Consider the following 124,666-nt stretch of genomic DNA (forward strand, 5'->3'; position numbering starts at 1 on the left):
TCCTGGAGGGCGTGGTCCACTGCCTGTAGAGTCTGTTAGCAAGTGTTGTAGTTTGAAGCATTTCAAAAATAATGAGGGAGTTTTGTACATGCCAGAACACTCCCTGATACCAAAGAACCTTCAAGTGAATAAAGAAAACGCTTGCAGTAGCAGTATTTAGCACACAGCCACTCAAACTGCAAAACCCTGTCAAGTGTGAGTGATTGGAGAAGAGCCCATTAAATATTGTCGCTGGAGCCGGCTTCCTGCTGCTGCACGCCACCTCAACCTGTCGCTGCTTTCCCCAGCCAGTAAGTTCAATGACCAAAACGAAGTTGGGACATCGGGCGTCAAGTGAGCGTTGCACACTCACTGACGTCATGATCTCCGTGATTGAGATGGCCCTGTCGATCGAGTATACCAGCAGCACTACCGGCAAGATGGCTAGGGCAGGTGGCGGTAGAGCTCTGAACAGCATTTTAGCGCCATCTCATGGCACCAAACACAAATTACTCCCCCATAGAATTTTACAATACAGAAGGAGGCCATTGGTCTGATTAGCTGTCCACCAGCGAGCTCTTAGACTGCACGTATTCTAGCGCCTTCTCCTTCAGAGCGCGCATGCTCTGCACATTCCCCGGGGGCGGTGGTCAGTGTTGGGACCCTTGCTCTTCTCACCCTATAGAGAGGATCTGGGTATAGGGGGACACAGTATCAAAGTTTGAAAACGACACAAAAATTGGAAGCGTGGTTAACTACAGAGAGGACTGTAAGCGACTTCAGGAGAACATTGACAAGTTAGTAGCCTGGGCAAATAGATGCTACGTGAGTTTAATGTGTACAAATGTGAGATACTTTAGGAGGAAGAATAAAGAGAGGAAATACATACTAAATAGAAAAAGTTTAAAAGGACAATTTTTCTTTATTCATTCATGGGATGTGGGCATCGCGGGCGAGGCCAGCATTTATTGCCCATCCCTAATTGCCTTCTTGAACCGCTGCAGTCCATGTGGTGAAGGTACTCCCATAGTGCTGTTAGGCAGTTTCAGGGTTTTCACAGAATCACAGAATCTACAGTGCAGATAGAGGCCATTTCGGCCCATCGAGCCTGCACCGACACATATCCCACCCTATCCCCGTAACCCCACGTATTTAATCCCCTAACACTAAGGGTCAATTTATCATAGCCAAATCAACCTAACCTGCACATCTTTGGACCCAGTGCGTATGAAGGAACAGCCAATATATTTCCAAATCAGGATAGTGTGTGACTTGGAGAGGAACCTGGAGGCGACGGTGTTCCCATCCGCCTGCTGTCCTTCTAGGTGGAAAAGGTCGCGGGTTTGGGAGGTGCTGCCGAAGAAGCCTTGGCGAGTTGCTGCAGTGCATCTTGTAGATGGTACACACTGCAGCCACGGTACGCCGGTGGTGGAGGGAGTGAATGTTTAAGGTGGCGGACGGGGTGCCAATCAAGCAGGCTGCTTTGTTCCGGATGGTGTTGAGCTTCTTGAGTGTTGTTGGAGCTGCACTCATCCAGGCAAGTGGAGAGTATTCCATCACACTCCTAACTTGTGCCTTGTAGATGGTAGAAAGGCTTTGGGGAGTCAGGAGGTGAGACACTCGCCGCAGAATACCCAGCCTCTGACCTGTTCTTGTAGCCACAGTATTTATGTGGCTGGTCCAGTTAAGTTTCTGGTCAACGGTGACCCCCAGGGTGTTGATGGTGGGGAATTTGGTGATGGTAATGCTATTAAATGTCTTCATTGCATAAAAATACTGCCCTGGTGCATTAATAAGCCATACAAACCAACAGTTGGGACACTGGCATTAATTACATAAGATGTAGAAGGAGTCGGTCATTTGGCCCCTCGAGCCTGCTCCGCCATTCAATAAGATCATGGCTGATCAGATCTTGGCTTCAACTCCACTCCCTGGCCGCTCCCCATAACCCTTGACTCCCTTATCGTTCAAAAATCTGTCTCTCCCCCTTAAATATATTCAATGACCCAGTCTCCACCGCTCGCTGGGGGAAGAGAATTCCAAATATTTATGACCCTCAGAAGAAATTCCTCCTCATTTCTGATTTAAAAGGGTGCCTCCTTATCCTGAAATTATGCGCCCTGGTTCTAGGTTCCCCCGCGAGGGGAAACATCCCCTCTGCATCTACCCTCTCAAGCCCCCTTCAGAATCTTCTATGTTTCAATAAGATCACCTCTCATTCTTCTAAACTCCAGAGAATATAGGCCCAACCTGCTCAACCTTTCTTCATAAGACAACCCCTTCAACTCAGGACTCAACCTCATTAGCCTCAGCACTCCTGGACAATCTCTGTTGGAAAGCAGAGCATGAACAGGTCAGGGTGAAGGGGGGCTATGGAGCCCCTAATGATCATTCACCCAGCTCACACAAGAGCGACGACTGGAGCAAGGTAGCAGAGAGGAGCTGGTGCCATGTACGAGAGATGGGCTGGAACCTGAAGTGCGGAGGAAAGGCGCGAGTCAAATTGTGTTGGAAGATTGCACCAGAATTCTTTTTGCAGGGGCGTCCAGTTAATTTAAAAAAAGATGAACACCAGGCAGAAGAACTGGAGGGGAGAAACCTTTTTGAAGCAACGAGTTGTTGTGATCTGAAAGGGCGGTGGAAGCAGATTCAACCATAACTTTCAAAAGCGAATTGGATAAATACTTGGATAAATGGGGGAGAAAATTACAGGGCGATAAGGAAAGAGCGAGGGCAGTGGGACGAATCAGAGCTTTCAACGAGCTGGCACAGGCACAATGGGCTCTTTCTGTGCTGTGTGATTCCGCTCTCTTTGTATCCATCATTTCATTCATTTAACAATCAGCATCCATGGATATTTGACCACATTCTTCAACTCCTCTCTGAATTTAAGAACACAAGAATTAGGAGCAGGAGTCGGGGATTCGGCCTGTTGAGCCTGCTCCGCCATTCAATAAGATCATGGCTGATCGTCGACCTCAACTCCACTTTCCTGTCCGATCCTCATATCCCTCTAGTCCCTTTATATCCAAAAATCTATCAATCTCAGTCTTGAATATAGTCAACGACTGAGCATCCACAGCCACCATGACTAATCCCTTACATTCATAGCTTCATCTCACCCTCATGCACGGAGCACTGCTGCAAACCTCACAGCTTGCACACACTGGCAGCTATTCAACCATGACCAGCACAACACGTTGCACCACACTCACCGACACTTCCCTCTCTCTTGCAGGACAAGATGGCTCATAACTGGAGGCAGCACAGAAACATAGAAGATAGGAGCAGGAGTAGGCCATTCGGCCCCTCGAGCCTGCTCCGCCATTCAATGCGATCATGGCTGATCATCCAAATTCCGTACCCTGTCCCTGCTTTCTCCCCATATCCCTTGATCCCTTTAGCCTTAAGAAATATATCTAACTTCTTCTTGAATATATTTAATGAATTGGCCTCTACTGCCTTGTGGTAGAAAATTCCACAGGTTCACCGCTCTCTGGGTGAAGAAATTCCTCCTCATCTCTGTCCTAAATGGCTTACCCCTTATCCTTAGACTGTGACCCCTGGTTCTGGACCCCCCGACCATCAGAAACATCCTTCCAGCATCTAGTCGGTCTAGTCCCGTTAGAATTTTGTTTCAATGAGATCCCCTCTCATTCTTCTAAACTCCAGCGAGTACAAGCCCAATCGACCCAATCTCTCCTCATACGTCATTGCTACCATCCCAGGTATCAGCCTGGTGAATCTTCGCTGCACTCCTTCCATGGCAGGAGCATCCTTCCTCAGATAAGGCGACCAAAACTGCGCACACTACTCAAGATGTGGTCTCACCAAGGCCCTGTACAACTGCAGCAAGACCTCCTTGTTCCTGTACTCAAACCCTCTTGTTACAAAGGCCAACATAGCATTTGCCTTCTTAACCGCCTGCTGCACCAGCATGACCTAACCCCAATGGAGGAGACGATGCTGGAGCAGCCATCGCTGAGCCCGTGGCCAGCCAAAACAATGCAAGATGCCGGAATCCTCATACCTAATCCTCCTCCTCACATCCCACTTCCCCCTCACCCAACAATCTCTTCTGATTTACAAGCTTGCAGAGGGCGTAAGCACGCACCTCTCGCTTTCCCTCCCCTTCACCACAACCCGACCCTCGAGCCTTTCAGATAGCCAAGAGGTGCAAGCTGGCCAGGCCGTGGGAGGAGGGTGGAAGCAGGAACTGTCAGTGGAAGATGTCCACGCTGCTGAAGACACCGCACCATCACTCGATTTCACACTCGCAGCCACCGGCTCAGACACAGACACTGCGCGCCATGGAGGGGAAGAGCACCGAGGCAGCATCTGCACGTAGTGAGTCACCGGGCATGAGTGCAGCCAGGCCAGGGGGGTGGGGGTGAAAAGGGGAGCACAGTGCCGGCTCATCGGAGGGTGGGGTCGCACAAGAATTCTGCTGCACAGGACTCAGACGAGGCACTTCGATAGGGCGGCCTACAGAAGAATTAAATAGGATTAGTCTGACATGAACAACAAAGACAAAGGTTTGTAAGAAGTATCTTTTTTAAAAATTGGTGAATCAGGTACAATCAACTCAGGAGTATGTACAATGTACATTTTTCACAGTATCAAGAGATGCCCAACATCAATCATGAGAGTTACAAACTTGGGATTAATGTCATGACCCTTTTCTGTTCAATTTCACTGCAGTCAAGGCATAAACAAAGGATGGATAATAAAGCATCATCCCTTTTGTCTTTTAATCTCTCCTGCCTTCCACCCTATCACAGACCTTCCCTTTTGTTCTTTCCTCCCCTCCCCCCTTTCCCTGCCCCCTACACTTGCTTAAAAACCTGTTCCATCTCCAGCTTTTTTCCAGTTCTGACGAAGGGTCATCGACCCGAAACGTTAACTGTTTCTCTCTTCACAGATGCTGCCTGACCTGCTGAGTATTTCCAGCATTTTCTCTTATTTCCAGCATCCGCAGTATTTTGGTTTTGGATGGGTAATAAAAGGTTTGTGAAGTGATCTTTCAACTTGGTAGTGAGGCCAATAAAACCCAACTTTTGTGGAACTGACAGACTGGGGGGGGGGGGGGGGGGGGGGGGGGGGAAGTACATCTAACTGCAAAAGATCTACCAGTTGTGATAAACTACCTTAGTGAGAGAGAGAGAGAGAGAGACTATATATACACTGTCAGTATTTATAGGCACTTGAAATGTTCTTTTTCCCCCCCCATTTAATACGACAAAGACACACACACCTATCACGGTAAAAGACCAATCTAAACATGAAATCCTTGTGCATCTCAACCTGGAATATCCAAGGCCTATCCTCTTCTGTGCTTGGCCAAAAGAGCAGGTCCCCAGAGTTCCTAGATGAAATCAAAGATCTGGACATTATCATTTTGCAAGAAACCTGGTGTAGAGGAGAAACATAGAGATAGGAACAGGAGTAGGCCATTCGGCCCTTCGAGCCTGCTCCGCCATTCAATGAGATCATGGCTGATCTTCGTCTGAGATCATAGCTGATCTTACCAGTTCAGTACCCCGTCCCCGCCTTTTCTCCGTAACCCTTAATCCCCTTAGCCTTCAGAAATATATCCAATTCTCTCTTGAAAATATTTATTGAATTAGCCTTCGCAGCCCTCTGTGGCAGGGAATTCCACAGGCTCACCACTCTTTGAGTGAAGAAATTCTTCCTCATCTCTGTTTTAAATGATTTGCCCACTATTTTTAGACTGTGGCCCCTGGTTCTGTGCTCCCCGGCCATTGGAAACATTCTCTCTGAATTCAGCCTGTCCAGGCCTGCCATAATTTTATATGTTTCGATGAGATCCCCTCTCAATCTTCTAAACTCCAGTGAGTACAAGCCCAAACTATTTAATCTCTCTTCGTAGGTCATTCCCGCCATTCCAGGTATCAGCCTGGTGAATCGCCGTTGCACTCTTTCCATGGCAAGAACATCCTTCCGCAGATGGGGCGACCAAAACTGTACACAATACTCCAGATGCGGTCTCACCAGCACCTTGTACAGCTGTAGTAAGGTATCCCTATTCCTATACTCGAACCCCCTTGATATGAAGGCCAACATACCATTTGCCTTCTTAATCGCCTGTTGCACCTGCATGCTCTCCTTCAGTGACTGGTGCACAAGAACACCCAGGTCCCTCTGCACTTCCCCATCTCCCAATCTATTGCCATTTAGATAATAATCTACCCTCCTGTTTTTACCCCCAAAGTGGATAACCTCGCATTTATCCACATTATAGTGCATCTGCCACATATCCGCCCATTCCCCCAACCTGTCCAAATCGCACTGTAGCCTCCTGACATCCTCATCAGAGCCCACCCCTCCTCCTAGTTTAGTGTCGTCAGCGAATTTGGAAATATTGCATCCAATTCCCTGATCCAGATCATTTATATATATTGTGAACAGCTGGGGTCCCAGGACAGATCCTTGCGGCACCCCGCTGGTCACTGCCTGCCACTCCGAAAACGAGCCGTTTATTCCAACTCTCTGTTTTCTATCTGCCAGCCAGTTCTCTATCCACGTTAATACTTTGCCCCCAATCCCATGAGCCTTAATTTTGCATGATAATCTTTTGTGTGGAACCTTATCCTCCTATAGAGGAGAAGGGCCCACTGGTTGTCCCCCTGGGTACACAGACCTGGTGGTCCCCTCCAATAAACTGCCAGGAGTAACCCAGGGCAGAGACTCTGGAGGCATACTGATTTGGTTTAAAGCAGAGCTTAGGAATTACATTGAATTTATAAAAAAGGGCGAAAACCACTTATGGCTCAAGATTAAGAAAGACATCATTTCTAGCATGCAAAATGTTTTCATTTGCGCAATCTACATCCCCCCGATAGAATCCCCGTACTTCAGAGGACACCTTCTCCAACATTGAGAGGGAGATTAACCATTACCAGGCCCATGGGAACGTGTTGATCTGTGGTGACCTCAACTCAAGAACTGGTGAAGAACCAGACTCTCTCAGTACTCAGGGGAATAAATTACATATTTGGAAATAACCAGTTTGATCTCCCTTTACATTCACACAGGAATAACTACGACAAACAGACAAATGCAAACGGAAAACAGCTCTTGCAGCTCTGTCGAAGCCTGGGTCCGTACATTGTCAATGGTAGGTTCAGAGGAGACTCCCTAGGAAGATCGACCTATTCTTCACCTCTTGGCATCAGCACCGTAGACTATATGATTACAGATCTGGACCCATCCTCTTTCAGAGCATTGAAAGTCAAACCACTAACACCACTGTCAGATCACAGCCAAATTACTGCGTATCTTAAAAGGACAGAAACAACCAACACAGAAACACAGCCCAGTAAGCTGTACAACAGTAAAAAATCCTACTGATGGGCCCAAAACAGTACGGAAAAATACCAGAAAGCAATTAGCAGCCAATCAACTCAATCGCTCTTCGACACCTTTCTGGAAAACACATACACTCACAATAAAGAAGGCATAAACCTGGCAGTGAATAACCTAAATAATATTTTTGATAATTTGGCAACAATGTCGAACTTGATATCTCGCAAGAGTAAACACAAAACACAAAACCACGAAAAATGGTTTGATTCAGATTGTCATAACATGAGGAAAAAACTCAAAAATATCAAACCAAAAACACAGACAACCTGAAAACGAGGAACTACGCCTTGCTTATTGTCGGGCACTAACACAATATAAAAACACACTCGGAGCCAAGAAAGAACAGTATATTAAGAATAAACTCAGCTTCATTGAGGAATCTATTGATTCTAATTGTTTCTGGGACAACTGGAATACATTACACAAAAAGCAACATGACAAATTGCCCATTCAAAATGGAGACATATGGGAAAACCATTTCGAAAAATTATACCAGAAAAACACACTAAGCCCAGAGCAAGATCTAATATGCAAAGAATTGGAAAAGCTCGAACTGGCCATAAAAGATTACCAAAACCCGTTAGACCCCCCCAATAAAAGAGCTATTTGAAAAACTCAAGGACCTGCGACCAAGAAAAGCTTGCGGTGCAGATTGCATCGTAAACGAGATGATTAAACACACCGACGATAAAATGAAATTGGCTATCCTAAAACTCTTCAACTTGGTTCTGAGTGTCGGTTACTTCCCTGATATCTGGAACAAAGGACTCATAACGCCCATATACAAAAGTGGAGACAAAGTTGACCCAAATAACTATCGAGGCATCTGTGTGAACAGTAACCTGGGGAAGGTATTCTGTAGTATCATAAACCAAAGACTTATAAACTTCCTTGAGGAGCACAATGTCTTGAATAAAAGCCAAATTGGATTCTTACCAAATTATAGAACATCGGACCATATTGTTGCCCTACACAACCTAATTGACAAACATGTTCACCAAAAAAGCAACATTTTTGCCTGCTTTATAGATTTCCAGAAGGCTTTCGATTCTATTTGGCACGACGGTCTATTCTTAAAACTTATTGAAAGTGGTGTAGGGGGAAAAACATATGATGTAATTAAATCAATGTATACAAACAATAAATGTGCAGTTAAAATTGGAGACAAACAAAATACTTCTCACAGGGGCGTGGCGTGGCGCAGGGCTCGCCTATCTCACCGACACTAATATTTACATAAATGAATTGGCAAAACTACTTGAACAATCTACAGCATCTGGCCTCGCCCTATATGACTCCAAGGTTAAATTCCTCCTCTATGCAGATGACCTGGTTCTGCTCTCACCAACTGAGGAGGGTCTACAGCAGAACCTGGATCTGCTAGAGTCGTTCTGTCAGACCTGGGCCCTGACAATAAACCCCCCAAAAAAAAGTTCGTGTGTTCCAGCAAAGATCCAGACATCAGGGACCCAGAATAAACTTCACACTAGGAGCAACTAAAATTGAACAAACTACAAATTACACATACTTAGGCTTAAAATCAGTTCTACGGGAAGTTTTCATTTGGCTATGAATGAACTGAAAGAGAAAGCAAAAAGGGCTTTCTATGCCATTAAAAAGTCAATCCAAATAGAAATTCCAATTGGCATTTGGCTCAAAATTTTTAAATCAGTAATTGAACCAATTGCACTCTATGGCAGTGAGGTGTGGGGACCGCTAACGCAACAAGAATTTGCAAAATGGGACAAACACCCAATCGAGATCCTACATGCAGAATTCTGTAAAAGTATCCTCCGGACTCAGAGGAAAACCACAAACAATGCATGCAGGGCAGAGCTAGGCCAATATCCACTACTAATTAATATCCAAAAAAGAGCCATCAAATTTTGGAAACACCTAAAAATGAGCAACCCCCACTGCTATCATTACAAAGCCCTGAAATGCCAAGTGATGATCATAGAGAAGAGTCCCCTCAGTCAACTAGTCCTGGGACTCAGTGAAGTAACTACTAACACTACTAATAATAATCAGCCCCAGGACAGTGACATCCTAGCACAGAGAATTCGACCCAACACAATTGTCACTAAAGAAAAGGAAAAATACTTGACCTATTGGACAGAAACGACAAAAACCCAAAACAAAATCGATTGCTATTTGGCCCTAAACAGACAATACACCATGGCTGAATACCTGACCATGGTAAAAGATAGCAAACTGAGAAAAATCTTGACAATGTACAGACTTAGTGAGCATAGCCTGGCCATCGAAAAAGGCAGACACAGGCAGACCTGGCTGCCCAGAGAGGGCAGGATATGCTCTCACTGCAGTCAGGAAGTGGTGGAGACAGAGATGCACTTCCTCACAACTTGTGGAAACTATCAGGACATAAGGGGGAATTTCTACCCAAAATTCATAAAAATATGCCCTGAATTCAAAAATTTGAATGACCACCAAAAACTCCCATATCTATTAGGGGAACAGAGAAAATGTGTCACTTTACTTGCAAACTATGTTACAGCTTGCCATAAGCAGAGGGACAACCAGTGACCATTAGATCTAAGAAAAGATTATATGTATAGTATATGTGTGTATATATTTATGTATACATGGCTATATTTGTCTATACACTATGTCTAGATCTGCGTTTACGTGTTCAATCATACATGTTTTTCTGTGCTTTGGCAACATAAGATGCATCTTGTCATGCCAATAAAGCAATTTGAATTGTATTGAAGAGAGACAGAGAGAGAGAGACAGAGAGACAGAGAGACAGAGAGAGAGAGAGACAGACAGAGAGAGAGAGACAGACAGACAGACAGACAGACAGAGGCCCGGAGAGTTAGAAAAACCGGGGGCCTGAGAACGACACGAGAAAACCCGCCCGGGTCACGGAGAGCGAGTGAGTCCGGGGTCTGGGAAAGTCGGTGAGTCGGGAGAGGGAAACACCGGACCCGGGGCCTGAAACCCAAGAAAAGTTTTTAAAAAGTTATTAGACACTCACAGAACAGCAATCAGCAGGAGGACCAACACTTCAAGGAAACGTGCCTTCTATCAAAATCTGAATTGAGTGAGTACAACAATATTGAGGAGGACACCCCCATATTCTAAGGTCAGCAAGAATTTTTTACTTTTACACTAAAAACAGCCGGTATACAAAAATGAGCGAATCAGAAGAGCCGCAGCAGCTCCCGTGGCGCACTGAGAGCGACCTCTTTCAGTTTCCCCCCATCAAAAAAAATGCAAGAAAATCGTTCAAGCAACAGCAGCTGAGAGTGAAGCCAGAAACTCTTTTTGCTGACTGGTACGAAAATGGGAATATGAGTAATCTTATTTTTTACTCAGGTCAGTCAGCGGCTTGGCACAAAGCAATCACCACACACTATCCCCGTGTTCAGCATGAAAAAACCACTAATGGGTCCAAACTGAAAATAAGGGAATTAGGGGACCTCAATAGTGAAACAACAACCGTCAACATGTACAAAAACAGGACAATAATGGTGCAAGGCAACCTCAAAGACTTTGAAATGGCCTTCCAGACACAGAGGATTAGTAGAGAAGGAAAGGACCAGCCCCAGTGTAACTACCAGGGAGAAAGCCACACACACTCCCCCCACCACTTGCAGCCTAGCCAGGAGGTGAGGTATGGGTGAGACGACACGCTGAAGATGGGCTGCTGAATTTTTTAGTGTTTTTTTTAATGTTTGGAGTGGGGAAAAAAAGTTACATTTCAAGTTTTAAAAGTTGAAGTTAAATTTAATTTTAGTTAAGTTTAGTTTAAGGTTAGTTTAGCTTAGTTTAAGTACGGAAGAAAAGACCGCCAAAGACGGGACCCGAAAGAGGGAAAAATAATCCCGAGGAAAGCAGAAGCAAAAGGACAGAAGAAAGAGAGGAATAAACCCGGGGAAAAACCGGGAGAGCAAGGCACCAAGGCGAAGCCCGAGTGGCGGCCGGAACGCGGGGCCGAGCGGCGGCCGGAGCGCTAAGCACGAAAGGCGGCCGGAGCGCTAAGCACGAAAGGCGGCCGGAGCGCTAAGCACGAAAGGCGGCCGGAGCGCTAAGCACGAAAGGCGGCCGGAACACGGGGCCGGAACGCGGAGCCGGAAGCCAGGGAAAGGCCCGAGGAGCCGGGCGAGTCGGGGGCACGGAGAGCGAGCGAGTCCGGGGCGCGAGAAAGTCCGGAGAGGGAAACACCGGGCCCAGGTCCTGAAACCCGAGAAAAGTTTAAAAAGAAGTTTAATTTAATTCTATTTAAGTTTAATTTCAACATAAACCATAGACTGAAAAAAAAACGTAAAAAAAAAAACAAACCCGCGAGAAAAAGAAAAAGAAACTCGGGGAAAAACCGGGAGAGCGAGGCCAAAAACAGAAAACCACCGAAACGGTAGGGAGAGAGAAACAACCCGAGCCCGGGGCCTAAAACCCGAGAGACCAGGCCTGAGACTGAGGCCCAGAGACCGCGGGGTCCGAGAGTGAGAACAGCCTAGAAACACCGGACCCCAGACCGAGAGAAACTCCCGGAGACCGCAGACTGAGAGAAGAAACCGGCACAGACCCGAGAAATGAGACAGGAACCCAGCAAAAAGCAACAAGAATAGGATACAGAGGAAAAACAACAAAAATCAAGGAATGTAAACTTTCAACGGGTTTCGACACTCACAGAACAGCAATCAGCAGGAGGACCAACACTTCAAGGAAACTTGCCTTCGATCAAAATCTGAATTGAGTGAGTACAACAATATTGAGGAGGACACCCCCATATTCTAAGGTCAGCAAGAATTTTTTACTTTTACACTAAAAACAGCCAGTATTCAAAAATGAGCGAATCAGAAGAGCTGCAGCAGCTCCCGTGCTGCACTAAGAGCAACCTCTTTCAGTTTCCCCCTGACATCAAATACAACGCAAGAAAACAGTTCAAGCAAAGGCGGATGAGAGAGAAGCCAGAAACTCTTTTTGCTGACTTGTACAAAAATGGGAATATGAGTAATCTTATTTTTTACTCAGGTCAGTCAGCAGCTTGGCACAAAGCAATCACCACACACTATCCCTGTGTTCAGCATGAAAAAACCACAAATGGGTCCAAACTGAAAATAAGGGAATCAGAGGACCTCGATAGTGAAACAACGACTGTCAACATGTACAAAAACAGGACAATAATGGTGCAAGGCAACCTCAAAGACTTTGAAACGGCCTTCCAGACACCGAGAGGAATAGTAGAGAAGGAAAGGACCAGCCCCAGTGTAACTACCAGAGATGAAGCCACACGCACTCCCCCCACCACTGGCAGCTCACCAGGAGTAAGGCAGCCTAGCCAGGAGGTGAGTGAGCCCCCCAGTTCTGACCAGGCACACACCCTGGGGCCCCACAGCTCCCCGGTACAATTACAGGAGTAGTTCACCCAGCTGGAGTTAGTTAGAGCTGGTTAAGCTTAGAGAGGATGTCCTTAAACTGTAAAGCAATCAAGAAAGCAGCATTTCAGCACTGAAGAACAAAAGCAAGAGAGGGAGAGCTACGAGAGAGAGCTGACTTTACTTGGGAAGCAGGTGAAAGAGCTGCAGAAAGACGGGGAGAGCTACAGGGGAGAGATAGTGGCATTGGCCCAGCAGCTAGAGGCCAGAGACAAGACAGTGCAGGGCCCTACTGACCAGCTGCGCTTTTCCACAGAGCAACAGCAGCAGACCCACACTACAGGGAGTGCCACACAGACCAACCAGCACAATGAAGCCCAATATGCCCCCCCCACTTTGGAACCACAGCCGAGTCGCTCACAAGAGGAGCGCACACACCAGACACTACCCGCCCCCCAGTCCAACACACAACCTGTGAGTCCAGGCGAGAGTCACCAGCCAGTAAACACCAACAAGGCTGACATCGTAATACTCAGACTCAAATGGGAGATTCCTCCTGGAGAAAAAGCTCTTCCCTAAACATAAAGTAGACAAGATCGGGTGCCCAACATCAGACAAAGCCCTGGAATTGTTGACCACAACCCAATTAGGCTCCCCCCAACACATCATAATACACACCGGCACAAATGACCTAAAGGCCCAGCAGAAAAGGGTGGCAACGTCACTCCGAAGAGTGATCGAGAAGGCAAGCACCACCTTCCCAAACACTAGAATCACTGTTTCCACACTGATGCCGAGAAAAGACTTTAACCACAGTACAATCCACGAGATAAATGCCAGCATAGCACGAGATTGTGAATTAAAACAAAACGTGCACCTGGCCAAACATCCCACCCTCGATGTGGAATGTCTTCGCAACCACGTCCATCTCCACAAGGAGCTAGTGCCGGTCTTTGCTAAGGCCCTGAAGGACGTCGCTCTTAACCGGGTCCACACCCAGACTCCAAGAGGACACACCCCCGGCCACCAGAGGGGTACAGCCCAGGACCACTACAGAGACCACCACCACACCAACCAGGACCAGAGAGGATCCCCACGTACACGCCATCAGAGCACATCACCAATGTCCGACCTGCACCACTCCTGCCCTACAGGGGAGCGGGACCACCCCAGCCCGGCAGAGGGAGAGGTGCTCAGGATGTAAGCAATACTACAGGCAGAGAGTATCCATTGAGAGACATAAAGCAGATGCTCAGCATCATCTGCTCCTGCCTTATGGATCAGGAAGCATACTGACCAGTTGTTAGAAAGAGTTGCAGCTATATATTCTCAGCATTTATAGACACTTGAAATGTTCTTTTTTCCTCATTTAACACGACAAACACACACACACCTATCACAGTAAAAGACCAATCTTAACATGAAATCCTTGTGCATCTCAACCTGGAATATCCAAGGCCTACGCTCTTCTGTGCTCGGCCTGAAGATCAGGACCTCAGAGATCCTAGGTGAAATCAAAGATCTGGACATTATCTTTTTGCAAGAAACCTGGTGTAGAGGAGAAGGGCCCACTGGTTGTCCCCCTGGGTACACAGAGCTGGTGGTCCCCTCCAATAAACTGCCAGGAGTAACCCAGGGCAGAGACTCTGGAGGCATACTGATTTGGTTTAAAGCAGAGCTTAGGAATTACATTGAATTTATTAAAAAGGGCAAAAACCACTTATGGCTCAAGATTAAGAAAGACATCATTTCTAGCATGCAAAATGTTTTCATTTGCGCAATCTATATCCCCCCTATAGAATCCCCGTACTTCAAAGAGGACCCCTTCTCCAACATTGAGAGGGAGATTAACCATTTCCAGGCCCAGGGGAACGTGTTGATCTGTGGTGACCTCAACTCAAGAACTGGTGAAGAACCAGACTTTACCAGTACTCAGGGGAATAATTACATATTTGGGAATAACCATTTTGATCTCCCTTTTCATTCACACAGGAATAACTACGACAGACAAATGCAAACGGAAAACAGCTCCTGCAGCTCTGTCGAAGCCTGGGTCTGTACATTGTCAATGGTAGGTTCAGAGGAGACTCCCTAGGAAGATCGACCTATTCTTCACCTCTTGGCATCAGCACCGTAGACTATATGATTACAAATCTGGACCCATCCTCTTTCAGAGCATTCACAGTCAAACCACTAACACCACTGTCAGATCACAGCCAAATTACTGCGTATCTTAAAAGGACAAACAACCAACACAGAAACACAGCCCATTAAGCTGTACAACATTAAAAAATCCTACGGATGGGCCCAAAACAGCACGGAAAAATAACAGAAAGCAATTAGCAGTCAATCAACTCAATCTCTCTTGGACACTTTTCTGGAAAACACATACACTCACAATAAAGTGAATAACCTAAATAATATTTGATAATTTGGCATCAATGTCGAACTTGAAATCTCGCAAGAGTAAAGCCAAAACACAAAACCACAAAAAATGGTTTGATTCAGACGGTCATGAGGAAAAAGCTTAAACCAAAAACAGAGATAACCAGAAAAGGAGGAATTACACCTTACTTATTGTCAGGCACTAACAATACAAAAACACACTCAGAACCAAGAAAGAACAGTATATTAAGAATAAACTCAGCTCCATTGAGGAATCTGGCCATAAAAGATTACCAAAACCCGTTAGACTCCCCAATAACTGAAAAAGAGCTATTTGAAAAATTCAAGGACCTGCGACCAAGAAAAGCTTGCGGTGCAGATGGCATCCTAAACGAGATGATTAAACACAGACAATAAAATGAAATTGGCTATCCTAAAACTCTTCAACTTGGTTCTGAGTGTCGGTTACTTCTCTAATATCTGGAACAAAGGACTCAGAACGCCCATATACAAAAGTGGAGACAAAGTTGACCCAAATAACTATCGAGACATCTGTGTGAACAGTAATCTGGGGAAGGTATTCTGTCGTATCATAAACCAAAGACTTATAAACTTCCTTGAGGAGCACAATGTCTTGAGTAAAAGCCAAATTGGATTCTTGTCGTGTGTATTTTCACCCTACACACCCTAATTGACAAACATGTTCACCAAAACAAAAGCAAAATTTTTGCCTGCTTTATAGCTTTCCAGAAGGCTTTCGATTCTATTTGGCACGACGGTCTATTCTTAAAACTTATTGAAAGTGGTGTAGGGGGAAAAACATATGATGTAATTAAATCAATGTATACAAACAATAAATGTGCAGTTAAAATTGGAGACAAACAAAATATTTCTCACAGGGGCGTGGCGTGGTGCAGGGCTCGCCTATCTCACCGACACACTAATATTTACATAAATGAATTGGCAAAACTACTTGAACAATCTACAGCACCTGGCCTCGCCCTATATGACTCCAAGGTTAAATTCCTCCTATGCAATGACCTGGTTCTGCTCTCACCAACTGAGGAGGGTCTACAGCAGAACCTGCATCTGCTAGAGTCTTTCTGTCAGACCTGGGCCCTGACAATAAACCCCAAAAAAACAAAGTTCTTGTGTTCCAGCAAAGATCCAGACATCAGGGACCCAGAATAAACTCACACTAGGAGCAACTAAAATTGAACAAACTACAAATACTTAGGCTTAAAATCAGTTCTACGGGAAATTTCCATTTGACTGTGAATGAACTGAAAGAGAAAGCAAAAAGGGCTTTCTATGCCATTAAAAAGTCAATCCAAATAGAAATTCCAAAATGGCATTTGGCTCAAAATTTTTAAATCAGTAATTGAACCAATTGCACTCTATGGCAGTGAGGTGTGGGATCCGCTAACACAAAAATTTGCAAAATGGGACAAACACCCAATCGAGATCCTACATGCAGAATTCTGTAAAAGTATCCTCCGGACTCAGAGGAAAACCGCAAACAATGCATGCAGGGCAGAACTAGGCCAATATCCACTACTAATTAACATCCAAAAAAGAGCCATCAAATTTTGGAAACACCTAAAAATGAGCAACCCCCACTGCTATCATTACGAAGCCCTGAAATGCCAAGAGATGATCATAGAGAAGAGTCCCCTCAGTGAAGTAACTACTAACACTACTAATAATAATCAGCCCCAGGACAGTGACATCCTAGCACAGAGAATTCGACCCAACACAATAGTCACTAAAGAAAAGGAAAAATATTTGACCTATTGGACAGAAACGACAAAAACCCAAAACAAACGATTGCTATTTGGCCCTAAACAGACAATACACCATGGCTGAATACCTGACCATGGTAAAAGATAGCAAACGGAGAAAAACCTTGACAATGTACAGACTTAGTGAGCATAGCCTGGCCATCGAAAAAGGCAGACCTGGCTGCCAAGAGAGGACAGGATATGCTCTCACTGCAGTCAGGGAGTGGTGGAGACAGAGATGCACTTCCTCACAACTTGTGGAAACTATCAGGACATAAGGGGGAATTTCTACCCAAAATTCATAAAAATATGCCCTGAATTCAAAAATTTGAATGACCACCAAAAACTCCCATATCTATTAGGGGAACAGAGAAATTGCGTAACTTTAGCGGCAAACTATGTTACAGCTTGCCACAAGCAGAGGGACAACCATTAAACCTAAGAAAAGATTATATGCATATTATATTTATGTATGCAGGGATGTATCTGTCTATACACTACGTCTAGATCTGCATTCACATGTTCAATCACACATGTTTTTCTGTGCTTTGGCAACATAAGATGTTCCTTGTCATGCCAATAAAGCAATTTGAATTGAAATTCAGACAGGCAGACAGGAGAGAGAGAGAGAGACAGAGAGAGACAGAGAGAGAGAGACAGAGAGAGAGAGAGACAGAGAGAGAGAGACAGAGAGAGAGAGACAGAGAGAGAGAGACAGAGAGAGAGAGACAGAGAGAGAGAGACAGAGAGAGAGAGACAGAGAGAGAGAGAGAGACAGAGAGAGAGACAGAGAGAGACAGAGAGACAGAGAGAGAGAGACAGAGAGAGAGAGACAGAGAGAGAGAGACAGAGAGAGAGAGACAGAGAGAGAGAGACAGAGAGAGAGAGACAGAGAGAGAGAGAGAGACAGAGAGAGAGAGAGAGACAGAGAGAGACACATGGAAATCAGCCATTTCCAGGCCCAAGGAAAGGTGCTACTATGTGGGGACCTAAATGCAAGGACCGGATGTGAACCTGACTTCATAGACCCACAGGGCAACAACCATGTGTTTGGCCAGACCCCTTCATATGTCACACCAGCCATCGCAAATTGGAACAACCTTGATTGTGAAATAAATAAAAGCGGTAGGGAGGTAGTGCAACTCTGCCGAGCCTTGGGCCTGTACATAGTTAACGGTAGGTTCAGAGGGGACTCCTTAGGGAGACTCACATATTCCTCAACTCTTGGGTCTAGTGTGGTGGATTATACAATCACTGACCTGGACCCCTGCGATATCAACGCATTCACTGTCAGGCAGCAATCCCCCCTCTCAGACCATAACCAAATAAATGTGTACCTTAAACTTTCTGCCCAAACTACAGACACAAAAAAGGAACCCAGTAAGCTCCATAAAATAAACCAGACATACAGATGGGCCCCAGACAGTGGAGACAAATTCATCACAGCACTAAACTCACCTGATCTCACAAGTAAAATATCAAAATTTAAAGAAAATCTATATGAGATCACCAGAGATGGTGTAAACATGGCCATAGATGATATAAATATGATCTTCCATGAGGCAGCTGTAAAAGCCGACCTTGTGAAACAGAAGAGGAAACGTTACAAAAGACACAATAAAAATGAGAAATGGTTTGACCACGAATGCAAAAATGCCAGAAGACCTGAGAAAAATATCAAACCAAAAACATCGCCAACCAAACAATCCAGACCTACGTACTAGATACAATGAGACCCTCAAAAGATATAAACACACCATTAGGAACAAAACACAAAACTATACCCACAAAATACTCGAAGAAATTGAAAACTCCATTAATCCAAATCAATTCTGGGAAATGTGGAATAACCTGAGTACAACACAATTGCAAGCATTACCAATCCAAGATGGCGACATCTGGAGAACACATTTTGAAAACCTCTACAAAGACATCCCAATAAACGAAACAAACCCAAGTCAACATCATGTCACAGAAAAACTCCACACATTAGAAGCAACAATTAAAGACAACCAAAACCCTCTAGACTCCCCAATCACATGGAAAGAACTGGCCACAAAAACAAAATCTCTCCACCTAAAGAAAGCCTGTGGTCCAGACAACATCAAAAATGAAATGCTCAAGTTCAGCAATATGGAGATGCAGGGTGCGGTACTCAAGTTATTCAACATCATATTACGTTCAGGCTGTTTTCCCGATATCTGGTGCCAAGGACTCATCTCTCCCATATATAAAAGTGGAAACAAATCAGACCCAAATAACTACCGCGGCATCTGTGTCAACAGTTGTCTAGGGAAGTTATTCTGCAGTATTCTAAATAGTAGATTACTGGATTTTCTTAACAAACATAAGATCCTTAGAAAAAATCAAATAGGCTTTCTTCCAAAACACCGCACCACCGACCATATCTATACCCTTCACACTCTCATTGAAAAGCATGTACACCAAACAAAAAATGGGAAAATATTCGCTTGTTTCATTGACTTCAAGAAAGCCTTTGACTCTATCTGGCACGAAGGGCTCTATTACAAACTTCTTCAGTGTGGAATAGGGGGCAAAGTCGATGACCTTATTAAATCGAGGTATCTGAAAAATAAATGCGGTGTCAAAATTGGAGACAAACGCACCTGTTTCTTCACCCAGAGAAGAGGCGTCCGGCAGGGCTGCAATTTGAGCCCGACCCTGTTCAACATATACATAAATGAACTAGCAGACATGCTGGAGCAAAGCGAGTCACCGGGTCTATGTCTCCTGGATGGAGAAGTGAAATCCCTGTTCTATGCGGACGACCTGGTTCTGCTGTCTCCCACAGAACAGGGATTACAGCAACAACTAGACCTACTCGACAAATACTGCCAAAATTGGGCCCTAACAGTAAATCTAAAGAAAACCAACATCATGATTTTTCAAAAAAGGCCCAGGTGTCAGGAAAACAAATACCAGTTTACTCTCAGTGATACCATCATAGGACACACTATGAGCTACACTTACCTTGGTCTAACCATTACAGCATCAGGGAGCTTCAGCATAGCAGTGAATGCACTAAAAGAAAAAGCCCGAAGAGCCCTATATGCAATAAAAAGAAAATTCTACAACATCCAAATCCCAATCAAAATCTGGCTAAAAATATTTGACAGCGTAATCCTGCCGATTGCGCTGTACGGTAGTGAAGTATGGGGCCCGCTCAATCACCATAGCTACACTAAATGGGAAAAACACACAATAGAAGCCCTACATGCAGAATTTTGCCGAAGCATCCTTCGCACCCAAAGGAAAACACCAACAAATGCATGCAGAGCCGAACAAGTAAAGAAATTAAGGATAGTATTCGACTAAAAACAAGGGCATATAAGGTAGCCAAATCTAGTGGGAGGATAGAGGATTGGGAAAACTTTAAAAGACAGCAAAAAATAACAAAAAGATTGATTAAGAAAGGGAAGATACATTATGAAAGTAAATTAGCAAAAAATATAAAGACAGATAGTAAGAGTTTTTATAGTTATATAAAAAGAAAAAGGGTGGCTAAAGTAAATGTTGGTCCCTTAGAGGATGAGACCGGGAAATTAATGGTGGGAAATATGGAGATGGCAAAAACACTGAATGAATATTTTGTATCAGTCTTTACAGTGGAGGACACCAAGAATATCCCAACACTTGACAAGCAGGGGGCTATAGAGGGGGAGGAGCTAAATACGATCAAAATCACTAAGGAAGTAGTACTTGGTAAAATAATGGGACTCAAGGCGGATAAATCACCTGGACCTGATGGCTTACATCCCAGGGTTTTGAGGGAAGTGGCTGTAGGGATTGTGGATGCATTGGTAATAATCTTCCAAAACTCCCTGGACTCAGCAAAGGTCCCGGCAGACTGGAAAACTGCTAATGTAACACCCTTATTTAAAAAGGGCAGTAGACAGAAGGCTGGAAACTATAGACCGGTTAGCCTAACATCTGTGGTAGGTAAAATTTTGGAGTCCATTATTAAGGAGACAGTAACAGGACATTTGGATAATCATAATTTAATAAGACAAAGTCAGCATGGTTTTATGAAGGGGAAGTCATGTTTGACAAATTTGCTGGAGTTCTTTGAGGAAGTAACATATAGGGTGGATAAAGGTGAACCAGTGGACGTAGTGTATTTAGACTTCCAAAAGGCATTTGACAAGGTGCCACACAAAAGATTATTGCTCAAGATAGAAAATCACGGGATTGGGGGTAATATTCTGGCATGGATAGAGGATTGGCTATCTAACAGAAGGCAGAGAGTTGGGATAAATGGTTCATATTCAGACTGGCAATCAGTAACCAGTGGTGTTCCGCAGGGGTCAGTGCTGGGTCCCCAACTCTTTACAATCTATATTAACGATTTGGAGGAGGGGACCGAGTGTAACACGTCAAAGTTTGCAGATGATACTAAGATGGGAGGGAAAGTAGTGAGTGAGGAGGACATAAAAAACCTGCAAGGGGACATAGACAGGCTAAGTAAGTGGGCAGAGATTTGGCAGATGGAATACAATACTGGAAAGTGTGAGGTTATGCACTTTGGCAGGAAAAATCGTAGAGCAAGTTATTATCTTAATGGCAAGAAACTTGAAAGTACTGAAGTACAAAGGGATCTGGGGGTCCTGGTGCACGAAACTCAAAAGGTTAGTATGCAGGTGCAGCAAGTGATTAAGAAGGCCAATGGAATGTTGGCTTTCATTGCTAGGGGGATAGAATATAAAAATAGGGAGGTATTGCTTCAGTTGTACAAGGTATTGGTGAGACCGCACCTGGAATACTGCATACAGTTTTGGTGTCCATACTTAAGAAAGGACATACTTGCTCTCGAGTCAGTACAAAGAAGGTTCACTCGATTAATCCCGGGGATGAGGGGATGGACATATGAGGAGAGGTTGAGTAGATTGGGACTCTACTCATTGGAGTTCAGAAGAATGAGAGGCGATCTTATTGAAACATATAAGATTATGAAGGGGTTGGATCGGGTGGATGCAGGGAGGATGTTCCAGATGATGGGTGAAACTAGAACTAGGGGGCATAGTCTTAGAATAAGGGGCTGCTCTTTCAAAACTGAGATGAGGAGGAACTACTTCACTCAGAGGGTGGTAGGTCCATGGAATATGCTGCCCCAAAAAGCTGTCGAAGCTACATCATTAAATAAATTTAAAACAGAAATAGACAGTTTCCTAGTAGAAAAGGGAATTAAGGGTTACGGGGAGCGGGCAGGAATTTGGACATGAGTCTAGGTTCGGATAGGTCATGGCCCTGTGGGTAGCGGAGCGGGCCCAGGGGCCGTGTAGCCTGATCCTGCTCCTGTTTTCGTGTGTCTAATGCTGTTAGATTCAGGAGATAGTCCTGTCATAGTGGATTGGCGGTTAGGATCAGATCAGCCATGATCTTATTGAATGGCGGAGCAGGCTCGAGGGGCCAATTGGCCTACTCCTGCTCCTATTTCTTATGTTCTTATACCCACTGATAATAAACATCCAAAAACGAGCACTAAACTTCCTAAATCACCTCAAATCTAGCTCCCCAGACACCCTTCATTTTAAAGCCTTCCAGACCCAAGAGCTAAACCCAGAAAAGAGTCCCCTGAGTCAGCTGCTACTGAAACTAAGTACTTCTACTCAGCCGGACCCTGACCAGCCCCAGACCAACACAGCCGTCCAAACACCAATCCGAGTGAACCAAATCATTAAACAAAGCAAAGAAACCTACCTGGAACATTGGAACAAAATAACCAAAAGCCAAAGCAGATTAGAATGTTACCGGGCCCTAAAAAGAGAATATAAACTGGCAGACTATCTCTCGACCATCAGAGACACAAAACAGAGACAGACCCTCACCAGGTACAGACTAAGCGACCACCAACTGGCAATTGAAAAAGGAAGATACAAGAAATCCTGGCAGCCTAGAGAGAATAGAATATGTGATCAATGTCTGGCCGGCGAGGTTGAGACAGAGATGCATTTCCTCCTAAAATGCGAAAAATTCAACACATCAAGAAACATATTATTTGACAAGCTCAGCCAAACAACCCCAGATTTCAAGGAATTGGATGACCTGTCAAAATTAAGATTAGTCCTGGGAGAAGGAGACAGACCATACCTTGGTGCCAAATATGTAACAACATGTCACAACCTGAGGACTGTTCAAAATTAATACTGAATATACCCACTGATGTACAAAGACTGTTTAAATTAATATTGTTTAAAGTAATATTGTATGTACCCAACGAAGGTCAAAATTGTTTGGCACCTACAGAATGTTGGAAAACTGTACTTTTTGTTATGTAAGCTTTGGCAATATGGTTCCCTGTAAACTTTCATGCCAATAAAGCATTTGAATTGAATTGAATTGAATTGAATTGAGAGAGAGACAGAGAGAGAGAGAGAGAGAGAGAGAGAGAGAGAGAGAGAAACCTGGGCCGGAGCGGAGGTGAGTGTGTGAGAGAGAGAGATGGAAAGACAGAGAGAGAGGGGGACAGACAGAGAGACATGCTGAAGATGAGCTCCTGAAACTTGTGTTTTTTGTCGTCAAAAATGGGGGAAAAAGTTCAATTTCAAGTTAATTTCAAGTTTTGAAAAGTTTAATTTAATTTTATTTAAGTTTAATTTCAACATAATTTCAACACAACCATAGACCGGAAAAAAACCACAAAAAAAACCCCAGAAAAAAGGAAAAAACCCACAAGAAAAAGAAAAATAAACTCGGGGGGGGGGGGGGGGGGGGAAACCGGGGGAGCGAGGCCCAAAAACGGAAGAAAACCCTGAGAAACAGCCCGAGCCCGGAGAGAGAGAAGTCCGGAGAGAGAAACAACCCGAGCCCGGGGCCTCAAACCTGGGAAAAACCAGAGAGGCCGGGCCGAGACTGAGGCCCAGAGACCGCGGGCGAGTCCGGGGGCACGGCGGGCGAGTCCGGGGGCACGGCGGGCGAGCGAGTCCGGAGAGGGAAACACCGGGCCCAGGTCCTGAAACCCGAGAAAAGTTTAAAAAGTTTAGTTTAATTCTATTTAAGTTTAATTTCAACATAAACCATAGGCTGAAAAAAAAACGTAAAAAAAAAACAAACCCGCGAGAAAAAGAAAAAGAAACTCGGGGAAAAACCGGGAGAGCGAGGCCAAAAACTGAGAAAAACCCCGAAACGGTAGGGAGAGAGAGAAACAACCCAAGCCCGGGGCCTAAAACCCAAGAGACCAGGCCTGAGACTGAGGCCCAGAGACCGCGGGGTCCGAGAGTGAGAATGGCCTAGAAACACCGGGAAACAGCGGTCCCCAGACCGAGAGAAACTCCCGGAGACCGCGGACTGAGAGAAGAAATCGGCACAGACCCGAGAAATGAGACGGGAACCCAGCAAAAAGCAACAAGAATAGGATACAGAGGAAAAACAACAAAAATCAAGGAATGTAAACTTTCAACGGGTTTCGACACTCACAGAACAGCAATCAGCAGGAGGACCAACACTTCAAGGAAACTTGCCTTCGATCAAAATCTGAATTGAGTGAGTAAAACAATATTGAGGAGGACACCCCCATATTCTAAGGTCAGCAAGAATTTTTTACTTTTACACTAAAAACAGCCAGTATTCAAAAATGAGCAAATCAGAAGAGCTGCAGCAGCTCCCGTGCTGCACTAAGAGCAACCTCTTTCAGTTTCCCCCTGACATCAAATACAACGCAAGAAAACAGTTCAAGCAAAGGCGGATGAGAGAGAAGCCAGAAACTCTTTGTTGACTTGTACAAAAATGGGAATATGAGTGTGGTAAACCACTGTTATTGTATATTGTTACCTCTGGGTGGCGCTGTGTACCAAGGCATGCCTCAGCTGACTCCGCCCACATGACCAGGTATAAAGGTGGGGGTTTCGCCGACTCACTTCCTTCTTGGAACCAGCCACCCACGAGAGGCATGCTCTGTTCTCTAGTTAATAAAAGCCTTTTCATCACCTTCCTGATTCATCGTCTTTTATGGAGTAATTGATAAGCGTATCAATGAGTAATCTTATTTTTTACTCAGGTCAGTCTGATGTTTGGCGCAAAGCAATCACCACACACTATCCCTGTGTTCAGCGTGAAAAAACCACAAATGGGTCCAAACTGAAAATAAGGGAATCAGAGGACCTCGATAGTGAAACGACAACTGTCAACATGTACAAAAACGGGACAATAATGGTGCAAGGCAACCTCAAAGACTTTGAAACGGCCTTCCAGACACCGAGAGGAATAGTAGAGAAGGAAAGGACCAGCCCCAGTGTAACTACCAGAGAGGAAGCCACACACACTCCCCCCACCACTTGCAGCTCACCAGGAGTAAGGCAGCCTAGCCAGGAGGTGAGTGAGCCCCCCAGTTCTGACCAGGCACACACCCTGGGGCCCCACAGCTCCCCGGTACAATTAAAGAAGGAGTTCACCCGGCTGGAGATAGAGCTGGTTAAGCTTAGAGAGGATATCATTAAACTGAAAAGCGATCAAGCAGCATTTCAGCACTGAAGCAAGAACAAAAGCAAGAGAGGGAGAGCTACAGGAGAGAGCTGACTTTACTTGGGAAGCAGGTGAAAGAGCTGCAGAAAGACAGGGAGAGCTACATGGGAGAAATAGCGGCATTGGCCCAGCAGCTAGAGGCCAGAGACAAGACTGCAGAGCCCTACTGAGCAGCTGCACTCTCCCACTGAACAGCAGCAGCAGACCCACGCTACAGGGAGTGCCACACAGACCAACCAGCACACTGAAGCCCAGTCTGCACCCCCCCCCCCCACACTTTGGAACCACAGCCGAGTCGCTCACAAGAGGAGCGCACACACCAGACACTACCCGCCCCCCAGTCCAACACACAACCTGTGAGTCCAGGCGAGAGTCACCAGCCAGTAAACACCAACAAGGCTGACATCGTAATACTCAGACTCAAATGGGAGATTCCTCCTGGAGAAAAAGCTCTTCCCTAAACATAAAGTAGACAAGATCGGGTGCCCAACATCAGACAAAGCCCTGGAATTGTTGACCACAACCCAATTAGGCTCCCCCCAACACATCATAATACACACCGGCACAAATGACCTAAAGGCCCAGCAGAAAAGGGTGGCAACGTCACTCCGAAGAGTGATCGAGAAGGCAAGCACCACCTTCCCAAACACTAGAATCACTGTTTCCACACTGATGCCGAGAAAAGACTTTAACCACAGTACAATCCACGAGATAAATGCCAGCATAGCACGAGATTGTGAATTAAAACAAAACGTGCACCTGGCCAAACATCCCACCCTCGATGTGGAATGTCTTCGCAACCACGTCCATCTCCACAAGGAGCTAGTGCCGGTCTTTGCTAAGGCCCTGAAGGACGTCGCTCTTAACCGGGTCCACACCCAGACTCCAAGAGGACACACCCCGGCCACCAGAGGGGTACAGCCCAGGACCACTACAGAGACCACCACACCAACCAGGACCAGAGAGGATCCCCACGTACACGCCATCAGAGCACAACACCAATGTCCGACCTGCACCACTCCTGCCCTGCAGGGGAGCAGGACCACCCCAGCCCGGCAGAGGGAGAGGTGCTCAGGATGTAAGCAATACTACAGGCTGAGACAATCCATTGAGAGACATAAAGCAGGCGCTCAGCAACATCTGCTCCCGCCTTATGGATCAGGAAGCATAATGATTAGTTGTTAGAAAGTTGCAGCTATATATTCTCAGCATTTATAGACACTTGAAATGTTATTTTTTCCCTCATTTAACACGACAAACACACACACACCCCTATCACAGTAAAAGACCAATCTTAACATGAAATCCTTGTGCATCTCAACCTGGAATATCCAAGGCCCACGCTCTTCTGTGCTTGGCCTGAAGAGCAGGACCTCAGAGATCCTAGATCAAATCAAAGATCTAGACATTATCTTTTTGCAAGAAACTGGTGTCGAGGAGAAGGGCCCACTAGTTGTCCCCCTGGGTACAGAGAGCTGGTGGGCCCCTCCAATAAACTGCCAGGAGTAACCCAGGCAGAGACTCTGGAGGCATACTGATTTGGTTTAAAGCAGAGCTTAGGAATTACATTGAATTTATAAAAAAGGGCGAAAACCACTTATGGCTCAAGATTAAGAAAGACATCATTTCTAGCATGCAAAACGTTTTCATTTGCGCAATCTATATCCCCCTATAGAATCCCGTACTTCAAAGAGGACCCCTTCTCCAACATTGAGAGGGAGATTAACCATTTCCAGGCCAGGGGAACGTGTTGGTGTTGATCTGTGGTGACCTCAACTCAAGAACTGGTGAAGAACCAGACTTTACCAGTACTCAGGGGAATAATTACATATTTGGGAATAACCATTTTGATCTCCCTTTTCATTCACACAGGAATAACTACGACAGACAAATGCAAACGGAAGGTAGCTCCTGCAGCTCTGTCGAAGCCTGGGTCTGTACATTGTCAATGGTAGGTTCAGAGGAGACTCCCTAGGAAGATCGACCTATTCTTCACCTCTTGGCATCAGCACCGTAGACTATATGATTACAGATCTGGACCCATCCTCTTTCAGAGCATTGAAAGTCAAACCACTAACACCACTGTCAGATCACAGCCAAATTACTGCGTATCTTAAAAGGACAGAAACAACCAACACAGAAACATAGCCCAGTAAGCTGTACAACATTAAAAAATCCTACAGATGGGCCCAAAACAGCACGGAAAAATACCAGAAAGCAATTAGCAGTCAATCAACTCAATCTCTCTTGGACACCTTTCTGGAAAACATACACTCACAATAAAGGCGGCATAAACCTGGCAGTGAATAACCTAAATAATATTGCTGATACTTTGGCATCAATGTCGAACTTGAAATCTCGCAAGAATAAACACAAAACCACGAAAAATGGTTTGATTCAGATTGTCATAACATGAGGAAAAAACTCAGAAAAATATCAAACCAAAAACACAGACAATGAGGATTTACACCTTACTTATTGTCAGGCACTAACACAATACAAAAACACACTCAGAACCAAGTAAGAACAGTATATTAAGAATAAACTCAGCTCCATTGAGGAATCTATTGATTCTAATTGTTTCTGGGACAACTGGAATACATTACACAAAAAGCAACACGACGAATTGCCCATTCAAAATGGAGACACATGAGAAAACCATTTTGAAAAATTATACCAGAAAAACACACTAAGCCCAGAGCAAGATCAAATATGTAAAGAATTGGAAAAGCTCGAACTGACCATAAAAGATTATCAAAACCCATTAGACTCCCCAATAACTGAAAAAGAGCTATTTGAAAAACTCAAGGACCTGCGAGCAAGAAAAGCTTGTGGTGCAGATGGCATCCTAAACGAGATGATTAAACACACTGACGATAAAATGAAATTGGCTATCCTAAAACTCTTCAACTTGGTTCCGAGTGTCGGTTACTTCCCCGATATCTGGAACAAAGGACTCATAACGCACATGTACAAAAGTGGAGACAAAGTTGACCCAAATAACTATCGAGGCATCTGTGTGAACAGTAACCTGGGGAAGGTATTCTGTAGTATCATAAACCAAAGACTTATAAACTTCCTTGAGGAGCACAATGTCTTGAATAAAAGCCAAATTGGATTCTTACCAAATTATATAACATCGGATCATATTTTCACCCTACACACCCTAATTGACAAACATGTTCACCAAAACAAAAGTAAAATTTTTGCCTGTTTTTAGATTTCCAGAAGGCTTTCGATTCTATTTGGCACGACGGTCTATTCTTAAAACTTATTGAAAGTGGGGTAGGGGGAAAAACATATGATGTAATTAAAATCAATGTATACAAACAATAAATGTGCAGTTAAAATTGGAGACAAACAAAATATTTCTCACAGGGGCGTGGTGTGGCGCAGGGCTCGCCTATCTCACCGACACTAATATTTACATAAATGAATTGGCAAAACTACTTGAACAATCTACAGCACCTGGCCTCGCCCTATATGACTCCACGGTTAAATTCCTCCTCTATGCAGATGACCTGGTTCTGCTCTCACCAACTGAGGACGGTCTACAGCAGAACCTGGATCTGCTAGAGTCGTTCTGTCAGACCTGGGCCCTGACAATAAACCCCCCAAAAAACCAAAGTTCTTGTGTTCCAGCAAAGGTCCAGACATCAGGGACCCAGAATAAACTTCACACTAGGAGCAACTAAAATTGAGCAAACTACAAATTACACATACTTAGGCTTAAAAATCAGTTCTGCGGGAAATCTTCATTTGGCTGTGAATGAACTGAAAGAGAAAGCAAAAAGGGCTTTCTATGCCATTAAAAAAAGTCAATCCAAATAGAAATTCCAATTGGCATTTGGCTCAAAATTTTTAAATCAGTAATTGAACCAATTGCACTCTATGGCAGTGAGGTGTGGGGTCCGCTAACGCAACAAGAATTTGCAAAATGGGACAAACATCCAATTGAGATCCTACATGCAGAATTCTGTAAAAGTATCCTCCGGACTCAGAGGAAAACCGAAAACAATGCATGCAGGGCAGAACTAGGCCAATATCCACTACTAATTAATATCCAAAAAAGAGCCATCAAATTTTGGAAACACCTAAAAATGAGCAACCCCCACTGCTATCATTACGAAGCCCTGAAATGCCAAGAGATGATCATAGAGAAGAGTCCCCTCAGTGAAGTAACTACTAACACTACTAATAATAATCAGCCCCAGAACAGTGACATCCTAGCACAGAGAATTCGACCCAACACAATAGTCACTAAAGAAAAGGAAAAATATTTGACCTATTGGACAGAAACGACAAAAACCCAAAACATATTTGGCCCTAAACAGACAATACACCACGGCTGAATACCTGACCATGGTAAAAGATAGCAAACTGAGAAAAACCTTGACAAGGTACAGACTTAGTGAGCATAGCCTGGCCATCGAAAAAGGCAGACCTGGCTGCCAAGAGAGGACAGGATATGCTCTCACTGCAGTCAGGGAGTGGTGGAGACAGAGATGCACTTCCTCACAACTTGTGGAAACTATCAGGGCATAAGGGGGAATTTCTACCCAAAATTCATTAAAAAATGCCCTGAATTCAAAAATTTGAATGACCACCAAAAACTCCCATATCTATTAGGGGAACAGAGAAATTGCGTAACTTTAGCAGCAAACTATGTTACAGCTTGCCATAAGCAGAGGGACAACCAGTGACCATTGAATCTAAGAAAAGATTATATGTATGTTAGGTGTGTTTATTTATGTATACATGGGTATATTTGTCTATACACTGTATGCCTAGATCGGCATTTGTGTGTTCAATTACATATGTTCTTTCTGTGCTTTGGCAACATAAGATGTATCTTGTCATCATGCCAATAAAGCAATTTGAATTGAAGACAGAGAGACAGAGACAGAGACAGAGAGACAGAGAGAGAGAGACAGAGAGAGAGAGACAGAGACTTCCAATTTTAACATTCCACGGTCTCTTGTATAAATTATCAATTTGATCATGTCCAAACGCATCATCAAGGTTTGCCAATAACTAGTCCCAGTAGACTAAAATTCAGCATTCCCAGCAGGATATTTTGAACGAAGCTCCATTTCTCTACCCTCAGTGTAAAATTATAGCGGGAATGAAGAGTTATTTTAACATTTAAGCTACCAATGTAAAAAAGACCATTTCAGGGTGGGTGGGTGCGGGGGGCAGTGGAAAGAGGGCGAACAATACCTAGAACTGGAATCTCGATCTGTGTGGTCAGACCTCCCAACTACTGTTGCACCCCCCAATCCCCACACGCAATTTATTAAAAATTCAACGCCCGTTACTTCAGCGGAGATTAGAGGGGGCAATTCTAACCCAACCCGCCCGTCAGGAAAACCACGGGAATCGGGTGCGCGACGCTCGTTTTACACCCCACCTAATTTTACTCCCTATTGAAGTCATTGGCGAGCGGTACGGGACGGGGTGCGGAACTGGCCTCCCAACCTGATCCCGTGGGACTCCTGCCCGCCTGCCGAGTTAGATTAAAATGACCCCCTCAGCGTGGAGTCTCAACAAGCCAAGGTTTTCCTCATTTTGCGATCATTATATGGGGGGGGAATAAAATCAGTACGAGTATAAACCGGGCGTCTCTGCTGCAGCCAAAAGGCCGGCGACAGCGAAAGGAACAAAGTCTACCCCTAAAAGCAGTATTCGGCTGCAGTCCACCCACATTGGGTGAAATCTAGGGCTGCGCCATGTTCAGTGTCTGGAGTGGAGTGTTTAGAAATTTCTAAATTGTAACTAAAGTTCTGATGATTAAAATAGAATCTACCCCCAACTAAAGTTCCCTCTAATTTTTGTTTTGGCGCCGCATGGCCCCTGTTTTTGCGCAGTTTTTGTACCGACAGGCTGGCTGCGTGGGATCCCCGGAGTGCTGCACGGCCACACAGCTGACAGGGAGCATTGCCCCCAATCAACGTTCCCTGGGAGCTACGCTCTGTCCTGCGCGGCTCGTTTCTTTTAATGCGCGGTCCCTTTAAATTTCTGCGCATGCACGGTATTTATAACGTTAAAAGCTAGTGAGCGGCCTGCGCGGGAGCTTTAGCGTGGTCCCGCAGCTTAGCGGGAACATTGCCGCCCTCTCTCCCCGTTTCCCCGCCCCCCCCCCCCCACCCCTCACTTGCTACTGTGCCTTATATTATGGAGGAGTTATTAAAAATGTCATGAAACGTCAAACAGAAAATAAAGTCAGAATAAAAGCCTAAGGGGGCAAAATTCGTTAACGCCTCCCGTGAAATTCAGCAGGAGGCTAGTGGCGGTGGAAGCGCCCCTCGGCGATTATGCCATCGCCACGCACAGCGCCCCCACTTACAAACTTGGGTCGCGCCCCGACTTACCGCCGGATGCCGTGTCCGACAGGGTCAGGGGGGCGTACGTGCGGCGATTAAAGGGGAGGTGCCGGGTGGCCATTTTTTTTGCTGGCCGCCTGACAGCACCTGCCCCCTCGCAAGGTGCCGGCCGGCCGCAATCCGTCAGCCAGGCTCCTTTGCCGGCACCCCCTGGTGGCCCAGCTGGGCCCCGGGTTGCGCTGCGCAAGGCCCCTCCCTTTTAAATCAGGGGGAAACCTGCAGTACCGCATGCGTGGCGCAGCAGCACGTTGCGCCGTGGTACACCCTGGGAGCGCCGCAAGAGGGGGAGTGCTTCCAGTAGGGCCCCGCCTCCTTCTTGGGGCGCTACCATTGAAAGCAGCGCCCCAGCGAAGTTAGTGCCCCAAAGGGGGCGCGACCGAATTTTTGCCCCCCCAAGACTCCTCCACCCCACCCAAATACCCCCTGCACCTCTCCTGCCCACTATCTGGTTTTGGGCTGATCACAAGGTGACAATCTTTAAATGAAGACCAGCAGCAGAGGGCACCAACAGAGCAGTGAACTTATAAAATATATATTTTTATAAAAAAGGAGGACCAAGTCACATTTTGCTTAAAGACTAGAAAGTCACTGCCCCCTCTTGGACAGGGAGAAGGAAGGCAGTTAAGAAAGCAGCAAGGTTCTAACCCACTTGGTCCTCGGGTTGCCAACCCTCCAGGATTGGCCTGGAGTCTCCAAGAATTAAAGAATAAATCTCCAGGACGCGGCCCCCAGCAAACCCAGGCGAAAATTCACAGGGGCGGGAAACAAAATTGTGTTTTTAAAAAAGAAACAAAAACCATTTCTTGGAACCACTTCTGTCGATGACGAAAAAGGGCTTTGTGACCGACAGTCAAGAATCAGCCAATCAGGTAATGGAAGGGTCTACTCGCTCTCCAATTGGAAGGCGGTGCCCTGTGAGCAATGTTGTCCCCCTAGTTATTTTTCCCCCCTCCCCACCCCTTTGGGTACGTGAAATTTAACATTGGAAAAAAGCAGGTCCCGGGCTGTGCGGGGCCGGGAGAGATCTGCGGGGCTTAGAGGGAACGTTGCCTGCGCAGCGTGGACATGTTGGGCAACCAATGGCAGGAGTGTGGGGGGGGGGGGGGCGCTTGGAGGCCGGAGGTCACGTGACGACACCTTCCCGGAATATGTCCAAACCAGCGTTGGCAACCCAAATTGGCCCATGAGGAAATTGCTAGGAGGATGTGCGGAAAGGACTTGGTTTCTGCTCCTCCTCCCTCCCACTCCTATGATTAAAAATTCAGAATAACTTAGTCAATGATGACCTCACAGGCTGGACATTGGGCCTCAGCGTAACTAGTGCAAACTCCTCCAGTTCTTGTGTAGGCCCCGTCCGAACCAAAAGGATAAGAAACACTGATCGTCGAGGCCCCTGTAAAAAATTTTATAAAAACTAGCTAAAAATTGTAGTGTAGTTGTCGTTAAGCAGAATGGATATAGATTGAAAATTTTCCTCATTTATAAAAAATACTGAGTGTATAAAAGGCCATGACCGAAGGCCACGTTAAATCTTCAACTTCTTGGCCGGAGGAGCTTGCAAGTCAATCCTGGAGATCTCCTTGTTGGCCGTGAACGCGATCCTCTCGGTCACCTTCTTTCCGATGGTTTCAACCTGTTGGCGGAATTTGAGAAACGGAAACTTGCATTAGAGGCTTCGACATAGTAGAAACTGCACAGGCGGGAAAATTTGAACGGGGCGCTCAGCCAGTTGAAGGGACCGACCGCCCAGCTCAAATAAAAATGAGAGGGGACACTGATTAGAGGCGCCATTACATCGCGGCTCATAGTGCAGTCCAAAACATGCGCCCTCCTCCCAGTAAGAACATAAGAATTATGAGCAGGAGTCGGCCACACAGCCCCTCGAGCCTGCTCCGCCATTCAATAAGATCATGGCTGATCTTCTACCTCAACTCCACCTTCCCGCCTGATCCCCATATCCCTCGATTCCCCTAGAGTCCAAAAATCTATCGCTTTCAGCCTTGAATATATTTAAAGATTCAGCATCCACAGCCCTCTGGGGTAGAGAATTCCAAAGATTCACAACCCTCGGAGTGAAGAAATTCCTCCTCATCTCAGTCCTAAATGGCCGACCCCTTATCCGGAGACATTGACCCCTGGTTCTAGACACTCCAACCAGGGGAAACAATCTCTCAGCATCTACCCGGTCAATCCCCTTCAGAAATTGTATGTTTCTGGGTCAACTGGGATCGGAGTAGGTATTTCCAACAGGTATTTACAATGACGGCGGCTTCTTCGGCAGCACCTCCCAAACCCGCGACCTCTTCCACCTAGAAGGACAAGGGCAGCAGGCGCATGGGAACACCACCACCTCCAAGTTCCCTTCCAAGTCACACACCATCCTGACTTAGAAGCATATCACCGATCCTTCATCGTCGCTGGGTCAAAATCCTGGAACCCCCCCCCCTAACAGCACTGTGGGAGCACCTTCACCACACGGTATGTTGAATGGGCCAATGTTCCCTGTAAGCTTCACGGCCAGGCAGGGGTCCTGCGCTGCCAGCTTATGTTGATGGGACTGAAGTCCTCTCCCAATGATGGTGTGAAGGGGCCCCATCAGAAAGGATGTTTAGACAAAGTGCAAGCCTGATCCTAACCATAGACAGGCCACGGGGTAACTCAAGTGGAGAGTGGAAAGATCACACTGGTACAAATGGCTATAGTTGGGGTTGGGGGCAGAATAAAAGGAGCTCTACTCTGCTTCTAACAGTGTTTCACCCGACCTGGGAGTGCTGGATACCGAGCCAACGTGACATGCGCGAAATGGGAAAGTGTTCCATTGTCCAACAGCAACATCCTCTCCACCTCCAGCAGTGCAACACTTGCAAATGAGAAAATGGCGACAAACAAAAATTAGAATTCTATAGTAATCTGGGATGTTATGATTAAGGTTATCCACCAGGTGGTGCTGTAGCCAATGCTGCTACTAAGGTCAGAGGTTTGCTTCCTGTATAGGTCAGCACAAGGTGGAATGCCAGGATGCTGATGCAGGCTGTCTGTAAATGTGTTTCCCAGTTGTTAATAAAGTACTCGTGTTAATTCTAACATCTAGCCTCTCTTGAGTTCCTTGTTCCACTTTCTGGATTTATCACAAATTCCTTACCAGAGGCAAGTATTTCATGAGACAATGTGACAATAGGCCTTTTCTTTTGCTCATATGGGAACAAATGCGGACCAATTCTGGGCACCACATTTTAAGAAGGATGTCAAGGCTTTGGAGAAGGTGCAGAGGAGATTGTTGAAAAATGGAAGGTGGCTAGCCTAATTGCGGTACAAAGACAGGAGGTCGCTCATGATGAAAGGCAAGTCCAGGCATGAAGGAAGATTACTGAAGGGGAAGCACCATGCCAGGTCATGTGGCAACAGGGGAGAACAAGGGAGTTGGGCGGAACTCATCAATGGGTAAATAGGCTGCGATCTTTAGTTTTTAAGCAGTACAATACCCGAAGAGTATCTGAATCTGAAGAGCACATGACTACGCTGGATTGTACTTTGTGTAACTTCTCTTCACGCCGAGCTTCATAAAGGCGAAACAAGAAAACTCTGGTGTCCAAGACTCATGCTTAATCCAACGTCGTAAGTAACGAATAATTCAAGAGATTTACTAGATTGGAACCAGGGGATGCGGGACTTCAGTTACGTGGAGAGACTAGAAAAGTTTGGGTTGTTCTCCTTAGAGCAGAGAAGATTTGTTCTCCTTAGAGCAGAGAAGGAGAAGAGATTTGATGGAGGTGTTTAAAAACTTGAAGGGTTTTGATAGAGTAAAATAAAGAGAAACTGTTTCCAGTGTCAGGAGGGTCAGTCACTAGTGGACACAGATTTAAGGTGACTGGCAAAAGAACCAGAGGCGACATGAGGAAACATTTTTAATGCAGCGAGTTGTTGTGATCTGGAATGCGCTGCCTGAAAGGGCGGTAGAAGCAGATTCAATAGTAACTTTCAAAAAGGGAATTGGATAAATACTTGTACTTGAAAAGGAAAAATTTGCAGGGCTGTGGGAAAAGAGCAGCGGAGTGGGACTATGGATAACTCTTTCAATAAGCCAGCACTGGCACGATGGGCCGAATGGCCTTCTTCTGTGCTGTATCATTCTATGATTCTATGCTTATGAGAATGGCAACACGGAGTGCCAAAGAAGGCCACCCTTCTCTTAACAAAGGACTTGGAGCACCATCTTCACTGCAGCAGCCATTGAACAGGAGCTCGAATACTGGGTGTCTCTCGGTACCTGGAATTCCTTCTCAATTTTGCCTGTCACTTGTTAATCTCCTTGCCCTTCAGCCGGGACATAGGCTGCTAGTGGGTTGGAATGCCATTGGAGTATTTCAGAAGACTTGTACAATTTTTGCCACACTACCGAGAGCCTCCCCTTTAGTTATCCGTATCCCTGAAGGGACACGGAATTCTGAGGCCCACCGCTCTTTACGCTGGTAGCAGTGAACATTCCTGCAAATGAGCTCACACATTAAATTAAATTAGCACATCATTCTGGCAAGATTGGCACCAATTCTTAAATTGTTCAGATCTGACGTAACACCAATAGACAAAAATATGGACATTTCAAGTCTTTTATTGGTGTGTAGATATTAGGTAGAGTTGAGGCTTTCAAGTGAATATTCAGCAGCGGAGCAAAATATCAGAACTCAAGCACCCACCACCTCCCCTACCCACCACACCCAATTAGCACCCACCTCCCCTGCCCACCACACCCAATTAGCACCCACCTCCCCTGCCAACCACACCCAATTAGCACCCACCTCCCCTGCCCACCACACCCAATTAGCACCCACCTCCCCTGCCCACCACACCCAATTAGCACCCACCTCCCCTGCCCACCACACCCAATTAGCACCCACCTCCCCTGCCCACCACACCCAATTAGCACCCACCTCCGCTATGCACCTCTCCCAATTATGGACTCAATCCTAGTGCTGGGACGTAGGCTTTTCTGCCACTCATTCCCTTACCTGGAAACCGATGTGCTGGAGCGTTTCATGAAGACCATCCAAAATGCGCCTTCCATCAAAGATAAACGCAGGCTTCAGCATCGCCTTGTAGATCCTCTCGTAGTCCAGCTCCTGAAAAGGTGACAAACTTAAAACGGAGATCTGGACAAGATCTGCATTGATATCCCATTTACACACTCAACATAACCCAAGTTGCAAGCGTTCCAAACTCATCCTACTCAAGACTGCAGGACAGACCGGAACCTGGAACAAGAGCCCATGCAGAGTTACCCTGAAGTCACATTCAGGACTTTCCCATGCTGGCCACAGACCTTCCCTAACCCAAGCCTCTCCGTTCTGGCCGGGAATACCGGTGTCGCTACATGCAGCCCCCAAATAAAGTCTTGCATTTATATAGCCAGACGGTTGTGGGTTCAATCCCCACTCCATGACGTGAGCACAAAATGACATCCCAAAGCACTTTTCAGCCAATGAAGTATTTTTGAAGTGTGGTCACTGTTGTAATGTAGGAAATGCAGCAGCCAAATTGCACGCAGCACGATCCCACAAACAGCAATGTGATCATGACCAGCAACGTTCCCACCAAGTTGCGCGGGACGGAGTTTGCAACGTTAAATTTCGTGCAGACGCAAAACTGTAAACCGCACCCTAAAAAAAATTAGGGGGAACATTGATGATCAGATAATCAGTTTTAGTGATGGATGTTAGTTGAGGGATAAACATTGGCCAGGACACTAGGAAAAACTCTCCTGCTCTTCTTCGAATAGTACATTCACCAGAGAGAGCACCAGGTTTAACATCTCATCTAAAAGACAGCACCTCCGACAGTGCAGCACTCCCTCAGCGCTGCACTAGGAGTGTCAGCCTAGTTCGTGCTCAAGTCTCTCGAGTGGGGCTTGAACCCACGACCGCCTGACTCAGAGGCGAGAGCGCCACCCGCTGAGCCACAGCTGGTGGGTGGGGAGGGGGAACCAGTAATGTGACAAACTAAGAGCACAGCCCACCCACCCACTCAGAACAAAATGGCAGTGCAGACAACAAGCATTAATGAGGCTCATCTCCAGCCGCCTCTTCGTCGCCCTTACCCGCCACACCCCCAACCCTCCTCCAATTGCACTACTTCCACAGAAACATTTCTCCCTCCCCAAATGGCATACAACCACATTTTCAAATTCGCAAATCCCTCATTATGTGACCTCGCTACTGGCCACAGCACCTCAACCTTGACTGCTTTCTCATCACCATCTTCCATGCCCTTGTGCCCAGCCAAACAAGCACAGTATCCCACCCAGTACAGCCACCCCACCCCAGCTCTGCAAAGCTTCCACAGCCCTATACCACTCAGAAACTGAAAAATAGGAGCAGGAATCGGCCATTCGGCCCTTCGAGCCTGCTCCGCCATTCAATACGATCATGGCTGATCCTCCATCTCAATACCATATTCCTGCTCTCTCCCCATACCCCTTGATGCCTTTTGCGTCTAAAAATCTATCTCCTTAAATATATTCAGTGACTTGGCCTCCACAGCCTTCTGTGGTAGAGAATTCCACAGGTTCACCACCCTGAGTGGAGAAATTTCTCCTCATCTCAGTCCTAAAATGTCCTACCCTGTATCCTGAGACTGTGACCCCTCGTTCTAGAGCCCGCAGCCAGGGGAAACATCCTCCCTGCATCCAGTCTGTCTGGGCCTGTCAGAATTTTATACGTTTCCACGAGATCCCCTCTCATTCTTCTAAGCTCTAGTGAATACAGGTCTAGTCGACCCAATCGCTCCTCATAAGACAGTCCTGCCATCCCAGAAATCAGTCTGATGAACCTTCGCTGCGCTCCCTCTATGACAAGTATATCCTTTAAACACTATTCCTCAGACTCTGGCTTTGTGCATCCTGCCTCACCTCATCTCACCACCGATGGCAGTGCCTTCAGCCGCCAAGCTTCGAACATCTGGAATTCTCCACCGAAACCTCCCCACCTCTTCACTCTTAAAAACCTACACGAAACCCAGCTCTCTCCCGACCAAGATTTCGGTCAGTTCTCCTAAAACTTTCCTTTCCGAGTTCGCTTGCCTGCTTTCCGTCAAGGGCCTTCAGCAAAGCACCTCTTGGTATTGAAAAAGATTATAAAACAAGTGTCTCTGGAAAGTAGCTTTCAGTCTTCAGCTCTTTCCCCCCCATTAGTTGCTCAGAATTTTTCCTTTTTAAAAAAGTTTAAATATTTATCATTTTTAGAAGAAATGTAGCGTATTACTATTTTGGGGAGCGGTTATCGAAGTCAACAAGGAGGCAGTGATCAATAAGGCAAATCGGACGCTTCCCTGCATCTGAAAGGCACTGGACTACAAGTCAGAGCGAGTTATAATGTTGAATATCCCACTGGCAAAGCCAATTGTGGGAACGGATTGGTCACCTGTACCCCAGAAAGGGACAGCGATACATTGGAAAAGATTCAGGGGCGAAGATATGGGCCTAAGTTATGGCGAAGGATTCAGCTTATTTTTACAGGAGAAAAGACTGAGCGGACACATGATACAGGTCTTCAGAGTAATGAAGGGTTTTGATAAAATTGAGGCAAGCAGGCTATTTATCTTGTCCTGTAAGCACAGAATCGACAAGCCTTGACAGAGATTAGAAATTTTGGTGGAAAGTTATTGGAAAGAACTGACAGTTCAGTCCTATTCTTGATACCATAACACTAGCAAGGACAAAAGGGGATTATAAAACAGTGCAACATTCTGTAAAATGGTAGCACATGCAATAAAATAAAATGGTTCTGCCTGCCATGCTCACAAATTATCATGGTCCCCGGATTAAAGTTGCAATTATTTTATTAAGAATTTTATAAAATAGTCAACATTTTAAATAGGATTGCTTGGCACTAACCACTAGATCAGATACTTTTGCAAATACTATTCTTGGCAGCAAGCAGTGGAAGATGTAACTGGAATAAACTGAGAGTAACCTAATTTATGCTGTGACAGTACCTTTTCATTCCTTCAAATAAAACTCGTGGTATGATCGCGCAAACATTTATTTCCATGTTTAAAGATCCTGGGCACCACCAGATCCTTTACAGTATTAAAAACTTCCAGCTCGGTCACAGAATATGGGACATTACTCCTGTTTTTGCAAGTTCCCCCCACCCCCCCGCAGCCACACCGATTAAGTCAAGGGTATACCCAAGCCTATCGGGCAGCACCAAGCCACATAAAGCAGGAAAACCCCAGGTCCAAACCTTGGCCTGGGTCAAGGCTTGATCTACCTTCAGAATGGCAGCAAGGCCGCACAATTAGCCAATTAATGATCTGCGATAAAGGATTATTTGGCCCGAAGGGCTATTCCTTGTGCTCACATATTCTCGCAATTGTAACTGGTTGAAGCCAACCATTGTTCAGATTTCACAAGGACGAGGTACAGCAGGGGAAGTACCCGAGGGAGAAAGGAATAGAAGGTACATAGAAACATAGAAGATAGGAGCAAGAGTAGGCCATTCGGCCCCTCGAACCTGCTCCACCATTTAATGAGATCATGGCTGATCATCCAAACTCAGTACCCTGTCCCTGCCTTCTCCCAATATCCCTTGATCCCTTTAGCCTTAAGAAATATATCTAACTCCTTCTTGAATATATTTAATGAATTGGCCTCTACTGCCTTCTGTGGTAGAGAATTCCACAGGTTCACCACTCTCTGGGTGAAGAAATTCCTCCTCATCTCTGTCCTAAATGGCTTACCCCTTATCCTTAGACTGTGACCCCTGGTTCTGGACTCCCCCGCCATCGGGAACATCCTTCCTGCATCTAGTCTGTCTAGTCCTGTCAGAATTTTATAAGTTTCAATGAGATCCCCTCATTCTTCTAAACTCCAGCGAGTATAAGCCCAATTGACCAAATCTCTCCTCATACATCATTCCTGCCATCCCAGGTATCAGTCTGGTGAATCTTCGCTGCACTCCCTCCATGGCAAGAACATCCTTCCTCAGATAAGGTGGCCAAAACTGCACACAATACTCAAGGTGTGGTCTCACCAAGGCCCTGTACAACTGCAGCAAGACATCCTTGTTCCTGTACTCAAACCCTCTCGCTACGAAGGCCAACATACCATTTGCCTTCTTAACCGCTTACTGCGCCTGCATGCTTACCTTCAGCGACTGGTGCACAAGGACACCCAGGTCTCGTTACACTTCCCCTTCTCCCAATCTATTGCCGTTCAGATAATAATCTGCCTTCCTATTTTTGCCACCAAAGTGGATAACCTCGCATTTATCCGCATTATACTGCATCTGCCATGCATCTGCCCAATCACCCAACCTGTCCAAATCATACTGGAGTTTCTTGGCATCCTCCTCACTGGTCAAAGGGTTAGAGGAAGAGGGGTGGGAGGAGGCTCGTGTTTATTTTTTTTATTCGTTTATGGGATGTGGGCGCCACTGGCAAGGCCAGCATTTATTGCCCATGAGAAGGTGGTGGTGAGCCGACTTCTTGAACTGCTGCAGTCCGTGTGGAGCATAAACACCGGCATGGACCCGTTGGGTCAAATGGCCTGTTTGTGCTGTGAATTCTACGTAATTATACCAACATGTATTTAAGAACATAAGAAATAGGAGCAGGAGTCGGCCATTCGGCCCCTCGAGCCTGCTCCGCCATTCAAGAAGGTCATGGCTGATCTGATCTTGGCCTCAATGCCACTTTCCCGCCCGCTCCCCATAACCCTCGACTCCCCTGTAGCTCAAATATCTGTCCATCTCCACCTTGAATACATTCAATGACCCAGTCTCCACAGCTCTCTGGGGCAGAGAATTCCAAGGATTCACAGCCCTCAGAAGAAATTCCTCCTCATCTCCGTTTTAAATGGGTGACCCCTTATTCTGGAACTGTGCTCCAGAGTTTGAGATTCCCCGATGAGGGAAAACATCCTCCCTGCATCGACCCTGTCAAGCCCCCTCAGAATCTTACATGTATTATCTTATATTTGAATTTCCCTTATGTTTTTTGATTCATACAAAGCATATTAAAATGGTAAAAATCAACGCTGGACTTCAGATTAGATCCAGTGTGGCTCCTGTTCCCAATTATCTGGATTACCTCAGATAAGGACAGGTCAGGCTTGGCTGCAATAGACCTACAGTCAAATAATAGTCAACCCCGTGGTGCTTGGAAAGTCCCCGGCTTTGATCTTCCGCGAAGTTTGGGGGCAAACCCTAAACCGCATCCGCACGAACTGTGGCAGATGCAGATACTCGACGCGCAAATGGAGAATTAAAAACTCTCCAGTGTGGGACTGTGGCCACCCAGAACAGACAACGGCTCGATGCCCGGCTCACAAATAAGAAGGCGGCATCAGACGCCACTCCTGTCGCAATTATCTGGCTTAACTTAATGTAAAATAATAGTTGCTGCTCGACATCCACATCAGCCATAATAGCAGTAGTCGGCAAATAAATGGATTTACATGGGTAGAGCCACCATTGGGGCCAGCAGAGGGCCAGGCTTCTCGATGACCCTCTTACCTTCAGGAAGAGAGTGAGAGGAAGCAAAAGAAAAATAAAAAGAGGAAAACTAGCCAGGAAAACTAGAAGGGTCCAGTTATTTTTTTTTTTTTTTAATACCTTGAACATATCCCATTCCGTGCAGATCACAATAGCATGGGCATTCTTACAAGCCTCATATGGGTCCAAGGAGACGGTAACCAAACGCGACACTACATGAAAGAAAAGAACTTGCATTAAGAAAGTCAGTCTTGCATTTCTCCAGCGCCTTACACGACCACCAGACGTCCCAAAGTGCTTTACAGCCAATGAAGTACTTTTTTGAAGTGTAGTCACTGTTGTAATGTGGGAAATGCAGCAGCCAATTTGTGCTCAGCAAGCTCCCACAAACAGCACTGTGATAATGACTAGATAACCTGTTTTAGTGAGATCGGTTGAGGGATAAATATTGGCCAGAACACCAGGGTAAACTCTTATTCGAAATAGTGGCCGTGGGACCTTTTACTTCAACCTCAGAAAGCAGAGGGGCCTCGGTTTAACATCTCATCTGAAAGACAGATCTCAGACAGTGAAGCGCTCCCTCATCACTGCACTCGAGTGTCAGCCTAGATCTGTGGGCTCAAGTCTCTGGAGCGGGACTGGAACCCACAACCTCCTGACTCAGAGGCAGCATGGTGGCATAGTGGTTAGCACTGTTGCCTCACAGTGCCAGGGACCCAGGTTCAAATCCGGCCTCGGGTGACTGTGTGGAGTTTGCACATTCTCCCCGTGTTTGCGTGGGTTTTCTCCGGGTGCTCCGGTTTCCTCCCACAGTCCAAAAATGTGCGGGTTAGGTTGATTGGCCATGATAAAAATTGACCCTTAGTGTTAGGGGGGATTAAATACGTGGGGTTACGGGGATAGGGCTTGGGTGGGATGGCTGTCGGTGTAGGGACCGGGTGCTAGGGTTTGGATGATCAGCCATGATCTTGTTGAATGGCGGAGCAGGCTCGAAGGGCCGAATGGCCTACTCCTGCTCCTATCTTCTATGTTTCTATGAGAGTGCTACTCACTGAGCCATTCATATAGGTGACCTCAGGACACCCCAGAGCGCAGTGCAGCCAATGAACTACAAGCAATAACAGTGTGTGACGACACTGTCAGATTGCTGTTAACCAACAAGCTGAATAAATATTGGTGTAATTGCCTTTTTCTGGCCCATTATATGAAGTTTGGTCCCAAGAGCAATCCTTACAAGTTGGTCTCGGTGGGCAGGAGAGAACAGTCCTCCTCTGCCACAACTTTTTAAGCCCCCTCATCCTAACAATTTAAGTAGTCACCAAAAATGAAGGCTCAGTATCAAGATGGAGGCACATAAACAAGTCTGATAGAATCTCGGGATTACTCCCGGTGCCACGTGCGAGTGAGTACAGGAATAGGAGGATAGAGCAGATGAATGCGTGGCTAAAGAGTTGGTGCAGGAGGGAGGGCTTTAATTTCCTGGATCACTCGGTCTGCTTCTGGGGAAGGTGGGACTTGTACAAGTCGGACGGGTTGCACCTGAACCAGAACGGGACAAATATCCTTGCGGGGAGGTTTGCTAGCACTGTTGGGGGGGGGGGGGGGGGGGGGGGGGGGGTTTAAACTAACTTGGCAGGGGGATGGGATACAGAGTGGAGCTATAATAGGGGGTGATGTACAGGCAAATATAGAGGAAAAAACAAGTCAGCTTGGAAGGCAGAGCAAATATGTAACGGCACAAGGGAGTAGGGCAAGGCTGGATGGCATTTATTTTAATGCAAGGAGTCTTGCGAATAAGGTGGATGAACTGAAGGTGTTGATGAACACATGGGAGTATGATATTGTTGCTATCACGGAGACATGGTTGAGGGAGGGGCAAGACTGGCAGCTCAATATTCCGGGGTATAGAATCTTCAGGCGAGACAGAGAGGGGGGTAAGAGAGGAGGGGGTGTCGCAATATTAATTAAGGAGTCAATTACTGCTGTAAGGAGGGATGATATATTAACAGGTTCCTCTAATGAGGCCATATGGGTAGAACTTAAAAACAAAAAGGGGGCAAGCACTTTGCTGGGAGTGTACTATAGGCCCCCAAACAGTCAGGGGGAGATAGAGGAACAGATATGTAGGCAAATCTCAGAGAAATGTGCAAATAATAGGGTAATAATAGTGGGGGATTTCAACTTCCCCAATATTAACTGGGATAGTCAGAGTGTGAAAGGCTTAGAGGGTGCAGAATTCTTAAAGTGCATCCAGGAGAGCTTTTTGAGCCAGCATGTAGAAAGTCCTACAAGAGAGGGGGCGGTACTGGACCTAATTCTAGGGAATGTGGCCGGGCAAATGGTAGAAGTGTTAGTAGGTGAGCACTTTGGTGACAGTGACCATAATCCGGTGAGATTTAAGGTAGTCATGGAAAAGGACAGAGATAGACCGGAAATAAAGGTTCTAAATTGGGGGAAGGACGATTTTAATATGATAAGGCAGGATCTGGCCAAAGTGGACTGGGATCAGCTACTTGTAGGAAAATCCACATCGGAGCAATGGGAGTCTTTCATAAAGGAAATTGAGAGAGAGTACAATGGCAACATGTTCCTGTAAAGGTCAAGGGTGGGACCAACAAGCCCAGGGAACCTTGGATGTCAAGGGATATACGAGAATGGATTAGGAAAAAAAGGGGGGCTTTTGGCAGATACAAAGGACTAAAGACAGAGGAAGCCCTAGAGGAGTATAAAAAGTGCAGGGGGATACTTAAAAAAGAAATTAGGAGAGCGAGGAGGGGCCATGAAATAACACTGGCTATTAAGGACAAGAGGATAACTAAGGAAAGAGTAGGGCCCATTAGGGATCAAAGTGGCAACCTGTGTGTGGAGCCAGAAAATGTAGGTGGGGTTTTAAATGAATCTTTTGCATCTGTGTTCACTATGGAGAAGGACGATGTAGACATAGAAATCAGGCAGGGGGACTGTGATTTACTTGAACATATTAGCATCGAGAGGGAGGAGGTACTAGCGGTTTTAGCAGGCTTAAAAGTGGATAAATCCCCAGGCCCGGACGAAATGTATCCCAGGCTGTTGTGTGAGGCAAAGGAGGAGATTGCAGGGGCACTGACACAAATTTTCAAAACCTCTCTGGCCACAGGGGATGTGCCAGAGGACTGGAGAACAGCTAACGTAGTACCATTATTCAAGAAGGGTAGTAGGGATAAACCAGGGAATTACAGGCCAGTGAGCCTAACATCAGTGGTAGGGAAATTTCTGGCCCCTTATGTGAAGTCTGAACCTAAGAGCTATCCAATTAGTCCCATTCTCTCTCCATAGCCACTGCAACTTTTTCCTTTTCAAGTATTGATCCAAATCCCCATTGAAAGTTATGATCAAATCTGCTTCCACCACCCTTTTCAGGCAGTGCATTCCAGCTCATAACAAAATTAGGTTTTTCTTCAAGCAGAGTGAACACCACTTGGAATGAACCTGGGAGCGGAAGTGCAGGCAAGAACCTTGGAATAATTGAAGAAACAGTGCGATGGGGGAAAATGTCGGCTTTTCTGGATGGATGAGCCAAGATGGGCTGAATGACCTTCCTCATCCGGTCAAAAATTCTCAAGCTCTCGGTCGCCTTGATTACATACCCCGGTCGGGATCATCATCGCAAACACTGGGGTGAGACAGGTCTTGAATAATTTGCTCCTTCTTCACTTTTGGATCGAAGATGTGCAGCCTGGCTCCCTCATCCAGGAGATATTTGGATATGTAGATACTGGAAGATTCTCTGCAACAGAAAGCAAACTTTAAAGCAGGAGGCCAGCTGGTTCAGAGCCCCACCAGCAACGTGGCTAAAGGGTCAGCAGTAGAAGTCATAGAATCATACAGCCCTTCTGTGCCGACGCTTGGAAAGAGATATCATAGAAGATAGGAGCAGGAGTCGGCCATTCGGCCCCTCGAGCCTGCTCCGCCATTCAATGAGACCGTGGCTGATTATCGACCTCAACTCCACTTTCCCGCCCGATCCCCATAGCCCTCGATTCCCCTAGAGTCCAAAAATCTATCGATCTCAACCTTGAATATACTCAATGACTGAGCCTCCACAGCCCTCTGGGGCAGAGAATTCCAAAGATTCACCACCCTCTGAGTGAAGAAATTCTTCCTCATCTCAGTCTTAAATGGCGGACCCCTTATCCTTAGGCTGTGCCCCCTAGTTCCAGACTCTCCAGCCAGGGGGATCAACCTCTCAGCATCTACCCTATCAATCCCCCTTCAGAATCTTGTATGTTTCAATGAGATCACCTCTCATTCTTCTAAACTCGAGAGTATAGGCCCATTCTACACAATCTCTAGTACAATAGCAAAATACTGCAGATGCTGGAAATCCGAAATAACAACAGAAAATGCTGGAAAAACTCAGCAGGCCAGGCAACATCCGTGGGGAGAAATTAGAGTCGAAGTTTCGGGTCTAACCCTTTTTCAAAACTGGAAAGAAAATGAAATAGATCAATTTGGATACTGTTGAGGGATGACTCACCAGGGGAAAGCAGCAGCAGCCAACTTCCTGGCACCAGGGGTGCTTCTGCTGCTCAGGAAGGGAGGAAAAAGAGTGGGAGCGCAATAGTGGTAGGGGATTCTATCGTAAGGGGAACAGATAGGCGTTTCTGTGGCCGTAGATGTGACTCCAGGATGGTTTGTTGCCTCCCTGGTGCCAGGGTCAAGGATGTCACTGAACGGCTGCAGGGCATTCTGAAGGGGGAGGGTGAACAGTCAGAGGTCGTGGTTCACATTGGGACCAACGACATGGGTAGGAAGAGGGATGAGGTCCTGCAGCAAGAATTTAGGGAGCTAGGTAGCAGATTAAAGAGTAGGACCTCAAAGGTTGTAATCTCTGGATTACTCCCGATGCCACGTGCTAGTGAGTATAGGAATAGGAGGATAGAGCAGATGAATGCGTGGCTAAAGAATTAATGCAGGAGGGCGGGCTTTAGTTTCCTGGATCACTGGGCCTGCTTCTGGGGAAGGTGGGACTTGTACAAGTCGGACGGGTTGCACCTGAACCAGAGCGGGACAAATATCCTTGCGGGGAGGTTTGCTAGCACTGTTCGGGGGGTGTTTAAACTAAAATGGCAAGGGGTTGGGAACCTGAGCAGGGAGACAGAGGAAAGGAAAACAGGGATAAAAGCAAAAGATAGGAAGGAGAAAAACAAAAGTGGCAGTCAGAGAAATCAACGGTTTAAATCAAACATGGCCACAATAAATAATAATTCTAATAGGTCTATGAGTGTTAAAAAAACAAGCCTGAAGGCTTTGTGTCTTAATGCGAGGAGCATTTGTAATAAGGTGGATGAATTGGCTGCGCAAATAGGGGTAAACGAATATGATTTGGTTGGGATTACGGAAACGTGGCTCAAGGATGGCCAAGACTGGGAACTCAACATCCAGGGGTATTCGATATTCAGGAAAGATAGGCAAAAAGGAAAGGGAGGTGGGGTAGCATTACTGATTAAAGAAAGGATTAATACAATTGTAAATGAAGGATATTAGCTCTGATGTGGAATCTGTATGGGTAGAATTGAGAAATACCAAGGGGAAAAAAACATTAGTGGGAGTGGTATATAGACCTCCAAACAGTAAGGCGGAGGTTGGGGATGGCATTAAAAGGGAAATTAAAGAAGCGTGCAATAAGGGCACAGCAGTCATAATGGGTGACTTTAATCTACATATAGATTGGGCCAACCAAATTAGTAACAATACTGTGGAGGAGGAATTCCTGGACCAATATGTCGAAGAACCAACCAGAGATCAGGCCATCTTAGACTGGGTATTATGTAACGAGAAGGATTAATTAGCAATCTTGTTGTACGAGGCCCCTTGGGTCGGAGCGATCATAATATGATCGAATTCTTCATTAAGATGGAGAATGAAGTAGTTGACTCAGAGACAAGGGTCCTCAATTTAAATAAAGGAAACTACGATGGTCTGAGGAGCGAGTTGGGTAGGATTGATTGGGGAATGTCACTCAAAGGGTTGACGGTGGATAGGCAATGGCAAACATTCAAAGACCGAATGGATGAACTACAGAATTTGTTCATCCCAGTTTGGCATAAAAATAAAACAAAAAAAGGTGACTCAACCGTGGCTAACAAGGGAAATTAAGGATAGCATAAGATCCAAGGAGGGGACATATAAATTGGCCAGAAAAAGCAATAATCCTGAGGATTGGGAGCAGTTTAGGAGTCAAAGGAGGACAAAGGGATTAATTAAGAAAGGGAAAATAGAATATGAGAGTAAGCTTGCATGGAACATAAAAACTGACTGTAAAAGCTTTTATAGATATGTGAAGAGAAAAAGATTGGTGAAGTCAAGCATAGGTCCCTTACAGTCAGAATCAGGGGAATTTAGAATGGGAAACAAGGAAATGGTAGACCAACTAAATACATACTTTGGTTCTGTCTTCACAAAGGAGGATACAAATAACCTCCCAGAGATGCCGGGGAACATAGGGTCTGATGAAAGGGAGGAACTGAAAGAAATCAGTATCTGTAGGGAAATGGTGTTAGGAAAATTGATGGGACTGAAGGCCGATAAATCCCCAGGGCCTGATGGTCTACATCCCAGGGTACTTAAGGAAGCGGCCCTAGAGAGATAGTAGATGCATTGCTAGTCATCTTCCAGAACTCGATAAGACTCTGGAACAGTACCCATGGATTGGAGGGTAGCTAATGTTACCCCACTATTCAAAAAAGGTGGTAGAGAAAAAGCGGGGAATTATAGACCGGTAAGCCTGACATCGGTAGTGGGGAAAATGCTAGAGTCCATTATAAAAGATGCTTGGAAAGTAGTGACAGGATCGGACAAAGTCAACATGGATTTACAAAAGGTAAATCATGCTTGACTAATCTACTGGAATTTTTTGAGGATGTAACTGGTAAAATAGATAACGGAGAACCAGTGGATGTGGTGTATTTGGACTTTCAGAAGGCTTTCGATAAGGTCCCGCATAAGAGATTAGCGTGCAAAATTAAGGCACATGGGATTGGGGGCAAGGTATTGACTTGGATAGAGAACTGGTTGGCGGACAGAAAGCAAAGAGTTGGAATAAACGGGTCGTTTTCCGAGGGGCAGGCAGTGACTAGTGGGGTACCGCAAGGATCGGTCCTTGGACCCCAGCTGTTCACAATATATATTAATGATCTGGACGAAGGAATTGGATGTAATATCTCCAAATTTGCAGACGACACAAAGCTGGGTGGGAGGGTAAGCTGTGAGGAGGATGTCGTGAAACTCCAGTACGATTTGGACAGGTTGGGTGATTTTGGGCAGAAACATGGCAAATGCACTATAATGTGGATAAATGCGAGGTTATCCACTTTGGTGGCAAAAACAGGAAGGCAGATTATTTGAATGGCAATAGATTGGGAGAAGGGGAAGTGCAAAGAGACCTGGGTGTTATTGTGCACCAGTCGCTGAAGGTAAGCATGCAGGTGCAGCAGGCGGTTAAGGCAAATGGTATGTTGGCCTTCGTAGCAAGAGGGTTCGAGTACAAGAACAAGGATGTCTTGCTGCAGTTGTACAGGGCCTTGGTGAGACCACACCTTGAGTATTGTGTGCAGTTTTGGTCACCTTACCTGAGGAAGGACGTTCTTGCCATGGAGGAGTGCAGCGAAGATTCACCAGGCTGATACCTGGGATGGCAGGAATGACGTACGAGGAGAGATTGTGTCGATTGGGCTTATACTCACTGGAGTTTAGAAGATTGAGAGGGGATCTCATCGAAACCTATAAAATTCTGTCAGGTCTGGACAGACTAGATGCAGAAAGGATGTTTCTGATGACCGGGGAGTCCAGAACCAGGGGTCATAGTCAAAGGATAAGGGGTAAGCCATTTAGGACAGAAATGAGGAGGAATTTCTTCACCCAGAGAGTGGTGAACTGTAGAATTCTCTGCCACAGAGGGCGGTGGAGGCCAGTTCATTAAATATATTCAAGAGTTGGATATGTTTCTTGAGGCTAAAGGGATCAAGGGATATGGGGAGAAGGCAGGGACAGGGTACTGAATTTGGATGATCAGCCATGATCTCATTGAATGGCGGAGCAGGCTCGAAGGGCCGAATGGCCTACTCCTGCTCCTATCTTCTATGCTTCTACGAAAGGCAGGGCTGGGAGAGAACAAAAGAGAGGAGACATTAAGAGGTATTCAAAACGAGACGAGATGGTGATAGGACTAGTGGAGACAAAAGGCGGCTCAGATTAGGTGCGAAATATTCTGGCAGAATGAGAGATAGCTGCCATGTGGGAGAGAGAATAAAAGGGGGGGGGGGGGGGGGGGAGGGAAAAAACCAAAACAAAGGGGTGGATTAAAAAAAGTAAAAATGTAATAGGGGTCGAGGTTATGATCTGAAATTGTTGAACTCAATATTGAGTCCGGAAGGCTGTAAAGTGCCTAATCGGAAGATGAGGTGCTGTTCCTCGAGCTTACGCTGAGTTTCCGTGGAACAATGCAAGAGGCCGAGGACGGTGAGGTCCAAGTGGGAATGGGGTGGTGAATTAAAATGACAGGCGACCGGAAGATCGGGGTCACAATCTCTCCTCATCGGACAGCCCTCTCATCCCAGGAATCAATCTAGTGAACCTTTGTTGCACCGCCTCCAAGGCAAGTACATCCTTCTTTAGATAAGGAGAGCAAAACTGTGCACAGTACTCCAGGTGTGGTCTCACCAAGGCCCTGCACAATTGTAGTAAGACTTCCTTACGCTTATACTCCAACCCCCTTGCAACAAAGGCCAACATGCCATTTGCCTTCCTTATTGCTTGCTGTACCTGCATGCCAGCTTTCTGTGTATCTTGCACAAGGACACCCAAATCTCTGAACACCAACATTTGAAGGTTTATCACCATTTTAAAAATATTGTTTTTCTATTCTTCCTACCAAAATGAATAACCTCACATTTCCCTACATTATACTCCATTTATGTATGGAATCCCCATAAGCATAACAGAAATTACATTAAAAACACACTTTCTAACAACCTAAATGAAAATAAATCACTTAAAATCCACATCCTGGGATTCATTATTTTTTAAATTTTTTAATTTTTTAAGTAGTACTGATCGACCTCTAGTGACGTCGCTGGTTTAAAATGACACCGCATGCTGTTGCTAAGGTGGAGCCAGATTTAACTGGTTTATCCATTCATAGAATAGTCTCTCTCTCTCAGGCAGTCCCTCGGAACCGAGGATGACTTACTTCCACATTAACAATGAGTTCTCAAGTGACTGATGAGTCCAATGCGGGACCTACAGTCTCTGTCACAGGTTGGGGCAGACGGTGGTTGAAGGGGCGGGTGGGTGGGTTGACGTGCGCTTGGGATAGAATAGTACAACACAGAAGGAGGCCATGCGGCCCATCGAGTCTGCGCCGGCTCTTTCGAAGAGCAACCCAGTTAGTCCCACTCCCCCGCTCTTTCCCCATATCCCTGCAATTTTTTCTCCTTCAAGTATTTATCCAATTCCCTTTTAAATCTGTTTCCACCGCGCTATCAGGCAGCGCATTCCAAATCCTAACCACTCGTTGCCTAAAAACATTTTCCCCCATGTCGCCTCTGGTTCTTTTCCCAATCACCTTAAATTAAAGGCTACTAAGTCTAATTGCTGTAATAAGCCCTTCCCAGGATCAATTAGAGGCTATTTAATGTTGCTAAGAGACAGTTCCTTTGTAGATGGTCAGCTTCTGTGTGAATTCACTCCTCCTCCCCAAGGCAACAGAAGCCAACAGGAAATGATTTTTTTTTTAATTAATTAAAAGCATTTGCAAAATCTATGTGGGGGAAACACAAGAATTAGGAGCAGGAGTCGGCCATTTGGCCCCTCAAGCCTGCTCTGTCATTCTATAAGATCTCCCAAACCTGCGACCTCTTCCACCTAGAAGGACAAGGTCAGCAGGAACATGGGAACACCAGCACCTCCAAGCTCCCCTCACACACCATCCGGTCATGGGAATGGATCACCGTTCCTTCATCGTCGCCGAGTCAAAATCCTGGAACTCCCTCCCTAACAGCACTGCGGGAGCAGCTTCACCACACGGACTGCAGCGGTTCAAGGCAGCGGCTCACCATCACCTTCTCAAGGGCAATTAGGGATGGGCAATAAATGCTGGCCTTGCCAGCGATGCCCACATCTCAGGAACGAATACAAAAAAAAATTATGATCTTCAACCTCAACTCCAATTTCCCGCCTGATCCCAATATCCCTCAATTTCCCTAAAGTCCAAAAATCTCTCTCTCTGTCTGTCTTGAATATACTTAACAACGGAGCATCCACAGCCCTTTGGGGCAGAGAATTCCAAAGATTCACAACCCTCAGTAAAGAAATTCATAAGAAATAGGAGCAGGAGTCGGCCATTCGGCCCCTCGAGCCTGCTCCGCCATTCAGTGAGATCATGGCTGATCTTCTGCCTCAACTCCATTCACCGGCCCTATCGCCATATCCCTTGATGCCCTTACTAGTCAGAAATCTATCGACTTCTGTTTTGAATATAGCCAATGACTTGAGCATCCACAGCCCTCTGGGGTAGAGAATTCCAAAGATTCACCACCCTCTGTGTGAAGAAATTTCTTCTCATCTCAGTCCTGAATGGCCGACCCTTTATCCTGAAGCTGTGGCCCCTGGTTCTAGACTCCCCAGCCAAGGGAAACATTCTGCCAGCATCCACCCTATCAAGCCCTGTAATAATTTTGTATGCTTCAATGAGATCCCCTCTCATTCTTCTGAATTCAAGAGAATACAGGCCGAGTTTACTCAATCTCTTCTCATACAACAGTCCCGCCATCCCAAGAATCAATCTCGTGAACCTTCGTTGCACTCCCTCTATGGCAAGTACAGGAAACTTTCTGGTATCTGGCACTGACGGGACCGAGCTGGTGCTGTACCATCAAAACTGCCATAGAAACCAGCGCTAATGTTAAAACATACGGAGCTTTTGAGCTCCGTGTGAATCAACAAACCCTGTTGCTTAGCAACAGCTTCAAAACAGTCAGCCGCAGCTTAAAAGCATCTCTGTAGCTAAGCAACAGCTTCAGCTAGACCTTGCAGAGCCTGACTGGAAAAAAAAAAGCAACGAGAAGTAAAAAAACTTATAGGAAACGGCTCCTGAATTTTGCCAGTAGATAGAGCTTTCCGGACAAACGAAAGTTTCCTGTATATCCTTCCTTAGGTAAGGAGACCAAAATTGTACACAGTACTCCAGGTGTGGTCGCACCAAGGCCCTATATAATTGGAGTAAGACTTCTTTACTCCTGTACTCAAATCCTCTTGTAATGAAGGCCAGCATACCATTTGCCTTCCTAATAGTTTGCTGCACCTGCACATTCACTTTCAGTGACTCATGTACAAGGATACCCAGGTCCCTTTGAGCATCTGCATTCCCCAATCTTTCACCATTTAGGAAGTACTCTGCCTTTCTGTTTTTTCTACCAAAGTGGATAACTTCACATTTATCCACGTTATATTCCATCTGCCATGTTCTCGCCCACTCATTCAGCCTGTCGAGATCCCCTTGAAGCCTCTTCACATCCTCGTCACAACTGACACTGCCATCTAGCTTTGTGTCATCAGCAAATTTGGAAATGTTACATTTCGTCCCTCATCCAAATCATTGATATAGATTGTGAATAGCTGGGGCCCAAGTACCAATCCTTGTGGTACCCCACTAGTCACAGCCTGGCATCCTGAAAAAGACCTGTTTATCCCTACTCTGTTAACCAATTCACAATCCATGCTAGTATATTACCCCAATTCCATGTGCTCTAATTTTGTTCACCAACCTCTTGTGGGACCTTATCAAAGGCCTTCTGAAAATCCAAATACACCACATCTACCGGTTCCCCTTTGTCTACTCCACTAGTTACATCCTCAAAGAACTCCAATAGGTTTGTCAAACAGGACTTCCCTTTCATAAATCCATGTTGACTCTGCCCAATCTTACTATTAGTTTCTAAGTGCCCCGTTATTGCATCCTTTATAATAGATTCCAGCATTTTCCCAACTCCTGATGTGAGGCCAACAGGTCTGTAGTTCCCCATTTTCTCTCTCCCTCCTTTCTTAAATAGCGGGGTTACATTTACTATCCTCCAATCTGCAGGAACCATTCCAGAATCTTTAGAATTTTGGAAGATGACAACCAATGTGTCCACTATTCCAATGGCCACCTCTTTCAAAACCCTAGGTCATCCGGTCCTTGAGATTCATCGACTTTTAGTACCATTAATTTTGCTAGTACAGGTTGAACCCCAGTAATCCGGCACCCGTCGGTCAGGCACCAATATTAGGTACAATATTATGTTTGTTTATATCGCGGGAAACAGTGGCACCGCCGAGCGGCTGCTCCGCAAACTAAAGACCGCTGGTTTCAATTCGTGCCGGACCACTGAAGGTGCCGGACCAACGGGTGCCGGATTACCGGGGTCCAACCTGTACTTTTTTTTTTTACTAATAATAATTTCTTTAAGTTCCTCATTCTCGCCACACCCTTGGTTTTCTCGTATTTCTGGGAGGTTTTGTGTGTCTTCCTGTGTGAAGACAGAAACAAAGTATTTATTTAATTTCTCTGCCATTTCCTCATTCCCCATTATAAATTCTCCCATCTCTGACTGTAAAGGACCTACATTTACCTTCGCCAGTTTTTTCCTTTTCACATACCTATAGAAGTTTTTACAATCCGTTTTTATATTTTGCGCTAGTTTGTGCTCATATTCCATTTTCCCTTTCTTTATCAATTTCTTGGGTCCCCCTTTGCTGATTTCTAAAAATATCCCAATCCTCAGGCTGACCGCTTTTTCTGGCAACTTTATAAGCTTCCTCCTTTGACTTAATACTAGCTTTAATTTATTTTGTTAGCCATGGTTGGATCACTTTTCCTTTTGGGTTTTTATGCCTCCTCATTTCAGTCCTAAAAGGCCGACCCCTTATCCCAGGACTATGCCCCCTAGTTCTAGACTCTCCTGCCAGGGGGAAACAGCCTGTCAGCATCTACCCTGTCAATCCCCCCCTCAAAATCTTACATGTTTCAAAAAAAAGTGTTAGATAATGCACTCTTGGATCCAAGAGACACAAATAGGAATATTTTATTAGTGGTGAGAGACTATGGGCTGTGGAGCAGCAAAGGAGTTTAGGCATTCATGTGCACAGATCACTAGAAGCTGGAATCAAAAAAGACTAATGAAATGTTGGCCTTTATTTCAAGGGGGCTAGAATACAAAGGGGAAGAAGTGAAGCTTCAGTTGTACAATTGTACTTGGTCCGACCCCATCTGGAGTCACGGAGTTCAGTTCCGGGCCCCGCACCTCAGGAAGGATAGATTGGGCCCGGAGGGGGAGCAGCGCAGATTCACCAGAATGATACCGGGGCTAAAAGGGTTAGATTATGAGAAGAGGTTGCATAAACTTGCCTTCCCTCAAGTTTAGAAGATTTGGGGGTGGGGTGATCTGATCGAGGTGCTTAAAATGATAAAGCAATTCGAGAGAGTAGATACAGAAACTCAATTTCCACTGGTGAGGCAATCCAGAACAAGGGGTGCAATCACAAAATTGGAGCTAGGCCACTTAAGAGTGACAGCAGGAAGCGCGCACACACACACGTGGAAATCTGGAAAACTCTCCCCTAAAATGGCTGTGGCTGCTGGGGGCCAATTGAAGCCGTCAAGGTGGCGATCGATAGATTTTTGTTGGATAAAGGTATCGAGGGATATGGAGCAAAGGTGGGCAAATAGCGTCGAGGTACAGATCAGCCATGATCTAACTGAACAGCAAAGTGGGCCCGAGTGGCCTCCTACTGCTCCGAAACCAACTCATTGATTACCCGTGGGTCAGGTGTAAATCTGCTGAACTCACCACAGCAAATCACACCAGTTGTAGAAATTTGCAGGACCTGCTCTGGGATATTGAACAGTGCCAAAGAAATGTATTAAAAAAAAATAATTTTTTTTTTTTTTTTTAAATTGCCCTGGTGACTGTCCTAGTTATCAAAGAGAAAAGACAAATGTACAATTGCCAGGCATTGCCCGGTTTTCCATGCGTCTTGCTGCTAGAGTGGTGAAGTCAAGAGTTAATAGCAAGCAGGGCTGTGCCCTTTCGCACCAAGGTAGAGCGGCACCAACGCTACAGCAATCGACCAGACGGTACCTCGTGTCTCCAGTGTCCTTCTTGAAGGCAAATCCCAACAACCCGATCTTCTTATCGGTGACGGTGTTGAAAAGGCAGCCAATTACCCGCGCTGCAAACCTTCGCCGCTGGTAATCGTTAATCTCGATCACCTGGTAGCAAAATTACAAAATCGAATTACACAGAATCTATAGCACAGAAACAGGCCGTGCAGCCCAACAGGTGCATGTTCGCATTTATGCTCCACACGAGCCTCCTCCCACCCCTACTTCATCACACCCAGTCAGCATATCCTTCTATTCCTTTCTCCCTCATGTGTTTATCTAGCTTCCCCTTAAATGCATCTACTGTATACTATTTGCCTCAACCACTCCCTGTGGTAGCGAGTTCCACGTTCTCACCACTCTCTGGGTAAAGAAGTTTCTCCCGAATTCCCGATTGGATTTATCGGTGGCCGTCTTATATTTACGGCCCCTAGTTTTCCATTCCACCCTCCGCAAAATTAGTGAAAAAGCACAGCCCCGAATTCAGGGAAGATGGTTTTCCAAATGGATGTCAAGCTTAAATACATCGACCTGCCCGTTCAATCCCACCTACTCGACCGACGCCAGGATCTTGGTTTTCAGTTGAGTTCAATGACTTTTTCCACCCCATGGACAGACTTGCCAATTCACACAATCTTCGCAGTTTGGAGGAATAATTTGGTTCTACAAACCCAATTTAGTTAAATCAACAGGGGATTAAAACGTGCAATGTGGTCTGCACAGTTGATTTGCAGTACATTAACTAAATTTTATCACCCAATAAAAACAAACATACAACTGGAGTTTAATTAGCGCCTTAATGTACAAAAGGCTCCTAAGCATTCGCTGTGGTGGAGGAAAAGAGGGAGGAATTAGGAGAGGTGACTGAAAGCTTGGCCAAAAAGATGGACTTAATAAAGGTGGTTTTTCTTTTAAAGAGAGAGTAGTGGATGCCGGGAGGGGGGGGGGGGGGGGGGGGGGTTGGGGAATTGCAGCATCAAGATGGCTGAAGGCTTTGTCAACAATGGTTGGCCAGAGCCAGGGCTGTTGGAGGTTGATGCAAGGCTAGACAAGGCTGCAGAGATAGAGTAGGGCAAAGCCACAGAGGGATTTCATAGAATCATACTGCACAGGAGGCCATTCGGCCCATTGTGCCTGTGCCGGCTCTTTGAAAGAGCTCTCCAATTAGTCCCACTCACCACCACCACCACACCCCCCCCCCTGCTTTTCAAGTATTTATCCAATTCCTTTTAAAAGTTACTATTGAACTTGCCTCCTCCGCCCTCAGGCAGTGCATTCCAGTAAATTAAAAAAACAGTTTATGATCAATAGGTTAGCTACGTACAAAAAGCTGCAGTGACATAAATAGGGATCCTAAAAAACAGTGCAGCAAATGAAACTCACGGACTCAACAGAATAAGGGTGAAGTGGAGGTGGGATCATGGCTCAAGTTTTATCATTTGTTTTATCGATGGAGATTTCATTCAAAGCCTCAGCAACTTTAATAATTAACAGATAGAACCTCGGGGAAGAGACACAATTTTTTTTTAATGACTTGTGTTTGAAGATTTCCAGACACCCTGTTCAAAATAAAATAGCCAAAACCAGACAGATCACAATCTTACTTGTATCCAAGGTCTCACAGGAGTATGTGTCTGTTGAACGGAGACAAGGCCCCGTCTGTCTGTTCCAGGAGATGCTAATAAGTCTATGGCACTATTTTTAAAAAACAGTGTCCTAGACAACACTCCTCTCACCCAATACCACACATGCAACAACCACCCCCCACAATTTAACTGGTCATTCATTTTATTGCTCTTTGCGGGATCTTGCTGTGTGCAGTCAAGGGAGTGCAGCGAAGGTTCACCAGACTGATTCCTGGGATGGCAGGACTGTCGTACGAGGCGAGATTAAAGAACATAAGAAATAGGAGCAGGAGTAGGCCAATCGGCCCCTCGAGCCTGCTCCACCATTCAATAAGATCATGGCTGATCTGATCCTAACCTCAAATCTTCTATCACTCTGCATCCACCCGAACCCATGTGATCTCCCGGGAGAGGCGAAAAACCAGATAAAGACCCAATGGCCAATTTGGGAGAAAAAAATCTGGGAAATTCCTCTCCGACCCATCTAGGCGATCGAAATTCTTCCAGGAGATCACTCTGTCCCTATATTTTCTACAGTACTTACCTTCTGTAAAGACGATCTCCACCCCAGCCAGGAACAGGAATAAAACCATCTCCTGAAATCTAACAGAATTAGAACACGGTAGGAGCAGAACAAGGCTACACGGCCCCTGGGCCCGCTCCACTACCCACAGGGCCATGACCATTCCGAACCCAGACTCATGTCCAATTTCCTGCCCGCTCCCCGTAACCCTTTATTCCCTTTACTTCTAGGAAACTATCTATTTCTGTTTTAAATTTATTTAATGATGTAGCTTCCACAGCTTTCTGGGGCAGCAAATTCCACAAACCTACCACCCTCTGAGTGAAGAAGTTTCTCCTCATCTCAGTTTTGAATGAGCAGCCCCTTATTTTAAGATTATGCCCCCTAGTTCTAGTTTCACCCATCATTGGGAACATCCTCACCGCATCCACCCGATCAAGCCCCTTCACAATCTTATATGTTTCAATAAGATTGGGTCGACTAGGCCTGTATTCACTAGAGTTTAGAAGAATGAGGGGATCTCATTGAAACGTTTAAAATTCTGACAGGGCTAGACAGACTAGATGCAGGGAGGATGTTTCCCCTGGCCGAGGGGGTCTAGAACAAGGGGTCACAGTCTCAGGATACGGGGTAGGACATTTAGGACTGAGATGAGGAGAAATTTCTTCAGTCAGAGGGTGGTGAACCTGTGGAATTCTCTACCACAGAAGGCTGTGGAGGCCAAGTCACTAAATATATTTAAGGAGAGAGATAGATTTCTAGATACAAAAGGCGTCAAGGGGTATGGGGAAGAGAGCGGGAATATGGTATTGAGATAGAGGAGCAGTCATGATCATATTGAATGGCGGAGCCAGCTCGAAGGGCCAAATGGCCGACTCCTGCTCCTATCTTTCTATGTTTCTAAAATGGCTGCTGCAGTCACCCCACTTCAAACTAATTCAGTTTATTTATTTAGGTTTGCTCTTGGGATGTGGATATCGCGGCAATGCCGGCATTTATTGCCTGGCCTTTGTTGTCCTGAGGAGGTGGTGGTGGTGGTGGGCCTTCTACTTGGTGATGGTGACGAAGTCCCCACAGTGGGGTTAGGTAGGGAATTCCAGGAAACTGAGCCAGTGACCATGAAGGAACAGTCACAATACACATCCAAGTCAGGACGGCTGTGACTTGGGAGGGGGGGGAAAACCAGGGAGGCGACAGCGTTCCCGTTGAATGTACTGAAGCATCACGTGAAATGCTTGGTGCGGTGCTGGAGATGTACAAGGTGGTGGAGAAATGCTCAAGTTTGAATGAATCGAACGGCTGAAAGAACCCATTTGCCCGTGGCCTTCTTTGGAAATCTTCCACCGACAGCTGCTGTGATAGGGCGTATAAAATAGCCAAAAAAAGCGCCAGAGCGGAAGATTGGGAACAGTTTAAGATAGAGCAAAGGAGGGCAAAGGGCATGATCAAGAGGGGCAAAATAGCTTACGAAAACAAGCTGGCGGAAAATATAAAAACTAACTCCAAAAGCTTTTATAAATATATCAAAAGGAAAAGACTGGTGAAAACCAAAGTTGGTCCATTGCAGTCAGATACGGGGGAATATATAATGGGAAATAAGGAAATGGCAGATCAACTAAATGCATACTTTGGGTCAGTCTTTACGAAGGAAGACACAAAAAACCTCCCTGGGATATCGGGAAAAATAGGGACATTGGCAAAGGAGGAACTGACGCAAATCAATATCTCTAAGGATATGGTGTTAAGGAAGCTAAAGGGATTGAAGGTGGACAAATCCCCAGGGCCTGATAACATGCATCCTAGGGTACTGAAGGAGGTGGCCCTAGAGATAGCGGATGCACTAAGGATGATTTTTCAGAATTCATTAGACTCGGGAACAGTGCCGATGGATTGGAGGGTAGCTAACGTTACCCCACTATTCAAAAAGGGGGGTAGGGAAAAAGCAGGTAATTACAGACCTGTAAGCCTTACATCAGTTGTGGGCAAAATGCTGGAGTCCATCATTAAGGATGAAATAGCGGAGCACTTAGCAAATGGGGACAGGATAGGACAGAGTCAACATGGATTTACAAAGGGTAAATCGTGCTTGACTAATCTATTGGAATTTTTTGAGGGAGTAACTGGTAGAATAGATGGGGGAGAGCCAGTAGATGTGGTGTACCTGGACTTCCAAAAGGCCTTCGATAAGGTCCCACATAAAAGATTAGCATGGAAAATTGAGGCTCATGGGATAAAGGGGAAAGTTTTGGCGTGGATAGGGAACTGGCTGTCAGATAGAAAACAGAGAGTTGGAATAAACGGCTCATTTTCTGAATGGCAGGCAGTAACAAGTGGGGTACCACAGGGATCTGTCCTGGGCCCCCAGCTGTTCACAATTTACATTAATGACCTGGATCAGGGAGTCGGATGCAGCATTTCCAAATTTGCAGACGACACTAAACTAGGAGGTGGGGTGGGCTCAGAGGAAGAGACCAGGAAGCTCCAGAGCGATTTGGACAGACTGGGCGATTGGGCGGATAAATGGCAGATGCACTATAATGTGGACAAGTGCGAAGTTATCCACCTTGGGTGCAGGAACGGGAGGGCAAATTATTATTTAAATGGCAATAGATTGGGAGAGGGGGAAGTACAGAGAGACCTGGGTGTTCTTGTACACCAGTCACTGAAGGCGAGCATGCAGGTGCAACAGGCGGTCAAGAAGGCAAACGGTATGCTGGCCTTCATAGCAAAAGGGTTAGAATACAGGAACAGGGATACCTTGCTGCAGCTGTACAGGGCACTGGTGAGACCACACCTCGAGTACTGTGTACAGTTTTGGTCGCCTCATCTGAGGAAGGATGTTCTTGCCATGGAGGGGGTGCAGCGGCGATTCACCAGGCTGATACCAGGAATGGCGGGAATGACCTATGAGGAGAGACTATGTAGTTTAGGGATGTACACACTGGAGTTTAGAAGATTGAGAGGGGACCTCATAGAAGTGTATAAAATTCTGACAGGTCTAGACAGACTGGATGCAGAAGGAATGTTTCCCTTGGCGGGTGAAAACAGAACTAGAGGACATAATTTAAGGATAAGGGCTAAACCATTTAGGACAGAGATGAGGGGGAATTTCTTCACTCAGAGAGTGGTGAACCTGTGGAACTCATTGCCACAGAGGGCAGTGTACGCCAGCTCATTAAATATATTTAAGAGGGAATTAGATATATTTCTACGGGCAAAAGGGGTTAAGGGTTACGGAGAGAAGGCGGGGACGGGATACTGAATTAAAGGATCAGCCATGATCTCATTAAATGGCGGAGCAGGCACGAAGGGCCGAATGGCCTACTCCTGCTCCTATCTTCTATGTATCTATGTATCTATGTGATGTGATCTCATTCAGTTAGCAAATTCTCACCTGTTGCCAGTACCTCGCCACTTCTGGCAAATTCAGGGCCTCGCAAAGATAGACCAGATTGAGGACATCCTTCTGAAAGCAACTGCCTCCAAAGCCTGCAATTGAAGGACACAAGTCTGAAGCAAGAATAACGGCATTAAATACTGAAACACGTGCATTTATATAGCGCCTTTAATGTAGTAAAAACATCCCAAGGCGCTTCACAGGAGTGCTAAAAAGACAAAACATTTGTCACCAAGCCAGAGAAATTAGGGCAGGTCAAAGAGGTAGGTTTTAAAGAGCGTCTTAAAAGGAGGAGAGGTAGCGAGGTGGACAGGTTTAGGCAGGGAATTCCAGAGCTTAGGGCCTAGGCAACAGAAGGCACAGCAATTATAATCAGTGATGCTCAAGAGGGCAGAATTTGAAGAGGGCAGATATCTCAGGAGGGTTGTGGGGCTGGAGGATATTAGAGCTAGGGAGGGCTGAGGCCATGAGGGGGATTTGAAAACAAGGATGAGACTTTTGAAATCGAGGCGTTGCTTAACTGGGAGCCAATGTATGTCAGCGAGCACAGGGGTGATGGGTGAACTAAAACTAAAAATAATTCAATGGGTAGGAATTTGCGTGGTTCAATGCAAGCAACAGAATGGTAATGGTGAAAATAATGGGACTTAGGATAGATAAATCTGCAGGACATGATGGGAAATGAAAGGGAATCGGTGACCAACAGGCAGAGTAGTAGGCGCAGGCAGGTAGTGCAGGGGTCCCTTGTGGCCATCCCCCTCTCAAACAGATATACCACTTTGGATACTGATGGTGGTGATGGCTTACCAGGGGAAGGTAGCAGCAGCCAACTTCCTGGCACCAGGGGTGGTTCTGCTGCACAGGACAGGAGGAAAGAGTGGGAGAGCTATAGTGATAGGGGATTCTATTGTAAGGGGAATAGATAGGCATTTCTGCGGCCGCAAACGAGGCTCCAGGGTGGTGTGTTGCCTCCCTGATGCAAGGGTCAAGGATGTCTCAGAGCGGCTGCAGAACATTTTGGAAAGGGAGGGTGAACAGCCAGTTGTCGTGGTGCATATAGGTACCAACGATATAGGTAAAAACTGGGACGAGGTCCTAAAAGCTGAATATAGGGAGTTAGGAGGCAAATTAAAAAATAGGACCTCAAAAAAGGTAGTAATCTCAGGATTGCTACCAGTGCCACGTGCTAGTCAGAGTAGAAATAGAAGGCTATTTCAGATGAATACGTGGCATGGGGAATGGTGCAAGGGGGAGGGATTCAAATTCCTGGGACATTGGAACCGGTTCTGGGGGAGGTGGGACCAGTACAAAACAGACGGTTTGCACCTGGGCAGGACCGGGACCGATGTCCTAGGAGGAGTGTTTGCTAGTGCTCTGGGGGAGGGTTTAAACTAAAATGGCAGGGGGTTGGGAACCTGAGCGGGGAGACAGAGGAAAGGGAAACAAGGATAAAAGAAAAAGACAGGAAGGAGAAAAACCAAAAGTGGCAGACAGAGAAATCAAGGGTTTAAATCAAACATGGCCACAGTAAATAATAATTCTAAAAGATCTAAAAGCGTTAAAAAAAAACAAGCCTGAAGGCTTTGTGTCTTAATGAGAGGAGCATTCGTAATAAGGTGGATGAATTGGCTGCGCAAGTAGAGGTAAACGAATATGATAGGGATTACGGAAACATGGCTCCAGGGTGGCCAAGGCTGGGAACGCAATATTCAGGAAAGATAGGCAAAAAGGAAAAGGAGGTCGGGTAGCATTGCTGGTTAAAGAGGGGATTAACACAATTGTAAGGAAGGATATTAGCTCTGATGATGTGGAATCTGTATGGGTAGAACGGAGAAATACCAAAGGGCAGAAAACGTTAGTGGGAGTGGTATATAGACCTCCAAACAGTAATGCGGAGGTCGGGGATGACATTAAAAAGGGAAATTAGAGAAGCATGCAATAAGGGCACAGCAGTTATCATGGGTGACTCTAATCTACATATAGATTGGGCTAACCAAATTAGTAACAATACTGTGGAGGAGGAATTCCTGGTGTATACAGGATGGTTTCCTGGACCAATATGTTGAGGAACCAACTAGAGATCAGGCCATCTTAGACTGGGTATTATGTAATGAGAAAGGATTAATTAGGATTAATTAGCAATCTTGTTGTGCGAGGCCCCTTGGGTCAGAGCGATCTAATGAATGAAAGGGAGGAACTGATAGAAATCAGTATCTGTAGGGAAATGGTGTTAGAGAAATTGACGGGATTGAAGGCCGATAAATCCCCAGGGCCTGATAATCTACATCCTAGGGTACTTAAGGAAGTGGCCCTAGAAATAGTGGATGCATTGCTGGTCATCTTCCAAAATTCAATAGACTCTGGAACAGTACCCATGCATTGGAGGGTAGCTAATGTTACCCCACTGTTCAAAAAAGGTGGTAGAGAGAAAACAGGGAATTACAGACCAGTAAGCCTGACATCGGTAGTGGGGAAAATGCTAGAGTCCATTGTAAAAGATGTAATAGCAGAGCACTTGGAAAACAGTGACAGGATCGGACAAAGTCAACATGGATTTACAAAAGGTAAATCGTGCTTGACTAATCTACTGGAATTTTTTGAGGATGTAACTGGTAAAATAGATAAGGGAGAACCAGTGGATGTGGTGTATTTGGACTTTCAAAAGCCTTTCGATAAGGTCCCGCATAAGAGATTAGCGTGTAAAGTTAAGGCACATGGGATTGACTTGGATAGAGAACTGGTTGGCAGACAGAAAGCAAAAAGAGTTGGAATAAACGGCTCTTTTTCCCCCCGAGTGGCAGGCAGTGACTAGTGGGGTACCGTAGGGATCGGTCCTTGGACCCCAGCTATTCACAATATATATTAATGATCTGGATGAGGGAACTAGATGTAATATCTCCAAGTTTACAGATGACACAAAGCTGGGTGGGCGTGTGTGCTGTGAGGAGGATACAGAGAAACTCCAGTATGATTTGGACAGGTTGGGTGATTGGGCAGAAGCATGGCAGATGCAATATAACGTGGATAAATGTGAGGTTATCCACTTTGGTGTCAAAAACAAGGCGGCAGATTATTATCTGAATGGCAATAGATTGGGAGACGGGGAAGTGCAACGAGACCTGGGCGTCCTTGTGCACCAGTCGCTGAAGGTAAACATGCAGGTGCAGCAGGCGGTTAAGGCGGCAAATGGTATGTTGGCCTTTGTAGCGAGAGGGTTTGAGTACAGGAGCAAGGATGTCTTGCTGCAGTTGTACAGGGCCTTGGTGAGACCACACCTTGAGTAGTGTGTGCAGTTTTGGTCGCCTTATCTGAGGAAGGATGTTCTTGCCATGGTGGGAGTGCAGCGAAGATTCACCAGACTGATACCTGGGATGGCAGGAATGACGTATGAGGAGAGATTGGGTCAATTGGACTTATACTCGCTAGAGTTTAGAAGAATGAGAGGGGATCTCATTGAAACTTATAAAATTCTAACAGGACTGGACAGACTAGATGCAGGAAGGATGTTCCCGATGGCGGGGGAGTCCAGAACCAGGGGTCACAGTCTAAGGATAAGGGGTAAGGCATTTAGGACAGAGATGAGGAGGAATTTCTTCACCCAGAGTGGTGAACCTGTGGAATTCTCTACCACAGAAGGCAGTAGAGGCCAATTCATTAAATATATTCAAGGAGTTAGATATATTTCTTAAAGGCTAAAGGGATCAAGGGATATGGGGAGAAAGCAGGGACCGGGTGATGCACCATCAATAACTCCAGAAGACTAAGAGTTAAACTTTTAACAAGTAGGCTTTTATTAACAAAAGAATACGAGCATGCCTCTGCTGGTGGACCGATCCTTAAAGCCAGGGGGACTGGAGGTCAATCACCTTTATACCTGGGCTTAGGGGTGGAGCCAGGGGCAGAGCCAGCTGAGGCATGCCCAGACATGTTCTGTACAGGCAGATTAGTGGTTTACCACATTCACCCCTTGTTTAAAATGAGTCCGGCGGGGTGAAGTGTCTCAGAAGTTCGTATAGGCAAGTCTCTCCGGGGGTCTTGTCTGCCGTAGTGATCGGCGTGGTGCCGGCTGCGGCGGTTCTTTTCCCGCGGCCGTTTCCCGTGTGGGCCGGAGCGTGTCGTCTTCGTGGGTGCGGGGTCGGTGGGTGTATAAGGGTGGGTCACAGGGCCCTGGCGTGCCGTCTACTTGGGTTAGATGTGGATTCCCTTCTAGGGGTGTGTCGTGGGTAATGGTGTTTTCGGTGGCACCTGAGGGGGAGAGGTCTCGTATGGAGACCGTGTCCTCCCGCCCGTCAGGATACGCCACGTATGCATATTGTGGGTTGGCGTGGAGGAGGTGGACCCTTTCGACCAGGGGGTCTGTTTTATGGCTCCTCACGTGCTTCCTGAGCAAGACGGGCCCTGGAGACGTCAGCCATGTCCCCGAGGTGGATTTCCTAGGGAAGACGAACATTTTCTCGTGAGGGGTGGTGTTCGTGGCGGTACAGAGTAGTGACCGTATGGAGTGAAGCGCATCGGGGAGGACTTCTTGCCAGTGGGAGGTTGGGAGGCCTCTGGACTTTAAGGCTAGCATGGCGGTTTTCCACACTGTCGCGTTCTCCCTTTCTACTTGTCCGTTACCCCGGGGGTTGTAGCTGGTGGTCCTGCTCGTGGCTATCCCTTTTTCGAGCAGGTACTGGCGCAGCTCGTCATTCATGAACGACGAGCCCCCGTCACTATGGATGTAGCTGGGAAAACCGAATATGGCGAAGAGGTCATTGAGACATTTGATGACTGTGGCGCTGGTCATGTCCGGGCAGGGGATAGCGAATGGGAAACGGGAGTACTCGTCAATGATGTTGAGGAAGTACGTGTTGCGGTCAGAGGAGGGGAGGGGCCCTTTAAAATCTACGCTTAGGCGCTCGAAGGGGCGGGTGGCTTTTATCAGGTGCGCCCTGTCTGGCCTATAAAAGTGCGGTTTGCATTCGGCACAGACTTGGCAGTTCCTGGTCATGGTCCTGACCTCCTCGATGGAGTAAGGCAGGTTGCGGGCCTTAATGAAGTGGAAAAACCTGGTGACCCCCGGGTGGCAGAGATCGTTGTGGAGGGCCCGTAGCCTATCGACCTGTGCGTTGGCACATGTTCCACGGGATAGGGCATCCGGGGGCTCATTAAGTTTCCCGGGCCAGTATAAGATATCATAATTGTAGGTGGATAATTCGATCCTCCACCGCAATATCTTGTCGTTTTTGATTTTGCCCCTCTGCTTGTTATTGAACATAAATGCTACTGATCGTTGGTCAGTGAGCAGGGTGAAGCGTTTACCGGCCAGGTAATGCCTCCAATGCCGTACAGCCTCCGCTATAGCCTGGGCCTCCTTTTCGACTGAGGAGTGTCTAATTTCGGGGCCCTGGAGGGTTCGTGAAAAGAAGGCCACGGGTCTCCCCGCCTGGTTAAGGGTTGCGGCCAGGGCGAAGTCAGACGCATCGCTCTCCACTTGGAAAGGGATGGACTCGTCCACGGCGTGCATTGTAGCCTTTGCAATGTCCTCTTTTATGCGGGTGAAGGCTGCACGGGCCTCTGCCGCCAGGGGGAAGGAGGTTGACTTGATAAGGGGCCGGGCTTTGTCCGCGTAATTGGGCACCCATTGGGCGTAATAAGAGAAAAACCCCAGACATCTCTTCAGGGCTTTGAGGCAGTGAGGCAGGGGTAGTTCCAGAAGGGGGCGCATTCGGTCGGGGTCGATAACTCCGTTTTCCACTACACAGCCAAGGATAGCGAGGCGGGTGGTGCGAAACATACACTTTTCTTTGTTGTATGTCAAATTTAAGCGTTGGGCTGTTCGGAGGAATTTTTCTAGATTGGCGTCATGGCCCTGCTGGTCATGGCCGCAGATGACATTGTCTGGGTAGGGAAAAGTGGCCTGCAGCGCGTTCTGGTCAACCATCCGGTCCATCTCCCTTTGAAAGACTGAGACCCCGTTGGTGACGCCGAAGGGGACTCTGAGGAAGTGGTAGAGGCAGCCGTTTGCCTCGAAGGCAGTATATTGGCGGTCTTCAGGCCCGATAGGGAGTTGGTGGTATGCCGACTTCAGGTCAATGGTAGAGAATACCCGGTACTGTGCAATCTGATTGACCATATCAGATATGCGGGGAAGGGGGTATGCGTCTAATTGGGTACACCTATTGATTGTTTGACTGTAGTCAATGACCAGGCGCTGTTTCTCGCCGGTCTTCATGACCACTACTTGGGCTCGCCATGGGCTGGTGCTGCCCTCGATAATCCCCTCCCGCAGGAGTCTCTCTACTTCTATTTTAATGAAGCTTCTATCCCCGGCACTGTATCGCCTGCTTTTTGTTGCGATGGGCTTGCAGTCGTGGGCGAGATTAGCAAACAACCGGGGGGTGGGTAGATAGGCTGCATATTGTGCGCGGCGGTTGTTTTAAATTTTGCCGGCTGTAGACTGTAAGTGGGGGCAGGGGCCCGCCGTACGCCATCGTGACACTCTCTAGGTGGCACTGGAAATCCAGTCCCAGTAGCACAGCAGCGCAGAGCTGTGGCAGGACAAGGAGTTTAAAGTCTTTGTACTCTGTGCCCATTACTGTCAGGGTCGCTACACAGTCGCCGACGACGTCCGCTGTATGGGACTTGGAGGCCATAGAGACCCGGTGGCGCGTGGGCATGACTGATAGGGAGTAGTGTCGCACCGTGTCGGGGTGGATAAAGCTCTCCGTGCTCCCGCAGTCAAATAGGCAGTTTGTTGCGTGACCGTTTACCTTGATGTCCATCATGGACCTGGCCAGTTGGTGAGGCCTGGATTGGTCCAGGATGATGGAGGCCATCGTTGAGGTCGGTGGGTCGCTGTTGTACTCGCGCGAGGCAGTGGGGGAGTCAGGGGCCTGGTCCCAAAGTGACGTCCAAGATGGCGGCCAGCACCGCTCACACACAGCTGGTGGTGTCCAAGATGGCGACCTGCACGGCTCACACGCGGCACTGCTGGAGTTGGTCGGTTTCGCCCTGCACACTTTGGCATAGTGCCCCTTCTTTCCGCATTTGGAGCAGATCGCGTCCTTCGCCGGGCAGTGTTGTCTGGGGTGCTTGGCCTGGCCACAGAAATAGCACTTTGAGCCTCTGGACATCGCAGCTGTAGTTGGGCTGCAGGTGGGCCGTGGCGGTGGTGGCGTGGCACAGGCCTGTGGCCTTACCGTGTCCCAAGATGGCGGCTCCCACGACATCCACGGGGCGGGGAGGGCCTTATGGTCGGGGGGGGTAGGCATCCATGTTTCGGAGGGCCACGTCCAGCGAGTTAGCAAGGGCCACAGCCTTCTGCAGGTTGAGCCCACTTTGCTCTAGCAGTCTCTGTCGAGTGTAGCTGGACCCGATGCCGGCGACGTAGGCGTCTCTGATTAGGTCATCAGTATTTTCCGCGGCCGTCACCGATTTGCACTTGCAGTCCCGGCCGAGGACTCTCAGTGCCCGTAGGTATTCGTCACCCGATTCCCCGGGTTGCTGTTTGCGGGTAGCCAGGAGGTGTCTAGCGTAGACCTCGTTGACTGGCTTAGTATATTGTTCTTTTAGTATCGTGATAGCGGCCGTGTAGGATACAGCGTCTCGGATAATCAAATATACTTGGTGGCTCACCCGTGAGTTCAGTACTAGCAGTTTGTCAGCTTCGGTCCTGACGGTAGTGCTGGAGGCCTGCAGGAATGCTTCGAAGCAGCTCAGCCAGTGCTCGAAGTTATTTGATGCATCTGCCGTTTGAGGGTCCAGTTCCAGGCGTTCCGGTTTCAGGATTTGCTCCATTTCAAAATCTTTTGTTAATAAAATTGATGCGCCATCAATAACTCCAGAAGACTAAGAGTTAAACTTATAACAAGTAGGCTTTTATTAACAAAAGAATACGAGCATGCCTCTGCTGGTAGACCGATCCTTAAAGCCAGGGGGACTGGAGGTCAATCACCTTTATACCTGGGCTTAGGGGTGGAGCCAGGGGCGGAGCCAGCTGAGGCATGCCCAGACATGTTCTGTACAGGCAGATTAGTGGTTTACCACACCGGGTACTGAATTTGGATGATCAGCCATGATCGCATTGAATGGCAGAGCAGGCTCGAGGGGCCGAATGGCCTACTTATGTTTCTATGTTTCCACCCCAGGGTATTAAAAGTTGGTGAGGAAATTACAGAAGCGTTAGTCATAATCATTCCAAGCTCTCCTTGATTCGTGAATTGTGCTGTTAGGTTGTAAATTTGCTAGAATCAGTACAATATTTTTAAGTGGGGTGGGAGAGAGGAACCAGGTAACTACAGACCGGTCAGTTGTGGGGAAGTTACTATAATCTGTCATTAGGGACAGAGTGACTGAGCACTTGAACAAATATGAGCCGATTTGAGAGACAGCCAGCATGGCTTTGTCAGAGGCAAGTCATGATTGACTAATCCAGTTGAATTTTTTTGTGGAGGTCACCAGTAAGGTAGATAAGGGAGTATCTATGGAGGTTATCTACATGGACTGGACTTCCAGAAGACATTCGATAAGGTTACATAGGAACATAATTTCTTGTGTGTAACCTATTAGCAAAAAAAAAAACTTGCGACTTGGGTTGGAAGATAGGAGACAGAGTGGGGACATAGGGTAGACACTCTGACTGCGGGATGTGACAAGTGGTGTTCCCCCAGGGATCCGTTCTGGGGCCTCAACTTTTCACCATATTTATTCATGACTTAGATGAAGGAAGAGAGCTGTCTATTCAAGTTTGCAGATGACACCAAGTTAAGAGGGTGACAGTAAGCAGTGCAGGTGGGAGCAGGAAGTTGCAAAGGGACAGACAGACTAAGCGAGTGGGCACAACATGGAGTTCAATGTGGGCAAGTATGGGGATCATCCACTGTGGACCCAAGAAAGATAAAATCGGAGTATTTTCTAAAATGGCGAGATACTAGGAACTGAATTGTAGAGGAGCGACAGAGAGATTTGGGAGCCTGAGTACACAAATTAAAATGTAGTAGACAGGTACAAAAATCAATCAGTGCCAGCTGTGGCTCAGTGGGCAGCACACGCTCTCTCGCCTCAGAGTCAGAAGGTTCCGGGTTCAAAGTCCCACTCCAGAAACTTGAGCACAAAATCTAGGCCGACACTCCAGTGCAGTACTGAGGGAGAGGTGAGAGGTTAAACCAAGGTCCCACCTGCTCTCTCAGGTGGACGTAAAAGATCCCAGGGCCACTATTTCAAGGAAGAGCAGGGGCAGTTCGCCCCAGAGTCCTGGCCAATATTTATCCCTTAACCAACATCACTAAAACAGATTATCTGTTCATTTATCCGACTGGTGTTCATGGGATCTTGCCGAATGTAAATTGTTACATTTCCTACACCACATTAGTGACGACGTTTTAAAAAGTACATCATTGGCTGTAAAGCACTTTGGGATGGCCGGAGGTCATGAAAGGCGCTATAGAAATTCAGGTGTATTGCTTCAAATTTGTTTATGCTTACAAAAAAAAGATAGAGACACACTGGAGAATGTGAATCTTTTTTGCACCAAGGTGATAACAAAACCAAGTAGTTATAACTATCAGGAAAGATTGAAGAGGCTGAGGCTCTACTCTGGAACCAGAATGCTGAGGGGTGACTGGATAGAGATCTTTAAGATTATGAAAGGGTTTGAGAGATATAGATAAATAATGATAGTCACTAATAAATCCAAAAAGTCATTCGGGAGAAACTTCTTCACCGAGAGACTGGCGAGAATGTGGAACTCACCAACACTATGCTAGTCATCTCAACCATTCCTAGACACATTCAAGGGGAAGTTGGATAAGCACATGAGGGACAAAGGAATAGAAGGATATGAGAATGGGAATGGATGAAGAGGAGTGGGAGGAGGAGCATAAACACCAGCATGGGCCAAATGGCCGGTTTCTGTGTAATCAGATTCTTACCGACGCTGGCTTTGAGGAACTTGCTGCCAATCCTTTGGTCGGTGCCGATTGCATGGGCCACCTCCTCCACATCAGCACCCGTCGCCTCACACAGGGCACTGATAGAGTTAATACTGCTGATTCGCTGAGCCAGGAACGCATTGGCAGCCTAGGGAAGGGGGGGGGGGGGGGTGCGAAAAAGAGGAAACACATGCACAGATCTGCGATTAAACACTACATTTCACACAGCGAGTTACTCTCAATGAGTAAAAGCGAGCGCGCGGGTTCAGAAAGTGATGAAGAGGGCTAACGGAATTTTGGCCTTTATCTCGAGGGGATTGGCACTCGCTGCAGATCTTCAGTGAACACATCCAGTGACGCAAAGGAGCCCGATACTGGCCCAACTCGACTGTCGAGGTCAGGCTCATTCAGACACCCAGACACCACGCCACGTTGAAGACCAAGCTTCATTGTTTTGAAACACAAGCCCCGCGAGCCCACTCCGCCATTCAGTTAGATCATGACTGATCTCGAGCTCAACCCCATTTACCCGACTTTGCCCCATATCCCCTACCCAACAAAAATCTATCAACCTCAGTCTTAAATTTCAATTGGCCCCCAGCAGCCACAGCCTTTTGGAGGGGGCGGGGGAGAAGAAATGGAGGGGGAGAAAGGGAAAAAAGAGTTCCACTACCTTGTGTGTGGAAAAAGTGTTTCCTGATTTCACTCCTCAATGGAGTGACTCTAATTTTAAGGCGGTGCCCCCTTTTACTGGATTCCCCCCACCAGAGGAAATAGCTTCTCTGTGTCTACCCTATCAAATCCTTTTAGGGACACCGGCATATCCCAATGCAGCGCAACAGATTGTTGTGATCTGGAACACGCTGCCTGAAAGGTTGGTGGTGGAAGCAGATTCAATAGGAACATTCGAAAGAGAATTGGATAAATATTTGAAGGGAAACAATTTGCAGGGCTATGGGGAAAGAGGAGGGGTGGAGTGGGATTAATTGGATAGCTCTACCAGCACAGGCACAATGGGGCAAATGGCCTCCTTCTGTGCTGTATCATTCTAGAATAAGGTTTGGGACTCTGCACCCAAGACAGACAGAAGTCCGATCCCTTGGGGACCCCAGTTTTAAAACCCTATGCCCCAGTAAGAGACTATGTACCAGTTTAGATAGCTCCGACGACCAGGTGTTGGTTGTAATGATCTTGTTCTCCGGGACCCAATGCTCATAGATACTTTTGAGGGCCAGAATGGCCTTTTGACCTTCAGGCGTCTCGTCTCCACCAATCAAAACTCTGTCCGGATTTTTGAGATCAGCAATCGCCGTTCCTTCAGCCAGAAACTCTGGATTGGAGAGCACCTTGGAGACACAAACATCAATATTCAGAGAAACATTCAACTCTCACGATCAAACTTTGTACACAAGTTCTGCTAACTAGAATCTGCTGTACCAGATAACTTCTCGCTAGATGACCAGCTAAAGCTGGCCTTTATATCTAGAGGACTAAAATACAAGGGGGTAGAAGTTATGCTGCAGCTGTACAAAGCCCTGGTTAGACCACACCTGGAGCACGGTGAGCAGTTCTGGGCACCACACCTTAGGCAGGATAGATTGGCCTTGGAGGGAGCACAAAACAGATTCACCAGTATGATACCCGGACTTCAATGGTTAAATTACGAGGAGATTTCACAAACTAGGGTTGCATGCCCTGGAATTTAGAAGGTTAAGCGGTGATCTGATTGAAGTTTTCAAGATATTGAGGAGAACAGATAGGGTAGAGAGAGAGAGAAACTGTTTCCACTGGTTGGAGATTCTAGGACGAGGGGACATAGTCTAAAAATTAGAGCCAAACTTCTCAGGAGTGAAGTTAGGAAACACTTCTACACACAAAAGGTGGTAGAAATTTGGAACTCTGCAAACAGCCATTGATGCTGGATCAATTGTTAATTTTAAATCTGAGATTGATAGATTTTTGTTAACCAAAAGGTATTGAGGGATTTGGGGCAGGTCGCAGATCAGCCATGATCTCATTAAATGGTGCAACAGGCTCGAGGGGCTGAATGACCTCCTCCTGTTCCTAAACTCTTGTGACAGAAAGGCAGCAACTACATTCGGCCAATTGACTAAGCATGTGTGGAACAACAGGACATCAACATTGAACCCCAAGATACGGGTTTACTAAACGTGCGTTCGGAGTATGTGGCTGCAGCACCGACCTGGAGCACCTACAGCTGGCCTGGGAGAAGACTAAACCCTTTCCAGATCTACCATTTCCGTCCTAGTCGGAATAACAAATGGGGAGCCAAAGATAGGCTCAAGAACCTCGGTCTATTTACATTTAGAGCAGCATAGACTGGGAGCTGATCTGATAGAGGTCTATAAAATAATTAAAGGGCTTGGAGAGAGTCCCTATTGATAGATTATTCCAGTTTAACTGATTAGGTGTGTCCAGGGCACGAGTTTAAACACCCCCCCCCCCAGCCGCCAACAGAGAGTAGTGCGCCTCTGGAATGCGTTGCAGGCTGGTGTGGAGGGTGCTGGGCCAGTTCCTGACTGGAGCAGAGATCGCATCATAGAAATTTACAGCACGGGAAGGAGGCCATTCAGCCCATCATGTCCGTGCCGGCCGACAAAGAGCTATCCCACCTAACCCCACTTTCCAGCTCTTGGTCCGTAGCCCTGTAGGTTACGGCACTTCAAGTGTATATCCAAGTACCTTTTAAATGTGATGAGGGCTTCTGCCTCTACCACCCTTTCAGGCAGTGAGTTCCAGACCCCCACCACCCTCTGGGTGAAAAAAGTTCTCCTCAACTCCCCTCTAATCCTTCTACCAATTACTTTAAAATCCATGTCCCCTGGTTATTGACCCTTCTGCTAAGGGAAATAGGTCCTTCCTATCCACTCTATCTAGCCCCCTCAATTTTATACACCTCAATTAGGTCTCCCCTCAGCCTCCTCTGCTCCAAAGAAAACAGCTGCACTGCCTCAGGGAGCCAAGAGCACCGGTCGACTAGCACATCAGATACGACAACAGTAAGGAGCGCTACCAGAGTCCCAGAGCGTGGAAACTGACCATTTCCTATGGTGTGTGTGTAATTCGCTTTGAAGTGGCAACAAAAACTTGTATCTATATTAGTGCCTCTAACCCAGAAAATGTCCCACGGGGTTCACGGAGGAGAAACAGATGCTCAGCAGGAGTGTTAGAAGAGAGGACACGAAACACGGTTGAAAAGACCATGGCCTAGAAATTCAGTATAGCCACGTTTGGGGCGCTACAGCATGGCGGTCGCTAACTTTTGCGCCCGGCATAACTTAGCGCCACCTTCGCCGATATTCAGTTGCATCACCCCAAGAGGTTGCTGCTGCGCTAAAGCAGGTGATGCACGACTATCATTAGGCGCTAAGCCGGCGATCCGGGGCGCAAACACCGAAGGCGGGCGCAGCGCAGGTGCGGCGAGGTGCTCATTGAGGGCAGACAGTCAGGCGCCGGTCAGCACTTAAAGGGGGAGGGTGGAATTGCTTGGCTGCCACGCCCTGCACACTGCAGCCCTAAGACAAGGCCTGAACACTGCTTCTGGAACAGCTCCACGCCCAGGAGAATGGAGAAGGCCAGGGAGAGAGCGCAGCGCATCGGCGAGGGTGACCTGGGGCTGCTGGTTGGCGCAGTGGACCGCAGGCGCCATATCCTCTTCCGAGGGTGGCAGGAGGCCGCTGCCTGCCGAATATCGGAAAGCATGGAGGGATGTGGCAAACAGGGTCACGTCCAACAACGTGGTTGGCAGGACACCAACCTAGTGCCGGAAAAAATTCAACGACCTCACTCGGGTTGTCAGGGGGAGTATCCTTTCCAGTATCCTCATCCCTGCATGTGCACCTCACTTTATGGCCAAACAGGTCTGAAAGCCCTAATGGCCAGCCCTCACCCAGCAGCTATGGGACTGTCATGAAAAGCACTTGCGCAATCAGGACTTTAGACACTGTCAGGGCTATTCGACCATGGGAGGCAGTGTGGGCAAGATCAGGGCTTGACACTGTACTTAGAGGCGGTCCTTTCTCTTGCAGGCCAAGCTGGTGCATAACAGAAGACAGCAGCGACAGACCGGGGGGGAGGCCGTCCTGACCTGAAACAGCTGAGCGACCTCGAGCAGCGAGTGGAGCAGATCATGGCAGGCCGGCTGAGTGGCCCCGTCGCCACTGGAGATGCTGACCCTGTTCTGGGCACCAATGGCAAGGTCATCACCTTTTTGACCTCTCCCTTTCCACTTGCGCCTCACACCAGCATCCTTTGCCACTATCGAACCAATGCAGTGCACAGCAGCACTCATGCCTCCCTCGCTGCCACCCTGTCCTCACTCTAAAGCAACTCTTGTGCCTCCCTGCTTTCAGATGGTGACTCGCCAGGTGAGGAGGCGGCCCCTCAAGCTGGCACTGTGTCCGAGTCAGATATAGAGGAGGAAGAGGAAGCCAGCCCATCAGGGACACCCTCAGCCGAGGCAGCCCATGGCCATGATGTGGACACGTCTTCCCTGGAGGGGAGCAGGGTCGGCGGATAGTGAAGCTCCGGGGACCAGCGGGCTGCAGCAACGCAGGAGGGGTGGGGAAGCTCGGCGGCCTTCTCCCCGGAGGGCGAGTGCGGCCTCCAGTCCTGCTACGGTGAGCGCAGAGGAGGTGCGGCTCCTAGTGGAAATGGGCGCCCAGGCTGAGCGCAGGCACACTGAGCTCATGGCTGCAGTGGCAAGGATGCCTGACTCCATAGAGTCACTGGCAAGGAATGTGCAGGAATTCGGGGCAGCACAGGCCAGGAGTCTGCAACAATTCAGTGCAGCACAGGCCAGGAGTCTGCAGGACATCGCGGCAGCACAGGCTAGGAGTCAGCAGGACTTCGCTGCTTCACAGGCGGCTTCTAGCCAAATGCTCAGTCGTGCCATGCATTCACTGGCTGCTGTCATGCAGACACAGACCAGGGCCACACGGGCACCAACTGCTGCCACACTCGCTGGATCGGCCAGGCATTGCCGGGGCACTCGCTGTGCCGCAGCAGCCCAGCAGTCTGTGCGTCAGCAGATTGCTGCGCATGCTGCAGTGCTGGCCCATGCGCGTGCCAATGTATCAGCCGACCAGGGAGTGCCTGTGATCTGTCAGGTTGGCAGCATTCCTGCAGCCAACACTATCACTCCTCCATTGCAGCTGCCACCAGCTGTTGGACAGACTGCTGCCGCCCAAGCAGTCAGCAGCCAGCCCCTCCCGTCCCAGAGCTGGTCCAGGCCGACCCCCAAGGGCATCTGCCGTCTCATCATCTGACCCTCAGCAGCCTTCCCCCAGCCTTGCTGCAGCCACTGGGGTCCCATTGAGGAGGAGCTGCAGGGCGGGTAAGGGTCAGTCACGGAAGCGAAACGGATCACCCTCGCAGGGGAAAAAGGTGTGGCCAAATGTTTTGTTTTACTTATAAAGGCCGAGACTGGTATATTTGTGTTTTTTTTTGGGGGGGGGGGGGGGGTTTCTCTCCATTAGTTTGTCATGTGGGAAGGGCACAGAGGTATCACAGTAAAAAAAAATTCTTAAAATCGCACTGTCCATGCTTTCTTTTGGAAGTATTGGTTGCCCTGCTCGGCTGAGGGCTTGTGGAGCGGCTACATTCATCTTCCGCCATTGGCACAAGCCATTCCCTGAGAGGGGGCCTAGAACCGACTTGCAATAAGCCGCCGACGGGCGGCCCTTGCACTTTCTGCCTCCCTCCTGTGCTGGTCCTCCTCCTCCTCTGGTGGTCCTCCAATGTCTGCTGGCAGTGGCCGAGTCCTGCGGATAGCCAGGTTGTGCAGCATACGACAACGAAATGGGAGACTCGCTCAGGCGAGTACTGTAGGGCTCCCCAGAACGATCCAGACAGCGGAACCGTTGCTTCAGCACGCCGATTGTTTGCTCAATGATGTTCCTGGTTGCTTGATGGCTGTCATTGTATCCCTCTTCAGCAGGGGTGCTGGGCGCACGGAGCGGGGTCATCAGCCAGGTGCACAAAGGATAGCCTTTGTCCCCGAGAAGCCATCCTCGTGGGTGAGGCTGGGCCTCGAACATGTCTGCCACAGAAGTCTGGCACAGGATGAAGGCATCGTGGCTGCTGCCTGGAAAGCGGGCATTGACAGCTAGGATGAGCTGCCCGTGGTCACACACCAACTGCACGTTAAGCGAATGGTAGCCCTTCCGGTTGCGGTAATCCTCGGCATTCTCTAGAGGTGCCCGCAAAGCCACATGCGTGCAGTCAATGGCGCCCTGCACCATGGGGAAGCCCGCTAATGCTGCAAAGCCCATTGCACGCTCTTGCTGCTTATCAACGGTCATGGGGAAGATGAACTGACGTCTCCTTCTGAAAAGGGCATTGGTCACCTGGCGGATGCAGCAATGTACCGCAAACTGGGAGATGTCCCCACTAGCGGATTGGAAGGAGCCGGTGGCATAGAAGTTGAGCCACCGACACCTTCACTGCCACCGACAGAGACGTCCTGCTCCTCAGCTGTGGCTGCAGATCTCTGCGAAGCAGGTGGCAGATCTCAGTGACCACCGCCCTTTTGAATCGCAGCCTCCGAACACACTGCTCCTCAGACATGTTCAGATATGAGAACTGCTGGCGGTATACCCTGGGTGGGTAAGGCCTCCTTTGCCGACGCCTGTTGCCCCTTCTCCGTCTGGCCATGACTGGCACTCTCTCACGGCGTCTGAGCCCTTCGAATGCAATGGAGAAGCCTAACGTTTCCATCCATTGCAGCCCCCATTATATGTTTCCAATCAATGCTATGACACTGAAGTTAAAGACAAGTGCAAAGCTGTGGCCTGAAGCCACAAGTACCTGTGCGAGTGTTGAGCCAAACCAGAAAGCGCTCTACCTTTGTCTCTCTCCAAAGATCCGTCTCTCACAAAGAAGGAGTGGTGCAAAATGGCTGCCATTTATACTGCAGGAGGAGTCCCCTTTAATTAGCACCCCCCGTGCCCCGCAGCAACTGGGAACCGTTCCCCTCTACAAGTCGCTAGGGGCGCCAGGCGCACAATAGGCCGGCGCCACTGAATTTCCGGTTCGGGGCGCACAAAGGGCGTTGCACCATGAAATGACGTCAGGATCTGCGCGCGCAGCTGAGCGCACGCGCAAAGGTTTTGCGCCGCTGCTAAATCTTAACTGAAGTTCACAAGAGGTGCAGATCGTGCTGCGCCCGGGCGCTAGCCGCTTAGCACCCCACTTCTCCTCCTCCTAAGGCGCTAGCGGCTGGCGTAAACAACTGAATTTCTAGGCCTAAATGTCTTGCCTTGGAGAGAAATAGCAATGGGGACGTGGGGGATGGAGGGAGTTCCAGAGAGCAAGGCCAAGATGGCTGAAGATCGTGTCACCAATGGTGGAAAGGGGGGGGGGGGGGGGTGCGGGGGTTGGCAATGTGGAAGAGAATCAAAGAGTCAGGCACCTCGGTTTTAAGATGCTCATCCATGGTTTCAAATCCCTCCATGTCCTCGCCCCATCTCTAATCTCCGCCAGTCCACGACCCTCCAAGATCTCTGGTCTCGTCTCTTCTGGCCTCTTGAGCATCCTTGATTTTCAGCAGTCCACCACTGGCGGCCGTGCCTTAAGCTGACTGGGCCCGAAGCTCTGGAATTCCCTCCAACCTCTCCCCCTCGCCTCCTTTAAGACGTTCCTTTGACCGAGCTTTTGGTCACCTGTCCCAAGACCTCCTTATGTGGCTGGGTGTCAAATTTTGTTTGATAACATTTCTGTTGAAGCAGCTTGGGGCATTTTACTACGTTAAAGGCGCTATACTAAAGGAAGGATATACTTGCCATAGAGGGAGTGCAATGAAGGTTCACCAGACTGATTCCTGGGATGGGGGGGGGGGGGGGGGATTGTCCTATGGGGACAGATGGAGTAGACTAGGCCTATATTCTCTAGAGCTTACAAGAATGAGATGATCTCATTGAAACATATAAAATTCTTGCAGGGCTTGACAGGGTAGATGCAGGGAGGATGTTTCCCCTGGCTGGGGAGTCTAGAACCAGGAGTCACAGTCTCAGAATAAGGGGTCGGCCATTTAGGACTGAGATGAGGAGAAATTTCTTCACTCAGAGGGTGGTGAATCTTTGGAATTCTCTACCCCAGAGGGCTGTGGAGGCTCAGTCGTTGAGAATATTCAAGACAGAGGTCGATAGATTTTTGGATATTAAGGGAATCGAGGGATATGCGCACTGGGTGGGAAAGTGGAGTTGAGGTCGAAGATCAGCCATGATCTTATTGAATGGCGGAGCAGGCTTGAAATGCCAAATGGCCTCCTCCTGCTCCTAATTCTTATACGAATACAAGTTATTGTTGCAGTAAGTAGCATGTGTTAAAGGTGGGGCAAGACCCTGAAGGGACCTGTAAATGAAGAGAAGGACTTTAAATTCAAGGCGTGTGGGGACAGAATGCCAGCAGAGGTAGAGGAAGCGATGAGATGAGTAGGACTTAGTGCGGGTGGTGGAGTTTTGAAGGAGTTGGGAGTTTGTGTAGAGGGAAGAGGAGGCGGCTGGTGAGGAGCTCATTGGAGAAGTCTGGCGGATGGGGGGTTTCAACAGCAATGGATAGACCAGGAAAGAGGGGGGGGGGGGGGGGGGGGGGGGAGGCAAGGACAAAAGCAGGCGATAGGAGGGGTGAAATCAAATCGTGGTGATGGGATTGAAACTTGTACTTGGTTCAACCGGAGTGATTGGTCAGCACGGAGTTTGTAACTGGAGCTTAACAAGATAAGCTTTGGTCCTGCCAACATTCAATTGGAAGTTCTGGCACATCCACAACTTGATATGGGTCAAACAGTTCAATGATAGAGGTTCTCATTGAGTTGTCAGCATGCATACATACAGATGTTGCCGGGGCAACATACAAACGAGGAAGAGGAGGGAGCAACAGGGATGGATATTTCATGTTCGCCAACCGAGAAGGACTGGGAGGAGAAGCCATTGCTGGAAATGTGCTTGGATGACATGAGTAGGATTGGAGTCACACAAGGATGGTCCCACAACAAACCACCACAGCAGTGTCTTCAAACCATCACCAACACCTTCACCGAAGCGTACGAGAGCATGGGCCTTGCACTAAACATCCGTAAGACAAAGGTCCTCTACCAACCTGCCCCCACCACACAGTAGTGCTCTCCGATTATCAAAATCCATGACGAGGCCTTGGACAACGTGGACCACTTTCCATACCTCGAGAGCCTACTGTCAACAAGGGCAGACGTCGATGACAAAATCCAACAACACCTTCAGTGTGCCAGTGCAGCCTTCGGTCGCCTGAGGAAGAGAGTGTTTGAAGACCAGGACCTCAAACACAGCACCAAGCTCATGGTCTATAAAGCAGTAGTGATACCCACCCTCCTGTATGCTTCAGAGACATGGACCATGTACAGCAGGCACCTCAAAGCACTGGAGAGGTACCACCAACACTGCCTCCGCAAGATCCTGCAAATCCATTGGCAGGATAGGCGCACCAACGTCAGTGTTCTTGCTCAGGTCAACATCCCCAGCATTGAAGCTTTGACCATGCTCAATCAGCTCCGATGGACGGGTCACATTGTCCGCATGCCCGATACGAGACTCCCAAAACAAGCGCTCTACTCGGAGCTCCGGCACGGCAAGAGAGCCCCAGGCTGGCAGAGGAAACGCTTCAAGGACACCCTCAAAGCCTCCTTGAAAAAGCGCAACATCCTCACCAACACCTGGGAATCCCTGGCCCAAGACCGCACAAAGTGGAGGAGAAGCTTCCAGGAAGGCGCCAAACACCAAGTCTCTTCGCCGGGAGCAAGCGGAAGCCAAGCGCAAACAGTGGAAGAAGCGCACGTCAACCCAAGCACCCCACCCACCCGCCCCTTCAACCACCATCTGCCCCACCTGTGACAGAGACTGTAGGTCCCGCATTGGACACATCAGTCACCTGAGAAATAATTTTTAGTGTGGAAGCAAGTCATCCTCGGTTCCAAGTGACTGCCTAAGAAGACGACGACAGTGGGGAGGGACAGAGTGAGCAGGGGCCATTATGCCAATTGGAATCACCAATGATCATTGGAGATTGATCAGGATGGCCTCAGTACTGTGGGCAGGGCAAAAGCCCAACTGAAGCGACTGGAATAGGCAATGTGTCTGAGGAGCTCAAGAAGAGAAAGGGGGAGACTCAAGATGGGGCGGCAACTGAAATGGGGGTCATGACAACTGAAATGAGGGTCATGACAAAGGAGGATGGGTAATGATGGCAAATGATCAAGGGAACAGGAGGCGGGTTTCAGAGCAGGTGAGCGTGGCAAGGGAGGGGGGTGTGGGGGGAGAAAAGAGAGAAGACAATGTGGGGTGAAGTTACACAGTTAAGGGGTTGGGGCTGTGGTGAGGGAAGGATAGAAACATAGAAGATAGGAGCAGTAGTAGGCCATTCGGCCCCTCGAGCCTGCTCCACCATTCAATGAGATCATGGCTGATCATCCAAATTCAGTACCCTGTCCCTGCCTTCTCCCCATATCACTTGATCCCTTTAGCCATAAGAAATATATCCAACTCCTGCTTGAATATATTTAATGAATTGGCCTCTACTGCCTTCTGTGGTAGAGAATTCCACAGGTTCACCACTCTCTGGGTGAAGAAATTCCTCCTCATCCCTGTCCTAAATGGCTTACCCCTTATCCTTAGACTGTGACCCCTGGTTCTGGACTCCCCCGCCATCGGGAACATCCTTCCTGCATCTAGTCTGTCTAGTCCCGTTAGAATTTTATACGTTTCAATGAGATTCCCTCGCATTCTTCTAAACTCCAGTGCGTATAAGCCCAATCGACCCAATCTCTCCTCATACGTCATTCCTGCCATCCCAGGTATCAGCCTGGTGAATCTTCGCTGCACTCCCTCCATGGCAAAAACATCCTTCCTCAGAGAAGGCGACCAAAACTGCACACAATACTCAAGGTGTGGTCTCACCAAGGCCCTGTACAGCTGCAGCAAGACATCCTTGTTCCTGTACTTGAACCCTCTCGCTACAAAGGCCAACATACCATTTGCCTTCTTAACCACCTGCTGCACCTACATGCTTACCTTCAGCGACTGGTGCACAAGGACGCCCAGGTCTCATTGCACTTCCCCTTCTCCCAATCTATTGCTGTTCAGATAATAATCTGCCTTCCTGTTTTTGACACCAAAGTGGATAACCTCGCATTTATCCACGTTATATTGCATCTGCCATGCTTCTGCCCAATCACCCAACCTGTCCAAATCATACTGGATGGGAGCAACCAACCCGTGCAGAAAAAATATATACATTTACCGAGGAAGTTGCAGGTTTTAAAGTAGAGTTTACTGTAGTGTGGAAAACTTGCCAATAAACTTGGATAATCCACAAGAGTGAAGGTAGCAAACAGAGCCAGTGACCAGAGTTTCAAGCCCACCTCAGCAGCTAGCCCCTGCTGTGGCTCTGAGTAGCACGCTTGCTTCGGGAATCAGAAGGTTGTGGGTTCAAGTCCCACTCCAGAAATCTGAGCACAAAATCTGGACTGACACTTCCACTGCAGTGCTGAGGGAGCGCTGCACTGTCAGAGAGGCCGCCTTTCGGATGACAAGTTACACCGAGGCCACGTCTGCCCCCTCAGGTGGATGTAAAAGATCCCACAGAACTAGTTTGAAGAAGAGGAGCAGGGAAGTTCTCCCCAGTGTCCTGATCAATATTTATCTCTCAACCAACAATCACAAAAAAAAAACAGATTTATGTCATTTATTACATTATACTGTTTGTGGGAGCTTGCTGTGCGCAAATTGGCGGACGCATTTCCTACATTACAAGTGACTCCACTTCAAAACGTACTTCATTGGTTGTAAAGCGCTTTGGAATGTCATGAAAGGAGTTTTTCCCCCCTTGCATTACGGACAAAATAAATCAACCATGAGCAAGGCTCAGAGGTTCTGCTGCTGCAGGCAATCACGAGTCAAACCCTGACCGAAGGTGCTCTCCTACCTGAAGGTTCAAGCTGGGCTTGGTGTTGGCGTTGAATATCCTGCGGATGCTCTCGGCTGCCCTCACCGGCACCGTGCTTTTTTCCACCACTATCTTGCCGCCATTGCCCACCTCCGCTATCCGGCGAGCACAAGCCTCTATGTACTTCAAGTCCGCAGCACGGCCCTTTCCAATCCCGAAGGTCTTTGTGGGAGTGTTTACCTAGTTGGAACCGCCAGAGGAAGGAAGATCAGACAATTGACATCAACAAATGTATTAAGGGATACGGGGCAAAGGCAGGTGGATGGAGTTAGGTCACAGATCAGCCATGATCTCATCAAATGGCAGAAACAGGGTCGAGGGGCTGAATGGCCTCCTCCCGTTCCTATGTTCCTAGTGAAGGTGCGTTTACTCACCAATTGGTTAGGTCTTAGCTGGAGTATTGTGGCCAATTCTGGGCACTACTGTTTAGGAAGGATGTCAAGGCCTTGGAGAGGGTGCAGAGGAGATTTGCTAGAATGGTACCAGGGATGAGGGACTTCAGGTGATGTGGAGAGACTGGAGAAGCTGGGGTTGTTCTCCTTAGAGCAGAGAAGGCCAAGAGGAGATTTGGTAGGTGTTCAAAATCGTCAATGGTTTTGATGAAGTAAATAAGGAGAAACTGTTTCCAATGGCAGAAGGGTTGGTAACTAGAGAACACAGATTTAAACACACACACACAAAGAGTTGTGGTGATCTGGAATGGGTGGTAGCAGATTCAATAATAAACTTTCAAAAGGGAATTGGATAAATGCTTGAAGGGAAAAAAATTACAGGGCTATGGGGAAAAGGGCCGGGGAGTGGAATTAATTAGGTAGCTCTACCAAAGAGCCGGCACAGGCACAATGGGCCGAATGATACAGCACAGAAGGAGACCATTCTATGATTCCAAGATATACTTGGAGTACTGTGCATAGTTCTGGTCTCCATATTACAAAAAGGATATGAAGGCACTGGAGAAGGTGCAAAAAGATTTACAAGGATGATACCAGAATGGAGAGGTTTTGACGATCAGGAAAGACTGGGGTCCTTTTCTCTAGAAACGAGAAGCCAGAGAGTTGACCTGATCGAGGTCTTCAAGATTATGAAGGGGCTCGATAGGGTAGATGTAGAGGATGTTTCAACTTATGGGGGGGGTTGGGAGGAAGAAAGACCAAAGCTAGAGGTCATAAATAGAAGAATCACTAATAAATCCAACAAGGAATTCAGGAGAAACTTCTTTACCCAGAGAGTGGGGAGAATGTGGAACTCGCGACCACAGGGAGTGGGTGAGGCGAATAGCATCGATGCATTTCAGGGGCAGCTAGATAAACACACGAGGGAGAAAGGAATCGAAGGACATGCTGATAGTGCGAGAAGTAAACAAGGTTGACGCTCCCCAGACAAGATCCCAGAACAAGTGCAAAGGTGAAAGGATCACCAATTTTACTTTGCCCCGGCTGAAACGGAGAGACCCGCAACACGAGGAAGGGAAATTCTAAACCTCTAAGCCAGGAGCTGGAAACACACCAAAAAGGAGAATCATTAAAAAATATTAAAACGTGCTCACCGATATAAATATCAGATCAGCTTCTTTAATTGCACTGTCGATGTCAGTGGAGAAGAAGAGATTCTGCCCTCGACAGGACTCGACCACCTCCTGAAGTCCTGGCTGTGTGTAAAATTAGAAGAGACATATTAATTCACATTCTGAAAATCACAGTATATTCTTACATTAATGACTCAATATACCCCAGTGACTCGATTGGTACATCCACTGCCCCAATGCCAAGTGTTCCATAGGAACATAGAAGATAGGAGCAGGAGTAGGCCATTCGGCCCTTCGAGCCTGCTCCGCCATTCAATGAGATCATGGCTGATCATCCAAACCCTAGCACCCGGTCCCTACACCGACAGCCATCCCACCCAAGCCCTATCCCCATAACCCCACGTATTTAATCCCCGCTAACACTAAGGGTCAATTTTTATCATGGCCAATCAACCTAACCCGCACATCTTTGGACTGTGGGAGGAAACCGGAGCACCCGGAGGAAACCCACGCAAACACGGGGAGAATGTGCAAACTCCACACAGACAGGTCACCCGAGGCCGGATTTGAACCCGGGTCCCTGGCGCTGTGAGGCAACAGTGCTAACCACGTGCTCCGTGGTTGACAGCAAGAAGTGACTTTGGACCTGTGGTTCCCAAAGCTCTCCACCACTGGGGGTTTTCCTCACCTCATGTCTGGGTCCGAAAAAGACAGAAAAAAAATGTAGGAAACGCAGCAGCCAAGTTGTGCACAGCCAATTCCCACAAACAGTAATGTGATAAATGACCAGATAATCTTGATGTTGATTGAGGGATAAATACTGGTTAGGACACTGGGGAGAACTCCCTGGCTCTTCTTCAAAATAGCGCCACAGGATCTTTTACGTCCACCTGAAAGCACAGGCGGGGCCTCAGTTTCACGTCTCATCTGATGGGGCAGCACTCCCTCAGTACCGCCCCACCGACAGTGCAGCGCTCCCTCAGTACTGCCCCACCGACAGTGCAGCGCTCCCTCAGTACCGCCCCACCGACAGTGCAGCGCTCCCTCAGTACTGCCCCACCGACAGTGCAGCACTCCCTCAGTACCGCCCCACCGACAGTGCAGCGCTCCCTCAGTACCGCCCCACCGACAGTGCAGCGCTCCCTCAGTACTGCCTCTCCGACAGTGCGGCACTTCCTCAGTACTGCACTAGGGGTGCCAGCCTAGATTTTTGTGCTCAAGTCTCTGCAGTGGGACTTGAACCCACAACCTTCTGACCACGAGGTGAGGGTGCTGCTCACTGAGCCACGGCTGAAACCAGCGCACCCAGTCGCTGCTTTCCCAACGGCCAGCTGGGATAGTTGCCTTTAAAACTCATCGTTAACACGCTGAACCTGCCCAACCCACTGTCGAAGCTCTGGCTGAGCAACCCAATCACAGAGTCTGACACAATACAACCAGGATCTTGCCGAGTTATGGAGTGGTCAACGATAAAAACCTTTTGAATAATCCGAGCGTTTTTCAATAAGGCTCATTACATGCAGCCTGGCTGGAATAAAGGAAGGAGACATCTTTTTGCAATATTGAACTGCACATAACTGGAGCGGATTCCAGCTTGCTTTAATCGCACAGGATAGATTTGGTGTTATTTATTTAACTCCAGTTAACGCCCGTCTTAAAACAGCAGAGACGGGAATTCATTCCCTCCGCCCCCAAGAATCAAAGAGTGACACAGCCCAGGAGGGTGTGTACCGGCACCAGCCATATACCCGCCCACCCCTCAAACTGAGTGGGCAGATCAAAATCTAGTCAAGGCTTGGAACGTTTCCATCCAAACTCCGGCACTCTCGAATATCAGAGCTTTCAGATTAAACTAGAGAGAGAGAAAAAAAATTTTAAAAAAAGGAAGACTAGTTTCATTTAATACAAAAAGAGTGACAGACAGGCAAAGAGACTCTGGTCCATCCAGCCTGTCCCACACATACATAGAAACATAGAAGATAGGAGCAGGAGTAGGCCATTCGGCCCCTCGAGCCTGCTCCGCCATTCAATGCGATCATGGCTGATCATCCAAGTTCAGTACCCTGTCCCTGCTTTCTCCCCATACCCCTTGATCCCTTTAGCCTTAAGAAATATATCCAACTCCTTTAATATATTTAATGAATTGGCCTCTACTGCCTTCTGTGGCAGAGAATTCCACAGGTTCACCACTCTCTGGGTGAAGAAATTCCTCCTCATTTCCAGTCCTAAATGGCTTACCCCTTATCCTTAGACTATGACCCCTGGCTCTGGACTCCCCGACCATCGGGAACATCCTTCCTGCATCTAGTCTGTCCAGTCCTGCCAGAATTTTATTGGTTTCGATGAGATCCCCTCTCAATCTTCTAAACTCCAGTGAGTATAAATACACCACATCCACTGGTTCTCCCTCATCTATTTTACTAGTTACATCCTCAAAAAATTTTGCAATTTTGCAATACCGTGTGAATCACAATATATAGACTCCACACCCCACGCTATCTCCTGGGAGAGGCAATTTTTATTTATTTATTTTTTAAAACCCAGCCCAATTTGGGTAAAAAAATCTGGAGATTTCCTCTCCGACCCATCTAGGCGATCGAAACTAGTCCAGATCACTCGGGCCCGGAATTCTCTCCCTTCTGCAAGAGGTGATCTCCGGCCCAGCTCTCGCTTTAGTAAACGTTTACCCGTTAAGCGATCAAATCTCAAACCGATTTGCAACCTTGAAGTTCTACACGGCGACGTCAGAAGCCAGTACAGTGGGACTGTGCCCCCCCCCCACCCCACCCCTTCCACTCAGAGTGCGAGTGGCGGGCGAGAGCTGTGCAATCCTCTTTAGCTGGCCCTCTTGCTCAGAGTTTAATTTTTGAACTTCAGAAATGAGCGCAGCAATGGAGAAAGCGAGCGAGTTACCAATGTCTGCAACAGATTCCACTGAGCATTACCCAATCATGGCATTTTAAACTCATTCGTGACTTCATGAAAGGGTCACCCAGATTATGCTTGTTGCCCACCCCAGTTCCAGGCCTGTCCCCGCCGAGGTCAATAAATACTAGCCTTGCCAGCGACACCCACACCCCAGGAATGAAAAAAACCATTGCAACTCGGCCATGAGGAGTTACTGTTGTATTTCAGAGAGAGAGAGAGAGCTGCCGTTACAACCTCTGGTTATTCATTTCATTACGCATCTGTCTATTAATTATTTGTCAATCTACAGCTCCGCCATTCAATAAGATCATGGCTGATCTTCGACCTCAACTCCACTTTCCCAGCCGATCCCCATAATATCCAAAAATCTATCAATCTCAGTCTTGAATATTCTCAATGACTGAGCCTCCACAGCCCTCTGGGGTAGAGAATTTCAAAGATTCACCGCCCTCTGAGTGAAGAAATTTCTCCTCATCTCAGTCCTAAATGGCCGACCCCTTATCCTGAGACTGTGACCCCTGGTTCTCGACTCCCCTGCATCTACCCTGTCAAGCCCTCTAAGAATTTTAATCGGTTTCAATGAGATCACCACTTATTTTTCTAAGCTCTAGGAAATATAGGCCTAGTCTACTCAATCTCTCCTCAGAGGTCAATCTTCCCCCTTCCCCACACCACCCCCCCTCCCACATCCCAGGACTCAGTCTGGTGAACCTGTGTTGCACTCCCTCGAAGGCAAGTATATCCTTCCTTAGGTAAGGCGACCAGAACTGTACACAATACTCCAGGTGTGGTCTCAGCAAGGCCCAATGTAATTGCAGTAAGACTTTACTCTTCTACTCCAATCCTTTGGTTAGATGGCGAAATAGATGGACCATGGTCTTTTTCCAATCTAGCAATTCCGATGTCCCTACGTAGCATTCAAGATTAGATTGGGCAGGTGGATGAGGGAAAAGGGGTTGAAGGGATAGGAGGACAGGGCAGGTAAACAGGCCAGGACTATTTGCTCGCGTGATGGGTAAATGCCAACACGGACTGAATAGCCCGTTTCCGGGTGGTGACTTTGCAATATAGATGGGAAAGGAGCATTGTGGTCAATCTGGCAAGTTCCAAAGTTCAAAACAAAACCTACGATACACACACCTTTATAAATCACTGCTTTGGAAAAGAATCCAGCTCCCTCTGACTTGCCAACATTACCGGCCTTCACTTGCTCCCTGAATATTCTATTCCAAATAGAGTGTGCGAGTGTGTGTCTGTGTCTGAGCTGATTAAACCTAAGCTGTCTCTTCACCTTCCCTCTTGACTCAGTCACCCAGGTTATAGTTTGTCAAATATATAATTGGGATTTAGTTTAGCCAGAAACTTGAAATCTTTGCTAAGCTCCCACTGTGTAAACATTCCCAGCTCTTGTGGCCAAAGTTTACGTTCCAATGGTTTTTTCCTCACTCCCTCTCTATCCATTCTCTCTCCCGCCCTCCCTCTCTCCCCTCCCCTCTCTCTCCCCCCCCCCACTCCTCCCCTCATCGCCCCCCTCCTCTCTGTGCTTTTCACACAGGCATCATTTTAAATTTGAATGTGGAGAGATTAGCATTTACACTGCTACAAGCGGCTCCCTTATCCCAACAACAACCTCACACATCACTAGTTTTCTACAAATCTGCACCTTGCCCCCCACCCCACGGGATGAGAGATTAAGCAGGTTTGAACTCACAAATCAAAAACACAACAGGAGCACTTATCCCTCCCACCCCCATTTCACATCTTCACCCATTTCTTCCGCAACAGGAATGCAGTCAATAGTTCTTCCGCAACAGGAATGCAGTCAATAGATTCACCTCAAAGATAGGAAGATGGTTGGAATTCCAGGCCTTAATTCGCTCGGCATTTACATCCACTACAGTCACGGTGATCTCCTTGCACATCTGTGCAATGACACTGCACGTTGGACCCCCAACATATCCCGCTCCGATACAGCAAATCTTGTTGACTGCAACCATCTTCTCAACCTAGTTTAAGAGGGAGGTGAAAAAAAAATTGGCAGTGTTGAATGTTGGAAAACACGTTTAACAAACACAAGTTGTAATAGTAACGTTTGATTCAGAGCATTGCTGACTTCTCCTCCACCCCCTCCTCCCTCTTGTCCCCTTCCACCTCCCCAACCCCACCCTTCCCCCCCATGAACTTTGTTTCACTGAATTAATGTCACACGACTTTCCTTCCTTGGAGTACCGTGCACAGCTCTGGTCTCCCCAGTGTCAGCCGTAGCTCAGTGGGTAGCACACTCGCCTCCGAGTCATGGAGGTTGTGGGCTCGAGCCCCACTCCAGGGACTTCAGCACAAAAATCTAGGTGGACACTCCAGTGCAGTGCTGAGGGAGTGCCATCTTTTGGATGAGACGTTAAACGTCTGCTCTCTCAGGTGGACGTAAAAGATCCCATGGCCACTATTTCGAAGAGCAGCAGGGGAGTTGTCCGCGGTGTCCTGGGCAACATTTATCCCTCAATCAACATCACTAAAACAGATGTACGAAAGCAAAATACTGCAGTTGCTGGAAATCCGAAAAAACAACAGAAATTGCTGGAAAAACTCAGGTCAGGCAACATCCGTGGAGAGAAATTTGCATTGACATTTCGGGTCGAAACCCTTCTTCAAAACTGGAAAGAAAAGAAAATAGATCGAAGGCAGGGCTGCGATCGGACAAAAGAAGTAAAGGAGACAATAAAAGGTATTCGAAACCAGACGAGATGGTAATAGGCCAGTGGAGACAAAAGACAGCTGAGATTAGGTGTGAAGTGTACTGGCAGGATAGGAGACAGCTACCAGGTGGGAGAGAGAAACAAAAGGAAAGGGAGGGGAGGGGGGAGGGGAAGGAAGACCCAAAACAAAGGGGTGGAAAAAATTATAAGTAAAAAAAAGTAATAGGGGCCGAGGTTATGATCTGAAATTGTTGAACTCGATATTTAGTCCGGAAGGTTGCAAAGTGCTTAATCAGAAGATGAGGTGCTGTTCCTCGAGTTTACGCTGAGCTTCCGTGGAACAATGCAAGAGGCCAAGGACGGTGAGGTCCGAGTGGGAATGGAGCGGTGAATTAAAATGACTGAACGGAGGTGTTCCACAAAGCGGTCACCCAATCTGCGTTTGGTCTCCCCAATGTAGAGGAGACCGCATCACTAAAACAGATGATCTGGTCATTATCACATTGCTGTTTGTGGGAGCTTGCTGTGCGCAAATTGGCTGCCGCATTGCCCACATTACAACAGTGACTACACTTCAAAAGCACTTCATTGGTTGTAAAGCGCTTTGAAACGTCTGTTGGTCGTGGAAGGCGCTATAGAAACGCAAGTCTTTCTTTGCCTTCTAGAGGATGTACAAAAGATGATTTACATGGATGATACCAGAACTGAGGCTTTATACCCATCAGGAAAGACTGAACAGGCTGGGGCTCTTTTCTCAGAGAGAAGACTGAGGGGTGACCCGATAGAGGCCTTTAAAAATCATCATGAAGGGGTTCGATAGGGTAGACATAAAGAAGATATTCCCACTTGTGGGAGAGTCCAAAACTAGGGGCCATAAATAAAAAAGTCAGTAATAAGTCCAATAGGGAATTCAGGAAGAACTTCTTTACCCAGAGAGTGGGGAGAATGTGGAACTCGCTACCACAGGGAGTGGTTGAGGCAAATAGTACAGATACATTTAAGGGGAAGCTAGATAAACACATGCGGGAGAAAGGAATAGGATTAAATGAAGAAGGGATGGGAGGAGGCTGGTGTGGGGCATAAACACCAGCAGGGACCGGCTGGGCCGAATGGCCTGTTTCTGTGCTGCACATTCGACGCTATGTAACTGAAGAATCTCATTTACCTGGAAGTGGCGGTGGAGTTATTAAGTAACAACATTCACTTTCACTGAACTGCTACATTAGTCAGTCAAGTTACCAAGTATCGTAAATAATTGTCATTATGTTGTAATTTAACTTTTGTTGTTATGGGGTTGGGAATTATTTTTTTAAGACTTGCATGTCTACAGCACCTTGCACCACCTCAGGACGTCCCAAAATTCTTCACAGCCAATCAAGCACTTTTTTGACGGGCAGTCACTTTCGTAAATGTAGGAAACACGGCAGCCAATTTTTGCGCACAGCAAGCTCCCACAGACAGTAATATGATAATGACCGGATAATCTGTTTTTAGGAAAGAGCATCAGTGCTAGGGAATAGAATAATTCTCTGTTTGCAACACTGAGCGTTACCGCGAAGGACCTCCAGTTCAGTTCAGTTCGGGAATGGCCAGCTACGGCGTGAAGCTCGCTCCAGTTAATCCAAACTTCAGGAGGACCACCTCTTTTTCCACCCACGCCCCCCTGACCCAATTTCCAAAAAGGGCCACTCCCAACGCTGGCACTGGGTGACGGTATCAAAGACGCCCAATGGAGGGCCCAGGGACAGGACAGAGCATGTCCACCCAACACTCAGCCAGCAAAAGAAATGATAGACTTTCATCATTAAATCAGTTGTGGTGTTAGCCATGGCTCAGTGGGCAGCACGCTCACCTCCGGGGTCAGAAGATTGTGGGCTCAAGTCCCACTCCAGCACATAATCTAGGCTGACATTGCAATGCAGTACTGAAGGAGCGCCGCACTGTTGGAGGGGCAGTACTGAGGGAGCGCCGCACTGTGGGAGGGCCGGTACTGAGGGAGGGCCGGTACTGAGGGAGCACCGCACTGTGGGAGGGCCGCACTGTCGGAGGTCCGGTACTGAGGGAGGGCCGCACTGTCGGAGGGGCCGCCTTTCGGATGGGACATTAAACCGAGGCACAAATGATCCCAGGACGCTATTCCAACAAAAGCAGGGATGTTCTCCCTCGTGTCCTGGTCAATATTTATCCCTCAATTAGCATCACTAAATTATCTGGTCATTATTTCATTGCTGTTTGTGGGAGCTTGCTGTGCGTAAATTGGCTGCCACGTTTTCTACATTACAACAGTGACTACACTTCCAAAAAAAAGTACTTCATTGGCTGTAAAGCGCTTTGGGACATCCAGAGGTCATGAAAGGTGCTGTATAAATGCATTCTCAGTGGGTGCCAGATTAGGCCCCAGAAGTTAAAGGAGTCAAACGTCAGATTTTTATTTTAATAAATAGATTGAGGCTTGGTAGGCACACCCCGCTCTCCAACTCCCCCCAACACTCCTTAAAACCCACAGATATAGTTTTTCTTAAAGCAGATGTCTTTTTTGTAGGTTAACAAGTTGGGTTTCCAACCGGGTTACTCACAGCGAAGGGACTCAAAGTCTGTTCCCTATTAAATCTCACAATAGATTCACTCCAACTTGAGAGGGGGTGGGGGAAGAAAGCGGAGAATCACAGACACGGGGAGTGGGGGTGGGGTGGGGGATTCTGATTCTTTTAGAGGGTCTCTCCCTGGGGGAATATGTTCGGGAGCAGGAGGGGGGTGGGTTAGACGGGAAGGAGTCTGCACTCTCAGCGAAATGAGCCTGGCCCTCGGTGATGAGCCTGGCCCTCGGTGATGAGCAGTAACGCCGCTAATCGCAATGAATGAGAACGGAGCCAAGCAATGAGAAACCAGCCAAGGAGACAAGCGAGGCGGGACTTCTCTCCAACCCCTTAAACTCCACCGCGATGTCTGAAAAGAGCAATTGCATAAATATATAAGAGATTAAACCTGCAAAAGTAGCAATTCCTGACGTCCCAAGAGAGAGAGAGAGAGAAAGCCAAGCCCTAATAAACACAAGATAATGCAGTCAAAAATAAACCAAAAAATTCTTACCCCTAAGACCAGGAATGATTGCTAAAATTCGCAGTCGGGTGAATGGCGGAGTGAGAGACACAGGAAGTCAATCTAGGGGCTGGAGGGGCGGCGCTGGTTTAATTTCTTGCCAAATTCCCTGAGACTGAAACTGACTCCCCGGCGTCTGGTCCATTGCCAACCCACAGTCAGCTTCTAAACCGGGAGCTCAGCCCGCGTCACCTCGCCGCTGCAGTGGGAGGCGGAGAGTCACTGACCCCGCCTGCTTTGTCTACTGGCTCCTCCTCTCAGGAGGAAAGACTTACATTTCTATAGCGCCTTTCACGACCACCGGACGTCTCAAAGCGCTTTACAGCCAATTAATTACTTTTTTGGGAGTGCAGTCACTGCTGTAATGTGGGAAACACACATAGCACAGCAAGCTCCCACCAACAGCAATGTGATAATAGAAACATAGAAGATAGGAGCAGGAGTAGGCCATTCGGCCCCTCGAGCCTGCTCCACCATACAATGAGATCATGGCTGATCATCCAAATTCAGTACCCTGTCCCTGCCTTCTCCCCATATCCCTTGATCTCTTTAGCCTTAAGAAATATAATGACCAGATAATCTATTTTTTGGTTATTTTATTTATTCGCTGCTCACGATGTGGTCTCCTCTACATTGGGGAGACCAAACGCAGATTAACATAAGAACATAAGAAATAGGAGCAGGAGTAGGCCAATCGGCCCCTCGAGCCTGCTCCGCCATTCAATAAGATCATGGCTGATCTGATCCTAACCGCCAATCTACTATCACAGAACCATCTCCTGAATCTAACAGAATTAGACACACGAAATAGGAGCAGGATCAGGCTACACGGCCCCTGGGCCCGCTCCACTAACCACAGGGCCATGTCGGATTCAAACCTAGACTCATGTCCAAATTCCTGCCCGCTCCCCGTAACCCTTAATTCCCTTTACTTCTAGGAAACTGTCTATTTCTGTTTTAAATTTATGTAATGATGTAGCTTCTACAGCTTTTTGGGGCAGCATATTCCATGGACCTACCACCCTCTGAGTGAAGTAGTTCCTCCTCATCTCAGTTTTGAAAGAGCAGCCCCTTATTCTAAGACTATGCCCCCTAGTTCTAGTTTCACCCACCATCGGGAACATCCTCCCCGCATCCACCCGATCCAACCCCTTCACAATCTTATATGTTTCAATAAGATCGCCTCTCATTCTTCTGAACTCCAATGAGTAGAGTCCCAATCTACTCAACCTCTCCTCATATGTCCATCCCCTCATCCCTGGGATTAACCGAGTGAACCTTCTTTGTACTGACTCGAGAGCAAGTATGTCTTTTCTTAAGTATGGACACCAAAACTGTATGCACTATTCCAGGTGTGGTCTCACCAATACCTTGTACAACTGAAGCAATACCTCCCTATTTTTATATTCTATCCCCCTAGCAATGAAAGCCAACATTCCATTGGCCTTCTTAATCACTTGCTGCACCTGCATACTAACCTTTTGAGTTTCGTGCACCAGGACCCCCAGATCCCTTTGTACTTCAGTACTTTCCAGTTTCTTGCCATTAAGATAATAACTTGCTCTACGATTTTTCCTGCCAAAGTGCATAACCTCACACTTTCCAGTATTGTATTCCATCTGCCAAATCTCTGCCCACTTACTTAGCCTGTCTATGTCCCCTTGCAGGTTTTTTATGTCCTCCTCACTCACTACTTTCCCTCCCATCTTAGTATCATCTGCAAACTTTGATATGTTACACTCGGTCCCCTCCTCCAAATCATTAATATAGATTGTAAAGAGTTGGGGACCCAGCACTGACCCCTGCGGAACACCACTAGTTACTGATTGCCAGTCTGAGAATGAACCATTTATCCCAACTCTCTGCCTTCTGTTAGATAGCCAATCCTCTATCCATGCCAGAATATTACCCCCAATCCCGTGATTTTTTATCTTAAGCAATAATCTTTTGTGTGACACCTTGTCAAATGCCTTTTGGAAGTCTAAATACACTATGTCCACTGGTTCCCCTTTATCCACCCTATATGTTACTTCCTCAAAGAACTCCAGCAAATTTGTCAAACATGACTTCCCCTTCATAAAACCATGCTGACTTTGTCCTATTAAATTATGATTATCCAAATGTCCTGTTACTGTCTCCTTAATAATGGACTCCAAAATTTTACCTACCACAGATGTTAGGCTAACCGGTCTATAGTTTCCAGCCTTCTGTCTACTGCCCTTTTTAAATAAGGGTGTTACATTAGCAGTTTTCCAGTCTGCCGGGACCTTTGCCGAGTCCAGGGAGTTTTGGAAAATTATTACCAATGCATCCACAATCCCTACCGCCACTTCCCTCAAGACCCTAGGATGTAAGCCATCAGGTCCAGGTGATTTATCCGCCTTGAGTCCCATTATTTTACCGAGTACCACTTCCTTAGTGATTTTGATCATGTTTAGCTCCTCCCCCCCTTTAGCCCCCTGTTTGTCCAGTGTTGGGATATTCTTAGTGTCTTCTACTGTAAAGACTGTTTTTGCCATCTCCATATTTCCCACCATTAATTTCCCGGTCTCATCCTCTAAGGGACCAACATTTACTTTAGCCACCCTTTTTCTTTTTATATAACTATAAAAACTCTTACTATCTCTTTTTATATTTTTTGCTAATTTACTTTCATAATCTATCTTCCCTTTCTTAATCAATCTTTTTGTTATTTTTTGCTGTCTTTTAAAGTTTTCCCAATCCTCTATCCTCCCACTAGATTTGGCTACCTTATTTTTACCCTTGTTTTTAGTCGAATACTATCCTTAATTTCTTTACTTAGCCACGGATGGCTGTCTTTTCTTTTACACCCTTTTCTTCTCAGTGGAATATATTTTTTTTGGAAGTTGTAAAATAACTCCTTAAATGTACACCACTGATCATGTATCGTCTTACCCTTTAATCTATTTTCCCAATCCACTCTACTCAATTCCACTCTCATACCTTCATAGTCTCCTTTATTCAAGCTCAGCACGCTTGTTTGAGATCCAACCTTCTCACCCTCTAATTGAATATGGAATTCAACCATGTTATGGTCACTCATTCCAAGGGGATCCTTTACTAGGACATTTTTAATTAATCCTGTCTCGTTACACAGGACCAGATCTAAGGTTGCTTGCCCCCTGGTCGGTTCAGTTACATACTGCTCAAGAAACCCATCTCTAATACACTCAATGAACTCATCCTCAAGGCAGCCCTGCCCAATTTGATTTGTCCAATTAATACGATAGTTAAAATCCCCCATAATTATAGATGTTCCTTTATTACAAGCCTCAACTATTTCCTGATTGATACTCCGTCCAACAGAGTTGCAACTGTTCGGAGGCCTATAGATTACGCCCACTAGTGTTTTTTTCCCCTTATTATTCCTTATCTCCACCCAAACTGTTTCATTATCCTGATCTTTTGACCCAATATCATTTCTCTGTATTACAGTGATTCCTTCCTTTATTAACATAGCCACCCCACCTCCCCTTCCTTCCTGCCTGTCCTTCCTGATCGTTAAATAACCTGGTATGTTTAATTCCCAGGCATTGTCACCCTGCAGCCATGTTCTGTAATGGCCACAAGATCATACCCATATGTAGTTATTTGTGCCATTAACTCATCTATTTTGTTACGAATGCTACGTGCATTCAGATAGAGAACTTTCAAATATGACCGCTTTGCGGAACACCTCCGTTCAATCCGTAAGGGTGACCCCGAGCTTCCAGTCGCCTCTCATTTCAATTCACCACTCCATTCCCACTCAGACCTCACCGTCTGTGGCCTCTTGCATTGTTCCATGGAAGCTCACCATAAACTCGAGGAACAGCACTGTTCCATGGAAGCTCACCATAAACTCGAGGAACAGCACCTCATCTTCCGATTAGGCACTTTACAGCCTTCCGGACTCAATATCGAGTTCAATAATTTCAGATCATAACCTCGGCCCCTATTATACTTTTATATTTTTTATCCACACTTTTGGTTTGTGCCTTTTCCTTTTATTTTCTCTCTCCCACATGGCAGCTGTCTCTCACTCTGCCAGCGCATTTCACACTTCATCTAGAGCCATCCTTTGTCTCTTTACCTGTCCTATTACCATCTCGTCTCACCTTGAATATCTCTTAATGTCTCTTCTTTCATCCCCTCCCCCATTTCCCAGCCCCCAAACTGCCTTTTGTTTCATTCCCTGCCTTTTTTTCTCAGTTCTGTAGAAGGTCTTCGACCCGAAACGTTGACTCGGTTTCTCTCTCCACGGATGTTGCCTGGCCTGCTGAGTTTTTCCAGCGTTTTCTGTAATTTTTTGGTTATGTTGGTTATGAGGGAGAAATATTGGCCCCAGGACACCGGGGAGAACTCCCCCCTGCTCTTCTTCGAAATAGTGGCCATGGGACCTTTTACGTCCACCTGAGAGGGCAGACGGGGCCTCGGTTTAACGTCTCATCTGAAAGACGGCTCCTCCGACAGTGCAGCGCCCCCTCAGCAGTGGACAAATTTCTGAGAAGTGCAACAACTATAGGGCAGTAATAGTAGGGGATTTCAACTACCCCAATATTAACTGGGCTTAAATTAGTGTGAAGGGTATAGAGGGTGCGGAATTCCTAAAATGCATCCAGGAGAACTTTTTCAGCCATTATGTAGCAAGCCCAACAAGGGAGGGGGCGGTTCTGGACTTAGTTTTAGGGAATGAAGCTGGGCAGGTAGAAGAGGTATCAGTGGGGGAGCATTTTGGTGGTAGTGACCATAATTCTGTTAGATTTAAGGTAGTTATGGAAAAGGACAAGGATAGACCAGGAATAAAAATTCTAAATTCGGGAAAAGCAAATTTTGCTAAGCTCAGAGGGGATTTAGCTACAGTGGACTTGAAACAGCTACTTGAAGGTAAATCAGTGTCAGAGCAGTGGGAGGCATTCAAGGAGGAGATCCGAAGGGTTCAGACCAAATATGTGCCCTTAAAGAAAAAAGGTGGGACTAACAAATCTAGAGCCCCCTGGATGTCTCGGGACATACAGGGTAGGATAAAGTAAAAAAAGGGAGGTATATGACAGATACCGAGGGTTAAATACTCCAGAATCTTTAGAGGAGTACAGAAAGTGCAGGGGTGCAATTAAAACGGATATTAGGAAAGCAAAGAGAGAACATGAAAATTTTTTGGCAAGTAAAATCAAGGAAAACCCCAAAATGTTTTATAAATATATTTAGAGTAAGAGGATAACTAAAGAAAGGGTAGGGCCTATTAGAGATCATGAGGGCAATCTGTGTGTGGAGGCGGGAGACGTCGGTAGGGTTCTTAATGAATACTTTGCGTCTGGTTTCACAAAGGAGAGGGGCGAAGCAGACATTGCTATCGGGGAGGAGGAGTGTGAAATATTCGATGAAATAAACATAGTGAGAGAGGAAGTATTAAGGGGTTTAGCAGCTTTAAAAGTGGATAAATCCCCAGGCCTGGATGAAATGTATCCCAGGCTGTTAAGCGAAGCAAAAGAGGAAATAGCAGAGGCCCTGACCATCATTTTTCAATCCTTTCTGGCTTCAGGTGTGGTGCCGGAGGACTGGAGGACTGCTGATGTGGTACCCTTGTTTAAAAAGGGAGAAAAGGATAGACCGAGTAATTACAGGCCAGTCAGCCTAACCTCAGTGATGGGAAAATTATTGGAAAGAATTCTGAAGGACAGGATAAATCTTCATTTAGAAAGACACGGATTAATCAAGGATAGTCAGCACGGATTTGTTAAGGGAAGGTCGTGTCTGACAAACTTGATTGAATTTTTTGGGGAGGTAACAAGGAGGGTAGATGAGGGTAGTGCATTTGATGTATTGAATATGGACTTTAGCAAATCTTTTGATAAGGTTCCACATGGCAGACTGGTCACGAAGTTAACAGCCCATGGGACCCAGGGCAAAGTGTCAAGTTGGATTCAAAACTGGCTCGGAGACAGGAGGCAGAGGGTAATGGTTGATGGGTGTTTTTGTGACTGGAAGGCTGTTTCCAGTGGGGTTCCGCAGGGCTCAGTTCTAGGTTCCTTGCTTTTTGTGGTATATAAGAACATAAGAAATAGGAGCAGGAGTAGGCCAATCGGCCCCTCGAGCCTGCTCCGCCATTCAATAAGATCATGGCTGATCTAGACTTGAATATAGGGGGTATGATTAAGAAGTTTGCAGATGATACTAAAATCGGCTGTGTGGTTGATACTGAAGAAGGAAGCTGTAGACTGCAAGAAGAAATCAATAAATTGGTCAGGTGGGCAGAACAATGGTAAATGGAATTCAATCCGGAGAAGTGTGAGGTAATGCATTTGGGGAGGGCTAACAAGGAAAGGGAATACACATTAAATGGTAGGACACTGAGTAGTGTAGAGGAACAAAGGGACCTTGGAGTGCATGTCCACAGATCCCTGAAGGTAGCAGGCCAGGTAGATAAGGTGGTTAAGAAGGCATACGGAATGCTCCGCTTCTTCCTTGAACCGAGGCCCGACCAGTCCCCATCCACCACTACCCTCCTCCGCCTGGCTGAACATTTTCTCACATTGAACAACTTCTCCTTTAACTCCACTCATTTCCTCCAAATCAAAGGTGTTGCTATGGGTACCCGCATGGGTCCTAGCTATGCCTGCCTTTTCATGGGATATGTGGAACACTCTTTGTTCCAGTCCTACTCGAGTCCCCTCCCTCACCTCTTTTTCCGATACATTGATGACTGTATCGGTGCCGTTTCCTGCTCTTGCCCTGAACTAGACAATTTCATTCACTTTGCCTCCAATTTCCACCCTTCCCTCACCTTCACATGGTCCATCTCGGACTCTTCCCTTCCCTTCCTCGACTTCTCCGTCTCCATCTCTGACTCCCACAGATACCTGGACTACACTTCCTCCCACCCTGCCTCCTGTAAGGACTCTATTCCATTCTCCCAGTTTCTCCGTCTCCGCCGCATCTGCTCCGACGATGCCACCTTCCACACCAGTGCTTCTGACATGTCTTCCTTTTTCCTCAATCGAGGATTCCCCTCTACCGTGGTTGACACGACCCTCGACCGTGTCCGTTCTATCTCCCGCACTTCTGCCCTCACCCCTGCCCCTCCCTCCTGGAACCACGATAGGGTTCCCCTTGTCCTCACCTTTCACCCCACCAGCCTCCACATTCAACGAATCACCCTCCGCCATTTCCGCCACCTCCAAATTGATCCCACCACCAAATGCATCTTCCCCTCCCCTCCCCTTTCAGCATTCCATAGGGACCGCTCCCTCCGAGACATCCTAGTCCACTCCTCTATCACCCCCAGCACCCCTTCCCCTTCGCCTGGCACCTTCCCGTGCAAGCGGAGGAGATGTAACACCTGCCCCTATACCTCCCCCCTTCCCACTGTCCAGGGCCCCAAACACCCCTTCCAGGTAAAACAGCGATTTACTTGTACTTCTTGCAATCTAGTATACTGTATTCGCTGCTCACGATGTGGTCTCCTCTACATTGGGGAGACCAAACACAGATTGGGTGACCGCTTTGCGGAACACCACCGTTCAGTCCGTAAGGGTGACCCTGAGCTTCCGGTCGCCTGTCATTTCAATTCTCCGCTCCATTCCCACTCGGACCTCACCGTCCTCGGCCTCTTGCATTGTTCCACGGAAGCTCACCGTAAACTCGAGGGCCTAGAAATTCATTGTAGCCACTTTTGGGGCGGTAAAGTCGGGCGGCCGCTAAAGTTTGCACCCGGCGCAAAATCGAGGCCACTTCTCCGATATTCATTAGCTTCGCCCTAAGAGTTTGCTCGAGCGCTAAAACTGGTGCTGCACGCCTCTCTTTAGGCGCTAAGCCAGAGGTGCTGAGCGAGAGCGCCGAGGCCGGGCACAGCGCAGGTGCGGCCATCTCGTGATTGACAGCAGACACCCTGGCGCCGGCCAGCTCTTAAGGGGGAAGGGTCGACTGTGTCTGCTGCCACGCCCTGGATAGTGGAGCCCTCCAGCTAGGCCTGAACACTGCTGCTGGACCCAAATAGCGCCTGAAGCCATGCAGAAGGCCCGTGAACGAGCACAGCGCTTCTCAGAGCTTGATCTGAGTGTGCTGGTTGGTGGTGTGGAGAAGAGGCGCCATCTTTTGTACCCGGACAATGGCAGGAAGGCGCCAGTCCGCGTCTACCGGAGAGCCTGGAGGCATGTCGCCAGCAAGGTGTCAGCCAACAGCGAGGTCCCCAGGACCGGTGTCCAATGCCGCAAAAAGTTTAATGACCTCACTCGGATTGTCAGGGTGAGTACCCTTTCCAGTGACCTCCTCATCCTTGCATGTGCACCTCACATTATGGGCAAAGGGACCTGAAAGCCCTAATGGCCAGCCCTCATCCAGCAGCTATGGGACAGGCATGAACATCAATTGCACATTCTGCACTTAACACACTGGCCAAGCTATTCCACCATGGGAGGCAGTGCACACAAGATCAGGGCGACACACTGGCCAGGCTATTCCACCATGGGAGGCAGTGCACACAAGATCAGGGCTACACACTGTACTTAGAGGCCGTCCTTTCTCTTGCAGGCCAAGCTGGCCAATAATAGGAAGAGCCGGACTGCGACCGGGGGAGGCCGACCCCAGATCCAGCCGCTCACCGAGCTGCAACATCGCGTGGAGCGCATCATGGGTGGCCGGGTGATTGGCCCCGTTGCATGTGGAGATGCCGACCCTGTTCTGGCCACCAATGGTAAGGACATCAACGTTTGGACCTCTCTCGTCCCACTTGCGCATCAGATCTACATCCTTTGCCACTGTCCGACCAATGCGCTGAATGCCACCACTCATGCATCCCTCGCTGATGCCCTCTCCTCACTCTAAAGCTACTCTTGTGCCTTCCTGCTTTCAGATGGTGAGGAGGAGGTCCCTGAACTTGCCAGTGACAGCCCCTCAGAAGAGGAGGAGGAGGAGGAGCAAGAGGAAGGCGGCCCATCAGGGGAACCCTCATCTGCGGCAACCCATGCGAATGTAGGGGACACGTCTTCCCTGGAGGGGAGCGTGGCGGAAGTGTCAGAGGGGAGGGGAGCTCATGGGACCTGCAGCCTGCAGAAACGCGGGAGGGGGGTGGAAGCTCAGCGGCCTTCTCCCCAGAGGGGGGAAGGGTCGGAGGGGAGTCCAATTGCTGGGCCCAGCGGCGTCCAGCAACGCAGGAAGGGTCGGCCAGCTCGGCGGCCTTCTCCCCAGAGGGAGAGTCCGGCCTCCAGTCCGGAGATGGTCTTCGCCGAGGAGATGGAACGCCTCGAGGACTTGTCCGCGGACTCGGAGCGCCGGCACACGGAGCTCATGGGGGTAGTGGCACGGTTGCCTGAGGCCATCGAGTCCCTCTCTCGGAGTGACACCGACGTCGGGGCCTCACAGGCCATGAGTTTGGCGGAATTCGGGGCAGGGCAGGCAGCGAGTCGGGCGGCATTCGGGGCAGCTCAGGCAGTGAGTGGGCAGCTGATCAGTGGTGTCGTGCAGTCACTGGGTGCTCTGATGAGGTCACTGAACAGGTCAACACGGGCACTCACTGCTGCCACACTCGCTGTGTCAGCCAGGCATCGCCAGGGCACCCGGCGCGCTGCAGCAGCACAGCGGTCTGTCCCTCGGCAGATTGGTGCGCATGCTGCAGTGCTGGCCCGGGCGAGTGCCAGTGTCTCAGGCGACCAGCGAGCGCCTGCCATCCGCCAGCTTGCCCCCATTCCTCCAGCCGCCACTGCCACTCCCCCAGTGGAGCTGCCAGGAGCTGCTGCAGTGACTGATGCTGGCCAGCCACAGCTGCAGCATTCAACAGCCGCCCACTCGACGGCCAGGCCTCGACTAGGCCGACCCCCAAGGGCATCTGCCGTCACGACATGTGCCCCTCTGGAGCCTGCCCCCAGCCTTGCAGCAGCCAATGGCCTTACTTTGAGGAGGAACAGCAGGGCGGGCAGGGGCCACACAAAGATGGCCAAGGCATCGCCCTAGCGGGCCAAAAAGTCGAATGTGTGGCCAGTTGTGTTTGTTTTTTGAGGCCGAGAATTGGATGTTTGTTTTTTGAGGCCGAGAATTGGATGTTTGCTTTTTGAAGGCCGAGGATGTGATGTTTGTTTTTTACGAAGGCCGAGGATGACGGCCATTTTAGTTGCACTGTTTTGTTAATCCTCTCCAGGTTGTGGGAGCGAGTAATGTGTTTGAGTGTTTTTTGGGGGTTTCGTCTGTTTTTGGTTTTCATGTGGGAAGGGCCCTGAGTTTGTACAATAAAGCATTTTATTTAAAACATTGTCCATGTTTGATCTTTGAAGTGTTTGTTGCCTTAACCAGCTGAGGGCTTGCGGAGCGGCTGCAATCATGTTCTTTCATTGGCACAAGCCATTCCCTGACAGGGGGCCTAGAAGTGACGTTCAATAAGCCGCCGACGGGCGGCCCTTGGACCTTCTGCCTCCCTCCTGGGCTGGTACTCCTCGTCCTCCTCCTCCTCATGCTCCTCCTGCTCCTCCTCCTGAGGTGGGGGTCCAACGTGAGGTGGCAGTGCCTGAGTCCTGCGGATAGCCAGGTTGTGCAGCATGCAGCAAACGACGACGAATTGGGAGACTCGATCCTGCGAATACTGGAGGGCTCCCCCGGAGCGATCCAGACAGCAGAACCGTTGCTTAAGGACGCCGATTGTTTGTTCTATGATGTTCCTAGTCGCTTGATGGCTCTCGTTGTATGCCTCTTCAGCAGGGGTCGTGGGCGCGCGGAGCGGGGTCATGAGCCAGGTACACAAAGGATAGCCTTTGTCTCCGATAAGCCATCCTCTTGGGTGAGGCTGTGCCTGGAACATGTCAGCCACAGTTGTCTGTCGCAGGATAAAGGCATCGTGGCTGCTGCCTGGAAAGCGGGCATTGACAGCTAGGATGCGCTGCCTGTGGTCACACACCAGCTGTACGTTGAGGGAATGGTAGCCCTTCCGGTTGCGGTAATCCTCGGCATGCTCCAGAGGTGCCCGCAAAGCCACATGCGTGCAGTCAATGGCGCCCTGCACCATGGGGAAGCCCGCTATTCTTGCAAATCCCACTGCACGCTGCTGCTGCTTGTCCAGGGTCATGGGGAAGGCGATGAATTGATGTCTCCTTCTGAAAAGGGCTTCGGTCACCTGGCGGATGCAGCAATGCACGGCGAACTGGGAGATGTTGGCGATGTCCCCAGCAGCGGATTGGAAGGAGCCGGTGGCATAGAAGTTGAGAGCCACCGTCACCTTCACTGCCACCGACAGAGACGTCCTGCACATCAGCTGTGGCTGCAGATCTCTGTGAAGCAGCTGGCAGATGTCTGCAACCACCTCCCTTCTGAATCGCAGCCTCCTAACACACATCGCGGCAGACATGGTCAGATAGGAGGACTGCTGGTGGTATACCCTGGGTGGGTAAGGCCTCAGTTGGCGACGCCTGTTGCCCCCTCTGCGTCTAGCCAGGGCTGCCACTCTCTCACGGCGTCTGTAAGCCCTTCTGGCATAAGGCTGAAAGTCAGCGTTGGCACCCAATGCAGCCCCCATTATATGCTGGCAAACACTGAGCTCTCAATGAAGGCAAAGATAATTGCTAAGCTCTGGCCTGAGCCAAAAATACCTGTCCTAGTGTTGGTCCAAACCAGTAAGCTCTCCTCCTTGGTCTCTCTCCAAAAAACCGTTGCACAAGAGTGAATGCTGCAAAATGGCTGGCCTTTATAGTGCAGGGTAAGTGCCCTTTAATTAGCGCTCCCCGCGGCCCGCCTCGGCTGTGTACCGTTCCACTTCACAGTTGTTAGGGCCGCCCGGCGCACAATGGGCCGGCGCGAGTGAAGTTCCGGTTCGGGGCGCACAAAGGGCGTTGCACGACGAAATGACGTCATGATCTGCGCGCGCAGCAGGGCGCGCGCTAAGACTTTGCGCCGGCGCTAAATGTGTACTGAAGTTGGGGCGAGGCGCAGATCGCGCTGCGCCCGGGCGCTAAGCGCCTAGCGCTCGAGATCTACTCCTCCTAAGGCGCTAACGGCTGGCGCGCCCAACTGAATTTCTGGGCCGAGGAATAGCACCTCATCTTCCGATTAGGCACTTTACAGTCTTCCGGACTCAATATCGAGTTCAACAATGTCAGATCATAACCTCGGCCCCATTACATTTTTACTTATATATTTTATCCACATCTTTGTTTTGGCCCTTCCCCCTCTTTTCTCTCTCCCACATGGCAGCTGTCTCTCATTCTGCCAGTGCATTTCACACCTAATCTAGAGCTGTCTTTTGTCTCCACTAGTCCGATCACCATCTCGTCTCGTTTTGAATACCTCTTAATGTCTCTTCATTTCTCTTTTGTTCTCTCCCAGCCTGGCCTCTTAATCTATTTCATTTCCTGTGCTTCTTTAGTCTTGACAAAGGGTTCACCCGAAACGTTGACTCTATTTTCTCTCCACGGATGTTGCCTGGCCTGCAGAGTTTTTCCAGCATTTTCTGTTGTTATACGGAATGCTTGCCTTTATTAGCCGAGGCATAGAATGCAAGAGCAGGGGGGTTATGCTTGAACTGTATAAAACACTAGTTAGGCCTCAGCTAGAATACTGCGTGCAGTTCTGGTCACCACATTACAGGAAAGATGTGATTGCACTAGAGAGGGTACAGAGGAGATTTACAAGGATGTTGCTGGGAGTAGAGAATCTTAGCTATGAGGAAAGACTGGATAGGCTGGGTCTGTTTTCCTTGGAACAGAGGAGGCTGAGGGGAGACCTTATTGAGGTGTATAAAATTATGAGGGGCATAGATAAAGTGGATAGAAAGGACCCATTTCCTTTAGCAGAGGGGTCAAAAGCCAGGGGCACAGATTTAAAGTAATTGGTGGAAGGTTTAGAGGGGATTTGAGGGGCAATTTCTTCACCCAGAGGGTGGTGGGGGTCTGGAACTCACTGCCTGAAAGGGTGGTAGAGGCAGGGACCCTAACCACATTTAAAAAGTGTGGTAAACCACTGTTTGTATTCCTGTTTGTCCTGTTTGTATTCCACTGTGTACATGCCTGGACATGCCTCGGCTGACTCCTCCCACAGGTCCTAGTATAAAGGTGACTGCTCCCCAGCCCTTTGTATTTCTGGACCGGTCGACCACTCGAGGCAGAGCTCCATTCTGTTGTTAATAAAAGCCTTTAGTTACTCTTCTAACTCTCAGTCTTTTATGAGTAATTGATAGCGCATCAAAAAGTACTTGGGATGCTGTAACCTGCAGGGCTATGGACCAAGAGCTGGGAAGTGGGATTAGGCTGGAGAGCTCTTTGTTGGCCGGTGCGGACACGAAGGGCCGAAATGGCCTCCTTCCGTGCTGTAACTTTCTATGATTCTGCACCACACGGGGAGTGTCAGCCTAGTTTTACATGCTCAAGTCGCTTAGGCGTGGGATTTGAACCCACAACCTTCTAGACTCAGAAAGCGAGTGGGCTACCCACTGAGCCACAGCTGACACTGAGATAGCAGCAGAGAATGGTTACAAGCGCAGAAGGAGCACCTCTTGTGGATGAGATGTTAAACCTGAGGCCCCGCCCCCCTCCCACCCCGTCTGTTCTCTCTGAGGTGGACGTAAAAGATCCCCATGGCCACTATTTAGAAGAAGAGCAGTGGGGAGTTATCTCGGGTGTCCTGGGGCCAATACTTATCCCTCAACCAACATCACATTGCTGTTTGTGGGAGCTTGCTGTGCACAAATTGGCTGCCGCGTTTCCCACATTACAACAGTGACTCCACTTCAAAAAGTACTTCATTGGCTGTAAAGCGCTATTTACCACTCCACCAATTTTTGTGTCATCTGCGAACTTACTGATCATACCTCCTACATTCATATCTAAATCATTAATGTACACTACAAACAGCAAAGGACCCAGCACCGATCCCTGCGGTACACCACTGGACACAGGCTTCCAGTCACAAAAACAACCTTCGACCATCACCCTCTGCCTCCTACCACTAAGCCAATTTTGGATCCAATGTGCCAAATTGCCCTGGATCCCATGGGCTCTTACGTTCTTGACCAATCTCCCATGCGGGACTTTGTCAAAAGCCTTACTGAAGTTCATGTAGACCACATCAACTGCACTACCCTCATCCACACACCTAGTCACCCCCTTGAAAAATTCAATCAAATTGGTCAGACACGATCTCCCCCTGACAAAGCCATGCTGACGCTGACTATCCCTGATTAATCCCTGCCTCTCCAAGTGGAGACTAATTCTGTCCCTCAGAATTTTTTCCAATAATTTCTCTACCACTGATGTTAGGCTCACTGGCCTGTAATTCCCTGGTTTATCCCTACTACCCTTCTTGAATAATGGTACTACGTTAGCTGTTCTCCAGTCCTCTGGCACCTTCCCTGTGGCCAGCGAGGTTCTGAAAATTTGTGTCAGTGCCCCTGCAATCTCCTCCCTTGCCTCACACAGCAGCCTGGGATACATCCCGTCAGGGCCTGGGGATTTATCCACTTTTAAGCCTGCTAAAACCGCAGTACCTCCTCCCTCTCAATACTAATTTGTTCAAGTATATCACAATCCCCCTGCCTGACGGGCTGAATGGCCTCCTTCTGTGCTGCAACCATTCTATGATTCTAGGTAGAGAATATAAAAGTCAAGATGCAACGGTGAATCAATATAAAGCCTTAGTAAGGCCACAGTTGGAGGACTGTGCACGGTTTTGGGCTCCAGACTATAGGAAGGATGTTGAGGTAATAGAGAGGTTACAGCACAGATTCACCAGGATGCTGCCTGGTGTGAGGAAATATGAATAAAGTTATCATATAGGGCCTGCTTTCGTTATGGGGTGACTTGGCAGAAATGTTTCCAACTGTTGGGGACAGAGAGCAATGAAGGAACTTTTTTACACAATGGTTTGTGAAGCTGTGAAATGCCGAACCACACGGTGGGAGCTTGCTGTGCGTAATTGGCTGCCGTGTTTCCTTACATTCCAACACTGACTTCACTTCAAAATAATCGATTGGCTGTGAAGCGCTTTGGGACGTCCTGAGGTTGTACTAGCCGCTATATAAATGCAAGTCAGTCGGTCTTTCCTCACCTCCCCTCCCGATCCTTTCCCTTCCCATCCCTTCCCTTCCCATCCCTTTCCTCCCATCCTTCTTATCTATCTAATAGTAGCCAGAGAATCACCTGCAACGGCTTCTCTTCCCACTCCCGCATCGTTACCTCTGGTGACCCCCAAGGATCTATCCTTGCCCTGTAGGCGTTTATTTTACACTCCTTTAACCCAGGTCCTGCCGCTGGTCGCCAAGAGATGTAAGCGGTTTTTGATCCTAGCCCAATTGCTAGACGGACGGTTCGAATCGCCCCCACCTTACAAATGTTCTATACCTGGGAATTATTATTCAGAGTGTAAATGAAATAAGTCACGGACAGGAATGCTTCGGTGAAAAATCAAACTGATATTTATTTGGTCTAACATACACTGGCTAAAACATGCACTACTAAACGAAATCACTGTCTCTGTGGAGAATAAGATCCAGATTACAATCAACATACATACAGTACAAAACTGGGGACTATAACAAGCAGTAATTCCCTTGTTGCTATGGTGGACTCTAACTCCACCCCTACCAACGAATTACCCAGTCGCATAAACCCCTTCGCCTGGCTGAACTAAACGAAGCTCCCACCCTCGGAATAGCCCAAAAGCTTCACTTCTGAGAGACTATGCTTACCCCCACACGCGGTCGGTTTCGATCGCTCCGCTCGTCGGCTTCTCTGGTACTTCTTGTTAGTTCGACCTTGTAGGAGCAGGGAGCGAGAGAGAGAATGGTGGAAAAGAATCTATCTTTATAGGGGTCTGGCTACCCCTATCTTTTCCCACCAATCTATAAAATCCATTTGCTTCTGAGCACTCCGGTGCTTAATCAGTGATGAGTCATCCTCAGACCCATGCGTATTGGATTAATGGCCCTAAGTTTGGGACATATCTTTCGGTCTTTGTGTTGGGAAAACTGGCTCTGATCTGGCTGGGTGAGGCCAGTGGGTTCATTGTTCTGCTTCTCTTCTGAGATGGAGGTGAGAAGTGCTTTGCATATTAGAGTGGCTTCAAGCTCAATGGCCCCCTTTCTTTTTCCAGGACAGTCGGGCGAACCTATACATGATGGACAGTTCTTTTGTCACAGCCAACTGCCATGCGTTCTCTGGAGTTTTAACAAACCAGTCTTTCACTTATCTGCACAGGCCGATCCCATAACAGGGAAAATCCCCTCAGAAAAATCTCATAAAGTCCACAAAAATATTCTTGACTGAGTCCATTCTTCAGAGACTTTGCGATCTCTTCAGCCCCCTCCTATTTCTCATCTACATGCTGCCCCTTGATGACATCATCCGAAAACACAGCGTCAGTTTCCACATGTACGCTGACCACACCCAGTTCTACCTCACCACCACCTCTCAACCCCTCCACGGTCTCTAAATTGTCAGACTGCTTGTCCGACATCCAGTACTGGATGAGAAGGAATTTCCTCCAATTAAATATTGGGAAGACCGAAGCCATTGTCTTCGGTCCCTGCCACAAATTCCGTTCCCTAACCACGGACTCCATCCCTCTCCCTGGAAACTGTCTGAGGCTGAACCACACTGTCGCAAACGTGGTGTCCTATTTGACCCTGAAATGAGCTTCCGACTACATATCCGCGGCATAACTAAGACCACCTATTTCCACCTCCGTAACATCGCCCGTCTCCGCCCTTGCCTCAGCTCATCCGCTGCTGAAACCCTCATCCATGCCTTTGTTACCTCTAGACTTGACTATTCCAACACACTCCTGACTGGCCTCCCACATTCCACCCTACGTAAACTTGAGGTCATCCAAAACTCGGCTGCCTGTGTCCTAACTCGCACCAAGTCCTGTTCGCCCATCAACCCTGTGCTCGCTGACCTGCATTGGCTCCCGGTTAAGCAACGCCTCGATTTCAAAATTCTCATCCTTGTTTTCAAATCACTCCATGGCCTCGGCCCCTCCCTATCTCTGTAATCTCCTCCAGCCCCACAACCCCCCGAGATCTCTGCGCTCCTCTAATTCTGCCCTCTTGCGCATCCCTGATTATAATTGCTCCACCATTGGTGGCCGTGCCTTCAGCTGCCAGGGTCCTAAGCTCTGGAATTCCCTCCCTAAACCTCTCCACCTCGCCACCTCTCTTTCCTCCTTTAAGACGCTCCTTAAAACCTACCTCTTTGACCAAGCTTTTGGTCACCTGCCCTAATTTATCCTTATGTGGCTCGGTGTCAATTTTTTGTCTTAAAATACTCCTGTGCAGCGCCTTGGGACGTTTTACTACGTTAAAGGCGCTATATAAATACACATTGTTGTTGTTTTATCCCATCCCTCCCCATCTCATTCCTCCCATCCCTCCCCTCCCTTCCCTTCCCACCCTTCCTCTCCCCATCCCTCCCCTCCCCTTCCCATCCCTCCCCTCCCCTCACCTCCCCATCCCTTCCCTATTGATCATGTGGAGTTTGGCAGCAGTTTAAAAAAAAATCCTTGCAAAGAATTTGGGGGAAGGTTTAAGCCAAGTCCATAAGAGGTAGAGAATATGATGAAGCAGAAAAGTAGCGCGTACGACAGATGTCAGGTCGCGAATACATCTGAGAATCAGGCTGTATACAGAAAGGTCAGAGGAGAAGCGAAAAAGAAAATAAGAGGGGCAAAGAGAGGGTATGAGAATAGGCTGGCAGCCAACATAAAAGGGAATCCAAAAGTCTTCTATAGGCATATAAATAGTAAACAGGTCGTAAGAGGAGGGGTGGGGCCGATTAGGGACAAAAAAGGAGGCCTACGCATGGAGGCAGAGGGTATGGCTGAGGTACTAAATGAGTACTTTGCATCTGTCTTCACCAAGGAAGTAGATGCTGCCATAGATATAGTGAAGGAGGAGGTAGTGGAGATACTTGATAGGATAAAAATTGATAAAGAGGGTACTAGAATGGCTGGCTGTACTTAAAGTGGATAAATCACCAGAAGTGGATGGGATGCATCCTAGGATGCTGAGGGAATTGAGGGTGGAAATCGAGAAGGACTGGCCATAATATTCCAATCCTCCTTAGACATGGGGGTGGTGCCAGAGGACTGGAGAGTTGCAAATGTTACACCCTTGTTCAAAAAAGGGTGCAAGGATAAACCCAGCAACTACAGGCCAGTCAGTTTAACCTCAGTAGTGGGGAAGCTTTTAGAAACAATAATCAGGGACAAAATTAACAGTCACTTGGACAAGTGTGGATTAATTAAGGAAAGCCAGCACAGATTTGTTAAAGGCAAATCGTGTTTAACTAACTTGATCGAGTTTTTTGATGAGGTAACAGAGGGTTGATGAGGGCAATGCAGTTGACGCGGTGTACAAGGATTTCCAAAAGACGTTCGACAAAGTGCCACATAATAGGCTTACCAGCAAAGTTGAAGCCACTGGAATAAAAGGGACAGTGGCAGCATGGATACGAAATTGGCTGAGTGACAGGAAACAGAGAGTAATGGTGAACTGTTGTTTTTCGGACTGGAGGAAGGTATACAGTGGTGTTACCCAGGGGTCGGTTCTAGGACCACTGCTTTTCCTGATATATATTAATGACTTGGACGTGGGTGTACAGGGCACAATTTCAAAATTTGCAGATGACACAAAACTTGGAAGTATAGTGAACAGTGAGGAGGATAGTGATAGACTTCAAGAGGACATAAGACAGGCTGATGAAATGGGCGGACACGTGGCAGATGAAATTTAACGCAGAAAAGTGTGAAGAGATACATTTTTTTAGAAAGAACGAGGAGAGGCAATATAAACTAAAGGGTACAATCCTAAAGGGGGTGCATGAACAGAGAGACCTGGGGGTATATGCACAAATCATTGAAGGTGGCAGGGAAGGTTGAGAAAGCAGTTAAAAAGGCTTATGGGATCCTGGGCTTCATAAATAAAGGTATAGAGTACAGAAGTGTGGAAATGATGATGTACCTGTATAAAACACTGGTTCGGCCCCAACTGGAGTATTGTGTCCAATTCTGGGAAGGATGTGAAGCCTTAGAGAGGGTGCAGAAAAGATTTACGAGAATGATTGCATGGATGAGGGACTTCAGTTACGTGGATAGACTGGAGAAGCTGGGGTTGTTCTCCTTGGAGCAGAGAAGGTTGAGAGGAGATTTGATAGAGGTGTTCAAAATCATGAGGGGTCTGGACAGAGTAAATAGAGAGAAACTGTTCCCATTGGTGGAAGGGTCGAGAACCAGAGGGCACAGATTTAAGGTGATTGGCAGAAGAACCAAAGGCGACATGAGGAAAAACTTCATTTACTCAGCGAGTGGTTAGGATCCGGAATGCACTGCCTGAAAGGGTGGTGGAGGCAGACTCAATCGTGGCTTTCAAAAGGGAGTTGGATAAGTACCTGAAGGAAAAAAATTTGCAGGGCTGTGGGGAAAGGGTGGGGGAGTGGGACTAGCTGAATTGCTCTTGCAGAGAGCCGGCACAGGCTCGACGGGCCAAATGGCATTCTTCCGTGCTGTAACCATTCTATGATTCTAGAAAATAATCTTGTCTGGCCTGTTTCCAGTGAGATCATCTAACCAGATTAGTTTTAAATAAATTTTTTTGTGAATTGGATGTTTGTCCAGGAGATCAACCAATTAAGAGTTCCCATAGCAACAGAGGAGCCAAAATATAGACAAGTTCCCAACAAACCAGCTCACTATACTCTCAAACACACCTGTCCTCTTTTCTTAATTTGGTTCCAAAGGCAACATTCATGTTCGGAAGATTAGATGCAACTGATACTGGAAGTTATCAAACTGCCTGAACATTAACACCTCACATTTATATAGCACTTTTAATGCAGTAAAATGTCGCAAGGAACTTCACAGGAGTGTAGAAACTGATATCAAGCCAAAGAAGCAGATATTAGGGCGGGTGACCAAAAGCTTGGTCAAAGAGGTAGGTTCTGAGGAGCGCCTTAAAGGAAGAAAGAGAGGTAGAGAGGCGGCGCGATTTAGGGAGGGAATTCCAGAGCTTAGGTCGTAGAAGGCAGAAGGCACGGCCGCCAATGGTGGAGCGAAGGAAGTGGGGGATGCACAAGAGGCCAGAGTTGGAAGAACGCAGAGGGGATCTGTGGGGCTGGAGGAGGTTACAGAGATAGGGAGGGGCGAGGCCACGGAGGAATTTGAACACGAGGACGAGAATTTTCAAATCGATGCGTTCGGGGACCGGGAGCCAATGTAGCTCAGCGGGTACAGAGGGTGTTGGATGAATGGGACCTGGTGCAAGTTAGGACACGGGCAGGAACATTTTGGATGAGCTCAAGATTACGGAGGGTGCAAGATGGGAGGCTGCCCAGGAGAGCGTCGGAATAATCGAGTCTGGAGGCAACAAAGGCATGGATGAGGGTTTCAGCAGGACGTCCCAAAGCGCTTTACGGACAATTAATTACTTTTGAAGTATAGTCACTGTTGTAATGTAGGAAACGCGTCAGCCAATTTGCGCACAGCAAGATCTCCACAAACAACAATGTGATAATGACCAGATAATCAGGTTTTTTAGGTATTGGTTGAGGGATAAATATTGGCCAGGGCACCAGGGACAACTCCACTGCACTTCCTTGGAAAAGCACCATTGGATCTTTTACGCCCACCTGAGAGTTTAGCGTCTCATCTGAAAGATGGTACCTCTGACAGTGCAGCACTCTCCCAACTCCGACAGACCGGAACGCCGTACTGCTATCGTTGCCCGGGAGCTCAGACATTTCGACATAGGCATCGCCGCCCTAAGCGAGACCCAGCGGGCAGGGGAAAGCCAGCTCAAGGAGCAAAGCGGTGGTTACACCTTCTTCTGGAAAGGCAAACCTGAAGAAGAATGCCGCCTCCATGGGGTAGGCTTCGCCATAAATAATGAGCTAGTTAAACATTTCAGAGACTCCCCTTGTGGAATAACGAGCGCCTCATGATTCTATGGCTCACCCTAGCCCGGAGCCAGTGCGCTACAGTCCCAACACTGGATTCCACAGACGAGACCAAAGAGGAATTCTACTCCAGCCTCGAACAATCCCTGTCCTGAGTCCCAACGGGCGACAAGCTGATCCTCCAAGAGACTGTAGGTCCCGCATTGGACTCATCAGTCACCTGAGAACTAATTTTTACTGTGGAAGCAAGTTATCCTCGGTTCCAAGGGACTGCCCAATAGTAGGAAAAAGAAGAAGCGCTCCCTCAGTACTGCCCCTCCGACAGTGCGGCGCTCCCTCAGTACTGCCCCTCCGACAGTGCAGCGCTCCCTCAGTACTGCCGCTTCGACAGTGCGGCGCTCCCTCAGTACTGCCCCTCCTACAGTACGGCACTCCCTCAGTACTGCCCCTCCGACAGTGCAGCGCTCCCTCAGTACTGCCCCTCCGACAGTGCAGCACTCCCTCAGTACTGCCCCTCCGACAGTGCAGCGCTCCCTCAGAACTGCCCCTCCGACAGTGCGGCGCTCCCTCAGTAATGCCCCTCCGACAGTGCGGCACTCCCTCAGTACTGCCCCTCTGACAGTGCAGCGCTCCCTCAGTACTGCCCCTCCGACAGTGCGGCGCTCCCTCAGTAATGCCCCTACGACAGTGCAGCGCTCCCTCAGTACTGCCGCTCCGACAGTGTAGCACGTCCTCAGTACTGCCCCTCTGACAGTGCAGCGCTCCCTCAGTACTGCCCCTCCGACAGTGTGGCGCTCCCTCAGTACTGCCCCTCTGACAGTGCGGCGCTCCCTCAGTACTGCCCCTCCTACAGTACGGCGCTCCCTCAGTATTGCCCCTCCGACAGTGCAGCGCTCCCTCAGTACTGCCGCTCCGACAGTGTAGCACGCCCTCAGTACTGCCCCTCTGACAGTGCAGCACTCCCTCAGTACTGCCCCTCCGACAGTGCTGCACTCCCTCAGTACTGCCCCTCTGACAGTGCAGCGCTCCCTCAGTACTGCCCCTCCGACAGTGCAGTGCTCCCTCAGTACTGCCCCTTTGACATTGCAGCACTCCCTCAGTACTGCCCCTCCGACAGTGCTGTGCTCCCTCAGTACTGCCCCTCCGACAGTTCAGCGCTCCCTCAGTACTGCCCCACTGACAGTGCAGCGCTCCCTCAGTACTGCCCCTCCAACAGTGCAGCTCTCCCTCTGTACTGCCCCTCCGACAGTGCAGCGCTCCCTCAGCACTAACCTCCGACAATGCAGCGCTCCCTCAGCACTAACCTCCGACAATGCAGCGCTCCCTCAGTACTGCCCCTCCGACAGTGCAGCGCTCCCTCAGTACTGACCCTCCGACAGTGCAGAGCTCCCTCAGTATTGCCCCTCTGACAGTGCGGCGGTCCCTCAGTACTGACCCTCCGACAGTGCGGCGCTCTCTCAGTACTGCCCCTCCAACAGTGCAGCGCTCCCTCAGTACTGCTCCTCCGACGGTGCGGCGCTCCCTCTGTACTGCCCCTCCGATGGTGCGGCGCTCCCTCAGTTTTGCCCCTCCGACAGTGCGGCGCTCCCTCAGTACTGCCCCTCCGACAGTGCAGCACTCCCTCAGTACTGCCCCTCCGACAGTGCGGCGCTCCCTCAGTACTGCCCCTCCGACAGTGCAGCTCTCCCTCAGTACTGCCCCTCTGACAGTGCGGCGCTCCCTCAGTACTGCCCCTCCGACAGTGCGGAGCTCCCTCAGCACTGCACTGGGAGTGTCAGCCTAGATTTTTATGCTCAAGTCTCTGGAGTGGGTCTTGAACCCACGACCTTCTGACTCAGAGCAAAAGAGTGCTGCCCACTGAGCCACGGCTGAAATAAAATAGCAAGGGGACGGGGCAAATTAAACATAAAAAGGGGAATATTAATTGATGCTGGTTTCAAATCGATAATGGGATTCGATAAAATGATGAGATGCAGTGAAGGACTACTCTTTGCCGAACTGCAACCTGGTCTACGTCTGCAAACTGGTCCTCCTCAAACAGTCTCCTGTTTGGCCTCTCGTCTCCACTTACATTCACTGTTTGGGACCAGCAGCCAAAACAAACAGAGGCAACTGCGGGCAGCGGGCAGCGGAATCCAAGAACAGACTTGCTTTATTCAGTGCCTTTCCCTCAACGTGCTCCCAGGCCTTTGAGTGTGCTTGTCCACGTGTCGACATTTGGCAAAAAAATGCGAGATAAATGGTCTTCTCAGTGTTAAATTAGCGACTGACAGATGCAGGGCTTGTGTGTCCCGGTGATGGTAAACTAGCGAGCACCAAGTACCCAGGGGGTAAATGCACCGTATCCTGAGGTGTATCGTCCCCTGTTTGATCCGCCCTCTCTGTACTGAGCTAACTGATCTCAGTAAAAGAAAGGCTTACATTTGTATAGCGCCTTTCAACAACAACAATGTGTATTTATATAGCGCCTTTAATGTAGTAAAACGTCCCAAGGCGCTGCGCAGGCGTATTTTAAGAAAACAAATTTGACACCGATCCGCATAAGAATAAATTAGGACAGATGACCAAAAGCTTGGTCAAAGAGGTAGGTTTTAAGGAGCGTCTTAAAGGAGGAGAGAGAGGTAGCGAGGTGGAGAGGCGGAGAGGTTTAGGGAGGGAATTCCAGAGCTTCTGGCCAGGCAACAGAAGGCACGGCCACCAATGGTGGAGCGATTATAATCAGGGATGCTCAAGAGGGCAGAATTAGAGGAGCACAGAGATCTCGGGGGGGGTGGTGGGGCTGAAGGAGATTACAGAGATAGGGAGGATCACAATCTCAGGATGTCCCAAAGCGTTTTACAGCCAATGAAGTACTTTTGGAAGTGTAGTCACTGTTGTAATTTAGGAAACGTGGCAGCCAATTTGCGCACAGCAAGCTCCCACAAACAGCAAAGTGATAATGACCAGATAAGTATTGTTCAAGGGATCAATGTTGGCCCAGGACAATGTTGGGGAGAACTCCCCTGCACTTCCTCGGAAAAGCACCATTGGATATTTTACGTCCACCTGAGAGAGCAGGCAGGGCCTCGGTTTACTGTTTCATCCTAAAGACAGCACCTCTGACAGTGCAGCGCTCCCTTAGTACTGCACTGGGAGTGTCAGCCTAGAATTTTTGTGCTCAAGACTCTGGAGTGGACTTGAACCCACAACCTTCTGACCCAGAGGCAAGAGTGCTGCCCACTGAGCCACGGAATTGGAAGTTCGTGGATTCAAGTCCCACTCCAAATGCTTGAGCACATAATGCCGTGCTGAGGGAGTGCTGCACTGTCTGAGATGCCATCTTTTGACACAGCCAGGTTCCACAAACAGCAGATGGACAAAGGTGCTATATAAATGCAAGTTGTTAGAATCATAGAATGGTTACAGCACAGACGGAGGCCATTCGGCCCGTCGAGCCCGTGCCGGCTCTCTGCAAGAGCACTTCAGCTAGTCCCACTCCCCCGCCCTTTCCCCGGAGCCCTGCAAAATGTTTTCTTTCAGGTACTTATCCAATTCCCTTTTGAAAGCCGTGATTGAATCTGCCTCCACCACCCTTTCAGGCAGTGCATTCCAGATCCTAACCACTCGCTGCGTAAAAAAGGTTTTTTCTGATGTTGCTTTTGGTTCTTTTGCCAATCACCTTAAATCTGTGTCCTCTGGTTCTCGGCCCTTCTGCCAATGGGAACAGTTTCTCTTTCTCTACTCTGTCCAGACCCCTCATGATTTTGAACACCTCTATCAAATCTCCTCTCAACCTTCTCTGCTCCGAGGAGAACAACCCCAGCTTCTCCAGTCTATCCACGTAACTGAAGTCCCTCATCCCTGGAACCATTCTCGTAAATATTTTCTGCACCCTCTCTAAGGCCTTCACATCCTTCCTAAAGTGCGGTGCCCAGAATTGGACACAGTGCTCCAGTTGAGGCCGAACCAGTGTTTTATACAGGTTCATCATCATTTCCACGCTTTTGTACTCTATGGCCTAGAAATTCAGTGCCCTTAGCGCCGAATTTGCGGCGCTAGAGGGCCTAGCGCTGCAATTGGCGCCGGCGCCGAAATTGCCTGGGGCCCTTCCGCCGCGGTAGACCGGTAGCGCTGCGCCGGCACCGATGACGTCATCGGTGTGCGCAGCGTCCCGGTTGCCATGCCGACGGGCCCCAGCGCCGAAATTCAGTTGCGGCCGCCTCGCCCGTGGCAGCCGCAACTAAGACTCTGGCAACAGAGTCTTACATGACTTTGCGCCGGCGCATTAAAGGCCCCGCGGCGGCCGGCCGCTTTCCCGCCGGCCGCCTGGCCGCAGCTCCCTCCCCGGACTTCCCCCCCCCCCCCCCCCGGAACAGAAGCAAGCCCGGCACTTGTCCGAGGTGCCGGGCTCATTTTTAAAAAGATTTTCGCGGGCCGCGGCCGGGTGCAGGCAGCTCCTCCTTAAGGGAAGGAGGAGGCCTGCACTTCCCGAACCTGCCGCACCGCAGCGGGCGCCGCAGCGCCGGAATAGCGCCGATATTCAGCGCGTAGCGCCAGTTTTCAGGCGCAAACAGCTCTCAGCAGCGCCGGCAGCCGTTTGGGCGCAGAATTGGTGAATTTTGGGCCCGACCAGCGCGACTTAGCTCCGGCACTAACTTCCGGCGCTAAAGCCCTGGCTGCGCCAAAACTCAATTTCTAGGCCTATACCTCTATTCATGAAGCCCAGGATCCCGTAAGCTTTTTTAACTGCTTTCTCAACCTGCCCTGCCACCTTCAACTATTTGTGCACATATACCCCCAGGTCTCTCTGTTCCTGCACCCCCTTTAGGACTGTACCCTTTAGTTTATATTGCCTCTCCTCATTCTTCCTACCAAAATGTATCACTTCGCACGTTCCTGCTGTTGTTGTTGTACTTATAGGAAAGAGACTGTTGGTGGAACTTCAGCAGGCCGGCTGCTCTGCACATTTCTATGTTAAGAATTGTTTTGTGGCAGCAGCAAATTAGCAAGACGGCCCCAATGCTGAGTTGTGGATTGGGAGGCAGATGAATGGTAATTACAACAGGAGATGGCGAGCTGTTTCTATCAGAGACCCAATCAGCGGACAATTTGAGCGCCGTGTCTGGTGATTCAGAAAGATACTTCGCATCTCAGTGTTGGAATTATTTTCTAGTCTCTGTTTGGAGCTGTGGGAGGGGCTTTTAGAAGTCAGAACACAGACGCCAAAGACTTACTGCTCAGGGGGCAGAGCTCTCGTCTCTGAGTTAGAAGGTCGTGGCTCCCACTTCAGAGACTTGAGCCCATAATCCAGGCTGACACTCCCAGCGCAGTGCTGAGGGAGTGCTGCACTGTCGGAGGTGCCGTCTTTCGGATGAGACGTTAAACCGAGGCCCTTTCTGCTTTCTCAGGTGGACGTAAAAGATCCCATGGCACTATTTCGAAGAGCTATCCCTGGTGTGCTGGACAATATTTATCCCTCAATCAACATCACTAAAACAGATTATCTGGTCATTATCACATTGCTGTTTGTGGGAGCTTGCTGTGCGCAAATTGGTTGCCATGTTTCCCTACGTTACAACACTGACTACACGCCAAAACTACTTTATTGGCAGTAAAGCGCTTTGGGACGTCCTGCTGAAACCCTCATCCATGCCTTTGTTGCCTCCAGACTCGATTATTCCGACGCACTCCTGGCCGGCCTCCCACCTTGCACCCTCCGTAAACTTGAGCTCATCCGAAACTCTGCTGCCCCGTGTCCTAACTCGCACCCAGTCCCGTTCACTCATCACCCCGTGCTCACTGCCCCGTGTCCTAACTCGCACCGAGTCCCATTCACCCATCACCCCCTGTGCTCACTGCCCCGTGTCCTAACTCACACCCAGTCCCGTTCACCCATCACCCCCTGTGCTCACTGCCCTGTGTCCTAACTCGCACCAAGTCCCATTCACCCATCACCCCCTGTGCTCACTGCCCCGTGTCCTAACTCGCACCCAGTCCCATTCACCCATCACCCCCTGTGCTCACTGCCCCGTGTCCTAACTCACACCCAGTCCCGTTCACTCATCACCCCCTGTGCTCGCTGACCCATGTCCTAACTCACACCCAGTCCCGTTCACCCATCACCCCCTGTGCTCGCTGACCTACATTGGCTCCCGGTCCGGCGCTGCAACGTGTCTATTTTAAAATTCCCATCCTTGAGTTCAAATCCCTCCATGGCCTCGCTCCTCCCTAGCTCTGTAACCTCCTCCAGCCCTACAACCCTCCGAGATCTCTGCGCTCCTCCAATTCTGGCCTCTTGCGCATCCCCAACATCCATCGCTCCACCATTGGCAGCTGTGCCTTCAGCTGCCTGGGCCCTAAGCTCTGGAATTCCCTCCCTAAACCTCTCTGCCCCTCTCTCTCTCCTCCTTTAAGACCCTCCTTAGATGAGGGGACCGAGCGCAATATAGCCAAGTTTGCTAACGATACAAAGATGGATTGGAAAGTAAGCTGTGAGGAGGACACAAAGAGGCTGCAAAGGGTTTGGGTAATTGGGCAAGAGATGGCAGATGAGAGTATAATGTGAGGAAGTGTGAAATTATCCACTTTGGAAGGAAGAATGGAAAAGCAGAACATTTTTAAATGGTGTGAGTAGTAAATGTTGGTATTCAGAGGGATTTGGGTGTCCTTGTACACAAATCACAGAAATTTAACATGCAGGTACAGCAAGCAATTATGAAGGCAAATGGCCTGTTACCCTTTATTGCAAGGGGGTTGGAGCATAAGTGTAAGGAAGTCTTACTGCAATTATATAGGGCCTTGGTGAGACCACACCTGGAGTACTGGGCATAGTTTTGACCTCCTTATCTAAGGAAGGATATACTCACCTTACAGGGGGTGCAACGAAGGTTCACTAGATTGATTTCTGGGGTGAGAGGGCTGTCCTATGATGAGAGATTGTGTAGAATGGGCCGATACTCTCTGGAGTTTAGAAGAATGAGAGGTGATCTCATTGAAACATCTAAAATTCTTAGAGGGCTTGACAGGGTAGATGCAAAGAGGATGTTTCCCCTGGCTGGGGAGTCTAGAACCAGGGGTCACAGTCTCAGAATAAGGGGTCGGCCATTTAGGACCGAGATGAGAAGGAATTTCTTCACTCAGAGGGCGGTGAATCTTTGGAATTCTCTGCCCCAGAGGGCTGTGGAGGCTCAGTCGTTGAGTATATTCAAGGCTGAGATCGATAGATTTTTGGACTCTAGGGGAATCGAGGGATATGGAGATCGGGCGGGAAAGTGGAGTTGAGGTTGAAGATCAGCCATGATCTTATTGAATGGCGGAGCAGGCTCGAGGGGCCGAATTGCCGACTCCTGCTCCTAATTCTTATGTTCTTAAAACCTATCTCTTTGACCAAGCTACTGCTCACAGTCTTAATGTCTCCTTATGTGGCTCGGTGTTAATTTTTTTGTCTGATTATGCTCCTGTGATGCGCCGTGGGATGTTTCACTATGTTAATGTTGCTCTCTGACAGTGTCAGCAAGATTATTCACCATGGTGGAGCACATCAAAGCCAAGCCCGATTCTGTCCCCTCCCACACACGTACTCTTTCTGACAGGTTTACCAGAATCGTTCCCGGGCTTTAAGGGTTAAATTACGAGGTGAGATTACACACATTAGGGTTGTATTGCCTAGAATTTAGAAGGTTAAGGGGTGATCTGATCGAAGTTTTCAGGATATTAAGGGGAACAGATAGGGTAGATAGAGAGAAACTATTTCCGCTGGTTGGGGATTCTAGGACTTGGAGGCAGAGTCTAAAAATTAGAGTGAAGTTAGGAAACACTTCTACACACAAAAGGTGGTATAAGTTTGGAACTCTTTTCCGCAAACGGCAATTGATGCTCGATCAACTGTTAATTTTAAATCGGAGATTGATAGCTTTTTGTTAACTAAAGGTATTAAGGGACATGGGGCAAAGGCGGGTATATGGAGTTAGGTCACAGATCAGCCATGATCTCATTGAATGGCGGAACAGGCTCGAGGGGGGTCAATGGCCTTCTCCTGTTCCTATGTTCCTGTGACAGGGGGTGTCACTGGATAGGAATCAGGAGTGAGATGGCTGGCGGATTTTCCGCTATCTTGAACCACTTGTCACAAACCCCCACTCACCTCCTTCACAGTGAGACAGCCATCCGACATTCTCCGTCAAGACTCACAGACGACCACGAGGGCAAGATAGCAGAGGGTGCTCGGCCATGGGGACCTGTGAGTGTCAATGGGGGAGAGATTGAACCTCGTTTTACCAGTCTTTCGGGTGCGAAAGGAGAGAGAAAAACTTCCTTGAATGTAGTAATCAGGGGCCTAACACCAGTCTCGGGACGGCGATGGGCCAAAACTGAGTGGGGTAGGCATGGTAGTAGTTACCGCTTTGGGCACAATCGGTGATCCAGACGCAAACCGTGCCCAAATTGCGTTGGTTTTGAGAAGTGTTTTTCTCAAGTTTCCTCGCAAACTCATATTTTAAAATTCGTTCATTGGATGTGTGCGTCGCTGGCAAGGCCGGCATTTATTGCCCATCCCTAATTGTCCTTGAGAAGGTGGTGGTGAGCCGCCTTCTTGAACCGCAGAGGGCAGTTAAGAGTCAACCACATTGCTGTGGGTTTGGAGTTACATATAGGCCAGACCGGGTAAGGGCGGCAGATTTCCTTCCCTAAAGCAGATGGGTTTTATACGACAATCCGATAGTTTCATGGTCATCATTACTGATACTAGTTTTTAATTCCAGTTTTAATTAATTGAATTTAAATTCCCCAGCTACCTGTGGTGGAATTTGAACTCACATCTCCATGATTATTAATCCAGGCTTCTGGATTACTAGTCCAGCAACATAACCACTATGCTACCATACCCGATTTGCATATCAGCAAGTGTAAAATCAGCCATGAACCTGCGCAATTGGGCAGCGTTTTCGAATGGAAATTAAAGAAACATTTTGCTTTAAAAAATATTCCTTGATATATTTAAGAGTGATAACTAGATGCAGTTTGATTGATGCAGCTGAAAATGGGATTATCACAAAAAAAATGCTTTTTAATCCGAGCGTCTAGTTCACCACCTGTGAGTAACGCGATTTTAAAATAACTGAAAATGACCTGAAAAACTATACAGAACCATTTACTAGTTACATACAACACAACAACTTGTATTTATATCGTGCCTTTAAAGTAGTAAACCAATCCAAAATGCTTCACAGGAGAGTTATAAGACAAAAAATTGACACCGAGCCACGTAAGGAGTTATTAGGGCAAGTGACCAAAAAGCTTGGTCAAAGAGGGAGGTTTTAAGGAGCGTCTTAAAGGAGGAAAGAGGGGTAACGAGGCGGAGAGGTTTAGGGAGGGAATTCCAGAGCTTAAGGTTTTGGCAGCTGAAGGCACGGCCGCCAATGGTTGAGCGATTATAATCAGGGATGCTCAAGAGGGCAGAATTAGAGGAGCGCAGATATCTCGGGGGGTTGTGGGGCTGGAGGAGATTACAGAGTTGGGGGGGGCGCAGCCATGGCGGATTTGAAAACAAGGATGAGGATTTTGAAATCAAGTCGTTGCTTAACCGGGAGCCAATATAGGTCAGCGAGCACAGGGGTGATGGGTGAACGGGACTTGGTGCGAGTTAGGTCACGGGCAGCCGAGTTTTGGATGAACTCAAGTTTACGTAGGGTAGAATGTGGGAGGCCAGCCAGGAGTGCGTTGGA

The 124,666-nt window shown here is 47.9% G+C and overlaps 1 protein-coding gene across 1 annotated transcript; it reads right to left on the reverse strand.

Annotated features, from left to right (window-relative positions):
- Nucleotides 1-31,519: 31,519 nt before the first annotated feature.
- LOC147114343 (UDP-glucose 6-dehydrogenase-like) lies at nucleotides 31,520-94,347 on the reverse strand. Its single transcript, XM_085995994.1, has 12 exons — nucleotides 94,099-94,347; nucleotides 90,148-90,318; nucleotides 85,406-85,507; nucleotides 83,839-84,039; nucleotides 73,011-73,208; nucleotides 71,863-72,010; nucleotides 61,949-62,043; nucleotides 56,384-56,514; nucleotides 45,851-45,990; nucleotides 42,345-42,436; nucleotides 36,744-36,854; nucleotides 31,520-33,370 (listed from the first exon to the last, which is right to left on the reverse strand). Exons 2-12 carry the CDS (start codon nucleotides 90,307-90,309, stop codon nucleotides 33,263-33,265), a joined length of 1,488 nt encoding a protein of 495 aa, XP_085852120.1. The 5' UTR covers nucleotides 90,310-90,318; nucleotides 94,099-94,347; the 3' UTR covers nucleotides 31,520-33,262.
- Nucleotides 94,348-124,666: the final 30,319 nt, after the last annotated feature.

The sequence above is a fragment of the Somniosus microcephalus genome, chromosome 8 (assembly GCF_052327205.1).
Source record: "Somniosus microcephalus isolate GS21.2 chromosome 8, FLI_Smic_1.0, whole genome shotgun sequence".
Lineage (NCBI taxonomy): Eukaryota > Metazoa > Chordata > Chondrichthyes > Squaliformes > Somniosidae > Somniosus > Somniosus microcephalus.

Bases quoted from the DNA above. Each gene is read 5' to 3' on its own strand.
- LOC147114343 (XM_085995994.1), bottom strand. From the start codon at position 90,309: ATGGTTGCAGTCAACAAGATTTGCTGTATCGGAGCGGGATATGTTGGG. The intron at 73,209-83,838 runs GTAGGAGAGCAC...TGTGTCTCCAAG, and splicing joins AGCCCAGCTTGAACCTTCAG to GTGCTCTCCAATCCAGAGTT. The intron at 33,371-36,743 runs GTAAGGGAATGA...TTCCGCCAACAG, and splicing joins TCCAGCACATCGGTTTCCAG to GTTGAAACCATCGGAAAGAA.